Source organism: Natrix helvetica, assembly GCF_964273705.1.
Source record: "Natrix helvetica genome assembly, chromosome: 3".
In the NCBI taxonomy this organism is placed as follows: domain Eukaryota; kingdom Metazoa; phylum Chordata; class Lepidosauria; order Squamata; family Natricidae; genus Natrix; species Natrix helvetica.
In genome coordinates, this window is record NC_138549.1 from 153,863,425 (window position 1) to 154,007,603 (window position 144,179).

At 37.6% G+C, this 144,179-nt stretch overlaps 3 protein-coding genes and 1 long non-coding RNA gene across 10 annotated transcripts; all 4 read left to right on the forward strand.

The window, feature by feature from the left end:
- Window positions 1-2,036: 2,036 nt before the first annotated feature.
- Window positions 2,037-49,904, forward strand: ARFGEF2 (ARF guanine nucleotide exchange factor 2). The gene is made up of 39 exons (XM_081947017.1): window positions 2,037-2,412; window positions 11,742-11,772; window positions 14,822-14,945; window positions 15,406-15,552; window positions 17,718-17,897; window positions 18,693-18,912; window positions 20,326-20,397; window positions 20,694-20,857; window positions 22,290-22,420; window positions 23,264-23,498; window positions 23,736-23,835; window positions 24,682-24,821; window positions 25,190-25,298; window positions 25,920-26,121; window positions 26,671-26,782; window positions 27,734-27,939; window positions 28,701-28,785; window positions 28,875-29,046; window positions 30,626-30,777; window positions 31,139-31,267; window positions 31,698-31,856; window positions 32,832-32,979; window positions 33,441-33,540; window positions 34,258-34,298; window positions 34,384-34,553; window positions 35,542-35,693; window positions 35,797-35,969; window positions 37,042-37,202; window positions 37,714-37,844; window positions 37,945-38,074; window positions 39,744-39,879; window positions 41,200-41,338; window positions 41,427-41,481; window positions 41,757-41,865; window positions 42,787-42,917; window positions 43,136-43,304; window positions 43,521-43,659; window positions 44,846-44,963; window positions 45,566-49,904. The coding sequence occupies exons 1-39, from the start codon at window positions 2,274-2,276 to the stop codon at window positions 45,740-45,742; spliced, it is 5,388 nt and encodes a 1,795-aa protein (XP_081803143.1). The 5' UTR covers window positions 2,037-2,273; the 3' UTR covers window positions 45,743-49,904.
- Window positions 49,905-54,690: 4,786 nt separating this feature from the next.
- On the forward strand, window positions 54,691-87,917 carry CSE1L (chromosome segregation 1 like). 2 transcript variants are annotated; one of them, XM_081947033.1, is made up of 25 exons: window positions 54,691-54,850; window positions 62,656-62,748; window positions 63,395-63,537; window positions 64,348-64,449; window positions 70,432-70,577; window positions 70,712-70,802; window positions 71,124-71,231; window positions 72,484-72,576; window positions 72,776-72,943; window positions 73,034-73,163; window positions 74,023-74,088; window positions 74,307-74,509; window positions 75,651-75,735; window positions 76,033-76,094; window positions 76,763-76,899; window positions 77,254-77,357; window positions 77,871-77,968; window positions 80,029-80,179; window positions 80,892-81,100; window positions 81,648-81,745; window positions 81,875-81,960; window positions 82,550-82,631; window positions 84,501-84,647; window positions 85,261-85,492; window positions 87,414-87,917. In XM_081947033.1, the coding sequence occupies exons 2-25, from the start codon at window positions 62,664-62,666 to the stop codon at window positions 87,501-87,503; spliced, it is 2,916 nt and encodes a 971-aa protein (XP_081803159.1). In that variant the 5' UTR covers window positions 54,691-54,850; window positions 62,656-62,663; the 3' UTR covers window positions 87,504-87,917. The 2 variants fall into 2 exon arrangements, with proteins under 2 accessions (XP_081803159.1, XP_081803160.1); XM_081947034.1 differs by lacking the exon at window positions 54,691-54,850 and adding an exon at window positions 55,195-55,407.
- A 3,958-nt stretch (window positions 87,918-91,875) lies between these two features.
- On the forward strand, window positions 91,876-129,317 carry STAU1 (staufen double-stranded RNA binding protein 1). 6 transcript variants are annotated; one of them, XM_081946203.1, is made up of 17 exons: window positions 92,466-92,679; window positions 100,601-100,671; window positions 105,239-105,518; window positions 107,446-107,570; window positions 108,606-108,762; window positions 111,061-111,199; window positions 116,494-116,659; window positions 120,608-120,706; window positions 122,192-122,422; window positions 122,849-122,986; window positions 123,653-123,799; window positions 124,162-124,234; window positions 125,154-125,470; window positions 127,111-127,233; window positions 127,538-127,623; window positions 128,155-128,210; window positions 128,303-129,317. In XM_081946203.1, exons 3-17 carry the CDS (start codon window positions 105,314-105,316, stop codon window positions 128,308-128,310), a joined length of 2,070 nt encoding a protein of 689 aa, XP_081802329.1. In that variant the 5' UTR covers window positions 92,466-92,679; window positions 100,601-100,671; window positions 105,239-105,313; the 3' UTR covers window positions 128,311-129,317. The 6 variants fall into 6 exon arrangements, with proteins under 6 accessions (XP_081802327.1, XP_081802329.1, XP_081802326.1 ...); XM_081946201.1 differs by lacking the exons at window positions 92,466-92,679; window positions 128,155-128,210 and adding an exon at window positions 91,876-92,112; XM_081946200.1 differs by lacking the exon at window positions 128,155-128,210 and having other exon boundaries at window positions 92,469-92,679.
- A 5,279-nt stretch (window positions 129,318-134,596) lies between these two features.
- LOC309388677 lies at window positions 134,597-139,109 on the forward strand. The gene is made up of 4 exons (XR_014174827.1): window positions 134,597-135,109; window positions 137,133-137,253; window positions 138,592-138,668; window positions 139,027-139,109. It is a non-coding gene; the product is annotated as an uncharacterized lncRNA (long non-coding RNA).
- The last annotated feature ends 5,070 nt before the right edge of the window (window positions 139,110-144,179 follow it).

Genomic DNA, 144,179 nt, shown 5'->3' on the forward strand with positions numbered 1-144,179 from the left:
ACTTCTTGAAGAGTGAGAGGGCAAAAGTAAAAGTATTTTTTTAAGTAAAAAAGAAACCTATAAAAACATATTTTAACTTTAAATATTAAAATGAAACTATTTTGTACTAAAAAGGATTAAAGCACTTTTCAGGGATTAATGGCTGGAACTTAAAAAACATTAAAACACAACAGATAATAGAATATTCTGAGAAGACCACAAGATGGTGCTAGTATGTTACAAATGGGATTTCTCTGTTCCAAAGTCCCAGTAAAGAGATGGGAGACTCCCAAATATTACATCAAGATCACCAGAAGACATTAGAGTTTGGGGGGGGGGGGGGGATCATGAGTGAAATATGAATCAACACTGACATTAAAAGCCCACTTTCCGAATCTATATAGAGTTTTAAAGAATCTTAAGTTAACTATAAACACTATAAAAGCAAACCAGAATCCCAACATAAATTCCTCACCTGACTGTTATTTCTACAGAAATAAAAGACTAATCAAACAGATATTTCCTGTAGTTTTTTTTTTTTTTAACAATATACCTGGGTTTCCCCCAGATATTCTGGCTGTTTATCAGAGGCTGCTTGAAGCGATGACATATCTCACTTGTTTTCTGGCCTCTCTCCAACAGTTTCTTTTAAAAGGAACAAACCCACAATTTTTTCCTTACCTGTCTTTACAAATAAAATATCTCACTGTGTGATAAAAAGTATTTCTCCCTTATGAAGACATTGATTCTAAGAACTCTTCTCCGTTGCGGTTTAATGTACTTTCCTGCCATCCTTGACATGTAAGGAAAGTGGAAAACTCCTGCCTGCCCTGTGGTCCGTTTGCCTTGTTTATTTATTTAAAACATTTAGATAGCCAACAGTATAATGTATGCATGGTAGACGCTTAGGCAAGGCCACTCTTTCCTATGGTAACATGGAAGGTAAGAGAGTTGATGTTTTGACAGTAACCATCACAACTTTTATGGTGTGTCAACCTGGCTCTCATGTGACTTCTAACAATGAAACTCTAACTGTAGCTCTGACAATGAAGAGAATAGACCACCTGATTCTTTTCTATACAGGCATCCTATTAACTCTTGTTAACGACTGTCCCCCCCAAAAAGGAAATTGGACTTTCTTGTTTTTTCTTTAGAAAATGTTTTGCTTCTCATCTTCAGTTCTTACTGAAGTAAAAAGCACCTTTGGGACAACCATGACCCTGGATGATTGAGAATCTCCATATAGGCATTTTATTTTATTTTATTTTATTTTATTTTATTTTATTTTATTTTATTTTATTTTATTTTATTTTATTTTATTATTTATTTATTTATTTATTTATTATTTATTTATTTATTTATTTATTATTTATTTATTATTTATTTATTATTTATTTATTTATTTATTTATTTATTATTTATTTATTTATTATTTATTTTTTATTTATTTATTTATTTATTTATTTATTTATTTATTTATTTATTTATTTATTTATTTATTTATTTATTTTTATTTATTTATTTATTTATTTATTTATTTATTTATTTATTTATTATTTATTTATTTATTTATTTATTTATCACTCAGGTACAAGATAACAGGAATAAGAATAAACATGAAGAACCCAGGAAATGGGTACAAATAAATAGGGACAGTAGGACAGGGACATTAGGCACGCTGGTACAATTGCACATCTATCTGGGAATCCGAACTAGACCTCCTAAAGAAAAACATCATGATGATGATGATAATGATAATGATGATGATTGGACCTTTTAACTCAGGGGTCCCCAAACTTGGCAACTTTAAGACTTGTGGACTTCAACTCCCAGAATTCTCTAGCCAGCTGGCTGGAGAATTCTGGGAGTTGAAGTCCACAAGTCTTAAAGTTGCCAAGTTTGAAGTCCTCTGTTTTAACTCTTTCTGCACAGCACCCCCTTCCATTTCTTTTGCGCGCGTAACCAACCCGGCCAGGAGGAACACATAAACCTCACCTATCGCTCCCACCCTGTTCTCTCCCTCCTCCCACCCGCGATGCCAAGCCCCGCCTCCTGACGTCACTGACTCGACAGGCCGAGGGAGGCGTTCCACAAGGTGGCTCCCGAGGAGGGAGGTCACGTGATGGTTTCAATATGGCGCCGCCGTGTTGCTGTCTAGCCTCAACACCTCCACCTCTGAGGGAATCGCGCGTCTTCCGGCTCATGGAGTTCCTCCGCGGCCGGAACCTCTGAGCGCCGATCCCGCTCCGGTAAGGGCAGGCCGGGACGAAGCTCTTTCTAAGTGCAAGAAGGCCATGCAGTTCCCGGCCCGCGAGGAGAACACTCGCACGAAGAGTATGTTCGTCTCACGGGCCCTGGAGAAAATCCTCTCCGAGAAGGAGGTGAGGCGTCCCCCTCACGGACAGCTGAGGAGAGCCTGCCAAGTGGCACTTGGTAAGTTGAAAGAGCGTGCGGAAGGTCGGCTATTTGGACGTAGAGGCGAGGGTTGATTAATTCCGGTTTCTCCACAGCCATCCCCCGCCCGCTCGCTGCCTTCGCAGGGCTCCCCGGAGCCTGTCAGGTGTTGGAAGCGCAGCTGACGATAATTGCCGCTTCCATTCCCAGGCCTCCTCCTTCGCCCAGCGACTTTCCCCCGGAAGACAGTCGAAGGCAGCGGCCAAAGGGCGCTAGTTAAGTCTGAGGAAGCTTATCTGCATTATCAACTCCCAGGCCGTCTAAAGCCCACCTTTAAACGAGCCAGATGTAGAATAGAATAGAGCAGTGCACACCAAGACAACTAGACACAAGAACAGTTTTTTGCCCCCTAACGCCCTCACTCTGCTAAACAAATAATTCCCTCACCACTGTCAAACCTTTCACTAAGACTGCATTAGTATTCCTATTATTCTTCTCATGGGTTTCTATCACCCATCTCCTCCCACTTATGACTGCAGGACTGTAACTTTGTTGCTTGTATCCTTACGATTGATATTGATATTGATATTGATTGTTTCCTGATTGCTTATTTGTACCCTATGACAGTCATTAAGTGCTGACTCTTAATGACTCTTGATGAATGTATCTTTTTAGGTACACTGAGAGTATATGTACCAAAGCTTGGCCAATAAAGAATTCTATTTTATTCTATGAGCCAGATATGAAACTCTAAACTCTGCCTCCGGTTATAGAAAGGTGGCGCTCCCCCCTCAAGGCATCCTCATACATTTCTTGCCCTTTGGTGGAATTCCTGTCTCGGTGGGCTGTCAGGCTTCTGTAAAAGGTGCACATCTTTGGGTGTGAATTTGTAGATTTGCTTCTATGGAGTCTATAATAACTGTAAATAACCAGCTTGGGACCCTGCTCAGGGTTCTAGATCCATCATTCCTCAGGGTCAGTGAAAGGAAAAATCTAATTGAATGGGTATGTTCTTTACCCCTGTGACCCCATAGTGAGGATCTTTATATTTACAGGAACTCTCTGTCAAGTGTCTGGGGATTCATAGATAGATACCTACTTGCACAGTTTCTCTGGCTCCCTAGTTGCTGCATAATAATGTCAACAAATTAATGCAGTTGGTGGAGTCAGGACTTGTCATCAGAACCCACTCTGTAAATTAATCTGCCACGTTGGATCCTCCCTGGTTTGTAAACAGCTGACTGTATTTCAGATCTTCTGGCAGGAAGTGTAAAACTGTTCTCTGATCAGGTTAAATTTGTACAAGAAAAGATTTCTCTTTGATTCAGGAAATGAAAGCAAGGTTTGCTTTGCTTATCTTACTGTAGCATGTGGTACTGCTTGCTATGAACTTCCTGGGGCTAAGCAAAGTCCATTTTTTTCAGTTTCTGATCAACTGGATGAGCTGTGTTTTTTTTTTTGTTTTTACACTTTTTATGGCCCCAGTAATATTTTTTGGAATTCTGATTGGACAAAATCTCTTATTACAAAAATAATGAATTTACTAAAAGAATAATCCATTGGGGGCAAGGAAGGCTAAAAGAAATCCAGACTATTTAAAAAAAAATATTTCAAACAATTATTTGCAGTTATTCAATGAGACTTTTATTTAAAAAATTCACAATTAGTATGCATTATATTATTGTATGGTCACTATTTCTGGATGTTTTCAATCTAAATATAAAAGACAATCTAACAAATTTTGAATTAATTTTGAGTTAAATTTAATAAATATGTTTTAAACAAAGTAATCATTGAGATATTTTTTTCCTGAAAAATATGTCAACACTATGCTACCTTTATAAAAATTGCACAATCCTGTGGGTAATGTTCAACATAGCCTTGAGATTGATTTAAGCTGATTTTTTTTCATATTTATTTAGGAGTAAGTCCACTGAACTTGCTAATCTGTTCTCATATTGCACTCATTTTTAAACTATGAATCATATTGCTTTTCACATACTGGTAATATACTAAGCAATCAAGCAAACAAACAAACGGTAACAGTGCAGAATTTGTAAATGTGCAGGTTTAGCCATGACCCAATTGTCTGAATTCAATTTCTGCTTTCAATAAACTAATACATGAGAATGGAGCAATATATCGCTAAGAAATCTGCTTGCTTAACGAATCAATTATAATTTATTTTACACTACAATTTTATCTTTTGCTTAAAAATAAATTATGTTAAATTTATATTGTATGCTCAATTGTTTGTATGTTATTATCCTTTCAGCTATTTATTAAAAAGCTGTCGATCTGGTATTCAATTAAAACATTGGCCTGTTCATATTGCATTTATGCAGCATTTTGATTGTTATATAAATACTACGTATTATTATATGACTAAATGAGAAGGAGAGAAATCACTATCATAGAGACTGAAGATACGAATAAAATTTTGTACTAAAAATAAGTATATTAGAGTGTAGGGTACTTTGGTTGTTTCCAATAGCATACATAATATTTTTTTATCTTTTCTGCAGTTCAGAACTGGTGATTACTGATACATTTACAGGTGTAGTCACTATATATTTCAAACTGGATTCAAGGCTGTTTATGAGATAACTGAATTAATCAGTGATATGAATACTGGCAAGGGGTGATATGGCAATTCTGGAAAAAATGTGAAATTGTTAATAGAAACTGTCTAGAGTTTGGGGGGGTGTTATATCAATAGCATGTTAATGATAGCCAAATCTCTCTGCCCCCACACCCAATTTGATTTCTGAATTAATGTTTGATATTTTTTTATTTATTAAATTTATCAATTAAATTCCACCCATCTCCCTGATAATGCAACTCTACAAATTAAAAATTGAAAACTATGCAGTGGATATCAGCAATGGATTGGAGGAATATAAATTTGTAAAACTTAATTTAGTCAGACATGATCTTGATTGATATTAGATGTATCAGAAATCAGATCGAACACTAAGAATTCATTTTCTATTGAGTAAGGCTGGTTATTATTTTCTTCTGAAGATTCAAGTTTGGGCCTATTTCTACATTGACCCCTGAACTTGGATCCTCAGGTTCTGAGGTGATCTTAGATATTTACAAAACTAAGACTAGTGTACTAACAGATCTGAACCCAGAACAGTAAGGAGGTAGAAGTTAGCAATGTTAATATATGGAGATGACTTAACATGTTAAAGGACTTAAATCTTATTTTAATGAAATGAATTACTGGGCTATCCTATGAAGAGAGAATTCTTAAGCTCAAATGCTATTTTTTTGTACAGGTTATGCTAAGAATTATGTTGAACGTTCATTAATGGTATTTTACTTATTATTTGATTTGCATGTCCATCCATCTTGCCAAAGAGTTTTTATGCTGCATGTAATTTTGAAACTCAAACCATTGCTCATAGATTTCATGATAGATTAAAAAAAACCTGTAATACCTTTGTAGTACTTGTCTAATTTGAAGATTATTTGAGAGTCTTAGATATAACATTATGTTAGATCTAGGGTGTCAAACCCGCCTCATCACGTTGCCGTCACATGATGTTTAGTGACGTCTTTCCCCTTTGTGGAGCTGGGGTGGGTGTGGCCTGCACATAATGCACCTGGCCTGCGGGCCGCCAGTTTGACACCCCTGCTTTAGATAGTGAGATGGGTGGTGTATAAATTACATAAATAGTAAATGAATAAAATAAAATAACTCCTTTTAAAACAGATATATGTAAGTACAGTATTAGACGCTTTACTGTAGCAGTACCAGCAGCACTATCTTTGCAAGCTGAAAGACTACAGCTGCAATATGATTTTATTAAGCTGAAAAATATTTCTAATTGACGACAACTGTATATTATTGAAATATTCTTTGGAAGCCATTCATTCTTTAATTCAAAAAAACTTGTTTTGACTGCCAACATTGTTTTGGTATTCTGTAGCAAATAACTCTATTTGCATTCTGCCCTATTCCACTTAACTGCCTGAAGTTCAGAAAACACAATGAATAACTTCCAAAAATCTATGAAACTAGTGGAAACCATGGTAAGAATCTTACCGCAGCTGACAGCACTCAACTCAAACTGGTGGCTCCAACTGCCATCGGTCACTAAAACTGTTCTTATCTGCACTTCTGCAGATACAGGAAGAAAGGAAACATGATAGAAGATTTCTTTGAATTTTTTTTCTGGTAGCAACCACATACTGAACGTACGTGTTCCTTTTGTACTGAATACATTGTTGATCCAAAATTTACTATAAAATATCTATAGCTTTTTAATAGTGAATGTAATGTTTTTCCCAAAACGCACATCAAATTATATCCTAATATACATATTTCAGTCCGGAATTGAAACAGTCACCATGTGTTTTCAACTCCTGAACTAGTTAGGTGCACCTGAATTTTGCAACACGAGGAACATGAGGTTTTAATCTAATTTAGAAGTAATCATTTTAATATTGCCAAGTACGAGTTGTTAAAATACAGTCGTTCATTCTTTTCCCAAAGTTTATCAGCATTTAGAATTAGAAGTTGAAGGTTCTGTTCTAGCTTACAAGTGAATCTTGTTGGCTTTCTTTTCCACTCCTATGCTTCTCTACAAATTAAAATTAACTATATTATGATGTTTAAAATTGCATAATAGAAACTATGTGGAATTAATATTCATAATAGTAACTTATATTATTTATGGCTATGAAAATAGGCTTATATTCCATTACACAGCTTGTCAGAACCTTTATGAATTATCACCATGAAACTTTAGTAGTCATTATTTATGTTTTATGCATGTCATATTCTTTTGATGGACATAATTTCTGCAGCTACTCATCTATCATATGTAAGTTCGCATACCAATTTTTGTATTTGTTAAAGTGCATGTTAATCTATGATAAATTTCTTTTATTATATTAAACAGGCTTTTTGAAAACAAAGTGACTTGTGCGTTTCGACCAATCAGATCTGGGAATATTCCAACGTCCCCATTCAAAGATAGTGCATAATTTGGGAGGGGGTATCTTCCCAGACACACAGCTCCTGCCCAACGAGTAGGTGGCAGCTCTGGACAGGAAGATTTTTACCCAGCTTCACCTAATGTGCCAGTTGAGCCAGTTGCATCTGTTCTTAGAACAAGGGCCCTCAGGCAGTCATTCATGCTCTGATCACCTCACAGCTGGACTATTGCAATACATTCTACATAGGACTGCCCTTGAAGAGACGGTCCATAATGCAACAATGTAGACAAAGATGGGCATGCCTCAGTATCCTCGTGTAACACCTCTGCAACCTGTACTGGTTGCCAGTTTGCTTCTTGTGTGATTAAAGAGTGTGGTTGCCACATATAAAGCCCTACATCAGGTGTGTCAAACTCACGTCACCACTTTGTCATCATGTGATGCAACAACTTTTTTCCCGTTTGCTAAAACGGGGGTGGGGGTAGCCATTGCGTGCCGCATCAGGTCCGCAGGCCATGTGTTTGACACCCCTGCCCTACAGATGTAGAGCCTCGTTATTTGAGAGCCTGCCTGTCTCCAACAATATTTGGTCAGTTCAATCAGGCAGGATGGTACACTCCAGGTTCCATAGATAAACAGTGCCATTTGTCTGGACCCTGGAAGATGCCTTCTCTGTAACAGTCTTCTGGAATGAGGTTGCCCCTAAACCTTTGGAGAGAAGGAATGATAGTCCTTTCTTCCTTTCTGTTGCCTTCTGGGTTTGATTTCTTTGCCATCATTATTCTTTTCTCTTATGCTGTTTTTATATTTTTTACTTATTCTTTGTTTTTAAATGTTTTAAAAATTGTAAGCCACCCACAGTTGCTGGGAGTTGGGTAGCATTTATTATTTTATTAAGTTGGTCTCATAATCTGCTTTAGGCTATGTTTAGCATTTTTGTCCTATACTGAATGCTTCCCAAGGATCTAGGATAAGCAGTTGTTATTGTTTAATAATATTAAAGATATTGTTGAAGGATGTAAGCTGCTTCAAGTAAACTTCCCTTTGCAATTGACTGATGGTGATTTTGTCAGTGCTGAATGATTTGGATTGCACCCAAACCATCTATTACTAGCTTTGCTTTCTTTTGTCACCATCTATTGGCAGATCTTTATATTTTGTGATTTTTCTCCAGTTCTTTCTCTTCTGTTCTGTTGTTCCAGGTATTGCAATGTTTGCTCTCCAGGGTTTTAAAAAAATCTATCTTATTAACAATTGTTAACTTCTTGGTGTTGTGCAGCAGATGCTTGTCTGATTAAATTCTATAGTCCCAGAGCACTTTAGCTTCTTAGTTTTCCATATTGTAGGCTACATGATCAGCCAGAGGTTTAGACTGGATTTGTCATTTGTTACTATGAAAGGCATTATGTATCATTTCATTTTTAATATTATTTTTTAATAAATAAAGCAGCTTCTTTAAAAACACTGGTTCATAATAAAGCGTTATGGTTCTTAGAATCAACACAGTAATCACAACATTGTAATCACACTTGGAGGTATTTTCATTACATTGAGAAATATAGGAATGTGGAAGCAGAAAAGCGGAAAAGCTGATGGTACTGCAATCATAAAGCATATATGGTCAAAATCCTAAAATTAAACAGAAGGGAGACATACATTTAAATAACTTAGTTTCTCTTAGGTGTTCTGTAAGATTTAGGTTAGAATTTGGACTTCTGGGACAAAAAGCAAAACAAACAAACCCCACCTGATTATCTCATTTTTCAAAATACCAAATCTAGTCTAACAGAGATGAAATGTCTATGCATGTGTACAGTTTGTATGTGTGTGCGTGCATGTGCATGCCTGTGTGTAAGGAAGAATGTGATAGGTGAAGCAAGAAAAAAACCAACATTAGGTAAGAAAGTCTTGTGCAATGCCTCCTGGCGACTATGGTACAGTTTTCCCTGATCAGATTGCAATGCTGCAATCTTAATTTAAACAAATCTGTCTTGGAAAGTAGCCAGTTTAGATTTTTTTAGAACTAGACTTTCCAAGTACAGGTATCAGTGAAATGGTATGAAAGTTCAGTGCCACGTCATCATATTATAAAGTACAGTAGTATGCAGAATATATTTCTGAAAATTTTAAAATGAGTATTATAATATTAGAGCAATAGCATATTAGTTACTGGCTTCTCGAAGCATATGCCATTTAAAAGTCTAATGAAAACAGATATTTTAAAATACCATGCAGTAGTGTAGGTCAAATCTTGATATTATTTGCAGTTAAACTGCAGCAGAAGTTGGATAAGAAAAAACAGTTGGGCAAATATAATGCGTCATATTTTTTAAAATTATAAATGTACAGAAAGATATATTTACCATATAATTATACTGAGTACCAAAACATTCTTAAGTAGCTTACAAATTCAATAAGGTTGTGACTCACCTCATTTTAGAAAATAGTAAAGGACTGGTAATTGAAGGGACATTGATTTGCATTGGAAATTCAGGACATGCATACATTTAAATGTATTCTGGATGATTACATGTTGTCCTCACTGTAAAAGGTTAAGACAGATGATTTTATGTGTGACCATAAAACTGGATTAGCAGTTTCTAAATTTTGGTTTCCTATTGTTTTATCTGAAAATTTTTAGAAGTATATCATATGAGATAAGATTCTGCCTTTTGTATCAAACGATAAACCTGGAGGCTTGCAATTATGAGCAATTTTAATATTTGAGGGTGAAGGTTCGTTTTCTGAGTTTGTGGGTTGGTTTCCGAATGTTTCATTATCAGGCTAGGTAACATCTTCAGCTAAGATGTTAAACTCTCCTGAAGATGTTACCTAGCTTGGTAACGAAACGTTAGGAAACCAACCCACAAGCTTGGAGAGCAAACCTTCACCCTCATCCTACACCCGAGCTACAGATATTTGCCACTATTGCAAATTTCAATATATTCCTGTACTGCTGGCATTGTATTTGTGGATGGGACAATGCCATTTCAAAGCAGCAAAAACTGTTTGAGACACAGCAACATCTTAGTGCTTCTCTTCAAGAGGCAACCAGGGCTCCCAGTGGAGAAGATTCTTGGCTCATCCTACCTCCCTCTTCCAAGGATCCTGTGGTAGTTGCATGCTGGCATGATTAGATAATGAGTCCAAATGCAGAATTGCCAAAGCACCAGCATTTAGATTTTGGAGGACAATTGAAATCTGCCATTGTGGCAAGCTCAGAAATGTGGAAAAGTACTAAAGTTTTATTTACTTTTTTGTTAGTCAAGAGGAGAAACAGATATATGTGTTTAGGCATAGAACTATGGAAGCAGATAAGGCAGTTTCAGACGAGAAAGTGAGCTTCTTATTAATTATTTAATCTCTTGGGTGAAGAGATCCATGAACAGGATTAGCTCATAGTTCTCTGGAAATTAGTAAATGCATAAAAATACCCTTGCTCAATATCAGATACATTTTACACTAGCTTCAGAAGAACTAGAGGACAAAGAGGCTGGTAATTTAGAAGTGTCCTTATTACCGTAAGTAAATTACATGATAAACAAGGTTGATGGTGAAAGAAGGTAGCTCAGATCTTCAAATACATTTTATGGTCTGCTATATTATTATTATAATTAAATCAGCAGAGGTACTTGTGGCACTTAAAGATTACATTTATTATTTTATAAACTTCTAGGACTGCTAATCAAAGACAAACAGTAAAATCTGGGCAAGGCATATGAGGCAAGGCGTATGTATTCATTTATTAATATTAGATTTATTACTCTTAAAAATTTGAGAAGACTTTCCTGCTTTCACTGCAAAACATTAAATATAAATCCAAATGTTTTTCCACAGTTGTGATACCAAAATGTAGATTGTTTGCTTTGTTACTGTGTGTATTACTTAAATTGTTTGTTTTAAGAAATCTAGGCAACCATGCTTTTCTCAAAATCTTCAACATATAGCTAGAAACCTTACTGAAGTAACAATTAACAGTTCAGAAGCCAGTATTGACACACCCATTGTAACATTGAAGAAAGCATATAACTATGAAAATAAGTTGAAATTTTCATTCTCTGTACCATATCTTGTACACATTGAATATTATAGCCACCACCAACTCCAGTGGTCTCGGTACGCAAACATATAGGATAGATTTAATTTCTAGGTTGCCAATTAACATGTTCAAGAAAGTCTGGAAGTATGTGAAGAGTTTTAGTAGTCATACAACACCATTACAAATTTGAGGGCTACTATACTCCATAATTACTAGAAAAGTGTTATTTTAAAAACACTTGATAAAATCAGCCTACTGTTATGTAGAGAAGTTGATACCGTTGATACCATTGATACCATCTATCTTAAAAATTCAAAGTTATTTCATGATTATTTTAAACTTTCAACATATAAAACATATATTTCTTTTTTTTTCCTAGATGAAATAAAAGCAGAATTAGAAGAACAAAGGTAAGTAAATTCTCTGACAAGACAATGTGTTAAAGACTATTGACCATCTCATTTGAGGTATTTGTACCGTTTGTTAAAATTGCAAATAGATAGGCATTTGGTATACACCAAAATGTTATTTTGTTATTTTGATAAGCTACATAAAGGTAAAACTTTGATGATTCCTTCTGCTAGTGATACGTTTCGTTCTAGAGGTAGATGTTTCCCATTTGCATCAAGACAGGGAGGAGCAGGTGGACAAAAATAGTTTGGGATGCTGAAGAAACTTTCAGAGTTTCCAAAACTTATTTACAACTATTTAGAAAAGTGAAGGATTTGAGGAAGGGATACATGTTTAAGCAATTCTTGTGGCTATGCCTGGTTTACTTAAAACTGTCATTCTATTTCAGTTACTAGCAACGACTTCCACAGTTCTGAAAGATCATGCATACCACTTCCTTTCTTTTCAACTGGAATTTCTTTCCATACTTATAATTTATCTATTTTCTGCTATTCCTTTTCATCATTGTTCATATCAGCCATAATTTAGGCATGTAAATGGCAGGGACACAGCTAGATTCTGTTTATTATGTATATATTTGCCTTTCCAATAATGTTGACTTTTAACATATTCTGAATCTCAGTTTGCCTAATGATATGTTTTGCTTGTCAGTAATATAAAGCAGTGGTTTTAGAAAGAATCCTAATGATTTTTAATACTTTTACGTTTTAGTTGATGATTATTCACACTGGATTTTTGTTAGTGGTTTTTTATCATCTTAAACTACATAATCATATGAAAAAATAATATTGTAATAACATTACATAAAGTGTTATGACTTTCATGTTCTTAATTTATAATTTTGAGGTTGACAAAATTTTTACTTTATCTGCTTGAATGATGTGAGAATCAGTCCGTAAGTGATGTCTAATAGTAGTTTAAAAGACTATTTTAGTGGTAGCAGTATCTGTTTGACATTTTCTCACCCAAAAACTGATTTTGTAACTATCAGTTAAAGTACTTGAACTTCTAAGTTAAATACAACAGTGAAGAAATACTATCAATTGGTTTGCACAGCAAAAGTATACCACATTACCATAACATACCGTATTTTTCGCCCTATAAGACGCACTTTTTTACTCCAAAAAAGAGGGTAAAAATCTGAGTGCGTCTTATTAGCCGAATGTAGCCACCTGGGTCCACTGTTCCCTCTAAGGCCGTGATGGCGAACAAGCAGCACGCGGAGCCATTTCTGAGGGCACATGAGGCATTGCCCTGTCAGCTCCAGTGCGCATGCACCCGCTGGCCAGCTGATTTTTGATAGTTTTTTTTAAATCTCCGGATGATTCACTGAAGCCTCCAAAGGGCGAAAAACAGCCCAATGCAAAGAGAGCTGCCGGAATGGGGAAAGACAAGCGGCAAGGAAAGAGGCTTCTTTCACTCGTGCTGGCTGCTCTGTTCCCCCCTCCCCCCTGCTACTAAAAAGGATCCTGCCCGATCGTTTGAATCCACAGGGAAATGAGAGAGCTGCCAGCAAGGGGGGGGGGGGGAGACAAGCGGCAAGGAAAGAGGCTTCTTTCACTCGTGCTGGCTGCTCTGTTCCCCCCTCCCCCCTGCTACTAAAAAGGATCCTGCCCGATCGCCTGAATCCACAGGGAAACGAGAGAGCTGCCACCACGAGTGAAAAAAGCCTCCTTTCTTGCCGCTTGTCTTTCCCCCGTGCTGCCTGCTTTGTTCCCCCTCCCCCTGCTACTAAAAAGGCTCCTGCCCGATCGCTTGAATCCACAGCCAAATGAGGAGAGCTGCCAGCAGGGGAGAAAGACAAGCAGTAAGGAAAGAAGAAAAGAGGCTTCTTTCACTCAACGTGGCTGCTGTTGCCCTTTTCTCCATTTCAGTGCTAGGGCATCGAGGTTGCCCCACCCACCATCGCCCAGGTCCTCGCTTCTCCCAAACATTTCTTTGCCTACCTGATTTCCAGCTCCATCGCGTTTCTTGCCATCGTGTGCAGAGAAACAAAGTTTGTGGGACTAAAAAAAAACTTCAATCAATTACAACTTGGGGAGGGGGAAGATATCTCGCAAAGTTGGAATTGATTGATTGAAAGGAGTTTTTTTTAGTCCCACAAACTTTGTTTTCCTGCATGCTTCAATGCCAGAGTTCCTGACCCAACATTTTGGTTACTAAGCAGGAGCATTGTTAAGTGATACTATATAACACTTTTAATTAAGCGGGTACCTTGAATAAACATAACTTTGAGTTTCAAATAATACTGATTTTGTAGTTGTCTTAGGTGACACCTGTGAAAAAAATTCAGGTGCTGCTCAGGCATAAAAATGTGACGCTCAAATAATATACTTTTCTGCTCACCCTGAAAAAAAATTAGAGGGAACATTGCCTGGATCATCTAAAAATGGGGGACATAAAATTGTTCTTAAACTGCTGTTAACTTTATACAGTTGATATAAAATATTTTACTACAGTATTTGGTTCAGAACCTTTTTTTTCTAGATTTTCCTCCTTTAAAATTGGGTGCGTCTTATATTCCGGAGCGTCTTATAGGGCGAAAAATACGGTACTTGATAAATGAAAGCACAACATGAACTCTTGTTTGTCTTCTTGAGACAAGTGTTTACTGTCTTTCAAGAAAGACTCTGTACACAAATTTTCATCAGAGAACAACCCCAATTGTTTGTATTTGGGGTGGAGTTAAATTGTCATCTTGCAAAAGGGAACTGGTAGTGACTTGATGTTATAAGAAGACATAGGGAGTTCTCCTTGCCTTTGTGCTGAGTTTTAATAAGCATGGAAGTTGAAGATTATAGCCCTAGGCTTCAGTATTTCAGTTGCCTGCTGACAAACTTAATTCCAAGCAGGTATGAAAAAGTGTAAACTTTCTTACTCCCAAGTAAAATCAATTGGGATAAATAATAATTGATAAAAGTATTGAGCCAGTTAGATATATTTAACATATAGAGGATAGTCTGATACAGAACTGGCACTAACTCTAATGTGAAAATAATGGATCAATTTATCACATCAAAATAATTTTCTTTGAATTTTTCTAACTAGCCAAGGCAGCGAAACCATACCAAAAGCAAACTTCATTGAAGCTGATAAATATTTTCTCCCATTTGAGTTGGCCTGTCAATCAAAATCTCCACGGATTGTCAGCACCTCTTTGGATTGTTTACAGGTATTTTTTTAAATTTGATATGTTTTTGCCTTTGGGTAAATTGATTTTATTTGCTGAGTTTATGTTCTACAATTGTGCGTATATGTGTGTGAATATGTATATAATTGTGCTGTAGAAGGAATAAAAACTTAATTATGTTTTCCTTTGTGCAATGTTTTGAACATTCCTGCTTGATATCTGTTGATTTAGTTTTTAAAGTGCTTTATTTTCCCACATATCATGCTTGAAATATTCTTTTTAATGCCATTTATGTGTTATGAGGGGAAAAGTAGAAGCAGATTGATTTTTTTTCTCAAATCCCCTCTTTCCCTCTAGCAGAACTTTAATAATTGTAAAGCTCCATCCCCTTCCCTTATTTATTCATGATGATGTTCTGGTATTTTGAATACATTAAGAGATAAGGCATTGAGGGCCTGAAAACGAGCTTAATACTGTGGGTATATATCTATTTCTTGCCTAGAAACTCATTGCTTATGGACATATCACTGGCAATGCTCCAGACAGTGGAGCTCCTGGAAAGCGCCTGATTGACCGCATAGTTGAAACAGTATGCAACTGCTTTCAGGGTCCTCAGACTGATGAAGGAGTACAGTTACAAATAATAAAGGTAATGTCTTATTGTACCTTTAGAAAACTGGATATTTTGTTAGTCTCAGTTTTTCGTTATTTCAAGAAAATCCTTATATTTATTTATAGATCATTTCCTTTTTATATTCCACAACATTGATGTATCTCTTTGTATTTACGATTGTATGCCTTATTTAAGAAGTAAGTTCCTTATGGAACATAAACTATTTTTACTGCTTTCTGCCTCCTCAGTTATTTTGCTAATTGATATTGCATTCTGTGCATTCACTTTTATCTTATTCAATTTCCTGTGTTCCTCATTCGGCATCTCATTTACTGCTGCCTGTTTTTAAGTGACTTTTTAAGTTGCAGCAGCACCACCACTGTTTTAAGACTCTTTCCAAATTAAAAATTCTTGTTGTGGATGAATTTATTTGCCTTGATATTATCAGTATAATAGATGAATAGTTCTTGAAAATATTCCATATATTTCAAAATGTTTGTCAATGTTTTAAAATATGTATATATATTTTCAGCAACATTCTCTTTTAAGGACTTAAAATTGAATTTGAGTTACATATAACATTGAGCCAAATGTTATTTTTCAGTATGTAAATAGAAACAAATTGGTAATGGGAAGTATTGAAAAGGAAGGTATTTGGAATAGGGAGAAAATCTCAGACTTAAAATATAGTCCTAAATAGAGTGAGCTGAAGAGTTAAGTTCCCATTGAAATTTTTTGGTCTTGCTTTTGAACAGGCCAAAGTATATGGGTATACTATATATTATAGCCAATGTGCTAATTCATATAAACTGTAATTTACTGGCTTTATTCATCAGAATGGCAGTTCACTCAAAATGCCTCATCATAATCAAATCACACTACAGCATAAGATGATTTGAGAATACAGCCAAAGATCTGTAAGAAAGTTACATTAATTCCTGGTTAAATGGATAAGATTATAATAGTGTCATTTTAACAGCATATAAGAGTACAAGTTCCATGATACATACATGTTCCTAGATACACAGTTCTTGGACATTTCCACTAGTAATATGAAAGCAATACTATATGAGCCTCAGAAACAGAAAATGCAAGCTATAAACATGCAAGGATTGTCTTCTTTCATTTTTAAGTCCTTTAGACATAAGGTAAAAGAGCAGTATGATTTATCTGAAAAAAATCTGACATAAAATAGTTGTTACAGATAAGGTGGCATTTTCCCAAGCAAGAAATTGCTTCTGTCTTTGGGGTATACTTCCTGCCTTCTAAAAAGATGGGTTTAAGATACATATACCCTGTTTCTCCCAAAATAAGCTATAGAATGTTTTTACACTTGCGCCTAATATAAGCCCTATCCCCAAAATAAGCCCTATTTAAGAGCCTGTACAGCCGCCTGGCCGCCCATTCTTTCTGGTTATTTGTGGTGCTATGGCCATGAGGTGGAGGTTATTTGTGGTGCTGTGCCCGTGAGGTGGTGGAGCTGCCCCATGCGCCCTGCACCAGCTCACCTCAGGGCCTCTGCAGCCAGGCCATCCATGCCCTGACACCTGCCTTGTGGCGGCAGTACCGGCATCCATGTGCAGCAAGTGCCCACGTGGCCACTGACCCACTTCTTCTGCTTGTTTGCAGCCGCAATTGAGCAGGAGGCTAAGTGGTGTGTAGGTGCCGCGGCCATGAGGCGAGGCAGGTGTCGGGACGTGGATGGCCTGGCTGCAGGGGCCTTGAGGTAAACCAGTGCAAGGCAGTTCCACCCCCACCTCGTGGCTGAAGCACCTGCGCATAACTCAACCTCCTTTGTTGTGGCCATGAGCAAGCTGAAGAAGTGGGCCAGTGGCCACACAAGGTCCTGCTGGACGGGGCTGTTGCAATCACTACTGCAAGGTGAGGCACGTATCAGGGCATGGGTAGCGTGTCTGGGGGCCCTGATGTAAGCTAGTGTGGGGCATGTGGGGAAGATCCACCCCCACATCTCACAGCGGCAGCACTAGAAGCAAGCAGGTGGGCCTCCTGTACAGTGAAAAAAATAAGACACCTTCCCAAAATAAGCCCTTGTACTTAAATAACACCTGGTCTTATTTCCAGGGAAACTCGGGTATCGTCTCTTTTTTAACCTTTATTAAAGTGCCGAGTAATACATATTTTTTTCAAAAAGGTTTTGCCAATTTTCATTATTATATTGTCTATGTGCCTTTTTTCTCTAGGCTCTTCTCACTGCTGTCACATCTCCATATATAGAAATTCATGAAGGAACAATCCTTCAGACTGTTAGAACATGTTATAACATCTACCTGGCCAGTAAAAATCTCATTAATCAAACAACTGCCAAGGCTACTCTCACTCAAATGCTGAATGTCATTTTCACACGGATGGAAAACCAGGCTGTATGTAACACGTTTCTTTCTCTGTCTTATATACACATTTTTAAATATTGATATATGCTATTGGTTTTCTTTTTTTATATTCATGTTGTGCATTATTACTCAATTGAGAGAGTTTGTGGGGGGGGGGTTCATTTGCAATTTGCTTATTTTAGAACTTGCATCACAGTTGTCATCTGTTTTCCTCATAATGGTGGGATATTGTGCTATCAATAGCAATTCTAATTAGAAAGCATTCCAAGGGCGGCAAAAATGGAACTTGGCAATTAAAAGTTTTAGGATTTAGGATAAACCTTAAAACTTCTGTCTGCTATTTTCTTCCCCACTTTTTCTTTATTTGGCATATTACAAATGTGATATTATCTGAATCAGTCAAAAATCTAGTTAATAAAATTTAAAAAGATAACTTTGACTCACAATGTACATTTTAACCTGTTGTTTCCTATCCAAGTCATGGTTGATAATTACCGTATTTTTCAATACAAGAACACAAGAAAATGTATTACATATGAAATGTTATTCAAATTTAACTGCCTAATCACATAGACTTCGGGTGTTATTTTAAGCAATTAAAAACATACAACACCCAGGTAGCTTGGGCTAAATAATAATAATAATAATAAATGAAACCAAACCCCAGCCCGGAGTCTCTTGGAACATTAAACAAGGCGTTTAAATATGTGGGAAAGCAGAAATGTTTGTAACCTCTTTAGAGTATTTAGTTAACGTTTCTTTCTGTTCAATATTTTTGGTAGCATATTTTGATGTATGTTGTGGACACACTTTCATTTTTTTAAGATACAAGAGACAAGAGAACTAGAAAAAACAAATCAACAAAAACCCCAGTCTCCTATGATTCATACCATGTCAGGGTCTCCTAAATTTGGCCGACTGAGATATAGTCAACAAGAAAGCAAACCCTCAACGCCTGTGAAAGCAGACTTGACTAATGGAGAGCCTGAAAAAAAAGAAAATGGAGATGACAAACCGCAGGATGATTCCACTTCTGCAGTACTTGGTAAATAAAACTTTAGTATATGTGGCTTAAAGCTTTATGAAACTCTGGTTCAGTGCCAGAACTGCATTCCACTCACTTCCCCTATCATGTGCTAACTTCATTATAAAGACTGTGGTTTGAATTTTGCAAAGCTCTCCATTACATCTTAACAATAAAACTATGAAACTGGCTTAGTCAACAAACCACGCAAAATATCTAGTATCTGAGGATGGCCTTGAAGAGCTGCCAGGCAAGCATGGCTTGAATCCATTCCAAGAAATTAATTTGAGTAAATGACCCAGGTTGCCCCCCCCTCCAGGGAGGAGGAAACATACATTCAGATTTGCAAGATTCTGTTACTGTAGATGTTTTAATTAAACTAATTTAATTACTAATAAATTTAAATTATTAATTATTATTATTATTAATTTTAGATCTATATGGCATTGGGTTTTTTAGTTGGATGTGTCTTATAAAGCTAAGAGTGTTCAACGTTAAGTCAAAGAACCCTAACTTAGATGTAATGGCGAATTGAAGCTTAATACAAATCAGAACTGTTGCAGCAAGACAGAGCATGATTTGGGAAGGGGAGGGGGGAAGAAATGTAACGCCATGGCACTGATACAGCTGCATAAATCATAGATTTGGATAATTCTTCAAATAATCAAAGTAAAGTAAAATGATTAATCTAGAATGGCAATTTTGATTTATATCTCTTTCTTAAGAGAGTATACTTGTACATTTTGATGAATTCATTTTAACATTCCATCGGTTTTCTTCTGTTGCCCATTTTAAAAACTCCAATTCACAAAGTATTTTTTAAAAATGGCAATAGTCATATCAGTATATTAAAATAAAGTATGTAACAACTTTAGGATTTCATCATTTGTGTTCCACCATTGTTCTGTGTATAAGGTATATAAAATATAACTATGAGTATAAATTTTCAGATAGGCTCTATCTCAACACAGCTATTGATTCTCAGTGATTTTTAATATCTCAGCACTGAGCAGGATGTATCCATAAGATGCAGTTCAGGGTACCATGTATGTTACAATTATGTGACATTGTGATATTCTCAAACTATATAGCATCCGATTTGCCTTTGAAGAAAGTGTACAGGTGTCTTGATAAACATGCACATTGAGAAATCTCCAGGAAGCTTCTGATAATTGTAACCACATTCTGTGGCGAGCCTTATTTTATGAGTAGTGCAACAGCTGTCCAAGCTGGTCGTTGCATCCGTCAGAGAAGGCTAATTACCACATTGAGGAAGTTTATAAGTCTCCTGTGCAAATTGGACATGAATGGTCAGTTTTTCCTAACTAGGCTTTATGGATTTACAAAACAATACAGGGAGTATTGCTTTTTTTAAAAGGGGTTGATGAATTGCAACTTTTTTTCCAAATAACTTCTTAATATATATTTTATCAGAAGAAGAAACTGAAGGAGGCAAAGAAATTGTTAAAGAAATCTTGGAGGATGTGGTCACTTCAGCGGTTAGAGGTAAACGTTATTTGGTTAGGTCTCTGCTTTTCTTCCTGCCTTTTTAAAAAGAACATCCTCATTCTTAATTTTCTTCTTTAGGATAACGCTCTTGGTGAGAATAAGTTAAAACCAGAACTAAATGCCTTTTCACATAAAAAATTCTGTAACAGCCTCTATCAGTTCCCATATCATTAGAGGAAAACTGACTCAGTACTTCAGCAAATTTCTATTCTCTTAGTGTTTTCTATTGACTCTCTGAATTAAATTCTTTACAAAATGCTCGGTATGTAACTATGGCAAACATAATTCTTCAGCCTCTTTAGACGAAGAACTTCTGAAGCAAAGTCTGCCTGAATCAAGTAGGATTTTGTCTGAGCTGGGAACTGCAGTTCTTGCTTCTCCAGGTGGCAGTCATGAAAATCAGCAAGCAAATGGAATTTCAGATGATAGACAGTCTGTCTCCTCCACTGATAATCTGGTAGGGGTCTTCATCATATCATAATTTGAATGTAGAACTCCTAACTTTTGGCCGAAAGGGGATTGTTTGTAGATAGGAATCTGAGGCTAGAGTTGGAGAAAGCTCTAAAATATTTGAAAGGGCAAACAAGTGGTCAAAACCTATGCATTTCATTACTAATTTATCTGCTTAGGTTGGTATTTACTACTACGATAAAACAGATGCTGCCGTGTTTTGTTGAAGCATGAATTTGGAGCAGATTATAACAAAAATTAAAAGTTATTTTGAAATATTAGCCTAACAATCTGTTATGCAGTTAAATTGTACCTTATATCAAAGCTTTTAGATTTTTTAAAATTCCACCTTAATTACTTTTATAAGCAACTCAATGTGGCACATATGCCTAATATTCTTTCTGCCTCCTGTTTTTCTGCAACAATTCTGGGTTGGGCTATGACTGAGTGACTGGCTCAGTCATCCACTGGTTTTCCTGCATAAGACCGGACTAGAACTGACAGGCTTTGCCTGGTTTTGCTCCATCTAATTAGCTGTAGCTATCATTTATTAACACATCCAAAAAAATTAGCTGTACTTTGTTTTACTAAGATAGCATTGCATAAGATTTCCTATATTCTTATACTCTGATGATTTAGTTACTGTGATGATAAATATAATAAATATTGCTGTGTCATAGGTAAGCATACATGAATGTGCTGATTTTTTATAATGCATTTTTAACCCACCACAACTGGTTAGATATAATACATATTTAAATTCAAGTGCTTGGATCTTAACCTTAAAAATGTCACACTTTTAATAGAAAATTATAATATTAGAAAATCCTAACAAAACAATTAAAAATACAATTAAAATGTTCAATAAGAGTTGAAATGATATAAATATATCTACTGTAGTTGGTATTAAGAAAAGTTTTGAGAACTGACAGAAAAATTATGAACATCTTTGTTGAGCTTACACATTAATTAATTTCTTAAATGAATGAAATAAAGTAAATGAATGTTAGCTTCAACAATAGTAATATCTTTTATATCATCTTTATTTGGGATCTGACTAAAATAGATTGTAGACTCAAATGATTCACATTCAAATTTAATCAATACCTATCTACTTGAATGCTTCATTAAATTGAGCATCTGTGTTTTTACTGGTATTTTGTTGGAAAAAAATGGGAAACGGACCATTATTAAAGCTTCATGAATCTCAGATCTCTCTCTCTCTCTCTCTCTCTCTCTCTCTCTCTCTCTCTCTCTCTCTCTCACACACACACACACACACACACACACACACACAGTTACAAGTTCATTCTTGCTTAAGGTTCATTCTCAAAAAAGTTGTTCTGCCTTTTAATGTTAGAGTATAATCATCACTAAAGAGTCAAACATCTGTCAACTTTAGCCATCCTAACTAATTCTTCTGTGGCTTTGATGTTTAGGAAACTGATGTCCCTGGGCCTCAGACAGCTGCCAAGTTCTCCCATATCCTTCAGAAAGATGCCTTTCTTGTATTCCGGTCATTGTGCAAACTTTCAATGAAACCACTTGGTGATGGGCCTCCAGATCCCAAGTAAAAACTAAAATAAAATTTCTGATTTGTATTCTCTTCATATGCTAATGCGGTTATCAGAGAACAAAATTAATCACTTACAATTTGATTTTACCTATTCATAACTGCTTATGTAAAAACCCTAAAGTATTTTAATGAAAAGAAGAAACATTCTCTTAATAATTTAATTTACTTTCTGACTGAATCTGCTGTTTTCCCAATGACATGTAGTACTAAGATTGTATATACTGTATAATCAGCTACAGATATGAAACTTGTACATCTTGCTTTTCTTAAGTGATCCTGAAGGGCCAAGCCAAGACTATCCAAGTACCGAGTTTAGGTTCTTGCAAATACCAGTGGGCCAAACAGATGCTTTTGGACCTATCGACTTATATGTTTTATTCTCAAGTATCAGAAAAGGCAATAATATGTGGATTAGTTATTGAGTTATTGATATTGCTGCTAGAATAGATGTATGTATGTGCAAAGAAGAAAAGACAATACTAGAAGTAGCAGAATACATGAAAAGGCACGTAGTGAGATTATTTTTACAAAATAATTTGCTTTGTTTCTTAGTTTAGTTAAGACTAAAGTCAAAACTTGTAAGTTTTAGTGCCTTTAATAAAATAATCGTCCAATACTGCAATGCTGTTCTCAATGGCATGTCATAAAAGAAAAGTTGGATGTTATTTCTCTTGATATCTATAATGAAGTGAATTAGAATCTATCCATTTTAATTATTCACAAAAATGGGGACATGATCAAAGATTTTGAGATTTCAGAGTCTTATTTCAGAGTAACATTCCACAAGTATCTTAGCAAAGAAGATAATGCTCTTTTCTTTCTTTTTTTGTGTTTAAGATCTCACGAATTGCGCTCTAAAATAGTATCACTTCAGCTGCTGCTTTCGGTTTTGCAAAATGCTGGTCCAGTTTTCAGGACACACGAAATGTTTATAAATGCAATCAAGCAATACCTCTGCGTAGCATTGTCTAAAAATGGAGTGTCTTCTGTTCCTGATGTGTTTGAGCTCTCTCTTGCAATCTTCCTTACCCTTCTTTCAAATTTTAAGATTCACTTAAAAATGCAAATTGAGGTAAGGGTGTTTTGGGTTTTTTCTTTACATTAAGGGATTTATATTATCTTTTGGTTAACTTTGTACTAAACATCACTGGTTCTGTATATGGTTTATCTCTCAGATGGATGTAATATGTTTCAAAATGTATAATTTCAGCATTTAAAAAATACATAATTTCACCAACAATATATATGTATTTGGAATTATGCTTATACTACAAATATTTTTGCTGCTTTTTACATGTGTGTTCAACAGGTGTTTTTCAAAGAGATCTTCCTGAACATTTTAGAAACTTCTTCTAGCTCTTTTGAGCACAAGTGGATGGTTATTCAGACTCTGACTAGGATTTCTGCAGGTAATTTGCTAATGTCTTAATAAATCTTACTTTTCTTTGCTTTCCTAAAAACATATATAAAGGAAATATGCATCTAAATGTAGGCATATAGGGGAGATCCCCCCCCCCCCGAATTTCTTGTAATTATATCCTGGTGTTTGTGTCATAGGTTTTTTCCTATAAGTAGTTGCATGAAGAAAAAAATGTAGCTGATATGTGGGATTTTACTGTAATGAATATATTTGCACAATTTAATCTCCTGATAAGTATAGTAGGTTATAGATAACTATCCAGTCCAATATTTGTGGTCTCTGGAGGTTAACTCCCATTGGCAAATTTTACTAGCAAAATGAAAAAGTCAGCAGCACATTTTTTTTCTTAACACAGTTTTTTTTCTTTAAAGAAATTAAAATTTCTTCTTCTAAAGCAGGCTGAAAATTTCAGACCAACCCTCTTTGCTATGTTTCTTGCATCCTATTTTCTGAGGCATGTTTACATCTATCTTTACATCTGTTCAGGGGTTTTACTTCAGTATTGAAATCAGACTTCACGCATGGCTAAATAGCACCATATCCAAATCACCATTTAGAAGCAGTCTTACTAAAGGTGCTTTGGATATGAAGACAAACGAGAACAAAAGGGAGTATCCAGATTTGCATGAAACATTTCGTCCCTTTTGAAAACTCAGGTCCAGGACTTTTTTAAGGTTTGGAAACATTCCAGTTCTGATATCATAATTCAAACAACCCACTCTCCTTTTCTTCAATATATGTTCTTGATTGCAATGGAAAATGCCTTGTGATATTGTATTGTCTCTCTAAATCATTGCCAGTAAACTGAATTTCATAAATTATATTTCCGTTGTAGATGCCCAGTGTGTAGTGGACATATATGTTAACTATGACTGTGACTTGAATGCTGCTAATATCTTTGAACGGCTTGTAAATGATTTATCTAAAATTGCACAAGGACGTAGTGGACATGAGTTAGGCATGACACCACTGCAGGTAGGATCTTCTTGTTGTTGTTTTATTTTGAAATTATTCACCACAATCAGTAACACTACCTCCTAAATAAATATGCATAGACGTTTAATAGTAACATATGTTTGTATTTTTGCTTCTTTGCATTAGTGTATCCCTGTTATTCTATTAACTTGTGTATCATAGAGTTTAGGAGTATATTTACCTTGGACACAGATCCAGACTTGAGTAACTGATAGTGATAGAAGAGATAGTACTATAATCTATGCATTCTTAAATCATGATTGAGTTTATTTTATACAAATCCATGGTATTTTAGTGAATCTTGCTTTAAAATAAAGCTAATGACCATTTGCAATATAGTTGATTGTTCCCCACTCTTTTGCATGTAGGAACTAAGTCTAAGGAAGAAAGGTCTTGAATGTTTGGTCTCTATTTTAAAGTGCATGGTTGAATGGAGCAAGGACCTATATGTGAATCCAAATCATCAAGCCAGCCTTGGTAAGAAATCCAAAAACATACTTACATATTTTTCTTGCTTTCCACTTATTAATTAAGTCTGGTTTCTTGATCACAGAGCTTAACAAAATTAAAATTTTCTATGATAATTTTTATAGTGCTGCTTGAAGGAGGTGGAAGTAGGGTATGCCAATATTTCTCTATTTTTCTCTATTTGTGAGAAATATTGAGAAACGTTATAGGAATTGAAATTCAACATGTCTGGGGGTCAACGTTGTAGAGAAAGCTAAAATGCACTTTTATGAGATAGCAGGATTCTAGTTTCGATTAACTAGCAACTTTTTTAATTTCTCAGTTGGGAACTATAACATAGTTACACCGTGGTAAGATGGGTGGTCCATGAATTTTACAAACAAACAAATAAACATAAGATTATGTATAATGACAAACAAGTATTTTTCTCCTGGAGTTCCCACATATGAAAAACCAGTTCACCTCATCTTGATCTATTCGCTCTGTGGGCTATTGGGAAATTTGGAGATTGGGAATACTGGTAGACTTGCATCTTGATTTTTATAGTTCTGATTTAAGTATGTGCAGTAGTCTAAATACATTTCTCTCAGTTGTATGTAGATTTTGAGTATGTCTCTTTTTTATGTGCAGGCCCAGATAAACCTTCAGACCAAGAAATAGGGGAAGGAAGATGTTTGGAAACTGGAGGGCGAAGAAGCAGTGCAAGTTCTTTAGATTCAACTGTATCCTCAGGAATTGGGAGTGTTGGTATCCAGTCTGCTCTTGTTGATGATCCAGAACAATTTGAGGTCATCAAGCAACAAAAGGAGATAATTGAACATGGGATTGAACTGTAAGTTGAAATTAATGCTGGAGTAGTTTCCAATCAGTCTTTTCCTGATATATGTGGAAAAGCAAATTTCCTCTGTTTCTCTGCCACGGAGAAAACTCTGTGGATGTGTAAGTGAAGCCCCCAGTAATCGAGCTTAGTTTGACGGAGACTTTATATTCTGCAGTATTTTTAATTATACAGTGCATTCTGAAAAGGGATCAGCTGAGGACAATGATGTGGGGAAATGCTTCAATAATATTTGTGCAGTCTGTAGAACCTTTTTAGAGTTAAAGTGTCTCTCTGTGCCACTTTAGGATGGGTTGTGTAATAAACATAACTCATTTTCTAAGTTCACTCAACACATTGAGTCATAAACTCAGCTATGTTAGTATGGATTTCCATGATATGTCAACAAAGGCGCAGAAAGTAAGTTAAGTATGTTGCACATACAGTATATAACTTCCCTACTTCTGTTAAGCTTGTTTCATGAAGCCTTTCTTGCACCAAGAGTACAAGAGTCACAGTTTACACTTTTTCCTCTGCCTTCTCTGTCTTACCTCCACCAAATAGATTTAACAAGAAATCCAAGAGAGGACTACAATATTTGCAAGAACAGGGAATGCTTGGAGAAACAGCCGAAGACATAGCACAGTTTTTTCATCAGGAAGAGCGTCTGTGTTCTGTAAGGTTAAATCTTACATTAACAAAACCTTCTTCAAATCGCGCCTTACATTTTCATGTGATTCGCGCAGGTTTTTGTTTTTCATGGTGTCAGGGAATCTAAATATTAGATGCTTCCTCTTACCAGAGCCTAAGAACATTGATGTCCAGTTTGGCAACAAGGTTACCCCAACCCTCTTTGGAAGTTACTCTGGCATTCACTTACGGAGTCATTGTGAGGAATTTACTGAGCACCTGACAGATGAAATTGCTCTGATTCTCTCCACATCAGATCCTGGCCTTGATGTAGGGCTGACTCTGTTTCAGGACCTGTAGTCCCAAGGGTGGGAGGTCCCATCTCCTGGTTGTTTTCACAATAATGATACCTTCCTTGGGTCCTATGTATTTTAATTTTTGCATCTTTTCCGAGAATTAGTTTTTAATTTATTTTAAAATTGTTCATCACAGAATCACTTGCTGAAATGGGCAGGCGTACAAATTGAATAAATAACATCAAGAACACACATACCTAAGATCTCTTAAAGCTTGTTAATGAGCTATCTTGTTCTAATTTTATAGGTTCTTTTGATCAGATGCCAAGCAAGTTTGAAATGGTGTGACTGTTTACTTAGAAATAATATAATGCACATAAAAAGGAGAGGCAACATCCCATACACTGGCAGGTTCACCTAAATTCTTTTCCCATATTTTGTTTATCTGTGTTGAGTAGCAGTATAATTAATAATGCTTGGATGTGGATCTCCCCCCCCCCCCATTAAAACACATGATGATAGGCCCTTCAAATGGTGACTTCTATCGCAATAATAATCAAATATGGTACTCTTGTATTCTAATTATATGTCCTAACAGTAGGAATAAAAATAATCCACAGTAGCTAAGATTATAAAGTTTTAAAAATGAAGCATTAATAATACTCTTTCTTCCATTTTTTGTTTTTGTTTTCTCATGTTAGAGCCAAGTGGGTGAATTTCTGGGGGATAGTAACAGATTTAACAAGGAGGTGATGTATGGCTATGTAGACCTGCTTGATTTCTGTGGAAAGGACTTTGTCTCTGCTTTACGCATATTTCTGGAAGGATTTCGGTTACCTGGTGAAGCTCAGAAGATTGACAGACTAATGGAAAAGTTTGCTGCTAGATATATTGAATGCAACCAAGGGTAACTTGAACTATATGGTGTAGGCTGTGTAATACTTAAAGGGCTGAAAGAGATCAGGAAGACAAGGTGCAAGCCTACTCATGGAAGCTGATGACTTTAGACCAGTCACAAGACAGGAAATCTAATGAATAAATACATAATGTTATAATGCAAGTGACTGCATTTTTTTAAAAAAGCCTCCATTAAAGGAAAACTGAGGAGATGATTAGCTATGGCAATTGCCTTGCTACCTAGTTTCACAAAGCAGAATATGCTAATATTTCTTTTTAAAAAAAATAAGCACAAGTTATTTATCAGCTACCTCAATCTGGCATTCTCCAGATATAGTGGGAACTGATGTCCAAGCAACTTGGCTAATAAACCCACAAGACATCTGGAGGTTTCAAGTTCGAATTTGTTTTAGCTGTTTAAAATAAAATTGTGATTACATTTTTTTCAGTTAGATACATATTTTAAAAGTAGAAATGTTATTCCCCCAATGCGAGCAAAATTATAGAAAATGATTTTTTTTCTAGAGGTTTTCTGTTTATATTTTGTGGTAGTTCTTTTATATGGTGAATTACTGAGATACAGTAGACATTCACAATTATCAAGTTCCTGTTTTTCTGTGCTGAAATTGAAAGAAAACCTGGAGAAACCTCCAGTTACAGATAATGAATAAACAATTTCAACTTTTCTGTATGAGTGACGTTTTCAATAAGAATCATTTTATATATATGGAGGAGGTAAAATCCTGCTTTTTCTTCTTCTTTTCTTTCTAGCCAAACTCTCTTTGCCAGTGCCGACACTGCTTATGTTTTAGCATATTCTATTATAATGCTGACAACAGACCTGCATAGCCCTCAGGTAAACATGTAAAGAAAGATTTTGCCAGACAGGTACGGTTGAGTTTCTAGGAACTTAAAATCTTCTTTACCGACGTTTGAATTTAACAGGTAAAGAATAAGATGACAAAAGAACAATACATTAAAATGAACCGTGGGATCAATGATAGCAAAGATCTTCCAGAAGAATATCTGTCTACAATTTATGATGAAATTGAAGGAAAGAAGATTGCAATGAAAGACGCAAAAGAATATGCAATCACAACCAAATCTACTAAACCGAGTATGACTTTTTCCTCTAAAAAATACTTAGCGTTTCTTAGTATGCCATTACTGTGTGGATTAAGCAATTAAATTATTGTGAATTAGCCAAATCTTCACTTGTTACCCTGGGCCAACATAATTTGTAGCCACTGTTATCTCCTAAATCAGCGATGGCGAACCTTTTTTGGCTCACGTGCCACAAGTGGGGGGAGCGCAGGCGGGTCGTGTGCGGGCGTGCCGCACCCATAATGCAACGTGCGGAAAAAAAAAACCCATTTTTACATGTTTTTTTCACCCTCCCCAGGCTCCAGAGGCTTTATAGGAGCCTGGGAAGGGTGAAAAGATCCTCCCCCGCCCCCCCCGGAGGCCCTCCGGAGGCTTCAGGGACCGTCCGGAGGTTTCCCTGAAGCCTTCAGAACGCTTAAAACCACCCTCCGAGCAAACTGGAAGTGACCAAAACCCTCTGAGACACGATCAATATATGAAGTCACTTCCGGTTTGCTCGGAAGGTGGTTTTAAGCGTTCCGAAGGCTTCAGGGAAGCCTCCAGACGGTCCCTGAAGCCTGCGGGGGGGCGGGGGGGCTCTTTTCGCCTTCCCCAGGCTCCTATAAAGCCTCTGGAGCCTGGGGAAGGCGAAAAATAGCTTTTAAAAAGGTGAACTCAGCTGGCCAGCTGACAGGACAGCGCCTTGCATGCCCTGACAAATGGCTCCGCGTGCCACTTGTGGCACCCGTGCCATAGGTTCGCCATCACTGTCCTAAATGGTAACATAAAATATCTACTAAAACTTCTTGGAGGAAGAATGTTTACAATATTTAAAATCATTCTTTTAAAAACTTGAATCTAACGTGGTCATTGGTGTGCAAAAGTAGCCTCTTCTTTTACCTGATCCCCTGGCATTGCTTGGGAGTCAACTTGGAGACTCCCTCCCCTTCTACCTGCCACCTCTTCTAGCCTGGACAGTTGATCCTCAGGATAGGAAAGGGAACAGGCAGGGGACTAGGGATGAATTCTAGCAGATGGCTAGACCCTGGGTCTGTTTTAGGTTCCTTCCACATCACAAATCTCAGGTTATCACTTAAGAAATGTCTGGCAGTTTTGAGAATGAGATTATTCCAGTGGCGGTTGCTACTGTTACACTTCTGTTTGAAAAGGTAAGGTATCTGATAATAGAGAGTAATCATGCAGAATGAGTAACAGCAATGGAAGCCAATATAAAAGATTGTAGGAGTTTCCAGGAACACTTGGGGCCTGTTTGTAATAGAAGAATAACTTTAAACAATAAGTTAATGATTGCAACTTATCTTTAGAGTGTATTGGTGATTTTATTGCTTACAGATAATCCTTGACTTAAAGTCTGAAACGGTATAGAATCTCCTGCTTGAGCAGGAGGTTGGACTACAAGACCTCCAAGGTCCCTTCCAACTCTATTCTGATTGACATGATCAAAATTGAATCCAAAATTTCTGCTTCTAACTTGGGTTTCTTTGGGAATGTAGAAAGTATATCTTTTCTTAAGGTCTATATGCTGCCTTGTTTAGAATTGTGTGTGTGTGTGAGTGTTTAAAAACACATCTGGGTAACAAGATATTTTTCAGATGTAGCCACTGAGAAGCAGCGACGGTTGTTATACAATCTAGAAATGGAACAAATGGCAAAGACTGCTAAAGCCCTCATGGAGGCAGTAAGCCATGCAAAGGCACCCTTTACGAGTGCAACCCATCTGGATCATGTCAGACCTATGTTCAAAGTAAGTGTGCAGTTAACCTTAAAGGTATTTAATACAGTTTTCAAATATGCCAAATGTAAAACTGAAATTATATCTTCAAAGTGTCTGTTTAATAGGTGGGACATTTAGAATATGCTCTGACCCATCATGACTGTAAAAGACAGGCTGGAAATAATGGAAACAATGTATTAGATATAATGTATTAGACTTTGCTATAGGCAAAATTAAAAAAACATATTTCAAAACCTATTTCCTGGTTTAAGGTTAGAGTTAAGAGAAGCAGTCACTTTTGTCTTTATACTAGATTGTTCTTTGGTGCAAGACGCATTTACATGGTAATAAATTTAAAACTATTTCTTTTTTTCTACCCTTCCAACGTTAGCTTGTATGGACTCCATTACTTGCGGCTTATAGTGTTGGTCTTCAGAACTGTGATGACACTGAAGTGGCCTCATTATGCTTAGAAGGAATACGATGTGCTATCCGAATAGCCTGCATTTTTGGCATGCAGGTCGGTATAGTGTTGTCTTATGCACTACATACTGTATCCTATGTTAAACATTCTGAAATTACCAAAAGAATATTTCTTAGCCTTGATCTAAAGCTGTGTAAAAATCTAACAGTTAGAGGATGTGCCTGATATGCCAAACCCCAAGTTAAATCTTTGGCTTCTCAGAGGGTAGAAAAACTCCTCTGTGGAGCCTTGTAGAAAAATTACCTGACTATTACTTACTGTATCCGACTGGATACGATTTATGGCAGTTTTCTCTTTAATTCCCTTAATTCAAATACTTCTATGTTTCATATACTCCCATTCACATCTGCATATCAGGCTACCATGCTTAGCTAGCCTTATATAACTTTGTCAGCCCATATGATTTCTTTTGAGGAAAATTTTTATTACAATGGCTTATTTCAACTTTGGTTTTTTTATATTTTAGCTTGAGCGAGATGCTTATGTTCAGGCACTTGCTCGCTTTTCCTTGTTGACTGCCAGCTCCAGCATCACAGAAATGAAGCAGAAGAACATAGATACAATTAAAACACTTATTACAGTGGCACACACTGATGGCAATTATCTGGGAAATTCGTGGCATGAGGTAAATGATCACCATTTGCAACGGGTTTTTTTTTTTTTGCTGGTTTCATATATTTATGTCCGGTTCCTGGCAAAAAATTCCCAGAGGAAAATGATTTGCTTAATGACCACCACATTTGTTTAACAACAGCTGCAAAATATCAGGTCCAGTTGCATTATTGCATGATTTAATAATGGATATGCCTTATGATTGCAATTCCAAGCTCATTTATGGCCGTAAGTCAAGGATTACCTGTAAGATGCTATTTACCAACCTAGAACAGAGGAGTGGGCAGAGGAGGCATATTGTGGAATTCCAGCTGGTGGGGTACAGAAGTGCCTTCTCTGCCAGGGCTCCTGCCCTTTGAAACGTGTGGCCTCCTAAGGTGAGATTTGCTACCATCCTCCCAACTGTTTGTAAGGGCCTGAAGATCTGCTTCTGCCAGCTGGCTTGGGGTGCAATGGGGAAATATCACGTTGGAAATGGTTGATAGATCCCACCTCCCCCCCCCATAAATTCTGTGCCCTCCCTTCCCAATTTGTCAGTCATAACCTGTATTTTTATTGTGCTTAAATATATATGTATTTTTATGGTTTTATTGCTTTTAATGGTGTAAGTTGCCCACAGTCTCCTCACAGCTAGATAGCCAGCAAGCACATTTAATTAATAATAATAATAGCAACAGCACAACAACAACTACAGTCTACAGGGACTACATTTCACATGTTTTGTCATTACTGACTATAGCTAGCAATATCATTAAGTCCATAAAATAGATGGGCAAATAGATTTCTACCTATTTTTGGAGACTAGAGAAAAAGGTTTAAGAGACAAAGTGGGTGCCATAAGTTATAACACCAAAAATAGGAAAGATCAAGCCAAAATTTGAAACTATATAATACATTTAAAATAGGAATTTACCTTACATCTTGGAAATTCTTTACTTAGAAAGTTTGTTGTTATTAGATTTAATAATACTGAATTTGCTTTCATTAGATTCTAAAATGCATCAGCCAGCTGGAGTTAGCACAGCTGATAGGAACTGGAGTTAAAACACGCTACCTCTCTGGGTCTGGTCGTGAGAGGGAAGGGAGTCTCAAAGTTTTCACATCTGGAGGAGAAGATTTCATGGGACGTGGACTGGGTGAGAGTTTGACTCCCTTCTTATACCTATTGCTATACTATTTCTGTGAGATCATTTTGTCAATGCAGTAAATGCTCAGGTTTTTTTTAAATTTCTAATGGATCTAGCTATTTCAACCTAATTGCACAAATGTTTTTAATGCAATTTATGATAATAAACGTAAGAAATTGAACACACATTATAAATCATTTTCATCTTAACGTTAGTCATGTTGTCATCCTATGAACCGCTAGAACTAAAGTCCCCTTAGCAGCTGAATCACATGTAATTTTTACGTGCAATATAAAATGTAATATATTAAAATGGTCACCTCAGTCAGCCAGTTTTGTAATTTTTTCAACATTTCCTGCTATTTTTCCAAATTTTGAAAATATATTGAATCAGAGTGAAATAGCCTTATAATGGATCCTAATAGCGACTTATCTTTTATATATATAACACCTTAATTTTGGTCTTTTTAGGTAACTTTGTTGGTGGAAGTGTTGATAGAAGACAAATAGCCAGCATTCAGGAATCTGTGGGAGAAACCAGTTCTCAGAGTGTGGTGGTAGCAGTGGACAGGTATAGTATTGTTTCTGAATGAAGTATGATAAATTATTTCAGTAGGATGTAACATTGATTTTGGGATTCACATACTATTTAAATACTTTTTAAATAAATAAATAGTATCACAATTTGGTTATATTTTAGTCAAAATATGAGATTTAACATTGGAGAAAATGTTAATTGTTGTTGGGTCTTTCCACACTCCAACACAAAATGCCAAATAATACTTTAAATTTATAGTTGTCCTATAATCTGAATACAGATAGTCCTTGACTTAAAACAGTTAATTTAGTGACCATTCAAAGCTAGCAACGCCATTGAAAAAAGTGCCATTTGACCATTTTTCACACTATACGACAGTTGCAACATCCCCATAATCACATGAACAAAATTCAGATACTAAATTATATTTATAATGATTGCAGTGTCCCAGGGTCATGTGATCACCTTTTACGACTTTCTGACAAGCGAAGTCGTTTAATATGTTACTAACTTAACAACTGCAGTGCTTCACTTAACAACTGTGGCAAGAAAGGTCAAAAAATGGGGCAAAACTTACTTAATTGTGTTATTTAGCAACAGAAATTTTGGGCTCAATTGTGGTCATAGGCCGAGGATTACTTGTACTATATAGAAATTCTATTTCTTCAGTATAGTATCAAATTCAGTATTGTACCATGTATTTAATATTCTGTATATTGAAGATTAATACTGCTTCTCTGCTTTTCATAGGATATTCACTGGTTCTACTAGACTAGATGGAAATGCTATAGGTATGTTTAAAAATTTCTGATGAAATGAACAATAACTTTATCAGACCTTATCATATTTTACATGTCTTATTTCTTAATCTTTTAGTTGATTTTGTTCGATGGCTGTGTACGGTTTCCATGGATGAGTTGGCTTCCCCTCACCATCCCCGGATGTTTAGCTTACAGAAAATAGTTGAAATCTCCTATTATAACATGAATAGAATTAGACTGCAGTGGTCCAGGATATGGCATGTAATTGGAGATCACTTTAACAAGGTATGTTAAATTTTAAACACTGCAAAACTTCTTTGATACAATTTAGATATGAAAATCAATTTGTATGTACTTGTTTTAATTTAAGACTTATAAGTTTTTGTGGCAAGTTCTTGTACCTGATGGAATACTGATTTGCATTATAAAATCTTTACATGGAATCATCATAGTGTACCCTGCGCAGCTCATACATGGATCATGACAGAAAATGTCAATTTTTACAGGGACTTCGAGTCTTTCAGCCTGGAGAATTTACATTGCAGATTGGCAAAATTACACATTACTTGTATAAATACCTAATGTCTGTTGCCTGTAATTTTGTTCTAAACCTTCATGTGATTTTAAGATGGGAAGCTCAATATAATTGCATTTAAATAAAATGTAATACTGCAATAACTCCAGTAATGTAATCCATAATTTCAGATTTCATAGTGTGATGAATAATTATTATGAAGATGTTTGCCTTAGAAGTAAGGCAAGAAAGAATTTAATGTGCTAAAAGCTTTTAATTATATGTAAAATACACTTTTATAGCATGTAAAAGTATACATGGCATAAGCATGTTTCTATAATTAAAATTACTGTACTGTAATTACATTAACTGTAGTACCGTTCTGTACTACAATCTGTTTATATAATTTTTGGTTTCTTGATGGTTTTTGCCTATATTTTATATGTAGATTTATTTGTTTTTTAATTCTACGTGTAATTTGCCTTAAGATACTAATATTTTAAGATTACTTAGATTTGAGTACTTAGCTTTTATATAGTTGTATCTTGATTAGAATTATATCAACAGAATTTCCTGAAAAAATACAAGTTTAGGATTATGATGATCCTTTTTGAAGAGCTTTAAATCTGGATTTATTCTGATTATGTCTGTTGCCTAAAGTCAAAGACAGTTACAACAGATGGAAGCATTGAATTTCAGTAGTCTGATCTATCTAGGATTCTTCTTCTTTAAGGGAATTCCTATTTTTCTCATTTATAGGTTGGCTGCAATCCTAATGAAGATGTGGCAATTTTTGCAGTTGATTCTTTGAGGCAACTGTCCATGAAGTTTCTTGAAAAGGGGGAGTTAGCCAATTTTCGATTTCAGAAAGACTTTTTGAGGCCTTTTGAGCATATCATGAAGAAGAACAGGTCTGTTATGCATCTTGTAATGTAAATGTTTTCTTTTGCTTATGTAGTATGTATTAATGCTGTGCAGAAAAAGTTCTCTAATAAAGTAGTATTTTCTCTTTAGATCCCCAACTATTCGGGACATGGTAATACGCTGTATTACTCAGATGGTGAACTCTCAAGCTGCTAATATTCGCTCAGGGTGGAAAAATATGTTTGCAGTGTTTCATCAAGCAGCATCTGATCATGATGGGAATATTGTGGAGTTGGCATTCCAGACAGCAGCACATATAGTTAGTAAGTAAATGTTTTGAAAACTAATATCCTCAAATCAATAATGACCATATTTATATAGTAGAAATACCATATTTTTCTCACTGTAAGATGCACCGGACCATAAGACACACATTCGCTTTAGAGAAGGAAAACAAGAAAAAAAAATCTGCCTCTGCCTCCCAGCATCCATCTGGTATTCATCTGATTAGCGTCCCTGCAGCAAACAGACTGATCAACTTCAGCATGTTATTGCAGCCCCAACACATGGCTCGTTAGGGTTCCGTTGCACCCACTACTGGTCAACTGAGCTGAGCTGCTGCCGCTGCTGGGGAACACTGGAGTCTTCGCTGCCAAGCAGCTGATTGACGGTTGTATCGGCCTCCCGGAATACTGCCGATCACCTGTTCTAAGCGACAGGGATTGCCGCCACTGATTGCCATGCTGCCGTTGCCATTTGGTGGCGGTGAACAGTATTCCAGGAGGCTGATCCAACCACCAATCAGCTACTTGGCAGTGAAGGTTCCAGTGTTTTCTCCGGCGGTGGTGGCTATGGTGACAGGCGGCAAATGCCACTGCCACACCAATCCCCCCTCCCCTCCTCACTACAATATCCGCTCTATAAGACGCACAGACATTTCCACCCACATTTTGGGGGGAGGAAGTGTATCTTAGAGAGTGTAAAATATGGTAATGAAATTTGAAATATACTGTTTTCTTGGGTATGCTGCATATGTATTTCTCATTTCTCATGAGTATGGGCTTGGTGTCAGTTCTCTTCAGACTGCTCAGATTACTGTACAAGAAAATTCACTGACAAAAAATGATTACATTTGCATGAAACTAATTTGTTACTTGATTGCCACGTATTGATTGCTGGGCCATGTAAATATAATTGATTACAACTTGTAAGATATGCAAGCTTGATATAGCTGGTCAGTTTTCAAAACTGCGATTCTTTGATTTTTTATTATTACATCAAAGACCAAATGTTTCCTTCTAATTCATATGGTTTCCTTGAGCATCAACTACCCAAGATATCCCATAGTAATGTAATTTTTTAATGGCTTGTTTTTACTTTCATTTTCTTCTACAGCTACTATCTTTCAACAGCATTTTCCTGCAGCCATAGATTCATTCCAGGATGCTGTCAAATGTTTATCAGAGTTTGCCTGCAACGCCGCCTTTCCAGATACCAGTATGGAAGCAATTAGACTTATTCGTTACTGTGCAAAATATGTTTCTGAAAGACCACAGGTATTTCTTTAAATTTTTATTTCTCTGGATTTTTAAACTCCAAATTAATATTTCAAGAGAGCTTTTAGAAATTTTTCCATTATTTCTTTCCTTTTTAAAACTCCAGCAATTTTTAGGATCAGTGCTTACTGATTTTTCCTTTTAAAACTGAAACTTGCCATTATTGACTTTAAACTTGTTTACAGTTCTGGCTGGAGAATACCAATATCATGATTTACGAAGCTATACTTTTAGTGAATGAATAATATATTTTCAAATATAATTTAAGAAGGCTTACATCTCCTAACTAATTTCAAATATATTTATAAATAAATACATTATAAAACATGTTTCAATTTAAATTTTGTTTTACCAGGAAACGTGAATTTCTTGTAATATGTAGATTTACCTGCATTTAAAGTCTTTTAAAAACATTTTCTAATTTTGTTTACCCTTTTTATCAATTGTGCAGCAAGATCTGATTAAATGGTACTGTATTTGTACTGATTTACCAGCTCTCATCTGTTCACAGGTTTTGAGAGAATATACAAGTGATGACATGAATGTAGCAACTGGAGACAGGGTTTGGGTTAGAGGATGGTTCCCTATTTTATTCGAACTTTCTTGTATCATCAATCGGTGCAAGCTAGATGTGCGGACAAGGTAATGAAATGTTGTGATTATAATTGTTAATAAAACATATTTTCTCTTCATTCTTTTCCCAAAAAATAAATTTCTGATGGCTGTTTTTCTCACATTGTAGGGGTCTAACAGTTATGTTTGAAATCATGAAGAGCTATGGCCAAACCTTTGAACAGCACTGGTGGCAAGATCTATTTCGAATTGTATTTAGAATATTTGACAACATGAAGCTTCCAGAGCTGCAAACAGAGGTATTGAAAGCAACACTGTATTATCTAATTAGTTTAGAATGCTTTAAAAAGTTGCATAAAACAAGAATAACAGCCAAATATAATAATATGTTTCTGATGGTTTGTTTGAGAAAAGAAAGGCTTTAAAATTGAAATGTTTAATCTAGTATTTTCCCTGTATGTTAAAGTTTAATTGCCACAATCCTTAGTTACCATAGTTCTATTATTCAAAATTACAAGAGTTGGAACAAGGCAACTGGTTGGAATAAGCTAAGTTATAAGGCTTTTGTAGTGGAGAGAATAAATCTAGCAAACAAAATTAAGACTAACTCCCCCTCCCCTCTATCTTTTAGATAGGACCCTTTAACTTTTAGATAGGACCCAGGTCAAATCCAGTTCATCTCTTTGCCTAATCCCATCATACCAAAATTGAGCCTCCCTGCTCCAGACAAAGCCCCACTGCATTCCCCATTAAAGCAAAGAAGGGTCTTGCCTATTTTGCCTGATAATAGAACTGACTCCAAAGACATTTGGAGGGCTGGCCTAGCTTCCCCTCATTTCAGCCAATTGTTGTGGTCCGCTGGTGGCCTGCAGAGCTGGCAGTAGAGTCAGATAGTGAGGAGGTTGGGGAGGAACATGGGCCAGCCCTGGAATCTGGGGAAGGCTCGGACGAGGCTCTGCGTTGGAGGCAGAGAGGGGGCCAGGCCCATCTGGGAGTTATGTGCTGCTTCCGGAGCCTCCAGAATCTGACATCAGCGAGGCAGAGGAACAGGGGGAGCCTATTCCCAGTGTGCGCATGTGCAGACTTCCAGAAGGCAAGAGCAGTTAAGATAAAAGGGGCGAGTCAGGAGTAAGGCTTGAAGATGATTGGCCCTTCCCATAAGACATAAAGGAGGAGCAAAGGGACGTGAGCCTTTGCAGGAAGCAACTTTGTTCTGGTCGGTTTAAACTCTGAAGCTCTGTTTTGACTCTGTGCTTTGTTTGGCCTTGCAAAACTAATTGGCAAATAGGTATTTGGCAGCGTTTCAGGGAGATAAAGGTGGGTGCTTATCAGCCTTATCCAGAAAGACTGTGGAAGATTTCTGTCGGACTATTCACAAACTGTTTGTGACTCATTACAGGCTGTGAATGAACATAATTCACAGCTGCTGAAATAAAAAGAGGATTTTTGGGACTAAGGGTGTGATTTTTACTGTCTCAGGAAGCCTAGGTCAGAACACCAATCAAATTCCTAAGGTTTCCAACCTCTATAGAATATTTTCCTTTTCCATTTTTCAGGATCCCTCTTTCTTATAAAGGAGCCATGCCATCTAATGATAATTGTAATAAACATAGTGCTTTGTGTTGTGAGCGAATAAATCCACAACACTTAGTTTGACCTGGTATGTGAAAGGATATAGTGATGGTTTTCATTCTTTAGTTCTTGAATCTTTGTCAAGTGGAAAAGTAATATCAGGCACTCTGTTCTTCAGATAGCCCTCCAGTTATCATTTACATGGCAATATATGGTGATTCCTTAACTATTTTTTTAAAAAGAATAAATCCTTAGCATTTGTAGTATTGATACAATGATAGGTGAATTTGTAAACACAGGTAAGCTAAATATGTTTATTAAAGTGATTATTATATAATCAGAACCCTTCCCTGTTAGCAATCAGAAACATGCAACCTTTGATTCTTGTCTCCATAGAAGTCTGAATGGATGACTACTACCTGTAATCATGCACTTTATGCAATCTGTGATGTATTTACCCAGTTCTATGAAGCTCTGAATGAAATTCTTCTTGCTGACATATTTACACAGTTACACTGGTGTGTAAAACAAGGTAGCTTATTTACATATGTGTCACTTTATTCTGAATGAATATTTTGGGAGCAGCTGTGTGTGAAATTAATCTTCCTCTTTGCCCTCCATACTTCCTTGCATTTCTAAAAAAGGATGAATCTGAAAAAAACTCTTATTTTTTGAAAAAGACAAATTACAGTGAAAAAGAATAGCATAGGTTTTCTGTTTTGCTAACGTGGTATTGTATTGATAACAATATCTCTTCCTTATTGCTTCTTTAACCAATTATTTATTGCATAGCATGTTCTTTCGGTAATCTAGGAAATGGTCTTAAATGCTATGTTACTTGTTAGACATTGCATATGTTCTTTTAAATAATTTTTACAAATGTTATATAATGCCTGGGCAATCAACATTTTTTGTTTGCAATCAAGCTGCAGAAGTAAATTCTTATTTGAAAAATGAACTCACAACCACTTTATATATACTTTAAACCCATGTTTAAATAACAGGTTTTGCAGATTTTAAAAAGAACGAACCTGTTTGTTGCCATGAAAAGAGACAAAGAATGGCTTTCACAGTTCTATTACATTCCATTTTCCCCTTTAAAGAAAAATCATTGTGAGCATTTTTTTTGCCCCTTCTCATATGTGCAATATGAGACAAAGGTAGTCATAGTCTCACACCAAAAAATACTTGCAGCTTTTGGTTTAGATTTTCTATATCACAACATTGCTGGAGTGCAAATATATTTTGGTGCAAGGACCAAAAGATAATATGAAGCTATTATCAGATTTGGAATAATATACTTTTTCTTTTCTTCCTTCTGTTCCTTGAAACAGTTTATCCTCTTGCTTCTTAATATTAGCCATGGTTTTCTTCTTTTATATTTATAGTTTTGGGGTACAGGGATATGTGTGAAATAAATGTAAGCAACCAAGCATGGTTCTTATTTGGGTTCCTTAAAAAAAAATACCCAGATTTTGAAACCATTGAAATCTGCGAGTAGTTTGTTCCATTGATTTCAATGGAAAGTAAGTACAGCTTTTTGTTTTGTTTTAAAATGGACTTTGGATTATGTTTTCAGGAACTGAATGATTAGTAAATACCATAATTCTGTATTAGTATAACTATATGAAGAATGCTGGGTAATCAAATGGTTGGAAACTGTTTTGGAGGAGAAAGATAGAAGTATCTATCTCTCACTAATGTACTACCAACTTATTTTCAGTTGTGCAATAGACTTATCACATTAGGAACCATCTTATAGCACAACTAGTTGTCAACTCAAACTGTACAAGTCTCTGATGTTCTCGTGATAAATGTTCTTGCTTTCATTTGTGATTTAATTTTTCTGTAGACAATGAACAGTTGGCTCGATCAGGTACGAACTGCTTAGAAAGTCTGGTAATATTAAATGGGCAAAAATTCAGTCCTGAAGTTTGGGACCAAACCTGCAATTGTATGCTAGAGATCTTCAAAACTACCATTCCTCATGTGTGAGTGTACAATATATCTTTAATATAAATTGCGCCAGTGTTTTACATTTCAGCACTATTATCTGATTTAAGCATTTCTTTTTTTAAGTTTGCTGACATGGAGGCCAGCAGGGATGGAAGATGATTCATCTGAAAAACACCTGGTACATGCTTCAGTTTTTTACCTACTAAAGATACATGTGACAGCTTCACATTTATTGACATTTAACGTGGAAATAAAAATTACAAGACTATTCATTTTCCTGTTTCTTAGAATCTGTATTTCAAGAAATTAATCACACAAACAAAGGAAAAATAATGCCAAGGAGCAGCTATATTATACTTTTATTGTGAAATGTCTGAAAAATTTAAACTGTCTTGAAACTGAGATTTGTGACTAAGATGTAAAAGAAGTTAACACAGATATATTTTCTATTAGGAGGTAGACCTGGATCGCCAGTCTTTAAGTAGTAAAAATGCTTCAGAAAGAGGGCAGAGCCAGTTTTCAAATCCCACAGATGACAGCTGGAAAGGAGGCCCTTATTCAAGTAAGTTTGCATCTCACACATTGATGCATACATTTTTATTCCAGCCCTTTGGAAGGTAAATCTTCAGCACAAATTAAGAAGTGCAAGTACGTTTACAGCAGCAGCTACATCCAATTTTTAGTAGATGAAGATACTGTTGTTGCTTCCATAGTCTCATATTTGATTCTATAATATTACAAAGGGTCAGAGAAACAATTGTGGCAATTTACCACAAATTATTTTATTCACCATGATTCTGCCTGCCCTATAAATGCTTCGAGGAAGCACTTGCTTAAGGCCTATCAGTGCAATATGTAGGGCTTCTCCTTGGCAAACTCAAAATCTTGGAATGTGCTGTCTTGAGAAATAATTGGCTCTGAAAAGTCTCCTTTTAAAGTAAATGTTTGATCTGAGATCATGGTTGCTCATGATTTTATCCACATTGTGTTGGTTGGAGGGCTCAGAGTTTTACTTTGGATTATTTTATGTTTTAGCGTTGTCCAAAGTTATTTGATTGGTGTCGTATAAAGATAGTTTCATTCAGTAATGATATAAATAAGACTACATCACCTTGACTGAACCAATTTTTAGAACAGTTTCTCAAAATCAGATTATGCTGGTTGATTGTTTCAGCCTGGTTAATTTAATGCCTAAATTTAAAAGGCCATATAGTAATAAACAAGTTTGCTTTTTTACATGTGCATGTCATGTAATTCTGCCATGGGTTTATTTTTAACATATATTAAAGAAAAGGACATGGAAACTATTTAGAGATAATAATAAATTTTTACCAACACAGTAGTAGAAGAAACTCATGTGTGCCTTAATCCCTTAAAAACTAATGAATGGTGTGCACGTGGAAATCTTGTTAAAAGGGATTGAAACTTTGAAGTACGAAAATTATTTTTTAGAATAAAATCTAAATATGATATATTATTTCAGACCAAAAACTCTTTGCCAGCCTCCTCATAAAATGCGTGGTCCAGCTGGAATTGATTCAGACAATTGACAATATAGTATTTTACCCAGCAACAAGTAAGAAAGAAGATGCTGAACATTTGGCTGCTGCTCAGGTAAGACATCTGCTTCTTTGATTAACAGAACACTCTCGGCTCTCATTGTGTAGATGTGAGATTCAGTGATCAAAATATTAATCTATTCAAAATATTTGAATTTAGATCAAAACTAGGATCTGCTCTATTGAAACTTTTCTGGAAACTATGTAATGCTCTTTAAAGGTTAAACCCTTGTAACCTGCGTCCTTAACTAATATTTCCTATTCTATCTTTAGAGGGACACACTAGATACAGATATACATATTGACACTGAAGACCAGGGAATGTACAAATTCATGTCTTCCCAACATCTGTTCAAGTTACTGGATTGTTTGCAAGAGTCTCATTCATTTTCAAAAGCTTTCAACTCAAATTATGAACAAAGAACCGTCCTATGGAGGGCAGGTAAACATAAAATAGGGTGGAAGATTTTAGAAAATTATTGTAACAATTATACTGGTTTACATTACAATCTAAAGTGACTACTGGCATGGAATTATTAATGTATAATATTATCATATAATGTAACATACATGAGAGTAGAACTTATTTAATGTTCAGATGTACAGATTATTTCAAGTTTCAGTTTCAAAGGTGTTAACGTATGTCATTAATTTTCAGGGTTCAAGGGCAAATCAAAGCCCAACCTTTTAAAACAAGAGACCAGCAGTTTGGCTTGTTGTCTAAGAATTCTCTTCCGAATGTATGTTGATGAAAACCGCAGAGATTCCTGGGAAGCTATACAACAGAGGCTCCTGAAGTAAGCTTTGTTTCTAGATTTCAAAGTAATCCCAACACAAATTCTTAAGGATTTCAGAGGCGACATACAATTTTTCTGTTGAATCATTTTAAATGGGGGAACTTAAACAAAGCATGCAAAGGAAAACTCATTCAGATTCAATCTTTCATTAAGAGCAACTGGGAAATTTTTATGTGAAAACAATCAGGATATAGGTATCCCATGATTTTTTAAAATCATTATTGAATTATTTATTAGAGCTGCCATGAAATTTCCTAATGCTGAAAAATGCTAACCTAACAAAATACTATGACTGAATTGGAATGTTCTGAGAATGTTGTCCACTCCTTTTTATTACATATTTCCTTTTTTCTATTGACAGACGAAGTTTTGTTAAATAGGTAATCACTATCCTCAATATCTATGTATTTCTTGATAATATCTGCTTCTCACTGGTTTTCTAATAATTTATAGACAGTCCTTGACTTGCAACTGGTCACATAATGACCATTCAAAATTATGATGGGCCCAGAACAGGTGTTTTATTGCCCATAATCTTCATCATTGTAAAATATTGTGCCACACACGTGCACGCTGCAGTCATATGACCACATTTTGGTTGCTTACCAACTGGCTCACTTTTATGACTGGTTGTTGCACCCCGTATTCATGTGACTACGATTTGCTATGTTTTTGCCAATTTCGGGCAAAATTCACCCATTCCAAAGAATGGGCTGATGCTTAAACTACAGCCGTCACTTAACTACTATGAATTTACTTAATGACATAATGATTCACTTAACAGCTATTGTAAAAATTGTCATCAAACTGGGTCCAGCATATGACTGCCTCAGCTTATGACCATAACAATTATGGAAATCCGATCCCAATTGCATTCATAAGTTTCACTGCTTGCAGTGATAATAGAAATGGAAAAAAATAAATTAATTGAGGCTATTTAAATTACTTTTGAAAGAAAAGGAAATCTTATTAAATGCAAGTTTGAAAAATACTAATACCCCTGAATTTCATAATCCATATTTTTAAATATTAAATATTGATATTCTGTCACTTTCTGTTCTTCCTTCTTCACATATGCACCTGAAAACTTCTTTTGATTAGAGCAGAACTAACAGAACCTACTTCACTGAATTGCTTGCTGTTTTCTGTTCTGTGGTTCTGAATATTCACATGTTCTTTTCTCTAGTGTGTGCAGTGAAGCTTTGGCCTATTTTATCACTGTGAATTCTGAAAGCCATCGAGAGGCCTGGACCAATCTCTTGTTGCTACTTTTAACAAAAACACTAAAAGTCAGTGATGAAAAGGTAAGAGACATTTATTTCAGTTTCAGAAGAAAACATGGAACTTTTACAGGCTGCTGTAGCTCCCTTCAAGTGTAGATTGTGTGAGGAGCAAGGCATATAGGATGGGCAGGATTCAGGCCCTTACTTGATTGGGGACAATTTATGTTCACTGTTGAGCTACACTCTTTGACAGTAATGGAGTGATAAAGAAAGAATTAAGGCAAGGATGTTCTAATGCACGAGTGTCAAACTCGCTGCGTCACCTTGCCGTCACGCGATGTATTGCGACATTTTTTCCCTTTGCGGAGCTGGGGTGGGCGTGGCCTGCATGTGATGCATTTGGACCGCGGGCCGCCAGTTTGACACCCCTGTTCTAGTGGCAAGGTGAAGGTGTAATAGGAAATAGGTTGCAGTCAATAGAATTTTGAGAATTGCTGGTGAAATATTTTGGTCAAGACCAGCGGAAGATGTGGAGTAGGTTTTACAGAAGCATATTTTTTAAATGTGGATATTGCAGTGCCATTCCCTGACCATGGGAATTGTACCTTCAATTGAACCGCACTTCTTGGAGAAACAGACTTGTATAATTTCTTACTTTTTCTTTCCTCTTTCTTCCTCCCAAGTTTAAAGCACACGCGTCAACATATTACCCCTACTTATGTGAAATAATGCAGTTTGATCTGATCCCAGAACTCCGAGCTGTGCTGAGGAAGTTTTTCCTGCGCATTGGTGTAGTGTTCAGAGTCTGGATTCCTGAAGAACACTTGCGAACAACAGGGACTCAATCCCTTGCATGGTAGTTCTGTGACTGCTGTTTACCAAAGCTTGAATAATGCTCAGTTCACTGAATGAAAGCATAAACAAAGCAAAGAAAACCGATAGGTCTCCAAAGAAAAAGAAACTACAATAATCTGAACAGCAGGGTTATATTGGTCAATCTGGTATTTCTGAAGGCTCTTTCATTACTACTATAGTTCTGGCTCTCCTATAGGAATAGCTGTTCACATTTGACAACTTATTGCAGTAAATGTCAAGTCATTCTCACCATTCAGCTTGTCTGCTCAAATTGATTTTGCAGTAGTTCCCTCTTAATACCTTCCAGCTGTTTGCTCATAAGCTATTGGAAATGATGAATGAAGACCCTTTATATAAGTCTGTGATGCTAGCAAATGTATTAATAAATATTTGAGAAGATGAAAATTTATTTGAAAATTGGATGGAGCGTTTCTCCACCAAGAATGCATACAGTTGAAAATGACTTGGTGCTGTCTCTTCTTTCAATACAGATTTGAATGATTTGGTGCTGCCTATTGTGTATATCTGTAGCAAGATGGTGACTAGGCAGTAATATATGTAGTCACCCAGTTAAAATCCAAATCAGTCTTTTATCTCCATCTCCCTTTTTGCTAATTCTGCCGTACCTTGCAGAATGTAAATGGTAAATCATCTTCAGAGCAGCACTGTATCTTCTCTAGGACTGATAATTTTTCATCATATGAAAATTCCCTTGTTACTGGGTTACTATCAATAAAGCAATATGCAAAATGCATATTGCAAAATGTATTATGAAGGAAACACTCTCCCCAGAAACTGTAGGAGAAAACCAATTCACACTGCCTTTTAATTATTTTATCTCTCATGACTTGAATGTTTAAGTAGTTTGAAAGCTTTGAAAAATGCTTCTGATTCTTAATCTCTAATGATTATTAAATATAAGCAAATGACAAACTCAAATTCTTTGATTAATTTTGAAGTGCACATTGAATAAATCAAAATTTATACTCGTATTTCCCTTTTGGAGTAATGTATAGATTAACATTTGGGTAGAAACTGTCTATCTTCAATGTGTTTTCAGATATTTCTATTTTTGCTGCTGAACTGTGAGTTATGGTTGTTTTAATGGCTTGGTTAATGCTTTATTATTATAAGTTGTATAAGACAGGGGAGTCTGGTTCCTATTGGAACCACTTGATTTATTAATATAAGTGCACATGTACTTGTGAAAGAAACCTGCTTTCTGGGGCCAGTAGAAAGCAAAGTCACCGCTCTGTACTATTGGCTCTTCTGAATTTGGGTCCAAGGAGGGATTTTAGTCTTATAATTATTATAAGACTAAGTCTTACTATTCTTGGCCCAATAAAAAATAGTTTTGTAAGATATGGCAGGCAAATTCTGTATAGTTGTAATAATGTAATGGTTTCTACAAGAGGGCAGGAAGGAGGTAATTTCTGTCCAAATGTATTAAAAATGCAAAAGTATTAAATATACTTTTTCTTCTTATTGGCAAGTATGAACTGTAAGGTGTTAGTGAAGTGGGGAGCAGGGAGACATGATACGTGGGTGACTGCAGTCCTAAGGAAAAGTCCTGAAAAGGTTCGATCCAAGGTCACAAGTATGATGAAGAAAGTGAAACTTCTAGTGCTGTAAATTGAATCTGGCTACTGACACTGTTATCATGGTTACAATTAGGGAAGAGCTATGGCGGGATTTTCTTTTAAACACTAGTGCGCTATCTCAAAGAGTTTCAGTAATAAAGCGGTATAAGTTTTCCTTTTTTTTGGCACTTCGCAGACATAAAAAAATTCTGACGTTTTAATTTCTCTACCAAAGACTTTTGTACATAGCAAGTAAAAAATATTGTTTTCTGTGAAATATGTTGGAAAACATATAAACAGTTCATTAGAAAGGATTGTGATGAAACATTAGTGTACTTATTTAGTTATTTATGTTTGCAGTGAAAAGAGGGATTTCACTGTGTGCAGAAAAAAAAAGTTATTTATTTTTATATCCTGTTATTTTAATCCTTGTACTGACCAGAATTCTTCTTTAATTGGACTGCTTTTCCCCATTTCTATAATTCTGATGTCAATATGTTCTGCAAATACAGCGTGGTCTCCCCCCCCCCCTTAAATGTTTTCTCTTCAGATGTGCAGCTCTTTGACTTCACTAAAGAAGCATGGCAACACTGCAAGTAATGTTTAGAACCTGAATAAAAAGTGCAATACCCATAGGGTTTAAAATAGTTATCTTCCAAAGTTTTGCAATGTAAAGCACTGTGAAGAAGCTTCTTTTGTGTGATCTTTACTTATACACAGAATAGTCTGATCATAAAACTTAAAGCCTAGTCAGTAGTGTTGAATGATTCATTTTCTTAGGAAAGCTTTATTTGCAGCCAACAGCTACATTTTCAAATGGCTAAGACTTTAATTAAAAACATAGGTGGGAATCTAATAACCATGTAATTATCATGAAGGGTAGCACGTGAGTGTCTGTGTGCGTGTTTGTATGTGTTTGAAGATGTTCCATAATAGCCTTTCTTTGTGATATTCCTGAAGATTGTGAAGAATGGTAATAATGGTACATGTATTATTTGAATGTATTTTTATAATGACTGTGGGCATCAATACTGCTTGGTTTTGGCAACACCAACTTCCATGGACAATCCTAATAATGTTAGGAATATTCTCTAAAATTTTCTATGGTAATTGATTTGAAATCAGATCATAGAACAGGTTCTGCAGAGTAAACCAATGTTTCTTGTATCATTTCTTTAAACACTCATAAAATTTTGTTTGAGCTGGCCGCATAACAGAATTCTATATCATGAATCCAGTGCAAGATGAATTGTCTGTGTAACACACAATTCCAGTGTACAGGCAGTTGTTGATCTCTTACCAATTGTAGTAAACCTTAGACTTGCATGTCGGGCTATAGTTGCCTCTTCCCTCTTTGATATGAATCTCCCCTTCTTTTGCCAGCATTATCTTTGCTTTGATTTTATATCTTCAGTAGCAGAAATTGCGATAAACACGAAATAGATTCCTTCTGAATCAAATTTGCAGCACTGATTCTACCAGGTTTGCAACACTAATTTAAAATAATAGTTTTGATTACCATTAATTGTGGCCACAGCTAATAGCAGATAAAGTATTAATCTTCTCATTTCAGCCAAAGAACAGGAATGCAGAAATAGTAGTAAAAAAAAAGAGGTAAGAATGTAGAACCCTGCCTCACTTGGTCATTCAACACTTGGTCTTATAAGTACTCTTACATTCTGAAATAGTTCTGGTGAAGTCACGCTGCAAACATTAACTACACTGTGCAAAAAAGTGTACAGAGTTATATGTAATCTAATACCTGGAATACTTGGAGGAAATATTTTACAGTAAATGGGCTAGAAAAAAGCCCAGCATCAGCATCAAAGTGATTGCTCCCTGGGTTATCAGGTGGAGCAAAGCATAAAACATTGTTTTATGTTTCTATCACTTCAGCGTTTAGGAAGGGGTAGTATTACGTATATTCTAAAATACCAATCCCAGTACAAAATTTCCCATCCCCCTATTTTAAATTGAGAATGAGGTTGAAAACCCACTTATTTAAAATCTGCAAATTTGCACATAAGAGCCTTTTAAAAACAAACAACATTGAATAAAAAATTGCTTAAATGCTTGGGGCATTGCATTTTAAAGAATAATTCACCACTGTTATACTCCCACTGAGGTTAACATAAGCCAGTATAAATTGCCAGTGAAATTTGTCCCTATTAATAAATATGTTACAGTTCAATCAGATGGTGTGATGTGATTCTTGGCTTGAAGCAACAGAAAATTTTGATTTGTGAGAGGTGCAGTTCTTTAAATGTCTTGATATTTTTGTCCAGAATATCTCTTTGCAACTTTAAATAAAATATACTTTGTGCAAAATGTATGTTTTATCTATATAATGCTTAAAATTAGTTATAAGCTACTTTTTTTCTTAAGAGACCTTCTATTATGAAGTACATTTAATATCATTAAGTTAATGAAAAGCATTCCTTGCCCGATGGATGTATACATTTTTGAGAGAATAGCATAATTATATACTGTAATACAAAGTTATGTAAAGTTTTTATATAAAATATTATGAAGAATGTTGTATTCCATGCTTTAATCAGGTGGTAAATAAAGTTTAACATCAAACATACTTTTTTTGATCTTGTGATAAAAAACTTATTTCTACTATTTTTTGTCTCCTTGTTAGGGAATAATGGTAAAGGCTATAAAACAGAGACATAGGTTATATTTCACCCTCAGTATTCAGAACCTCCTTGGACCGGCATAGTTTCTGACCAGTCAATAAGAGGAAAAGGTCTACAACCTAAAACGTGATCTGCTTTCCACTCAATATTTCTGACTTGAAATTGTTCTGTAAGGAGAAATGGGCTAAAACTCCTCTAAACTGATGCACAAGACTGATCTAAAGTTATTGGAAAGATTTAGTTGCAGTTATAGCTAGTCCTCATTTAAAGACCACTTGATCTATTACTGTGCAAAGTTATAATAGCGCTGAATGAGAGGGACTTATGATCAGTTCTCATAGTTGCTGCTGTCATGGTGTCCCCATGGCAATTTGGGTATTTGGCAATTGGCTTACAGTTACGATGTTGTAATATCTCAGGGTCACGTGATTGCCATTTTCGATCTTCACTGATGATTTTCCACAAGCAAAGACAATGAGAAAGCTGGCCAGAAGTTGCAAATGGTGATCACATGATAGTTCAACCACCCTGGATTTGCATAATGATGGCAACTGGGATTGCTGCAACTGCCATTGTAAATTGACTTAGTCATGTCCTTTTATGACTGTATCACCTAGCAATAGTTTTTAGTCCCAATTGCTGTCAGTAAGTGTAGTGGAATCTCCACCTAGGGAGAAATATGAAGAGACTGGCTAGCTTAGAGATATTGCACAACAAAAAGTAATTGCAGACCTGACTTCCCCCAGAATCCCTGAAATCCTTAGCTGGCTGTTCCCAAGGCAATGCAATCAGTCTGGTGGGATTCCTGTAAATAAGCAAGAAACAATAAAGAAGCAAACTCTTATCAGTTCACAATGTCATTCTGGTTCCTTTGCACCCAAGGGCTACCTACATTGCTGCTGGGATGTGAGGGGCACACCAGTTACTGAAAGCAAAGGTTCACATTTGCCACACACAAATATGTAGTTTTGGATCATTTTCCTCAATAAATAAAACAAGTATATTTTTGATACATTTAAGTCTATCTAGTTTTAGGACTTGTTTGAAAAACATCACACTTTAGGTTATATTTATGCAGAATTATTGAAAATTCAAAACATTCCCCAATTTTTATGAAGCACAGTATATTAGAAGAGCACTCTTATAATCTATAGAACCCCCAGAATTGCTGATAATGCTGATAAAAACCTGCGGGTTGGAATCTACTCCTTTATCAGACCAATGAGATACACACTTGGCTTAGTACAACTCAATAGTTTGTACTATCGTAGCAATAGTGATTTTGTAATTCTTCTGTGACTGTCAGCAATTAGTTTTGAGGGACTGGAGACAGGATGCCATTTCACTTTACTAAAGCATTGCTTTATTTGATTAATTAAATAATCCAGAGTTGCCAGATTCATGGAAATATGAAAACGGAAGCACCAGCATCAAGCTCTGGATTGAAGAAGCTTGGATTACAAGTGAAACATTTTCAAAGGAAATACCAAAAAAATCCAGTTGCTCTTTGGAAAAGCACCTTTGGGACAACCATGACCTGGATGATTGAGATTCTCCATAGACAAGCACCAGCTATGTTTGATAATTTTCACCCAGCATCCAACCTTTCCTTTTTAAGGAAAGATATTGAGGAAGTGATAGGGAATCAATTACAGAGAGTCCTAGGGGAAGCATATTAATCTGGATCTTTTTCATTTGGTTAGAGTTGTAGGGCAGTGACCTCCCAAAGGAGATGGCTCATGTCTTAGAGATATCCTGCTTAAATAGCAAGTAAGTACTTAGAGCTAAGTAAGCTTCAGCTGATGACCCATTTACAATTCTAAAGCTTTTTTTTTTTACTTCAGTACGGGTGACTTGATAACCCCAAGGGGCTCCAAGGACCAGGGGTCACCAACCTTTCCGACCTCAGGAACCACTAAATTCATAATTTTAAATCCTGCGGACCACTAATATGAATTAGTGATGGGATGGGGTCCTTCAGGCACTTAACTTGGCTGCCTGTTAGCAGAGAGAAGCACCCGGGGTCAACCCTAGCTTTGCTGTCCATTGCAACTAGGAATCTCAAATACGGCCAAGAATGAATGTTTGTCTTGTAGCCAGCCCGGGCGCTAAATCGGCCTCCTGCAAACTCTATCTCTCGAGGAGCCCAGCCAAAGATTCACATGCCGCTCACTGAAATACCTGAACTTCAGGGAGGGAGGGAGGGGCTGGAACTACTAAACAGGCAGCCAAGCTAAGTGCCTGAAAGGACCCCATCCCACCAGCGAGCGGGATTAATTGCTTTGGTAGGCCATATGTAGCCCAGGTGCCGTAGTTTGAGGATTCCTGATTTAGTGCAATATAGTAGGAAGTTAAAACCCACTCCTCTCCCCTATATCCTGGGAAATATTGAAAAGGCAGAATATTATATTTCCCTGTATAAGAAATGGAGAAACATGTTTTTAGGCAGGAAACCGACTCACTCTTAATAGCCGTCACCTCTGTCAATGGGCCATTAAAAGGTCTGAGCCAGTCTATTCTACATAACAAAGATCCCCCTTCAACTCCTGGGTGATGGGATTAAGGCATGATAGTATTAGCCCTTTACTCATCTCACCACAGGGCACCTGGGAAGAAGCAACGCTCAACGAAACATGGACTCACAGCCTACAGAGTTGCCCCTGCATTGGCCCCATGGGAGTCTGACAACCAATCAGAATACAAGCTCAGGTTCAAAGCCCAGAGAGGGCATAAAATCAGGGACTGTCAACTTTCTTCACCTAACAGCTTGAAGCATGTGATCCCCTTTTCTTTTAAGGAACTCAAGCCATATGATCCTGTCCACCATTAAACCATCTTTCCAAGCAGCCTCCATGTTTCCAGTGTCTTTTTCCCCACTTGGAACTGAGGCCAGAAGGACATTTCTTCCAATAAAAAATGCAAAAATGCAGATTTTTCTGTGGACCACCAAAATATTCTCACAGACCACCAGTGGTCCATGGACCACCAGTTGGTGACTGCTGTCTTGGACTATACAGCAACATGCATTATGGGGCAGTCTTTGGAAAAGACCCAAAAGCTGCAGCCGGTACAAAATGCGGCTACCAGATTATTTTACAGTTATTTGCAGGCAATTCTGGGTTGGATGAAAGCCACCAAATCTTAATAAAACTGTTATGAATCAGTGATTCTTAGGAACTGGAAAAGCGACCAATTTTAGATGAGTATCTATTTTGAAAATGGTATAAAGTTAAATGAGCTTTCCTCGATTACACCCTTCCCTTAAGGGTCCCTTTATTAAGACACTTTGTAAGACTGGATTTTTTTTCCATTTTCCATTAACCACCCCAGTGTGAAGGAAAATAGTGTGGTAAATTCAGGTAATCCTTGTCTTACAACCACAATTGAGGCCAAAATTTATGTTGCTGAAACGTTTGTTATGAGGAACTTTACCTCATTTTACAACTTTTCTTGACACTGTTGAGTGAATTGTTGGAAGTTATCACCCAGCCCTCTCCCAGAAAAATGAAATATCCTAGGAAATATTGAAGGGGCAGAATATTATATTTTCCTGGATGTGAAAAAGGGAGAAACACATTTTAAACACAAAGTAAATTCCTGCAGCTTCCTGCCCATCCCCACTTTGTCAATGGGCCATTAAGAAGGCCAAGCTAGTCCACTTTACATAATAAAGAGTTCTCCTCTTCAGCTCCAGAGTGATGGGATTAAGGCAGGATAATATTGCCTTTTACTCAACTGACCACATGGCATCTGAGAACTCAACCAAACCTGGATTCAAAACTCAGCCTAGAGGGTTGCCCTTGCACGGGCCCATGGGAGTCTGGCAACCAATCAGAATACATTTCTTACACAGGAACAGGAAACAGATAGGTGGGGCAGAACAGATTATAAAAAGCCCTGCAAGCCCTTCTTCTCTTCTCTTCCGTTCTCTTCTTCTCCACCAACATTGAAGCATGTGATCACCTTTTCTGTTCAGGACTCAAGCCATGCGGTCCTGTCCACCATTAAAACCATCTTTCCAAGCAGCCTCCATGTCTCCAGTGTCTTTTTCCCCATTTGGAGCCGAACCCAGAAGGACATTTCTTCCAACAGAATCATTGCGGTTGTTTAGTCTGTCGGTTGTTAAGTGAATGGGGCTTGCCTATTGACTTCAGGAAGTCACAAAAGGTGATCCCATGATACTGTAATTGTTGTAAATGTGAGTCAGTCGCCAATTGTTTGACTATGGCGATGCTGCAATGTCGTGAGTGTAAAAACTGGTCATCAATCCCTTTTTTCAGGGATGTTGTAACTTTGAGCTGTCACTAGCTTAACTGTTCTAAGTCGAGGACTATATTTCTAGTGGGGCGGGTGGGGGGAACCCAAGACTTTTTACACCAGGCTGTGTTAGTGTGCACTGCTTATCCATTGTTCCCCGCGGTCTAACAAGCCGTAAGCCAGCCAACAGGGCTGAGTTCCCAAAAGTCAGGCTAAAGCGTGGTTGACAATTTAAGGACCGGCGTGTAACCCACCCCCACCCCACAACGATCACAGGATTCTGAAAACTCATCCGGCGGGGGAGGAAACGCCCGTTTCCTGTCCCTCTGGGGACCTCGAAAGATTCCCCCTCAGTTTTCGTCACCCCGCAAAGACCTTCTGGGACGTCCCTGCACTGAAGGGCTCTTGGTCATCTGAATTCAGAACTAGCCCGACCATGATTGGCTGCCGGTTTGGAAGAATCGCTTGTGGATTGGCAGCGAGGGGAGGGCGGGGGGAAAGCTGGAGCCGCCTCTTGCGTGGTGGCGTCACCACGTCGCCGCCGCCGCCGCCGCGCCGCCTCATCGAGGTTTGAATGTGAAGCTGAGCCCTAGGAGGCATTGCTGCTCGATCGCGCTGTCAGGAGACCCGTCAGGTAAGGCCAAGCCGTTAAGCGCGATCCGCCGTCCCTTGGCGTGCGGCTGGGCCTCTTGAGCTCCGGAAGGGAAAGCCGCGGAGAAGAGGGGCGACCGAGGCAAGCCTACGAGTCTGGGGAGACGGTCGCAAGTGCGGGCCCACGGCCCAGCAGAGGGCGGTGCCTCTGAACCTGCGGCGTCTCTCTTGGCCTGCCTCCTTTTGCCTGCGCGTGCCCTCGTTGGCTCCCGAGCCTCGCCCGTCGCAAAAGCAGCCTGTTGATTGGCTAGCCTCTCCTGTCACTCGCTCTGGAAACGAGATAGCGTGAAACGAGCACCTCGATCTCTGTTTGTCTTGTCTCCCTCACTCTCCATTTCTCCCTTTTGTCGCCGAGCCTTTCCCCTCGCATCAACCCGGTGGAGATGGGGCAGGACTCTCAAGGGCGGGGAGGTTCCTCGTCCCGTTAAAGGAACTGGGGGGGGGGGTTCGTTTCCTGAGGCAGCAACGTAGAAGGATGCCAGCCTTGTCCATTTTTTCCCCCTCCCAAAAAAGAAAGATGCTCTGTGGGCTCTTTCTCGGGTAAAAACAGCAAAATCCTGTTGCAGACATTGAAGAAGAAAATACCCTGCACTGGGCAGAAGCTATTTTGTTTAGTGCTAATATAGAGGATGAATGCTCCATATTCTCTTTGCAACAGCATTTATTGTATTTCCATTTGTTCCCTCAGATACCCTCAAACAGTGTTTTTGGGGTGGGGGGGAGAGAATTGTTATAGCCACTTGATAAAGGGAAGATTTAAACCAGCTGCAATTTATTCAATATGCTACTTGGAAATAAGCTTTATCTACCCTAAAGCAAAGGGGTGGGGTGGCTCAGTGGCTAGGACTCTGAGCTTAAAAGGTCGGCGGTTCGAATCTCTAGTGCCATGTAATGGAGTGAGCTCCCGTTATGTGTCCCAGCTTCTGCCAACCTCGCAGTTCGAAAGCATGTAAAAATGCAAGTAGAAAAATAAGAGCCACCTTTGGTGGGATGGTAACAGCGTTCTGTGCGCCTTCAGCGTCTAGTCATGCCAGCCACATGACCACAGAGACATCTTCAGACAGCGCTGGCTCTTTGGCTTTGAAATGGAGATGAGCACCACCCCCTAGAGTCGGGAACGACTAGCACATATGTGCGAGGGGAACTTTACCTTACCCTATAGCAACATTGCAGCTTCTTTGCAAAAAATGGTTGGGAGACTTGGTTTATTGATGTAATATTCTTTTCCCATTCTTTTGTCTCCTCCTCCCAAGCCCATTTTTCAGAGTGGGGGGGGACACAACTCCCAGCTATTCTGCATAGTATCTCTTCTGTTTTGATCCCTTCCTTCCAGTCGAAACATAGTTTACTAATTTGTAATCTCATTCATGGGTTGTGTGGTGTGTGGGCTTTTTTTTTTTTTTTTTGTGTGTGTGTGTGCTCTTCCTTCCCTAGTGTGTCTACCAAGGTTTAAATGAATTGGTCCTCTTTGGGGAAGGTTGCTGAACTATAGAGGAATTAACAATTAGCTTTAAAAAACAGTAAATAGGCCCATCACTGATAATGGGTTAAAATAGGGGGATATTTCACTCATAAGCTTAAGTTGATTTATATATTCCTCCTTTGTAAAAAGAACAAGAACTGTGTGCCTAATAATGAGAAAAGGTCTGATTAATAGTAACAGCATGACATAAAGATTGTTTTTAAAAATTAATGTTAAAATAATACATTAAAATGCAGCGATTCTGAATTGAGGTTATAAATAGCTATCAACCAAAGATTCACGGTATTGCCAAGTTATATCTAAAGGGAAGGTCATACTTTTTTTTTAAAGCTGTTCTTAAAGTTGATCATGGCCAAAACCTGTCATAAAGATTATGGAACATAATGTTAACATAGTTTCACTATGAGTCTATAAAAGTCCTGTTCCTTTAAAACAATGTAATAATTGAAGTGAACATGGATTTGTCAAGAACAAATTTTGCAAAATCTTTTTTCATGTTTTTGATTGGGCATATTTCTGAGATGATACTTTGTGGAAATTAAGATATGTCAACAGCATTTCCTAGGAATATTCCATGACAAGTTTAATTAGCAATGAGTTAAGAATAAATTGGGTGACATGACATTCAAGTAAATAGATTGCTTGAAATTAGGCCAAGAATTCTTATTAATGGTCCATGATCAGAGGTATTAAGTGGAATGCAATTCAGCAGATTCTGAAAGGTTCTGGAGAACCGGTAGCGGAAATTTTGAATAGTTCGGAGAATCGGCAAATACCACCTCTGGCTGGCCCCAGAGCAGTGCTTCTCAAATAGTGGGGCGCGCCCCCCAGGGGGGGCGTGAGGCTCCATAAATGGGGGCTCGTTTGACCTTGGCAAACACTGTCGACACGGGCCACCTCTTCCCTTCCAGCGCTGCCTCCAGCGCCGATTGGAAGTTCAGCCGCCGCGGAAGATGGAGCACTTCTTTGGCCACTGCGCTTTGGTGACGGGTGGCAAAGGTAGCGTCCCCGGGGGCCGCGCCGCTGGAGCAACCCTGGTGCTTCGGGGATGAGCCCCGCTGAATTAGTGCTAGTGCAACAATGTTGTGCTCTCCTTTGCAGGGATCGGCAGGGCTGCGGCAGTACGGCTGAGCCAAGCGGGGGCCCAGGTGGTGGCGGTGAGCCAGACCCAGACAGATCTCGATAGCCTGCAAGAAGAGGTAGAGGCAGCGTGGCTCCTGCCTGCTCAGCCTCTGTGCCCAGTTTGGCTTCTGCCTGGCCCGACCGTCGCTTTTCCTCTGGCCGAAGGCTTCTGGGAAACAGAAATACGAGGCAGCTTTTCCACTGGGGTCTCTACATATTATAGGACTAGATCGGTTCTCAAAGGTTTTAGCCTGGGGGTCTCTTTGATTTTTAAAAAGTGATTGAGGACACCAAAAAGCATTTTTTCACCAGCTGCTCTAGCCTTTAGGCTGTACTGAAAGGCAAAAGAGTAAATTAATTTCCACCCAGTTTTCTGCATTTGTCTGGCATAGAAGGGGAATAAAATGACTTGACCTAATCTGGAAATGCCTGGGTTTTATAGATTAAAATATTGTGCCTGGCTTGCTAGAGTGTCATTGAAAAGCTATCACTATCAGCTAAGCCACCTGCAATCTATGTCCCCAGAACAGCGCCAATTTAAAAATAAGCTATTTACTGCATTTCTCATCATTTTCTCACAGAATTGCGATGAATTACTTATGGATAAATGTTTATTGTATAAAATAAGAGGTGTTTAATAAGTGTTGTGCAGAGGTGTACTTATAACAATTTTATAGAAAAATGATACTATTTACAGTCGCGCGGGGGGCGCGAAATGTTTTCTTCTTCCTAGGGGGGGCATGACAGAAAATAATTGAGAAGCACTGCCCCAGAGTGAGGTGGGAATGGAGATTTTGCAGTATCCTTCCCCTGCCACGTTCCCCTGTCACGTTCCCCTGTCATGGTCAGATCACTCACTTCTCCGGCTTGACTTCCCCTGCCATGGTCCCCTGCCACGTTCCCCTGTCATGGTCAGATCACTCACTTCTCTGGCTTGACTTCCCTGGTGCTACCCCCTGCTGCGGGGAGACGGAACCGGAAGGTATTAGATGGTTCCGCCCCAAGCGCCTGATGGAACCAGATAGGTTCCAGACGGAGCTTGGGCCACCTCCTGTGGACCTGACCCGCCCCCGAGTGGAGGACCTGGTAGACGCATGGAATAGTGCGACTACCGGGGCCCTAGACCGGGTGGCGCCTTTGCGGCCTCTCCTGCAGCGACGAACCACCCTGGCCCCTTGGTTTACCGAGGAGCTAAGGGTGATGAAACGCCACAAGAGACGCCTAGAGAGTCGTTGGAGATCCTCCCGTTCCGAATTTGACCGAGCACAGGCACGAGCCTATTTGAGGACGTACCTTGTGGCATTAAGAGCGGCCAAACGTCAACATTGCGCCGCTCTTATTGCGTCCGCAGATAACCGCCCTGCCGCCCTGTTTCGGGTGACTCGCTCTCTCTTGTTTGAGAGACCGCGGGAAGCCCCTTTACAGGGCAGAGCAGAGGAGTTTGGGAAATATCTACAGGACAAAGTCGCTCAAATCCGGATGGGATGGGCCCCTTTCAGTGGTCCAGTTGAGACGCCTGAGGCGAGTCTTGAGGGACCGCTCTGGGAGGAGTTTGACTCGGTTGCCATCGAGGATTTGGACAGGTTGCGTGGACGTCTGCGACCTACCACATGTTTATTGGACCCGTGTCCCTCCTGGCTTGTACTGGCATCCTGGGAGGTTACGCGCAACTGGCTCCTGGGCCTAGTGAACGCTTCGTTGGGCGAGGGGTTTCTGCCGGCCGCCTTGAAAGAGGCGGTTGTGAGGCCCCTGCTCAAGAAGCCTTCCCTGGACCAATCGGATCTAGTCAATTATCGTCCAGTCTCCAACCTTCCTTTTTTAGCGAAGGTTATAGAGAGTGTGGTGGCACAACAGTTCCCACGTCACCTGGAGGAGAATGATTATCTAGACCCGCGCCAGTCCGGCTTCCGACCCGGGCACAGCACGGAGACGGCCTTGGTCGCGTTGGTTGATGATCTCTGGAGGGCCAGAGATAGGGGTTGTTCCTCTATCCTGGTCCTATTAGATCTCTCGGCGGCGTTCAATACCATCGACCATGGTATCCTGTTGCACCGGCTAGAGGGGCTGGGAGTCAGGGGCACCGTTTTACGGTGGTTTGGCTCCTACCTCTCTGGCCGGACGCAACGTGTGTTGGCAGGGGAGCAGAGATCGACCCGGAGCCCCCTCACATGTGGGGTGCCACAGGGGTCGGTGCTCTCGCCTCTCCTGTTCAACACATACATGAAACCGCTGGGCAAGATCATCCGTGGTTTTGGGGTGGGATATCATCTGTATGCTGATGATACTCAGCTATACATTTCCACCCCGAACCACCCCAACGAGGCCGTTGAAATGATGTCCCGGTGTTTGGAGGCTGTACGGGTCTGGATGGATGGCAACCGACTAAAACTCAAGCCTTCCAAGACGGAGTGGCTGTGGCTTCCGGCCTCCCGGTTCAACCAGTTGCTTCCATCTCTGGCCATTGGGGGCGAGCAACTGGCCCCCATGGAACGGGTGCGCAATTTGGGCGTCCTCCTGGATGCCCGGCTGTCCATGGATGACCATGTAACAGCCGTGGCAAGGGGGGCGTTCCATCAGGTTCGCCTGATGCGCCAATTGCGCCCCTTATTGGACCGGGATGCCCTACGCACAGTCACCCATGCGCTAGTGACGTCTCGCCTGGACTACTGCAATGCTCTCTACATGGGGCTTCCCCTGAGATGCACTCGGAGACTGCAGTTGGTCCAGAACGCGGCCGCGCGGGTGATTATGGGGAGGACTAGATACTCCCCTGTAACACCTCTCCTGCGCGAGCTGCACTGGCTTCCTGTAGTCTACCGAGTGCGTTTCAAGGTTTTGATTATGATCTTTAAAGCGCTTCATGGCACAGGACCTAGTTACATGCAGGATCGCATCCTGCCCCATACATCCCTACGACCAATCCGCTCACACAGAGAGGGACTTCTTCGGGTGCCGTCCGCTAAACAGTGTCGGGGGGCGACACCCAGGAGCAGAGCCTTCTCTGTGATGGGCCCAGCCCTGTGGAATGACCTCCCCCGTGATATCAGGATTATTTCCGATCTCCGCTCCTTCCGTGTACAGCTGAAGACCCACCTCTTTCAATTATCTGGCCTGGCTCAACCGTAAATTTTTTCTTATTCCTCCTGACAGTCCATTCAAATTTTTTAAATTTTTAAATTGTGTTATTACTAATGGGGTATTTTAATGGTGATTTTTAACTGTCTAAATGTGATGTAATTTGTTACCTCCTCCGTGCATGTATGTCTTTGTATATGTGTATGTTTATGTGTTTGTACATATGTTTTATGTTTTATATGTTTTATTGTACGCCGCCCCGAGTCCTGTCTGGAAAGGGAGCGGCTAATAAATTCAAATTTATTATTATTATTATTATTAAGCCACACCCACAGAACTGGGAGTAAAAAAAATTGAATTTCAATACTGGTAAAATAGCACAAGAATCTGTCCTGGACCCTCTAATCTTCTGACCATTTTAATGAGTTAAATGCAGAGATGGAAGAAATATTTAACAAATTTGCAGATGCACAAATTTGTGTAGTTAAAAGAAACAAAAATGCAAAATAATATTAATAGGTTGGAGAAATAGCTTAATGTTACAATAAATATAACAGGTACAATAATAGCTGGTTGCAAATTAAATATGAGCCAGTAGAGTAAAAACTGCAAAGAAAGGCAAGGATAATTTTACACTGCATCAACGTATTTTTTTAAATTATGAGAAGTAACTACTTTATTCTTCCTGCATCCTCAGATCTCACTTAGAGGCCTATAAACAGTTCTGTCAACAAAGAAATTGAAAACAGGTTACGAGAAGATCAACATATATTATTAGAGGATTAAAAATGTTCAGAAGGAGCTAAGTATCTTTAGCTTTGAAAAAAGACACCTGTAAAGATGAGATAGCGCTCTTCAAATAAGTGAAAATATGCCATATTAAAGGTCAAGTCTTGTTTTGTATCATTGCAGATCTAAATAATAGATCTCAATTACAAAAAGCAAATTCCAGCTTCTTCACAGCGCAATTAAGTGGAAAGATGTTAGATTTTTCTTCCGTGTTTAAGCAGATTCTAGAGAGACATTCATCTTAGTCTTTAGCTTTACTTTCCAGGCTGAAGGTCTGGGAAGGATAACCGAAATACTTCCTTCAAACCTTTAGTTCTAGCCAGAAATAGATAATCTAGTATAATAAAGAATAAATAGATAGGGACTGGAACTTGGTTTTAAAATACAACTTCAGTGTGATTCAATATAGTTTTCCATACCATGAAAAACTTGGAAAAATTGAAAAAGCTTGAACTGAAAACACAACCAATGTGTGTGTTTAAAATGAAACAATTTCAATAAGGTCATGATGAATCTCAGTCCTTCAGGATAAGTAGGGGCAGGAAATAGGAACAGCAGGGATTTCAGGGATTACACCTTGATTGTAGGGTATAATAGAATTTGAAAGCCTTTTAGAGCTTTCAAAATAAAGAGGATCATCATCTAGACTTATTAAATTGTGTTATTCTTAGAAGAAACATTGACTAGGATGTAGGAAGAATGCAGAATTTATTCTATCTGGTACTATTTTGAGGTCATACTTTCCAACCCAATATAGGCAAGATTGAATTAGATTAAGCAAGTTTTTTGCTTATGCATTTTTAATTTCACCACAATTATGCACTTTTCATATTTCTTCTAGAGAATTGGGGCATTTTCCAAGCAGATATGAGGCACAATTAATAGGATAATGAGAGCATCAGGAACCTGAAGTATGGCCTATAATTAATATTGGTTATTACTGAAACCTTAGTCCACATGATATCAGATCATGAAAATTATAATTTACATGTCAAGAAATCTATTATACTATTTTTGTGTATGTTTTTATTCACAATTATAGGTTGCATTTACTATTGGCTAGGAGACCATATAATGAATTGTGTGTATAAGAGTGTTTTTACTGACAGGACATTTGTCAGTTTAACAATGGGATTATCCTAATTGAGAGCAAAAAGAAGACTGGTTTAAATTTCCAATAGTGTGCGCTCTGTTGCCAAAATGATATTTTTAAAATAATACATATTGTAGTGTTTGTTTTGTTGAGAATAAGGTTGGTCCTTATTTTTCCTTAATGTACATCATTAACAGTTACTGAACACTATTTTGTTAACTTTTAGGTTTGGTTATGGAGCTGAGTGATGCCAATTTGCAGACTTTAACAGAATACTTAAAGAAGACGCTAGATCCTGATCCTGCCATAAGGCGTCCTGGTAAACCATTTAAAAATTAAGAATGTGAATAAAAAACTTGAGACTACATTAAGTGGCAGCCTGTGATAGTTTAGAGCACAATATTAGCTGAGTAGTTGAATTCTCACTTTACTTCTTGAAAAATTGAGTTCATTGAGTTCAGAAAGGTGCTGTCCTCTGCTTCAGTACATCCCCTATAATAAACTCTCACAATCTATATCACTTTTATTTCTTACTCATTTTATTCAGATGTTTTAAATTATTATATGGATATAATTTCTTCAAAGGCATATAACTTCTTTACATATAAAGACACTTCACTGTACTTCTGTATACTGTTAAAAAATGCTGGTACAGTGATGGAAGTGGGTGTATTTTATTTCTATTCAGTGATTCCGAGCACTGTAAGAAAGTAGTACATAAGAGATGTCTTTTCAAAATATAACATTTGGAGTATAAAATCTAAGAATACCATCCTCATCTGTGCTTAGCAGCTACTGTACATTTGGAAACATTTAATACTAGCAGGATGACAATTGTACAGTCAATATAAAAATATTGATTTCAATTTATTATCCTTACCCAGTCTTTTTATTTCTTTTTGATGTTAAATAATAGGAGTTCAACAGAAATAAAACTATAAATTACATTTATATTTTTCTTACAGCGGAAAAATTCCTTGAATCTGTTGAAGGAAGTCAGAATTATCCACTGCTGCTCTTAACATTATTGGAAAAATCACAAGATAATGTCATAAAAGTTTGTGCTTCTGTCACATTCAAGAATTATATTAAAAGAAACTGGAGAATTGTACGTATTTTAACTAATAAATTTTATTTTTTTATTATATGTTAAATATTAATATGTTAAACATATATATTGGTTGTTAGGATTCTGTAAAAGGACTTGTAGGAAATCCAGTAAGTTTTGTGCTGCATACTGTTGAAAATAGAATCAGTTTAACTATCAATAACTACATAAATATCTCCCTTATGCATAAATGTATATGCACATTCAAATTGATGATATGATCATGCATTCAAAATTTGCTTGAGTTCCCAGGTCCTATGGCTAATGCAGAAGTCTTCGCTTAGTTGGTAGCACAAGCATAAGTGGCAAAAATAAATTGTCTAGCCTAGGTCTGTCACACCCGTCACATGCTGGGCACGTCCACACCCATTTTAGCAAAGGGAGAAAAAGTTCTGATACGTCATATGACATTGCCATGACAACGTAAGTTTGACACCACTGGTCTAGCCATTTTCCTCCTTTAGAAAGGTGAAAACTAACTAGAGAGAAATTATTAGAAAGGACTAATAGTTTCACTCTTACAATTTTAAGTTTTCAAGAAAATAGAGAAACCGCCAGTAGGAATGTGGACCAGAGATTTGCAACTTTGATTTGAAGGGTATTATATAATTAGGATTGATTTAATTTTATAACTGTTTCAGATTTTGTAGCAATTGATGTTAATTCAAAATTATATCTATCCTGACATGATGATTAATTAATTAATTAGAGGTATCGGCATAGTATTTCTTTCCTACTCTTTATGAAGCAAACAACTTAGCAGTGTCTAGAAAAGGCATGGCCTTAAATTAATTAATACTTTGTTTGTAGATTGAAGATGAACCAGACAAAATATGTGAAACTGACCGGATAGCTATTAAAGCCAACATCGTACACCTGATGCTTAGCAGCCCAGAACAAATTCAGAAACAGGTAAGGCAACTAAAAGTGGAATTCTGTCTGTTGTTTTGCAGGGAGATTGATTGTTACATAAGGATTTTAAGGAATACTAGCGGTATCAAAGGACATTTAGTTCAAGTGTGTAAAGAACAGTGTTTAAGAGCTGTCATATATGTATTAAATATATCTAAGACAAATGTAAAAATTGGCAGTGTTTCTCTTGTGTTTAAAAATTGTGATAACGAGGGGGAGGAGCCGAAATCTCAACGAGATGACGTGCAATCTCAATGCTCTGAGATCGCAGTTGATACTTTTGCCACTGAGTGTTCCAACCGGACCTTAAACCGTCCTGCAGAGACGGTGAACAGGAAGAATACGTTTTGCTGATCTCAGGGACATCGCAAAGTCCCTAATTTATCCAAGAGAAGTTCTTCAAGCCAGTGACAAAAAATCCAGCCATTTGGCTGATGAAGTCAGGGCGGCTCCAAAATGGAAGGATATGGAAAGTGTTTCCAGCTGGTGAGGAATTTTTACTGTTTTAAAAGTGACTGCCTATAAAAAACTTAAAATTAATTTAAATTGGAGAACAGAAGAAATAAGCTGCGGAATTAAATTTGGAATGGTTTTGGACAGTGGGTTATCTTACTTTTTAAACGCTATCTTCATGGATGGAATTTATGCAAGCCTTTTAAAACGAATGGATTAAATTTCCTTCTTCTATGTTTTTTCTTTTACTACTCTGTAATCTATGGACTAAAATTCTCCTCTTTCATTATTGTGGGTATTTTTCTAACTCATTTAAGAATCAGACTTTTTTAAACTTGAAATACAAAAAAGATGCAAAAAGAAACAAAGAAATTGTAACATTGCAACACTGCTACTCGGAGGCTGGAGGTTTGTGTATTGGAAACGAAACACTTTTATTTTTTTTCACTGATTATCCTGGCTTGGCACTTCAAGGTCTCACACCTTGTTTATAGAGAGTGATAAGAAGAAAAGCACACAGATGTTCCTTTGAAGTATATTTTTAACCAGAGAAAGGTGAAATGTTATTGTGAATCTATGCTTAATCCTGTTAAAATCTTCTAAACTAGAGCAGCAGTGTTTGTTAGCTGGAGATAATGGCACAATTTTAACAGCAGAAAGAAGTTTTAAGTCTGCAAAAGATATTCTCAGAAATACAGAAATTATCAGATACATGTGAGAGGATAGAGAAGAAGTTGGAAGACTTAGTGCACCTAACAGCAAAATATGATGAAGAAGTTGAAGATGCTAATCAAATGGAAAAAGTGGTGGTTAAAATCCTAAAAATTGAAGAGGAAAATGAATATAAAGAAATTAAAATTGCTGATATTTATGGTGATTGGTTTGTCTCTGAAAAGGAGTGGAATACTGAAAGAGGAATTAAATGGAGGGGAAATCTACCCCAGATGGCAAGACACAGAAGAAGAAAAAACAAAAGAATTTATGGATTTAAAGAGAGAAATTTTATTAGCAATATCACTGATAACACTACCGACAATCAAAGATAAGCTGATTAAGGAAACAGAAGAAGGGCATTGAAATTACACGAGAGATTTTATAAGCAAAGAGTTGCTAAGAGGAGTCCATATAAAGTTGATTAAGGAGATGATTAGAGGACTGACACCACAAATGGCAGAAGATATGAGATGTTTTGCTATTGGAAAGATATAGGTTGATAGATGGAAGAATGTAATTTAAAACTAGCTAAACTTAGTGAAATTTAGTGACAATAGATATAGTTAAATAAATAATTGATAATAATGTATACAATGTGTAGTGTTATGATAAGTAATAACTGGATATGAATATTGAATGGCACCCATGAAAGAAAGATTAGAAACCCTTTTGGATTATATAAAGGTTAATAAAAAAGAATTAAGTTATATGCAGTTAAGTCTTGATTATTAGGGTGGGGAAATGATATGATGCAGGATATAGTCAAATAAAGGAGAGATAATGATTATGTATGTATGTATGTATGTATGTATGTATGTATGTATGTGTACAACATAAGGAAATGGGATGTAAATTGTAAATAGTGATTTGGAAAGAAGGATTAGAAAACTTCGTTATTAAATATTATGGATGTTTAGCTAGAATAGGACATAAGGATTTAGTACCATTGGAGGATTTTAGAAATAGTAAATGAAATGCCAGTATGTGCTTATGTATTAAATCTTGGTATATTTTATGATGAAGGACGTTTAAACAATTATAGTCAAACGAAAATGGAGGTATGGTGATGGTAACATATAAATATCTGAGTTAAAATACTTGAGTTAATATGAATTATGTTTGTTGACTGTGGAAGAGATGCACGTAAGCCTTTTTGTAACCAGTGATGCACTTTCTACAGTATGTAAAGAAGGATGTGTTGTGTTTGTTTTGAAAATAAAAAATAAAGAAAACTTTTATAAAAAAATGTGACAACTTTGGCTCATCTAACCTGTTTGAAGCATGCTATGAATAGTTGATAATGAATAATTTAATAATTAATAATAATAATTTTTAATTTATTAGCCGCTCCCTCTCCAAAAAGGACTCGGGGCGGCGTACAATAAAACATATAAAACATAAAAACATATGTGCAAACACATAAACAGCAAATCCACACATATACAAAGACATACATGCACGGAGGAGGTAACAATTACATCACATTAAGAATGTTAAAAAATCAGCCATTAAAATACCCCTTAATAATAACACAATTTAAAATTTAAAAGGACTGTCAGGAGGAATAAGAAAAAACTACGGTTGAGCCAGGCTAGGTAATTGAAAAAGGTGGGTCTTAAGCTGTACACAGAAGGAGCGGAGATCGGAAGTAATCCTGATGTCACGGGGGAGGTCATTCCACAGGGCTGGGCCCATCACAGAGAAGGCTCTGCTCCTGGGTGTCGCCCCCCGACACTGTTTAGTGGACGGCACCCGGAGAAGTCCCTCTCTGTGTGAGCGGATTGGTCGTAGGGATGTATGGGGCAGGATGCGATCCCGCATGTAACTAGGTCCTGTGCCATGAAGCGCTTTAAAGATCGTAATCAAAACCTTGAAACGCACTCGATAGACTACAGGAAGCCAGTGCAGCTCGCGCAGGAGAGGTGTTACAGGGGAGTATCTAGTCCTCCCCATAATCACCCGCGCGGCCGCATTCTGGACCAACTGCAGTCTCCGAGTGCATCTCAAGGGAAGCCCCATGTAGAGAGCATTGCAGTAGTCCAGGCGAGACGTCACCAGCGCATGGGTGACTGTGCGTAGGGCATCCCGGTCCAATAAGGGGCGCAATTGGCGCATCAGGCGAACCTGATGGAACGCCCCCCTTGCCACGGCTGTTACATGGTCATCCATGGACAGCCGGGCATCCAGGAGGACGCCCAAATTGCGCACCCGTTCCACGGGGGCCAGTTGCTCGCCCCCGATGGCCAGAGATGGAAGCAACTGGTTGAACCGGGGGGCCGGAAGCCACAGCCACTCCGTCTTGGAGGGGTTGAGTTTTAGTCGGTTGCCATCCATCCAGACCCGTACGGCCTCCAAACACCGGGACATCATTTCGACGACCTCGTTGGGGTGGTTCGGGGTGGAAATGTACAGCTGAGTATCATCAGCATACAGATGATATCCCACCCCAAAGCCACGGATGATCTCGCCCAGCGGTTTCATGTATGTGTTGAACAGGAGAGGCGAGAGCACCGACCCCTGTGGCACCCCACATGTGAGGGGGCTCAGGGTCGATCTCTGCTCCCCTGCCAACACACGTTGCGTTCGGCCAGAGAGGTAGGAGCCAAACCACCGTATAACGGTGCCCCTGACTCCCAACCCCTCTAGCCGGTGCAACAGGATACCATGGTCGATGGTATCGAACGCCGCCGAGAGATCTAATAGGACCAGGATAGAGGAACAACCCCTATCTCTGGCCCTCCAGAGATCATCAACCAACGCGACCAAGGCCGTCTCCGTGCTGTGCCCGGGTCGGAAGCCGGACTGGCGCGGGTCTAGATAATCATTCTCCTCCAGGTGACGTGGGAACTGTTGTGCCACCACACTCTCTACAACCTTCGCTAAAAAAGGAAGGTTGGAGACTGGACGATAATTGACTAGATCCGATGGGTCCAGGGAAGGCTTCTTGAGCAGGGGCCTCACAACCGCCTCTTTCAAGGCGGCCGGCAGAGACCCCTCGCCCAACGAAGCATTCACTAGGCCCAGGAGCCAGTCGCGTGTAACCTCCCAGGATGCCAGTACAAGCCAGGAGGGACACGGGTCCAATAAACATGTGGTAGGTCGCAGGCGTCCACGCAGCCTGTCCAAATCCTCGATGGCAACCGAGTCAAACTCCTCCCAGAATGGTCCCTCAAGACTCGCCTCGGGCGCCTCCACTGGACCACTGAAAGGGGCCCATCCCATCCGGATTTGAGCGACTTTGTCCTGTAGATATTTCCCAAACTCCTCTGCTCTGCCCTGTAAAGGGGCTTCCCGCGGCCTCTCAAACAAGAGGGAGCGTGTCACCCGAAACAGGGCAGCAGGGCGGTTATCTGCGGACGCAATAAGAGCGGCACAATGTTGACGTTTGGCCGCTCTTAATGCCACAAGGTACGTCCTCAAATAGGCTCGTGCCTGTGCTCGGTCAAATTCGGAACGGGAGGATCTCCAACAACTCTCTAGGCGTCTCTTGTGACTAATCGAGGAGTATAATGACTAATACTCCAAAGCTTAAATCATATTCTATGACTTAGGCCTGGAAAGCCATTGAAAAAAAGATGATTATTATATTAGAATGACAGTTTGAAAGTACATTTATTTCTATTCAGTGCATGATTATTAGAGGAGCATGCACATTCACAAAATAAAATTGAAATAAGGCAAGATTACGCAGTGGCTCTTTCTTGAGAATAACAACTTCCTCATCAAATATTTCTAATTGGAGATGAAATAGAATCTGCATTGTCATTCCACATTTGTTGTGTTTTTCTCCACTCAGTATTGACAAATTAATGGCCTCGGTGTTAAAGATGTCATGTAATACTAAAGATGCATGTCACTGCAGAATAAAGACATTGTATGAAAATTCCACCATTTTTTAATCCAATGACATTTTTGTTTTTAATTTCCATATGTAGTATCTTTCCCTAGTGGTATTGTTTTACTTAAAATAATAAATATGTGCACAGTTGAAAAGAGAAACTTGCATATGTAATTATTTGTCCATAATATTTATTAGAACTTATAGCATGATATAGTCTGCCGCCCATTTCCATTTGCTGGATGCAGCCATTTATATGGGATGGCAGACGTATGTGTGTGTGTACATATACATACATACACACACACGCACGCACACACACATATTCATTCCTTTTTTAATGACCCCATAATCCCTTGCAGAGTGGAATCTTGAATGGAGCTTAGTATTTACTGGCTGGATGCCCTTCCTGTCGCCAATGTGGAATTTTTTGCAGTGTGAAAAAAGAGGGAAATATCTGCCTCTACCTAGGCTCCAAGCTTCCTGATTGTGAGGCGAGAACTCCACCTCTAGGCCAACACACACACACATACACAGACATCTACTTGATGTATTAATCAATGTGTCATAACACTTTTAAAAGATATAAGTATAGCAATGAAATATAATACAATATAAGGAGACATTTTGTGCCAGAGGCAGTTGAAATAATCAATAATCAATCAATTTGGAGCCTATCAAGATAGGCTCCAAAAACCCCTGATCCGATATCCAGGAGAAGAATCAAGCTGTTTCAACAGCTTTTTGAAAGGAGACAGATGAGCTCCTCATCTTCCTCCAGCAGTGTGTGCTGGGTGTCTCTTCTGCAGTCTGATGTCATGACCAAGATCTGAAGAAAAAAAGGGGTAGACACATGCTTAAATGTTTTCAGCTACAGTGTGTAATTGGGTTCTTTATTCTTAACAAGATTCTGTATTCCATTTAATTAAAGTAGCGTTATCCCTTTTCAGATATCTTTATTTATTCTCTTTTTGTAGTTAAGTGATGCTATTAGCATAATCGGTAGAGAAGACTTTCCTCAGAAATGGCCTGACCTGCTAACAGAAATGGTAAATCGCTTTCAGAGTGGTGACTTCCATGTTATTAACGGAGTTCTTCGTACCGCACACTCTCTATTCAAAAGGTATGGGGCAGGGCTCTAACTCTCTTATTCTTGTTTGCAAGTAAAATTGCTCTGTTGTGCAGTAGTTGGGTTTTGATTGAGTGTAGTTTACCAACTTCTTTTGAAAATTACTTAAATTTCTCTTTCTTTGTTAGGTACCGTCATGAGTTTAAATCAAACGAACTGTGGACAGAGATCAAACTTGTCCTTGATGCATTTGCACTACCATTGACCAATCTCTTTAAGGTACAGTTTTGTTTTGACATTTGAATCCCCACAAAAACACTTTCATCTTCAGAGCACACTTTAAACATATGCTGTATACCGTGAGGTTGTGATTTCCGCATTACTATTTTGAAGGTTAACTTCCTAGGAAAATAAGATAAGAAAAACTACTAATATTGAAATCATTACTTTTTTTTAAAGTAGCACTGTTAATATTCAGACTTTTGATGACAGTGCCTGTGATTGCTTTGCTTATTTTTTAAATGTCCTACTTTTGCATTTTAATAGAAAGGAAACAAAAATATTGTTATTTAAAGTTATTATTTTTCTTTTCTTTTCTAGGCCACTATTGAACTTTGCAGTACTCACGCAAATGATGCCAGTGCTTTGAAAGTTCTGTTCTCCTCTCTGATTCTTATTGCTAAGTTATTCTACAGTTTAAATTTTCAAGTAAGCCACCTTTATATTTTCTAGTTAATAATACTGATCCATCCATATTGGCATAGAATTCAAGCATCTTCATTGGTTTTTGAGATAGTGAAATGTTTTAAAACAATCTGAATAAACGTGAATGCTGGCTGTATTAATTACATGGACAAAGTCTTTCTTATTTAGATGAAAAATAGTGTGTATATCACCTTTTAATATAATAAGATTGGTTTTTTTACATTTTGTTTCTGCTCCATTTTATTTCAGTAAGAACAAGCCTGATCAAAATTTGTGTCACAAGAGCAAAGAGAAGAATTATAATGGATGTTAACAGTCAGGGTATCTAATTTAGAAATAGTAGCTGGATTATTCCTATATTCATGTATAATGAAGTCAAGACAAAGGCCACTTTTTTCTGAGTGTGCATAATTTCATGCTCGCTGCCCTTAACTGAGGGGATGTTTTTTGAATAAAAAGTATTTGTTAAAATTCTTTCTGATTCATTCTGTACTGGAACTGATAATCATGAAAGAAACTATTCCAGTTGCATTTCTGAGAAACCTTGAATTTCACCAAAAATGTCTTATCATATTAAAAAAGATAACATGGCATACAAAAATAACAATAGCCTAGTGCTGTACAATTATACCTCAGTACTCAACTGCTTTAAATCCTGTCAAATTGTATGCAAAACTGCACATTTTGACACAATTTTTTGTCCCAGTGCTTGTTTGTTACTCGATGCACAAGCTAGAACTTACCATCATCAGCTGCCCCATGACTTCCAATCCTTTCCAACTGAAACAAGGTCACGTGTTAAGTCACATGGTTTGTTTGGTACTCGTCATTTTTAGTGCTCTTCGCATTTGCCTCCCGGAACTATTAACAATGAATACTGAGGTACCACTGTATTTGTATGGGTTAACCTTTACTGAGTGAAGCTGCTGGAAATTAATAAGTGTCCTGAATGATTAAATAGGATACCAGAATGCAGCTCCTTGGTTTCACTTTCTGGTACATCACTTTTTCTACAGTGCTTTTCTTAAACTTCTAATAATATGTTTTCATATATTCATTGATTCAAAAAAGTTGGATCAGTTATACTAATCAAGAAATGAAAAGATTAGAATACTAAGTATAAAAAATATAATTCGGATTTCATAAATTCCCTTTTTATAACTGTGTTTTGAAAGCTTTTCTTTGAGCAGGTGCTACCATAAATTATTTAACATAAAAATGATTAAAAATAAAAACTTGTATCTGAACTCTGTAGGATCTTCCTGAATTTTTTGAAGATAACATGGAAACTTGGATGATGAACTTCCATAATCTTTTAACATTGGATAATAAACTCTTACAAACAGATGTAAGTAATATGATAAACATTTTATTAAGTTTCTATGAAATGATATTCATACTCAGCAGTAAAAATAGTATTATGACTATATGTTAATTGGTAGCAAAATTTATGTGGATTTTTTAGGTGGTAAGGCACATTGAAATGTGAATAAAATAAGTTAAGGAGAGATGTGATTGATGATTATTTTTGTTGGTGGTGATGCTAGGATGAAGAGGAAGCTGGACTCCTAGAACTTTTGAAATCCCAAATTTGTGATAATGCTGCTCTGTATGCACAAAAATATGATGAAGAATTTCAGCCTTACTTGCCCCGTTTTGTTACTGCAATTTGGAATTTATTGGTCACAACTGGTCAAGAAGTTAAGTATGATCTGGTAAGCATAAGTTCCTGGCTTTCTTTCACCATGCTTGAAATAAATATTGTGCTTTTTCAAATAATTTTTGTTCATGTCTTTTTCTTGTAGCTGGTGAGTAATGCAATCCAGTTCCTGGCTTCCGTTTGTGAGAGACCCCATTACAAGCACCTGTTTGAAGATCAGAATACACTGACAAGTATTTGTGAAAAAGTTATTGTTCCCAATATGGAATTTAGAGGTACATTATTTATTATGTTTCTGTACAACCAAATTAAATATCTGTACAATCAAATGACTTCCAGCACTTTACCTCAAAAAAGATAATGCATTATTAGACAAATTGTGGGGTCCTTGGTGCTTCCTGAGTTTGGTTGTTTGTTCATTGCCCAACTAGATAGCATCATCAGTGGAAGTGAGTTTAGATTTTGCTTCCTGTTTATATACATTAGCTTGTCCTCCCAGTAGTGATGTAGGTGTGGTTTTCTCCTTAATAGTTCTGTGATTGATTACAGTATTGTCTTCTGCTTGATTTTTTGTCATTGTTAATCCCTGCTTATCTAACTGGATTGCTGGAAAGGATTTGTTCTGCACTTTTTGTTTTCTTATTAGCTTTTTCATAGTTTCATTTGAATGGTGTGTAAGGTTGACTTATTTCTATATCTAGTGATTATACAAAATTATTTCACAAATCATGCATGCGGTTGATTGAACAAATTATTATCAGGAATATGTACTACCGTGTTTCCCCGAAAATACAACCTGTCCCAAAGCCTTGCCACATTTTTCGCGTGGGCAAAAATATAAGCCCACCCCCGAAAATAAACCCCCTGGACAACCCCCCCCCCCCTCCGGCATGGTTACCTCATGGCTGCTTCGCCCCTGAGGCTGTGCCTGGCTCTTCGGGAGCCAGTTCACAAGGGAGCAGCCGCCTGGCAGCCCCAAAACAATAAGCCCTCCCTGATAATAAGCCCAAGGCCATATTTCGTGGGGCAAAAGAAAATAAGCCCCTGTCGTTTTTTGGGGGGAACGCGGTATTAAAAACAAATTAGTTTTAACCAAGTGTTTAATCTTTACAATGTTATATCACTATCACCTAGCTGCTGATGAAGAAGCTTTTGAAGATAATTCAGAAGAATATATTAGAAGAGATTTGGAAGGATCAGGTAATTGTTTTGATAGTGGATAAACAGTAGTAATGGATGATATACAGTGTGTGTATATGTTCTCTTTTTTGTTGTTGTCAGCCTATCCTTACTTGCTTAATCTACCATAGTGTTGTAAATCTTATTCAGTAATATTAAAAGCATGTACCCAATTCAAACAGTTATGCTGTTTAAGTATAACCTGCCATGCATTTGATTTTTAACTTTTTCTGGTATAGATATTGACACCAGACGCAGAGCGGCCTGTGATCTAGTAAGAGGATTATGCAAGTTTTTTGAAGGACCTGTAACGGGGATCTTTTCCGGTTATGTTAATTCTATGCTACAAGAATATGCAAAAAATCCATCTATCAATTGGAAGCATAAGGATGCTGCTATTTACCTTGTAACATCTTTGGCATCAAAAGCTCAGACACAAAAGGTACTTGGTTTTGATTAAAAATTAAAGGATATAATAATATTTGGATCCTTATGGGAAAGACGTAATAATATCAGTTGAAACTTTTGATTTACGTCATGTTGCCCTATTTTAATCTTTAGCACGCTTCTTAAAAGATGTTAGCCCCCTGGTATATGCTAATTGCAATCTTTTAAGTTTAAAGGCAGACATGGAATACTTACCCTTAGAGATTGCCTATATGGACATTGCTCAGATTACCTTCTGTTAGTGGTGGGTTCTTACCAGTTTGGACCGGTTCGGCCAAACCGGTAGTGGTTTGGTGACCTGGGTCGCTGGAACCGGCAACGACCCAGGCTGCCACGCTACTGAACTGGTTCTTAGGGCGGCAGCAGCACCATCTGGTTTTTTGCTTCTGCGCATGCACAGACTAATTTTTATTGCATGGCATGCGGCCACGAGCAAACCAGCAGTAGTGACTGCCAGAACCCACCTCTGCCTTCCAACCATGTCTGAGGTACCTATTCCCCAGTGCTCAGCAAAGAAGAAACTTGTTAACCAGTGTTGGGACCTGAATAACAGTGTTTTGGGTTCAGCAAAATGAGCTGTGCTAGAAATGTGTAAGGTGAAACATATAGTAATTATAGGTCCTGGTAATACAAGCATTGTCTTTTAGAGCTGGAGTGAATAAGACTTTGGTGAAATGGAGTCAGATAGATTCCTAGTTTTCAGTTGATTTTATTTCTTTTCAGCAGTAGAGTCAGATTGATCACTTCATTCATTGGAGAGATACAGAAGATGTCTAAAATAAAATTTGTCATGGTCATGCAGATCTTTCAAAATCTCAGTGTTCATTCACTCTTGTGAATAAATTGGATTAAGTTGGCTTACTATTTGCAGGGTTGCTTCTGAAATCCAGGATATATTGCTAAAGTACCATGCTTAATGTACTTCATGCTGGCATAAGTATAATAATAATATTTTGTTTAGACTAGAGGATTGTTTCTGTTTTACAGTTTAAACTTTAAATCAGAAAAATTCGACAGATAATTTACAGAAACTACGAGTAACCATTCACAGCATATTTCAGCAATTCATATTTAAATTAAATTATAAATCAATTAATACAGCCTTTTAAAAAGTGATTTCCTGCTTCCCTCTATAGCATGGAATAACCCAAGCCAATGAACTAGTGAATTTGACAGAATTTTTTATGAATCATATTCTACCAGATTTAAAGTCTCCTAATGGTAAGTTTAACATTTTATACAAAGTATCTTCAATATCTATTAACTATGAACTAACCTGGATATAATGTTGGAGCTGTGTTTGTATTGCATTGCATTGATTTTTGTACCCACCCATCTCAACAAGTGATTGAAGAGTACATCATAAAATTATTTGCTTAATTTACCAAATAATTGTTGTTATTAATATTACTGAAAATCTTGCTTCTTCTGTAAGTTGGGAAGTATGCTGAAAAACAAGATTCATACATATATGTATATATATATTTATTTATTTATAGAAACTATTTAATTTTACAGTAAATGAATTTCCAGTGCTTAAAGCTGATGGCATCAAATACATCATGATTTTCAGAAACCAAGTAAGTTTTTAAAAAGTATTTATTAGCTTTATATGCTGCCACCTCCCAGTGATTCTATTGCTTTGTCAGTCTTAAAATCCATCATTCTTGTGATATAATTTGAGAACTCATGGAAGCCAATATGCAGGAAGTGTTTGCTCTTCATTTAAATAGGAGGATATTCCCTTAATTCTTAAAGATCCTTATCTTCAGTATAGTAGGTCTCAAGACACCTTGTTTTCTTGTGTATTATAAAGGCTAAACCTAGGAAGATGAAAACAGTAGTCAAAACAAAAAGGAACCAATGTGTAAACGTGAGACATGGGGTATTTAAGTCTTGCAAATATTTGACATTTCTAATCCTACTTCTGAATGTTGAGTTTAACTTTAGAAAAACATATAGAATCTGAAATGCAGAATGTCTTAAGAATCTTGCCGATTGTATTTTTTTCATATGGTTTTTTTTAATAGGTAGACCATCTAAATATACTTTTACTTGATTCATGACTAATTCTTTATATAAATTTAAAAAGCTTCATATAGTTGCGACTAAAACTTGAGTACCTTGTGCACATTTTTAAAATAAGAGAAATTTTAGTGGCGAACAGTGAAATGTTTCACCTGTACTTCTATCAGATGAGTTGGTATTGTTTCTAAAATATTTTATTTGTATGTATTTTATTTTGTAGGTACCTAAAGAACAGCTCTTGGTGTCTATTCCTCTCCTAATCAATTACCTTCAAGCAGAAAGTATTGTAGTTCATACATACGCAGCCCATGCTCTTGAAAGATTATTTACAATGAAAGGCGTTAACAATACCACATTGTAAGTTTTAGATTGGTTATAAATGTACTATATAAAGGATGTATTTCTTGCTTTCTTATTGCTCAAGTTGGAAAAAAACTTGATTTTTATTTTTGGCCTTTGGAATCCTATTTTCTAAAATTATCCATATTTATATGTAATGCTAATTTTTACATTTCTTAAACTAAAACTTGACAACTTCAGTTTTAAAGGAATATAAACATAGCATGATTTTCTGTTTCTTGCATTTTTGTTCATTCTCTAGTGCTTCCTGCTTTCTCTCTTTAAGAGAAAGTCAGAGTGTTTGTCTCCTCAAGGTATTGATAAGTAATCAAAAGACTACTGGGGATATTAAAATATTATCATCTTCTACAGAATTTCAGCTTCAGAGATGGTTCCATGTGTTGAAATGCTGCTAACAAACCTTTTCAAAGCTCTGACACTTCCAGGGTCATCTGAAAATGAGTATATTATGAAAGGTAGGAGTCTATAAGAAATGGGTAGAATAAGTGTAAAATTCAAAAATTTACAAATATACTGCTGAGTCAGACCAAGGCCCATTTTGGTCTAGATTTTTGTTTCATTCGATAATGAATAGTGCTCAGATATTTGCAAGCAGGAGATGGAAAAATAGCCCTCTCCTTTTGTTGTTTTCCTACTGTTGATATTTGGAGACATGCTGCCCACAACTAGAAATAATCATCCCTCCAAGTTGTTGTTCTCCAAGTGAATATCTTGATAACATAGGAATGTCATGTTTATCATTTCCTCAGAGCAGAAACGAGTGCAACTTCCAGGCTAAATATTTTTTCTTAGCTTAAAAACCTCTGAAACTTAAATTATATGCTTATTTGAAACTTATCAAACATGATGTTCAGTTTATGTTGATGCAGTTGGCATGATGTAGCATTTTTATGCAGTTTATAAAATTAGGTTACAAAAAATTGCACTTATTTCTGCCTTCATTTTAATATAAATTTCTGAATTTTCAGCTATCATGCGGAGTTTTTCTCTTCTTCAGGAAGCCATAATTCCATATATCCCTTCACTAATCAATCAACTTACGGAGAAATTGCTTGCTGTTAGTAAGGTAAGGAAGAAATGTATTTCTACTTGTACCACCTGTTGCTTTTTCTCTTTTATCAAAATGATTAGATGAATTGCCACACATTTTCATACCCCTTATGACTAGTTAAGGTAACAGCTACATTTTAGATTGGCTTTCTATAGAAAGCAGGAAAATATTTAGATTTGCTAGACTCTGAAAATCTGCTAAAATAATATAAGTATTTAGGATTGCTATAGTATAGGCCCGTGAAAGTGAACCTATGAACTACATGCCACAGATGGCATGGGAGCCCTCTGTGCAGCACACAAGCTGTTGGCCAGCTCAGTTCCACCGTACATGTGTGTGTGCCTCCTGGCACCAACTGATTTTCAAGTCTCTGCTGTGCATACAGGAGACATGCTTGCAGGGGGGGGGCATTGCGCATGCATGAGTGGTTGGAGTGTGTGCGCCCCCCCCACCCTGTTTTTTATCTCAGGAGGCTTCAGGGAGGCCTGCTAGGCCTAAAACAGACCACGGGAGGGGGGTGTATGCATAGGGGTGGGATGCATGTGTGGGGTGCGGGGGAGTGCGTGATTTCGGCATGTGAGGAGAAAAAGGTTAACCATCACTGGTATAGGCTAATAGGCTATATTGCATGTGGCCCAGATGATGGATGCCAAAGTAGCAAAACAGGGAGGAGAAACACAATGAAATTTTGAAACAATATGGGGGGATTCCCCCCCAATAGAGACAGTATAATAATAAAAAGAAAGGTGTATTCTCCTATATTAGATCTGTAATATTTCTTAATGTTATGGAACTTTTAATATATACAATTGTTCTAATTTATCTTAGGCTAACATTAAGTGAATTTCATGTTCTAACAATTGCTCCCTTAAAAATGTACAGCTCTTAGCAAAAAAAAAAAAGGTTTGCTCAGGTGTAGGAAGCCTTTAGTTAAATACCATCGCTTAAAAAGCGTTATTTGATCCAAAATAATGAGCATTTGACAGATTTGTAACAGTTTCAGTTCTTGTGCTGCGAAAGAGAGTAGCTGTGAAAATAGAAATTTTGTGCACCCAACTTTTCTGTTTTATAAATGGGCAAAGAAATTTCTAGAAAAGTTAGGGAGGAGAACTGTTGTTCAAAAGATAAAACATTTTTTTAAAAATCCTACTGGATGAGTATACCTGCTTATTTTGAACTTGGGTGTACTACGAAACTTTATCTCACAAGTGAAGAAGAATATACACGTCCCAGGATAATTTTGCAGGATCCAATCTGGGTCAGTCACCGGGACCAGAGGTTTCCTTTTCCGTTCTTTCAGACTCATGCTAGGGAGGGAGGGAGTTCACAGAGGAGAACTTCTCTTCACACAGAGACTTCCCTGAGAATGAGCTCCAGCGCAAGTGTGAAAGCTCAGAAGATAAAACCTCTGGTCCCAGTGACTGACCCGGAATAGATCCTGCAAGCTTTGTCTCATTTTATTTCAGTTCCAAGTAAAAGTTTTAAAATGTATTTATATTACAGAAATTTATTTTTGTTAAATATAATCAATAGAAATGGCCAAAAATGGTTGCTTCTATAACTCTTTACTCCATATGATTTTCTGAAAGAATAAATGTTAACAATTGTAGGGCGTAGAAGATTTTATAAGAGGGGTGAACCGGGCCCTGCAAGCACTGGGCTGGTGTGTATGTGTGCATAGCTCAACTTGCGTAAATTGAGATGTGCACATATGTGCATGCACGCCTGGCTGCCACTCATGCAAATCGAACTGCACATGCACGTTGCCCGCCACTCACTGGATCCGGTTCCAAATAGGCCATGGCCTGGGGTTAGAGGCCCCTAATATAAAATATCTCAGTAATCGAAGACCATATTGATCCTTTTCTCTGATGAATCATGGGAATTCTAGTCAGATGCGAACTAAATATTGCCACCTGAAGTTATTAATATATTTATAATGGGGTAGATCAGTGGTAATTGTTACAATTTGTGTAAAATTCTCGTAGTCTGTGTAGTCATGATGACATACATAGCAGTGGACGTTTTCCCATTTTTATTTTATGTATTTTGTTCTGTTCATATCTTGGTTTCAGAATCCAAGCAAGCCTCACTTTAACCATTATATGTTTGAATCAATTTGCTTGTCGATACGGATAACTTGCAGAGCAAACCCTGCAGCTGTTGGAAGCTTTGAAGATGCTCTGTTTATGGTATTCACTGAGATTCTACAGAATGATGTGCAAGGTATAAATAAGTTGTTAATGAACCAATGGATTGCTCATTTTAAATGATTTATTTTTAATCTATCTATATCCAGACCTTTTTGTCTTTATATTGTTTGCAAGAGTTGAACAAAACATAGCTGTATTTACTATGATTTATAGCCCATCTTTTATTCAAGTTTGGTATGTATTTCAGCTCAGGGATGTACTATGGGTGTTCAGAGTCACATGTGAGTCTTGTGGAATGTGTCAGAGCTTTGTAGAAAGGAAATGGCATTTTCTTAAGTCCAGTCTTCTTTATTCATAAATGGATTTCCTCTCCATAGCTATTCCCTCCCTCTGTAATATATCATAAAGTCTTTTTAAAATTCATCTTAATTGGATATCAGCAACAACAGATGATCGATCATTGGACTAGTGATCTGAGAAAGCATAAATGTTGTGCCCATGATATGACCTGGGCTAGTCAGCCTCTAATCTTATCGATGCTGTTAAACACCTAAATCCCATATCATAAACCATATTGGCTCAAGCTGTTGGGACTTGAAATTTGCTAGCATCATGACATCCATAGAAGATAAATTGGATGGACCTACAGTGTCTGTGTACACAGCAGCTTCTTAGAATGCTACAGGAATTTTGTAGCATGATATTACTTTATGGCATTACTGTGTATGTGAATATAATCTCCCAATCACTAGTCCAGGCTATTAACTATTTTCTCCTTTTATCAGAATTCATTCCATACGTATTTCAAGTGATGTCTCTATTGCTGGAGATGCATAAAAATGATATCCCATCATCCTATATGGCCTTATTTCCACATCTGCTTCAGCCGGTCTTGTGGGAAAGGTCAGGAAACATCCCTCCTCTGGTGAGACTTCTTCAGGCCTATTTGGAGAGAGGAGCCAATACAATAGCAAGTGCTGCAGCTGACAAAATTGTGCGTATAAACTCAAATGAGAATGACATCTTTAGATTTGTATGTATTTGGGGGCAGGGGGAAGAGTTACAGCACATTCATTACAACTGTAATTGAGCCTGGAATAGTGGTTGTAAGTCCTGCCTGTCTTTAGGCTAAAGACAGATCTTTTCTGGAGGGGTTTGAGATCTGATGCCATGTATTGTGTTTTGGTCAAAACTATTTTTCATTTTATATTTTTTATATTATAAGCCATCATGAATGTTGTCATCATTGTACAAAGTTGGTTAAATAAATGCTGTTGTACTCAAGGACAAAAAGGTTAGCCATCACTGCATTAGGGAGTGCCATCTAATACTCCAATTTTTATATAGCTGAGCATACTCCAATTTTTAGCTTTATCATGCCAGAGTTAAGGAAATAGACTTTAGGATTCTTTGATTATTGTACTTGAGCAACCTCTGTTGCAAAATTTGAATTAGATACAATTTTGTAGTTAAGTGGTTCCTTCATTGTGCTTTCAATTGCCAGTAACCAAGATCGTTTTGCTTTCTATTTTAATTTATAGCCTGGACTACTAGGAGTATTCCAGAAACTTATTGCTTCTAAACTTAATGACCATCAGGGATTCTACCTTCTGAATAGCATTATAGAACATATGCCCCCGTGAGTATGGACTCCACATCCCGATTTTTGTAATGGGTGTGAATGATTATTTTGGCATTATTGAAACAATGTCTACAACGATGCGTGAGGTGGAATAATCAGATTGCTGTGTTATTTTTTATTTTTTAGTGAATCCATTGATCAGTACAGGAAGCAGATTTACATTCTGCTTTTCCAAAGACTTCAAAATTCCAAAACAACAAAATTTATCAAAAGTAAGTTCTATATAAATGGCCTTTATGGTTTGGGAAATCATCTTGAGGATGGCTTGATAACAATTAACATGTTTTTTTTTACCTTCATTTTCAGTTTGATTTTTGAGATGACAGAATAACAGAGTTGGAAGGGACCTTGGATGTCTTCTAGTCCAACCCCCTGCTCAGGCAGGAAAGCCCTATACTACTTCAGACAAAATGATGAAAGTAGCATGGGCTGTAGTACTTTTTTGGGATTTCAGAGTAGCATATTATTCCATATAAAGCTTAAAAATTGTGGCAAGTAAAAAAGGGTTGGGAGAATTGTGGTGGAGCCGGTCGTTTTTAAGGAGAATCCTAAAAGCCAGGAACAATGGGAGCGAAATGATGAAATACACACCATGACATAGAATCTGTGACTTATATACTTGCATCAAATGTTGGGATATAATTATATAAAACCAGAATTTTCTCCCTTATCCTCATGAAAACACTTTGTCATAATCTTAATTTGTCCAAGATAACTCTGCTTATAAAAGAGATTGTACCAAATGTCATATTGTTAGTCCTATCTTTTACAACTTTTAATTATTTTCTTTTTTTAATATAGGTTTCTTAGTCTTTATCAACTTGTACTGCATAAAATATGGAGCAATAGCGCTTCAAGAAATATTTGACAGCATACAACCAAAGTTAGTATGTTTTTAAAAATACAGTTTATTTTATACTGAGGATTTCTAACTGTTGTATTCTTAGTGCTAAATATAAGTGTTAATGCCAGTAATTTCATAATATAATTTCACAGAAAATGCGCCCAGATTGCCTATCCCTGTTTGTTATTACGGTCAGATATTTATTCCTTAATAAGTAAATATGTGTGGAAGATTTATATTATTTATTTATTTACTTTATTGCTTTTTAATTAATAACAAAAAGTGAGCAAAGAAAAGATAAGAGTAATGAAATCACATTGTCAAACAGAAGAAAAGAGAAGAAATATTTATGAAGATTTGTATTTCAAGTGAATTGTGGGGATGAAATGGTGCTACTTTGTGAACACTTCTCAAAAATGTTTACATTAAAACATACTGTATTTTTCGGAGTATAAGACGCACCGGTGTATGACGCACTAAAGTTTTGAAGAGGCACTTTTTTAAAAAAAGTTGGTAAGTAGATAGAGGGATAGAGAGGGAGAGAAAGAGAGAGAAATACAGTAGGTAGGTGGGGGGGGAGAGAAAGTAGGTAGGTGGGTAGATAAAGAGAGAGAGAGAGAGAAAAAAAAGAGAGAGAGAGAAATAGAGTAGGGAGGGAGGGAGAGAGAGTGTGTAGGTAGGTAGGTAGAGGGATAGAGAGAGAGAAATAGAAAGAGATAGAGATATACAGTAGATAGGGTGAGAGAGAGAGCAGGTAGGTTGGTAGGTAGAAGGATTGGGAGAGAAATAGAGAGAGGGAGAGAAATACAGTAGATAGGTAACGAGAGAGAGAGTAGGTAGGTACGTAGGTAGATAGAGGGGGGAGAGAGAAATACAGTAAATAGGGAGAGAGAGAGAGTGTAGGTAGGTAGGTAGATAGAGGGATAGAGAGAGAGAGAGAGAGAGAAATGCAGTAGGTAGGTGGGGGGAGAGAGAGAGTAGGTAGGTAGGTAGGTAGATGTTTCCAGGTGTATTTATCCAGGAAAAGGAAATTGCTGAAAATCTGCAGCACCTAAGACTTTGTTTCTGCTGGCACAGCACTTGATCAATGTAATTCTCATCAATCAGTTAAAGAGCTTTCCAAAGCCGGGGGGGGGGGGGATTTTTGCACTCTGCAAACCTCCCAAAAATGTCCCCCCCCCCAAAAAAAGGCATGAATAACCTTGAGGGGGCTTGCAGAGTGCTCCTGGGGGGGACACAAAAATGAGCAAAAAATGGCCTGTTTTTTATGAAAACGGGCCCGTTTTTTGTCAAACAAATTGCATGTGTAGCCTTATGGAAGCTTATAGAGTGCTGCTGGGGCTGGGGGGCAAAAGACGGCCCAATTTTTGCTCATATCTGCACGGCCATTTTGGTGAAGGGGGCGAGGCTTCGGGAGGCAAAAAATGCTATATTCGATATATAAGACACATCCAATTTTTCAGTGTCTTATACTCTGAAAAATACGGTACATCTATAATGGAGCTGAAGGCCAAAATTTTTCTTTGCAGGATCACTATTCCTGTGTGCAGGTTTTTCTTTTTTCGCACATAAGAATGAAGTAATAAAATGTAAAATATATACATCTGGCTATATTACTGGAATAAGGGTTAAACTTGATCCCTAATTTGGTTTTGTAGCAAAGAAGCAAAAGATAAAAAATCTGTTCTATGAATTCAGATAATTGAAGATTTTGGGAGACCTACTTATTGTAAAGAAATGATAAGCCCTTTTAAAATTCTGTGGGAAGTTACATATTTCACTTATTGAAGAATTAATGAAATAGGTTGACAGCTGATGAATTTGTTTAAATTATAATACAATTGAGTTTTGATTTACTCTAGGTACTTACTAAAATAGAAATGCATTTATTTCTTTTGCACTTAATAGGATGTTTGGAATGGTTTTGGAAAAAATCATAATACCAGAAGTACAGAAAGTATCTGGGCAAGTAGAAAAGAAAATCTGCGCCGTTGGCATCACAAAACTACTCACAGAATGTCCTCCAATGATGGACACAGAGTACACAAAGTTGTGGTAGGTACAGTGACCAGCTTGATAATTAAGCTTGGTCATTAACTCTGCAAGCAAAAATAATACTGTGTTTAATTTAGAAACTATTGCTAAAGTGGCAAGGATTATACAGCTATTATGTTTCCTGCATGGCAACATCACTAACTATAGTTCCCAAATCCTTTAAACCTCACCAAATCAAAAATCCCATTAGTTATCTGAAAGAGACTCAACTGTATGACAAGAAGAGGGACTTTTCCAGGCAGCATCCAAGAATCAGACATAATTGAATGGAAGAAAAAAAATGAATTTATATATTAATGAAATTTAAAAAGAGACTTGAGTTACATGAATAAATTTGAGATAGATAGATAGATAGATGATAGATAGATAGATAGATAGATAGATGATAGATAGAAAAGTAAATAGATAGATAGATGTGTATGTGCGTATAAAAAAAAGTTAGAAAAATTATTTGAGCATCCTTAGAAATATAGGCTGTTAGGTAAAGTTTTTAAAGATACTTTTCTAAAATTTTAACTGTCATAGTTGTATCATTGTTAATCCCTTCTCTAGCTATGATAAATGAATCTCTTCTAACAAGCAATTTGATGAAAGGCATCTTCTGGTTTTTCAGGACACCTCTCCTTCAGGCCCTTATTGGCCTTTTTGAATTGCCTGAAGATGACACCCTTCCTGATGAGGAACACTTCATTGATATAGAAGATACTCCAGGATACCAGACTGCATTTTCTCAGCTTGCCTTTGCTGGGAAAAAGGAGCATGATCCAGTTGGCCAAATTGTGAATAACCCCAAAATCCATCTTGCACAGTCTCTTCATAAATTATCTACTGCACGTCCAGGCAGAGTAAGTTACTTTAATGTGGGAATATGTATAGAGCTCATGGAGTGGTTGTTGATGGAGGACTATCTGTATTTTATATTGTCTAATCTCTCCTGAAAATGCTGAGGCCAAAATTATAAAATTGTTCCTCACTTTACATGCTTTTGTGAGTGCCATCCTGACTTAATTTCCTCAGAATTTGCAAAACTGTTAAAACCTAGGATGCCATTGTGTTGCAAGGCTAATTTCCTTAATATAGCTTCATTTTCACATCCAGTTCTGAAACATCTGACAGTTTCCAACTCCAATTAGAAGTTGGAAGACTTCTAAATAGCTACATCACATAAGCCTATATATAGAGAGTGTGTGTGTGTGTGTGTGTGTGTGTGCGTGTACACAGAGGAGTTACTAAAGAGGACAAGCAAAATAACATGGTGACTTGACTTCTCTTGAAGCACGATGTCATGTTGCAAAGCAATTTTGAATGGATGCTCATTGAAGTACAGCATCCATATGAACAGCCTTCCTATAAATATTTTTTTTTATTACACTTACATGCTGCCCATCTTGCTGGAGGCAACTCTATAGGAAATACAACTCTTTGATATAATAACTTGAGGCAATGTGGAAGACCAGGATATTTCGAGGAGTTTAGTGACATATTTTGATTTCTTTATATTTAGAAAAGCTCTCAGGTTACGACTACAATCGAGCCCAACATTTCTGTTGCTAAGTGAGACATTTGTTAAGTGATTTTTGCCCCATTTTACGACCTTTCTTGCCACAGTTGTCAAATGAAACACTGCAGTTGTTAAGTTAGTGATATGGTTATTGAATTTGGCTAACCCCTTAATTTATTTGTCAGAAGGTCTCAAAAAGTGATCACATGACCACTATCACCCCAACACTGCAACCTTCATAAATATGAGTGAGTTACCAAGTGTCCAGATTATGATCACAACTACAGGGATGCTGCAGTGGTCATAAATGTGAAAAATAGCAATAGCACCTAAACTTACATACCGCTTCACAGTGCTTTACAGCCCTCTCTAAGAGGTTTTACAGAGTCAGCATATTGTCCTCAACAATGTGGGTCCTCAATTTTACCCACCTCAGAAGGATGGAAGGCTGAGTCAACTTTGAACCTAGTGAGATTTGAACTGCCAAATTGTAGGTAGCCAGCAATCAGGAGAAGTAGCCTGCAGTACTGCATTCCAACCACTGCATCACCTCAGCTCTTAAAAATGAAGTCACTTTTTCAGTGTAACTTCAAACAGTTACTAAACAAACTGCTGCAAGTCAAGGACTAGCTATATAAAAGTTTAGAGCTCATCTCCAATTAACCTGCTTGTTTTTCAGTCTTGCTAAAAACAATAGGAAATGGTGAAGGGGGGCGGGGAGAATCTTTACAGAGCTGCAAAGCTTTTAACATTTTTGACGGTCTCAGACTTTCAGTTCCCATACCAAAGTCATATATCTCTTGGTCATGGTGCTAGGTTGTAATAACATGCTAGGCCTTTAAGCTGGGAACCTCTGTGCAGAACATAGCATTGGGTACTGTATTTCTGCTATCATTATTGCAGCTTGTAAAATGATTGAGATATCATCTAGGTTGGTATATATTCTTGTTAGACTGTACTTTCAAATCTGCTTGAGTTATTAATACATAAATATATAATATATAAATATTGAAATCTCTTTAGTCACTGGTGTGCTTATTGAATCTGGAACCAAAAGAATGAATTGCCTGGACAACTTCTTATTGCCCTGACACTTGGCAAAAAATAACTGGAATATATAGTATGACCATACAATTCACAGGGTAGAGACAAATTGATGACAAATAGATTGATGGAACCTAGGATGCTTAGTTGGAATAATAGATTTTTGTTTTAAACTTGTAATTTAAATGCATTTTAAATATATATTGCTTATGTCTTTTAAGGTTCCGTCAATGCTAAGTACCAGCCTGAACACTGAAGCTTTGCAGTTTCTTCAAGGATATTTACAAGCTGCAAGTGTAACATTGCTCTGACATTTTTAATCTGAGTGGCAGAATTTCAGAGTTACATCAAAGAGCACTGATATTGACTGTCTTCTAAACAAAGCTCGGACAAAATGAAACGAGTTGCTATTTCAGAAATACATCACAGAATTATTGCTTGATGCAGAAGCTGAATGATACTTTGTTCATGTGTTCATAAGAAGGAAGTGATTTTCCTTTTTCCCTGTTTGTTTTCAAAGGGAATAGTGTTAGAAGTTTATAATTTGGGATTGATTGCAATTTCACATGTGCTGTGATTGGATAACATTTTAAAATATACAGAATACTGGCTGCACACTCACGTTGTCACATATTCTTTTTTCCAGTTTATTGTCATTTGTATTTCTTTTGTGTCTTCTAAAATTTATCTAATCTGTGAATAAATAAGTTCTTGTTTAAAAAGTATTTGTCTAGTAGTATATGTATAACTCAGTACCATGCCATAACCACACTTCAACTTGCTTTACCTAATGCTGTTCATAATGGAAGTTAAAGGTTTTTGAAGCGCTCTTTCAAAGAATTCTACCTGTCTTTATTACGGAAGACAGTAGTTTAATACTATACCTTTGAAGAATGTATTGCTGTAAAGTATCATTGAAAATAATTGCTTTGTATTATTTGCTATGCAGATGTTTCCCACTAAGTAACTTTACAGGTACTCCTTAATTATGATCATAATTGGGGCCAGAACTTCTGTTACTAAGCAATGTGGTTATAAAGTGAGTCATGCTGATTTTATTATCCTTTTGCCATGTTCATTAAGTGAATCATGTGATTGTTAAGCAAATCTGGCTTCTGACTTTGCTTATCAGGCTTGGGAAAATTGTAAATGGTAATCACATGACACAGGAATGCTGTAACTGTCATAATTATATGCCTGTTGCCAAGCAACCAAATTTTGATATCACTTTTTTCAGTGTCTTCATAACTTCAAACGGTTGTTAAATGAATGGCTCTATGTTGAGGAATACCTGTAGCTTAGTTTTTTTTCAACTTAAATGTTTGAATGCTAAATCTCAGTTTAGGATGTATAAGTACCTTTGGAAGAACAGTTATCTTTCTAATTATGCCTAGATGTCTGCAAAGCTAATGTAAATAAGGTTTGGGATGAGAATGCATTTAAAAATGGTTGGAATTTGATGTATTAAGAAATGCTTTAAAATTTATGCTACAGAAAGATTGCCTATTTCTTGTGCCGCATATATAGTGAAAACTAAAATGCATGTTCCTACCTGAGTGTAAAATGTACTAGGAGTCTTGTTTGGGTTTTAGAGTTGTATGCAGCTTTAGACCTTAATATGAAATGCAATTTATAAACCAGATGCTAGATCAGTGAAAAAGATAGGATAATGTTGATCTGTTCCTATCATAAAGCAGATTAAGTCAAGCATACAATTATCAAAGCATCTTAGGACAGGTTATTTTATTTAAATCAGAGGTCCCCAACCCCCTTGTAGCCCAGTATTGGACAGCGCAAGCTCCAGGTGAGTGTGTGCACATGCGCAGCTCCACTTGCATGTGTGCATGCACCTGCCATTTGCACAGAACCATCTCCTCACCATCACCACCCGGCTACCGGTCTGCCAAGCCGGAAAGGTTGGGGCAGCTTCAATGTAGCTTTGTCAGCTGTTTTTCCCAATGTCCAGTTATGACAGTTAAGAGTAATGATAGCCATCTGAAGCAAACTGAGATACTATAATGGTTAAGGTGTTGACCTAGTTCTCCTCCCACTTTAAGCATGAAAAATCGGCTGGGTGATTTTGGACCAGTCACTCTCACCCCCGTTTAATTCACAGGATTATTGTAGGGGAAATAGGAGGAAATACAGGTAGTTCCTAAACAAATACCATTGAACTCAGAATTTTGATTGTACGTTGTCGTGGTTGTAAGTTGAGTCATGAACTCAAGTAGATTCCATTACTGTTATTAATGGCCATATGATTGTAGGTTTGAATCCAACTTATCCAATGAGCTATTTTGTTGGAAGATAGCAAAAAATAATAATAATAGCAAAATGCAAGCCCATGATGGTGGGATGCTGTAACCAGTCATAAATGTGAGCTGGTTGCCAAGTGTCCAAATTGTGACATGTGACTGCGCTTTTGACTACAGCATTTTTGTAAATGGCAATGTTACAGGAGATTTATCCTTTATTTTGCAGCATAGCCCTTGATACCCACCAGATTGTCAGGCCTGTCTTTCACAGATTTAATTTTTCAAGAAGGGAAATAGATAATGCTGCAAAATAAGGCATAAACTCCCTCTAGAATCATCTTTATTTACTGTTTTCCCTCAGACTCTGAGGAATTCTTAGAAAACAAAATGGTGTGTAAATGGAATTTGATATTTGAATGATGAGCCTAATGTTTTATTCTAGCACAAATGAAAATCTTGAGGCCTGAAGGTAATAAGAATTATTGTTTTGTGCCATCCAGAGTCACCTCAGGTGAGATTGGCAGCTGTATAAATTTGATTTATAAATAAATAAATACTGTTTATACATTAATATAGCTATGATTTAGTTGCTTTGGCTTTATAAGATGTGTGAACCTCAGCCAAATTGACATCACAATGAAACATCTTAACAATGCCTGAATTAGTAATTAGGAAAATTGTACCTCCCCCTTTCTCTAAATTTCCAACCAAAGTTGCAGAATGGTCATTTTAAAGCACCAGAAGCAATCTCCCTAAGTTGGCATTTATGTGCTAAATCTAAATTAAATCTTTTGTAAAATATTCCCAAACAACAAATGTATATCTAACAGGAGCCCTTTTCAATTTGGTTGAAGCTTGAGAGTCCTTCCTTGAAAAAAACACGATTTGGCTAATTAAAAAACCAAAACCAAAAGGTAAGCTCCTTTCTTCACAATTCTTTCCTGCCAAATTCAAGGAGGCAACGGGAAGGCGTCCCCTTTTACTTTGACATTTGATAATAACGGGGGTTAAGTCAACACAGATCTCATGACTGTCTAAACTCTAAAAGGAAATCTGGAATCACAGCCAAATTTCCACTGTGAGCAAAAGTGATTATTTCTGGAAGAAGAGCAGCGTTTTAGAAACGCGCTTCGCCAGGCGGCCCGCAAGAAGCGCAGCGGCTTGGTTTGAATCCACACCTGAAATGAACAAATTGGGCCTGAGAGTTTTTGCTGCAGTCTCTACCGCTGAAGACATGGGCTGCTTTGCGCTATTAACTTGCAGCGCTGTCCCTTTGCCACATAAACACTTTACGATAGTCTGCTGCCGTCGATCCACTTTCGTTAGAGCAGCAGGCTTGAATCAACAGCTTTTGAATGCTTGGGGAAACTACAAGACCCAGAATCCACTAGGGCTACCCAAGGATAGAAGTACCTTGCTCCTTCCCCTCCCTAACAAATCTTCCTCATGCTTATAAAGCAGAGGTCTTCAAACTTGGCAACTTTAAGACTTGAGGACTTTAAGTCTTTAAGTCTTAAAGTTGCCAAGTTTGAGAACCCGTTATAAAGATTCTATTTATTTTCAGGGAACAATAAAAAGGTTTTTTTTTAAAAAAAAACCTTTTTAAACTGAGCCAGGTCTAATTAAGAAAAAAAGGTGGAAAGTATTAGGAGGGCGTCTCTAATTCACCTGAAAGAATATTTTTTTTAAATATAAAGTTTTTTTGTTGTTCTCTATATACAATTATAAGTATACATTCACATAGTTATTCTTTTTTTTTACATTCATGGTTCTTATACATCTGTCATTCCATTTATAGAATTATAATATTCCATTTGGGTTGCTTTGTTTACCATCCCTCGCCTGTTTTGACACCGCCTTCTTCTCCCTTTCTTTTCTCCCTCCCTCCCTTCTCCGAGTGAAGTGATTCTTGATCTCGCTTCTTCCGTTGTTCCGCTCCGAAGGGGGAAAAGAAAAAGCGGTGTGCAACCCTCTGTATGGATTATTAGAAGAATGAAAGCCCAAATTCTAGAGCTGGATAACAAATCCAAGTTGAAGTGGAACTTTGGCTCCAAAGGGCTTGATGGGCACGCCGCTTAGCAACAACACGGAGGAGTTCGCCGCTGCCTTCATCCAGAAAAACTTTTTAAAAAAATTTTCAGTCCAAATATTACCCTGGGATTTCTTGGTTGTCTCCTATCCGAACATCTATTATTAGATGCGACCCTTCTTCGCCTCTCCAGATCAAGCTGAGCCTGAAAAACAATCGAATCCGACGCAAAGTTGCCTGTCTCCTGGTTTTTTTTAGTACTTTTTAAAATTGCAGACAAAGTGGAAAACTGCATCCTCTTCTGTTTTATTATGGTTGGTCAGAATACATAATGCCATGTATTATATTATTTAACTTCAGATCTTAGCTTTATTTTCCCAGGGCACCAAAAAACCTGTTAAAAATGTAGAGCAAGTGGATCTCTTTGTATTTAAAAGGAACTACCGCACACCCACACACACCGATATTGTTTAGATTTAGCAAACCGGGATTATGTCAGATCCAGGTTCGGCAAATGGCAGCCTTCCCGAACCACACCAAAATTTCCTTCTTCCAGCCCAGTGCGACTCCCACCAAGAATCTTCTTCCGCCCGGCGTTACAGGACCTGCAGGCAGCCACGCCCTCCGCCGGCGAAGGTAAGGAAGCAATGCACGCTGGGAAATGTAGGGCTTTAGGAAGCACGTGGCAGAAGATGTGTACAGGGCAAGATGAAAGAGAGAGATCGCTCTCGAGGGAATGGAGCATGCTGGGAAGTATAGTTTTTTTTTTTAATTCCGAGGAAGGAAGCGAAAGCCGTGAGACACTGACAGAAGGGCAACGTGTTCTTCGTAGCTACCCTGGAGCATGCTGGGTGTGGTAGTCATCTGTGCGACAATGCAAAACTCTTGAGAAGCCGGCCGCTAACTGGAACCGCGGCATGCGTGGTGCTAGGCGGCGCTATAAATAGCTGCCAAGGCCACGACTCCACCTCTTTCTCCCTCTCTCTCTCCCTCCCCGTGTGCTGCCGTCACTTCCTTCCCGGCCGGAGCTGGCCCCGCTCATTCTCTTTAGTGTTTGCCCTGTGTCTGCTGCCGCTGCGACTTGCTCGCTTCCCTCCCCTTCCCCGGACCCCCCTTTCCTGGGAGCTACCAATGGACTGAGCCGCCCGATAGCCCGCCGTCAACACGAGCCGGCCCGGGAGCCGCAGCCCAGACCAACATCAGGTGAAGGGGGGGGGCAAAAAAGAAGAAGAGAGGGGAGGGAAAGGAGGGGGCGCGCGACTGGGGGATGTGGGAGGGAGAGGCCTCGGCCGGGCCTGCGCCCAGGTTGGGGCCTAGCGGGACGGCCAGCCTCGGGCCACCGGCGAGGGGTGGGAGAAGCTCGGGCTTCTCGAGGGGGCGGCTGTGGCAGCGGCAGCGGCTCTCCACGGCTACCGGCAGGTGGAAGGCGCGAGGTTGACTGACAGGCGCTCCTTTTCCTCCCCTGGCTGGAGGGGAGCTGAAAGGGAGAATCCGCGGGAGATGCCTTCGGGGATAGCGGCTCGTAGCTTCTCTCTCCGGGCTCCTTCCCTGCCTTTCCTCTTCCTCGTGGTTCCCCCGCCACCCCCGAGGTGGGAAAACCCAGCGCGTCGGGTTGGCCGCTGTGGAAAAAGAGACCGTGGTGGACCGCGGGAGGGTCTGAGGTAGCGCAGCTCTTCTCCTCGGCATCCTGGTGGATCGGTTTGGGTTAGGTGGGCTCAGTGGCTGAGACGCTGAGCTTGTCGATCAATAAAGGTAGGCAGTTCGGCGGTTCGAATCCCCTAGTACCAGGTCTCCTGCGTGAGCAAGAGGGTTGGACTAGATGACCTCCAAGGTCCCTTCCAATTCTGTTACTGTTTAAAAAAAAATTAAAATCCCATCCTGGGAGAAGTAAAAACGAGGCCTTGTTGTAACTTTAAATGTTTGTGTGAAGGGAGAAGTGCGTCTCTCTGGTACTCTGTATGCAACGGTGCCCGGTGTGTAGGTTTCTTTTCCTTAGAGCCGTGCAGCGTTTTTATCTTCGCGTGTAGCGGCAGTGTGTGTGGGCTGTTTTTGGCGATTACCAGATTTCTTGACCTTTTCATATTCGACGCAGGGTAGGGAGCCTTTCTCTGCAGAATAGCTGCTCTAATGTCTTTCTTCGCTTGGGATTGCAGCAATTGCAAAGTAGAAACTATTACTTATCTTAAACAAATGGAAAGGGGTTCCAGCAGAGAGTTGAATGTAGATTCTGTTTACTCTGTTTTCCTTGGGTTCAGATCCTGGGCTATATCCGGCAGCATAGCATCTGAAAGCTGGCAGTGTTTTATTCTTTTTTTTAAAGGCTTTGTGTGCTTTCATTTGACATGCTGTAAGGTGTCCTACCTGTCAAAGGTAATGTGTCCTATCTGTCAATGACTACTTCAGCTTCAACTACAACAATACACGGGCACACAATAGATACAAACTTAAGGTAAACTGCTCCAAACTCCATTGCAGAAAATACAACTTCAGCAACAGAGTGGTCAACGCCTGGAATGCTCTACCTGACACTGTGGTTTCATCCCCAAACCTCCATAACTTTAACCTTAGGCTGTCTACTGTTCCCCTCACCCCATTCCTAAGAGGTCTGCAAGGGGCGTGTATAAGCGCACCAACGTGCTTACCGTCCCTGTCCTACTGCCCCCTATTTATTCGTATCCATTTCCTGTATTCATAATCATGTTTATAGTTATATCTGTTACCTTATACATGATTGACAAATAAATAAAAAATAAAATAAAAAGGTATTCAGCTCCTAATGGAAATAAACGGCTTAAGGGTTTTAGATGCTGAAGTTTTCCCTCACAAAAACTCTTGTGTTGTTTCACTTTTAGGAGAACTAAGCATTTGCTAAATCCAGAACCATTTTTAAAAATTAAGTGAACTTTTGTAAGTGTCATCTCTTGCTTTGGTTTTGACAGGGTGGGTTGAGTTTTGGCCACAGTTGGAGAAGAATAACAAACCGGCAAGCCTTCGTTAGTTAGTTTCCATTCATTGATTTCTGTAGGCTTAGTAAGCATTCCAAAGGGTAACTTTGCAACAGGGTACAGTAAAGTCTTCCAATAGTAAAAATTCCATTGCAACTTGAAGGTAGAATCTGGAAATGCTTTATTTGTTCTAGGGAAATAATCTATTCAACTAACATTTGAATAATTTGAAGTTTGGTAGGTTTGGGGAATTAGAAAAACATCTTCAAAACAGCAGAGGCAAACTTTTTCCACATCACATCAAGAAAACTACATGTGTCTTTGTAAGTCAGGCCCAGTTCAAAGTATGATTTTTTTCTCAGTACTATTTTTACCTTTTTGCATTGTCCTGACATGACAAACTCTTCTAGTAAAGTGTATAACTAAGACAGCACAAATTTGACCAAATCTTGTATAGACTACTTTGTAGTCAAGATACCATAGTCCAAGTGTCTTGAATGGCATTGCCTTTTGAAAAACTGTTCAGATTTTGAACATCATTAACAATATTACAATCTTTTGCTGGCCTTCCAGATTCCACTTTTTTGTGACTGGTAGTTAAATAAAGCAATACTTTGTCTTTTGCTCCAGATACTTAATAATTACAATAATTTATGGGTCTGCCTGCAGTTTTGTTATTGTAAGCTGTCCAGATTCTTTGGTTTGGGGTAGCATGTAAATAGAAATATTTCAATTTTGAATAGGTTTGAACTATATTGGACCTCATTACATCAAATTAAGCTATTAATTTAGTCTGGGAAAATATGATATCTTAGGCACTTTATAGGGAATAAGTTCTATTGAACTTCATATTTGTACAGTTGGGTTGTGAAAATTAACATTAATGAACTTCCCTAAGTAAATATATGTACAATATTTTGGAATTAAGGCACATTGTTTAGATCTAGCAAAAGCTGATTAGAAGTAGTTTGTATATCACTTGATTAAACCAGATGAATAATTGCTTATTGTTTGAACTGTCTCTGTTGAAGAATGCTGTAATTGATGACAAAAACTTACCTTAATGCATCCATTATGTTGTAGGCAGCCACTTCTAAAGCTCTTAGATTTTTTAAGTTTTCACAAGCCCTAATTGTAAACTACTTTTAGTTCTTGATTTAGGATTTTTACATTTTGGAGTAGCAGTTTTGGATGTCATGAAAAATAATCTATTATTTGTTTGGCTTATTAGAACAGAGCAAAGCAGGACTAAACAGGTTTGATGCATTAGCACATAACTTGATAATATGCCAGTTGAAACAAAAAAAAAACCACGAACTTACAAAACATGAGAATGATAGTTTTCGGGAAAGATTTTATAAATTAAAGTCAGTGTGTGAATAATAGTCATTCTTAGTAATTTAACTATTATTCTGTTACTTGAGAAAACTAAGTAGATTATGTACTAACTAAACTCATAGGGAACAAAGTAAAATAGTACTAAGTCTGCTAGATAGTCCTATTTCTAATAAGGAAATAGTATGAGACACATGCACATTTCCTTATCATGAGTTAATGTATATGTAATATGCTATACTTTGTCTTGTTCTCTTATTGTAGTCCTTCTTGGAGTGTCACATTCCATCAATTTTTCTGCTTCAAATCTCTTACTTTAAATTTATGCTTAATATATTTGCCAAATGTATGCCATGCATGCAAATTCATTGGAAGAAATCGGTAATGCTAGGGATCGTTAATGGAACAAGAAGGGGGAAGCAAAGAAACCATTGGCTTGATAATATCAAAACTGATGCAAAGATCAACATCAAGCAATTGAAAGAAGCAGTTTAGCAAGGAGAGCATTTGCCTATAAAGTTGCCAGGAGTCAGACAAATCTGAATGGTTGAAACAACCACAAAACCTGAGCTATATTGATTTCCCTAGTTGCAAGAGCATTGTTCTTTGCTCTACTTTGGCCCTTGAAGTAACCATAAATGTTTTCCATGTATGCAAATGTTAGTATTAAATAATGCAGCTCAGCAAAAACATTACTAAAAATGCTAACACACACTCTGATATAAGTGATGGAATTGGCAATGCCATGAACTAGACTTCCTTTACTGCTTTTGTATTGGCCAGTCAAATTGCTTTGATTTCTAACTATGTATGTGTACTTTCTGTCTAGGCTAGAGAGGATAAAATAAGACAACTTAAGTCACTTATTACAACCATAGGCTGTCATTCATCAACAAATATTTGGCCACACACACCTGCTGAAATAAATGGGAATAGACCAAGAATATGTTTTCATTCATTTAACTTCTTTAAAATGCACCATATTCATTTATGTGGTGCCAACAAAAATGACTCCCGTAGTATCTGAAAGTATGCTCTTACTTGCAACAAAAACTTGGCAAAACCACATGTAATGAAATGGCTGTAGCTCCTGTCTGCAGAGGGGAAAGGACCACAGGATCAATTAAAAATAATAGTTGCCTAGGAGGGAATAGCTAGTGCACCAATCAGGTGTTTGGTTGAGCTATGATGACAGTGTTGGTGTAGCCAGGAGATGTTCAGCAGCATGCCTTTTGGTGCAGTGGCAGATCTTTTCTAAGGGTAATGCTATTTTGTGGTGGTGAACTTGAGTTTTTAAAAACACCAATGGGCTATGTGTTGTTCAGGCCTATCTAGTCATTGTTTAAAGAGTTATTAAATATTGCACAAGTTCCTTATAGTTTGTTTTTATGAAGAAAGTATAGGTTGGGTTCAGAGGTCTTCCTAAGAAATAGGGTAGGTGGAAGCTAATCTTCCTACATTTCTTTTCTCTGCTATTCCCCCAATGCTTGAATCATCAGGGAACATTTATGGCATTGGGGAAAGGAGAGTAAAGAAAAGAGAAGAAAGCATTGATGATAGGATGGAATCATTTTATGAACAGACAGGAATTGATTGAAGAAGATAAAATTGTTCTTTTTGTCAAATGATGTATCTGTAAATTGCAACTTGATGTGTTCATCAAATCACTTTTTAATGGAGTTGCTAATTAATTCTTTGGGCTATTTTCTAATTATATTTCAATGCCTCCTCCTCAAGTTACTCTGTTTAATTACTCTGTCACTGTCATTATGTATTTATACTTTACTTTATTGTGACTTGTTGCTGCCACTTCATAAAACTTTTATCAATCTCAGTCTGTCGTACTATAATTTATTAAAGGCTTAAGTTTTCTAATATCTATAGTACTGCATAATCAAGGTGTTTACATTTGGTTTTGTTTACTTCCCATACTGTTTAGAATGGTTAGTAGCTAAAAAAATTTATTTTAGTCAGTGGATATCTGAATCCACTTATTCCATCTTACAGAACAATAAACATATCACAATGAAAGAGTAGTTGTTTGATGTGAGGATCTACATACACTATATTGCCAAAAGTATTCGCTCACCTGCCTTCACTCTTATATGAACGTACTGTAAGTGACATCCCATTCCTAATCCATAGGGTTCAATATGACGTCGGTCCGCCCTTTGCAGCTATAATAGCTTCAACTCTTCTGGGAAGGCTGTCCACAAGGTTTAGGAGTGTGTTTATGGGGATTTTTGACCATTCTTCCAGAAGCGCATTTGTGAGGTCACCCACTGATGTTGGATGAGAAGGCCTGGCTCTCAGTCTCCGCTCTAATTCATCCCAAAGGTGTTCTATCGGGTTGAGGTCAGGACTCTGTGCAGGCCAGTCAAGTTCATCAACACCAGACTCTGTCATCCATGTCTTTATGGACCTTGCTTTGTGCACTGGTGCACAGTCATGTTGGAAGAGGAAGGGGCCAGCTCCAAACTATTCCCACAAAGTTGGGAGCATGGAATTGTCCAAAATGTCTTGGTATGCTGAAGCATTCAGAGTTCCTTTCACTGGAACTAAGGGGCCAAGCCCAGCTCCTGAAAAACAACCCCACACCATAATCCCCCCTCCACCAAACTACACTTGGCACAAGGCAGTCAGACAACTACTATTCTCCTGGCAATCGCCAAACCCAGACTCGTCCATCAGATTGCCAGATGGAGAAGCGTGATTCGTCACTCCAGAGTCCAGTGGCAGCGTGCTTTACACCACTGCATCCGACGCTTTGCATTGCACTTGGTGATGTATGCAGCTGCTCGGCCATGGAAACCCATTCCATGAAGCTCTCTGCGCACTGTTCTTGACATAATCTGAAGGCCACATGACATTTGGAGGTCTGTACTGATTGACTCTGCAGAAAGTTGGTGACCTCTTCGCACTATGTGCCTCAGCATCCGCTGACCCCGCTCTGTCAGTTTATGTGGCCTACCACTTCGTGGCTGCGTTGCTGTCATTCCCAAACACTTCCAAGTTCTTATAATACAGCTGACAGTTGACTGTGGAATATTTAGGAGCGAGGAATGTCATGACTGGATTTGTTGCACAGGTGGCATCCTATCACAGTTCCACGCTGGAGTTCACTGAGCTCCTGAGAGCGACCCATTCTTTCACAAATGTTTGTAAAAACAGTCTGCATGCCTAGGTACTTGATTTTATACACCTGTGGCCATGGAAGTGATTGGAACACCTGATTCTGATTATTTGGATGGGTGAGCAAATACTTTTGGCGATATAGTGTATTTCCTTCTGTGATTATTAATCTGTTCATGAGCTATGTAATGAATATTATATATTATATATTAAATGTAACTGATTATTAGTTTAGAAAAGTAAAGGCAGTTTACTAAGTAAGACAAATGTGAAATTTGTGTTGAGAAATTAGCAACATTTGAGCACATACACAGTCACTAGATAAAATAATTTAACCTATGCATAATTAAATATTACAAGAACAGTTTTATTGTGTATGAACTATTAATATATGCCAGCGATGGCGAACCTTTTTTGGCTTGCGTGCCATAAGTGGGGGGAGCGCAGGGGGGGTTTGTGCGGGCATGCCGCACCCATAATGCAATATGCTCCCCCAGTGCGCACTACAGGCGCGCACTACAGGCGCTCCCCCGCCATTTTTACATGCTTTTTTCGCCCTCCCCAGGCTCCAGAGGCTTTATAGGAGCCTGGGGAAGGCAAAAACAGCCTCCCCGCCCCCCGGACGCCCTCCGGAGGCTTCAGGGACTGTCAGGAGGCTTCCCTGACGCCTTCGGAGCGCTCAAAACAATCCTCCGAGCAAACTGGAAGTCACTAAGCGTTCCAAAGGCTTCACGGAAGCTCATGAAGTCTCAGGAGGGCCTTGGGGGGGCAGGGTGGGGGAGGCTCTTTTCAGCGTCTCGTGTGCCCTGACAAATGGCTCCGCCACAGGTTCGCCATCACTGATATATACACTATTAATGTGTTAATGTGTTAAAAAAGCAGGGATCTTTATAGCAATTGTATAGAACCATTGTAAAATACATTGTTTTCCTTTAAGTGCCTATAAAATGCAAGATTGTTCATAGTTATAAATGTACATGTAACTCATGTTATAAGTTATGGTATATATCAATTTTCACACAAGGAATCCACACCAGAGATGCATTGGCTAGTATACTAGTGCACATTTAAATCATATGCCCATTCCTACTCATGTTGCTGATTACTTACCCTTCCAACATATTTTAACCAGCTTTAGTTAAATAAAAATTGAAACATAAGAAATCAGAACACATTTTTTACAAGAGTAGATAGGAACCTGTGGAACTCAGAATAAAGCTTTCTATCCTAATTTCAGAAGAAATAAAATCTCTGGGTGTTAAAGAATAATATGAACTTTAGAGATCATTGTGTGTCTAAATGCTGATTTATGCAGGGTTAAAATAAATTTTATAGTTAATACTAAGAAGATACAATTGATAAGGCAAAGCTGCCAAAAGCAAAAGCAAATCAAATATATTTGCATGGGATATTTTTGCAGTATAAAAACAAAATACTATGTTCTCTTTTTAAAAAAAATAGCTTCCTAATCCTAAAGAACAGTCAGATATTGTTAAATAACTACCTCAAAAATATGGTATAATGGAAGATGCCTTTGGAAGTATAATGACTTATTTCAGATAATATCCTGAAAGAAATTAATATTTTATTGTACATTTTTTCATTGTTCCAGGCAATGTTGATGACTAAGGAAATGTAAATACTGTACAAAGTAAAATAGTATGAAAATCATATAGAACATATTTGTAACTGTCCTTTTCCTTTTGATATAGGCAATTTCCATCATCAAAATACTTTCCTTGGAACTAACATCAAAAATAAACTGTCCCAGGAACACCAAAAGGTATGGAAAATTTGTATTTAGTGTATAATCTACTAATTCTGCATATTAAATGCTTGCCAGTTCTAATAATTAAATACTGGTCAAAAGATAGTGTCACAATTTGGTTTGCTTGCTCAGTTACGAAACTGATTCCCTGTCTGCATAGCCTCCAGTGACACATGATTCCTTATTTATCACTCTACCCTTTTTTTGAAACACCAGGCATATCTTGTTCCTAGATTTCTTTACAAGCTGCTCTACTTTGTATATTTACAGTGGTGCTTAAAAGTTTGTGAACTATTTTGCATATTCAACGTTTCTGTATAAATATGACATATACTGTAATCTGTTATCTACATACTGCAAGTCCTAAATATAGATACAGGTAGTCCTTGAATTATGTCCACAGTTGAGCCTTGAATTTTGGTCATAAGTCGTTATGCTTGTGGACTTAATTTTTATGACCATTTTTATGGTGATTATTAACTGAGTACCATGTTTGTGAAGCAAATCACATGGTGGCTAAGTGAATCATGTGGTTCTTCAGCAAATCACATAGTCATAAGTTTGAATCCAGTTTAATGGGGTATTTTTGCTGGAAAGCAGCAAAAATGTCACAAAACACGGCATTGCAGCAGTCATAATTTCAGTATTGGGTTGTAAGTAACTTTTTTTTAGTCCATTGTAAGTTTGGAAGGTTGTTAAGTGGCCAGTTGTAAATCGACGACTGTCTGTAAGGAGAGCTTAGTTAAACAATAAGACAAAAACATACAGTACTTGCTTGTTGTGTGCTTTCGCCTTCCAATTCTCTTTGAGTTGCTTTGTTGATGACATGGGCAGTAAATAAATACTGCCATGTATATCATTGTCATTCAGTGTGTTCTTGATGGTGCTGTCATGATCACTTGACATTCACAGATACAAGAGTTTAATTCTTTACATGAGACCTCCTGGAGTATTACATGCCTTGCACTTGATGTGATCATGGTTGGTTGGTTTTACTCTCCTAAGGAGAGTAAAATGCCATTAAATTGCCTTCATTTGTACACGATCTGCTTGACCTTTGCTTGATTTGAACTGAAGGAGCCCAAATTCTTGGAAATAGTTTTGTAATACTTTCCAGCTTGGTGAGCGTCTTTTTTTTTTCTTCAGAAACCTCCTTTGTTCAAGCCATACATATCTGAGTGGTGAAAAATAAACTGATAGTGAATTCCAGAATACTGTTCTCTAAATAAGATGGAAACTACCACCATCACCCCCCCCCCACACACACACACATATCTGATTGTCATCCCATTGATTTATTGAAACAACTGGCACTAATTTCCAAATGAACTGGTAATCCTAGAGGTTCACATTCATCTGCTTTTTAAAATATGTAGCTTTGGATCATTTTCCTCAATAAATCAATGAACAAGTATAACATTTTATTTAACTGATTTCTCTTTATCTAGTTTTAGTACTTGTATAGAGAGTAGATCATGTTTTAAGTAACATTTATGCAGATAAATTGACAATTCAAAATTATTCACAAATTTCTAAGCACCACTGTATTTATGTACTCATCTCTTATCTCAGTTTTTTTTCTTTTCACATTCTTGACAGCTTAGTTGCATTTTGAATCTTGGACTTTCTGCTTTTTATGGAAGTACTGCTTGGGAATAGCTATGGCGAGGCAAGAACACAATTCTATTTTCTTTTTGAAATCTAAGCATTAGTTTTGCTTGCCAGTCGCAGTACTTTCATTTAGGAGTTCCATAACTCTCATTCATAGACGATTGAAATGTATATGAAAAGGGACATGGTGGCTCAGTGGCTAAGACGCTGAGCTTGTCAATCAGAAAGGTTGGCAGTTCGAATCCTTAGTGCCACGTAACAGAGTGAGCTCCCGTTAGTTGTCCCAGGTTCTGCTAACCTAGCAGTTTGAAAGCATGTAAAAATGCAGGTAGAAAAATAGGAACCACCTTTGGTGGGAAGGTAACAGCGTTCCGTGTGCCTTCGGCATTTAGTCATGCTGGCCACATGACCACGGAGACGTCTTCAGACAGCGCTCGCTCTTCAACTTTGAAACGGAGATGAGCACCACCCCCTAGAGTCGGGAACGACTAGCACATATATGACCTATAAGACGTTTACCTTTTACCTTATATGGGAAGGCCAAATATAGAGGCAAAAATAAACATACATTTTAAGAATATATTGTTGATAGTGATCTTGGAATAGTGAAATTGATGTGAGCCTTCAGCAGATAATCTGTTTTTATCTTTTGGTATATCCAGGTGACTCAGTGCTTCTAATGTGCCAGTGAGTCATTCTAAACAGATTGTTTAATAGAAAACATCGAATGTGCGTCAAGATAATGGAATGCATATACATTTTCTGAAAAGGACATTATAGAGTATTGCACTTCCATACTCATTATAGAAGATTCAATTAGTGTAATTATTTCAGTTTTAAAAAAAGCAGCTATAGATTTTGGTGGGAGTTCATGACAATTTTGGTCTCTCTTATGCAAGAACACTTACTATTTGTAGATTTATTTCAATTCAAATGGAAAATACAATGTCTCTGCTTTCATGGTTTCTGGAGATAACTTCAAGCAATGGTGCTGTATCCTTGCTACAAAAAATATATGAATGAAATACTACTTGGTCATTTCTTTCTGTGAGTCAGAAATTGGCTTTTTCAGCTCTGTCATAGCTTTGAACAATCACTAAAAAGAAGTCGTTAAGCAAGGATGCCTATATTTTTGAAGGAAGATTTTAAACCATTACATATAGCAACTCATTCTCCTGTTTGCAACAAAGCAGACAATCATTCCCATAATTTGCTCTATTATTATATTTTTGCAGTATCACACCCCCACCCCCATCTTCTACTCTCTCTCTCTCTCTTGTATAGAAAAAAATTACCTAGTCCAATCATTCCAAAATAATTTTCCTGTTGTGGTTGTCCAAAGAAAAAAAGTGTAAACATTTTAACTAATTATTTTATTATTATTATTATTATTATTATTATTATTATTATTATTATTATTATTATTATTATTATTATTATTATTATTATATTAGCGCTTATAGACCGCCCCCTCTCCCAAAAGGGACTCGGGGCGGTGTACAGTCCATATCAAAGTACAACAAATTAAAACATAATAAATAGATACATAAATACGTATATGAGAGGAGGATAAAAAATATGCCAAACTGTACAGCTAAATAAATAAATCAGAATATACAAAATTTAAAATCCCAATATCATATAAGATTAAATTTAAAAGAGACAATCCCTCTAAAAACCAGTAAAAAATGTGTATGCCAGGAGGTAGACGTTATAAATTATGCCAGACCAGCCAGTCGGAACAGGTGTGTCTTCAGTTTCTGTCGGAAGGAGCGGAGGCCAGTAGTGGTTCTAATGTCGGGGGGGAGGTCATTCCAGAGGGTTGGGCCCATCACAGAGAAGGCCCTACTCCTCGGTGTCGCCCGTTGGCATTGCCTAGTGGACGGCACCAGGAGAAGCCCCTCCCTGTGAGAGCGAATTGGCCGCAGGGATGTGTGTGGGAGGATGCGATCCCGCAGGTAGCTAGGCCCTATGCCATGGAGCGCTTTAAAGATGGTAATCAGAACCTTGAAACGCACCCGAAAGACTACAGGCAGCCAGTGCAGCTCGCGCAGGAGAGGTGTTACGTGGGAGTACCTAGTACTCCCCATGACTACCCGCGCGGCTGTGTTCTGGACTAGCTGCAGTCTTCGGGCCTGGTTTGCAGCCAAATGTCAAGAAAAATGTGTCTATCCTACTTGTATCTAGGACTGTAAGAAAATACATGCTGTGCTTGTCATTATAATTTTCTTTAACTTGGCATACTTGCTGTTATTTATCTTATATTTGCTACTGTATAACTTTAATTTGTTACAGCATAAAACAAGAAAATGAAATGGAAATAGAGATAGCTTGCAAATTACTTTGTGTTTGACACATCCATTCTAAATTTGGCATCAGTTGTGAAAGCCTGCAGAGTACTTGAAAATAAATAAATGCTATTAGCACTCAACGTTTGAGCAGCATTTATATTTCCTAAAGCTGAAAATAGGTCAGATTTATAGTTTTGAAGAAATATAGAATCTTTTCTACTAAATTTTTTAAAGTAAATAAACCCAACTATAATAGACATTAGAAATGTTTAATTGTGACACTGGAAAAGGGAATTGTTTATCAAATACCATTATACATTTCATATTCTAATATGTTAAACCTGACTCACTTGAAGAGAGCAGTATCCAGTGTTTTTAGAATAAACTTCATTGGCTATAAAGATTGCCTGCTGAAAAATTTTAACTATTTCTTTCAAGAAATCATTAATATATATTTTATGACTCTTGTTTTATGTGTTTTTGATCCATAGATGTAAATGGATTTAATGATTTATCCAGTAAGAATGGTTAGCTAAAAACTATAGATTTGCTGTTCCTTGCAACCAAAACATGTTAATTCTTGCATTGTGTTGCCACCCTTCTCAACTTATTTTCTTAATAAGAAAATAAGAAAAAGCATCTGACATAAAATTTTCTTTTTTTTTCTTTATTCTTTAAAGGTACAAATTCAAGCACTTATACAGAAAAGAAACCCTGCATTCAAGGCCAAGTTTACCTGCACTGATTTGGTTTGAATGGAAATAAACATGTCTCAAATTCAAATTCAAAATCCAACTGCTACTCTTTCTAGCAGCCAAATACTAAGCAAGAACCAATCTCTCGCACAGCCTTTGAGTATTCCTTCTCCCACTAGTTCTTTGCCCTCTGAAAATGCGGGTAGACCTATTCAAAATTCCGCTTTACCCTCTGCATCTGTTACATCTACTAGTGTTGCTGCAGGTAAGCTTTATAATATCTTTGATATATTTCGATAATTTTTGCTATTAATCTTTAGTTTAAAATAGGGGTCCCCAACCCTCAGCCCATGGACTGGCAACAGTCCGCCGGATGCCAGCGGTCCACACAAATAAGCAAAGCCCCATCTTCAGGATGCAGGCAGCATGCAAAACCACGTCCCCTCCGTTCAGCAGAAAAACTTCTCTCCAAGGTTGGGGGTTGGGGGTCATTGGTTTAAAACATTGGCTTTAAATTATGTTTTTAATGGAATATTTTTAAATAAATGAAATTTATAAAAGAAGTATTGCATATGGTTGAAATGGGTGAAAGCAACAAGTGTTTGCAAAAGAAATGTAGTTAAACATTTTTGTAATTTCACTTTATAAATGTTTTCTATCTTTCACCATTTATCAGTAAGTCTGGGGTTTGTTTTGGTGGAGTGTTTTCTGCTCCAGTATATAAAATATGCAAGAATATTTGTTTAATGACACTTTTTAGGGAATTTTGAGTTTTGATCCACATTTTGGTTCTATTAATAACTGACAAATTATGTGTCTTATTCTTTAAATAGTTTTTAATGTTTTCTTTTCTGTAATGTTTTTTTAAGTATTAAACCTGAGCAAAGCTTCTAATGACAGATTATTATCTAGAAGTCTGAATAATTTCCTTCTGCTCCAACCTGTTGTACTGCTCAGACTTCAACTACTTGATTTAAGAGAAACGACCAGAAGTATTACTTATTTATTCCTGCAGCTCTCTCTAATCACTGTCACAATAAAGGCTGTATCTTCTAAATCACAATTTAGACTGAAATATTAAGATCTGTATTTGTGCTTTATTAATTATTAATTATTTATTAATTATTATTTTAAATTTTTAATCAAAAGTTTAGCTACACTAAGCAGGAATGTAATTGTTTTAATTTTAGCTTGATACAGTGTGTAAACCTGGTCAACGTGGTTTGTAAAACAGCCAATTGTGTTTAATAAACAAAAGTTTATGATTTAGGCAGATGTATATGATTATTTATCACTATGAAGAATCCATCCAAATTAAGGTTGAAAGTCATGCTTAGGAAGAGCTGAATGCATCCATTATGTGCTAGTTTTTGAATTTGATAAAATTTAATACAATTAAAAAACCCGAGTATTGTTTCCAACTCTGGTAAAATCAGGAAGCTTGTAAGATGTTTTCTGTTATATGATTCTGATCTCAGAATACTGTAGACTGGAGGATAAAAACATCATGCGTTTGTGACTTGGATCACCTTGTTATCTGAAATTTATGCTTTGGCTTAAATCCTAATTGGGATGAATTTAGGTGACATAATAGTAATGCTCTACCTAGCGTGAGGCACTAAAAAAAGTTCTCTTTTTAAAGGAAGTATTGGGATAGACTGAAAGGTGAGAACTGAAATTTTGCAATTTTTTTAAAAAAAACTATTAAAAAATAATGCAGATAACAGTAAAGACAAGTGAATTCTTGGGGTAAGAACAGCTCCAAGGGCAGGTTTTACTATTATGAATATGCCATTGTAATAATGTTTCAATCCAATATACACCGCACAGCCTTTAATCATCAAAGCAAGCCCGGGGATGCATAGCTTATTTTCTTGCCGAATTAATTGTTATTTCTATTGCCAGAATTTGTAATAGCAATACTCATTGAGCTTAAATATTGCTTTCAAGCTTTAATTCTATTTTGACAGCTAATTTGGCTAGAGTGAATCTATTAACTTTTCAGTAGTTAAGGAAATCAAATGCAATTGGCATGTTGTATAAAAATATGTTTTAATAATTGAAGGCTCGTGCAATATATGACACATTTCATTTTCTTAAATTTACATAATATCACTAAAGGGCCAGGCAGTTTTTTAGTTTTATTGGAGGGATTATTATGAACTGTAGTAACACTTTATCTTACCTTTCAGTTTCTTCTAACATGGCAAACCCCAAAGAGAAAACACCCATGTGTCTTGTGAATGAGTTAGCCCGTTTCAACAAGATTCAGCCTGAATATAAGCTTTTGAGTGAGCAGGGTCCAGCTCACTCGAAGGTAAAATTGTTTGTATGATGGTCATGTATTTAGCAAAAGGAGATCTCTTAGACAAAGAGGCTTTATGTGTGTATGTGAAAGATACATACAGAAAGTTTACATATAATCTGTGGTATAGCTATATTAGTTTGAGATCCTAGGGCTGTGATGGCGAGCCTATGGCATACGGAGCCCTCTCTATGGCCACGTGAGCCGTCGCCCAGCGCAGCTCCACTGCGCATGCGTGCGCACCTCCTACTTTATTTTGTGCTTTTCTTTTGAGTCAGTTTTTAATTCCTAGTAACTGTTTGGATGTCCCTGCAGTTTTCTTGGAAAAAATTTTTGGAAGTAGTTTGCCTGTTTTCTAGAATGATGAAAAGTGACAGGCCTAAGGTCTCCACGTTTTTAGCCTGATGCCTTAACCGCTATGCCAAACTAGCTTTAATGTTCCTTGTGTAGTTACTGATTTATAGTGTTTTACATTTTCACTGTAACTTTATACAGCTTATCAACAAAAAAACATTTATAGTACAATTAACTATAAATTTGTTACATGTTTCAGCCGATCTTTATGTTGTTTTCCACGGGTTTCTTTTATTTTGGTTATACACAGTAGTAGGAAATTATATAATCAAAATATCTACTGAATTATTGTAGCAAAGCACATGACGTTAAAGCTCTAACCCTAACATACTTTGAGATGTTAGTTACAAAATAGGTCCCAGATTATGCATGTATTTAATATTTTTTTTACCTTTTTTACCTTTCAAAAATTCTTGGAAAGATATATATCAAGACAGTTGGGGAAATGAAACCCATAGAAAAAAATAAGGCCTTAATTTATTAAAAAGTAGATGGAATTTGAAGCAGTTCAGTTTTGCTAAGTAACTTATACATATTCTATACAGCAATCCTAAGCTTTAGAGTTACATCATCACTGTGTTATAATAATGATATATGGATTTTACAACTTTTAGCCTTTATGTTTGAACACCATATACATATTGTGTATACATGATCAGGCAGAGAAAGTTAAAGCTTACTTTTCATTGCTAGGTGTTTACAGTGCAGCTGACTCTTGGGGACCAGCATTGGGAAGCTGAAGGAACTAGTATTAAGAAAGCTCAACATGCAGCTGCTGCCAAAGCTTTGGAAGGGACAAGATTTCCTAAACCTACAGCTCGCCCATCTCGCAATGAAGGAAAGAATCCAGGTACAGTATGAGCTGCTGTCATAAGAAAGGTAGACATTTCAGTGACATATAGAACTTGAGAATTTTTCCCTTTTGTTTTTAAAGTATAATCTTGTGCTATACTACCATGTTTTAAGAAAATAGACAGTATTCTGACCAATGTTTTTTTTTTCTTTTTTTCTTGGCATTTTAGTGTGACTTGGCTTAAAAGAAGTAAGAGAAGTAAATGTATATGATAAATTAAAGTGTGGTAACTGCTAGGTAGAACTGAACAAATATGTGAAAATGAATTGCTCATTTGACAGATGTAAATACTCAACTTTGAAATGATCACATTGATTTTTCATTTACAAATGTGAAATTTGGTTAACAAGAATTCCTCTATCCATTGATTTATTTAGCATTTCACTCCAGATCACATATATATTACCCAATATACCATGATGTGTTCTTTTACTAACTCAAAAATTACATCATTTATAGTGTGCTTTGCCTGTTGTTGTTGTAATGCCAAGTTTAGAAGATGGCTGCAGAATTCGTTTTTCATACATTGTCTTTGCGTTCCTTGAAATCACAAAGCAGTGTTTAAGAATATGAAGTAGCTGATCTTGAAAACTTAGGCTAAGAAACAAAGAGCTCTTTTTGGACTGTTGTGGGCTTTTCGGTTTCATGTTAAAGGAATTAAATTGTTGTTATTTTATCCTGCCTTTTTTTGTAAGTCAAACATATATAATGTCCTTGTCTTCTATTTTTCCCACAACAACATATACAAATAGATTTCACTAAACTACGGCACTGTTTAGCAACAGTTCAGTTACAGCAGCACTGAAAAAGCAACTTTATGAACACTTCTCACATTTATGGCTGTCGCAACATCTGTATGATCACGTGATTGACATTTAGCTGCTTTGCAATCAGCAAACATTTGCAACCAATGCAGCATCCCATGGTCCCATGATTATCGTCTGTGCACTCCACAGCTGGTTTTCCAACAAGCAGAGTTAATGTGACATGTGATGTAAACCCATTGTGTCAAGTGATGTTTTGTTTAACAAGTGTGTTACTTAACAACAGAGATGCTGTCTCAACTGTGGTCATTAAGCGAGGACCATCTTTATATTATATTAGGGCTGATTGTACAATTTTGGGATTGTGACCTTAGGATAAAATCGTTTTTTCCCCTCTGTTGTCCCTGCAGTGCAATTACATGTCCATTAAGGCCAATCTCTATCTTCAACTAACTCTGCCGTTGTCCGCTTCCATATCTGGCTCTTTTTCTCTTTTCCTGTTTTGCTTTAAACAGTTTTGGGGCTATAAAATAAGAACAATTATTGTTTGAAGTACCCAGGAGAATGTATTCTGGGTGCACTGAAAGTTTTGTGTGTAAGCCTACCTCCTGTTCATCCTTACTCTTAATTTTTTATCCTAAAATATTTCATATTGCTTGGTAACTATTGTTAATGTTTTGCTGTAGAGCTGCTGAATAGATGGGCTTTTTAATGATCTATTGGTAAAATGAGAACTTCAGCCTTGAACTCTTGCTTTTTTTGGTAATTCTATAATTCTTTCACAATAAAACATTGATATTTAGTCAGGGCAAAATAATCCAGTGAGCCTCTCAATGTGGGTTTTGAGATCTTAGTTGGCAACCAGAGAACTTCATTTATATGCTCTGTTCTTGCTGTCTCATTTATTCCCAGGTATCACTTTGAGATTTCAGAGATATGTACTAGATTGCAGCAAAAGTACATGCCTTAGAAAACACTAGTGTTCTTGGAAGAAACCTACTTATTACTCTTTAAGTTTATGTGGAATTCTGATTTGCAAACATTGTCATATTATGCATACAAGAAATGGTTGGCTATTATGCCAAAGCTGAGTGCGAGCTAAAGGGGCCTTGTGTTTATACTCAGTGAAGTGAAAAAAAAGCATTTGTGTTTAATCAAGCATAAATAATGCAAACCTTCTTAGTAGTGTATAACTTTCAATATCTGCTGTACTTTTTTCTCCTGCCCATGCAGTTCAAGACTTTCTATTTACATGCTTGTATTTGAATACTGTTTGCAAATATCAGGCAGCCTATGTGTTATATAGGAAGAATGTCTTCAGATAACATTTCCATTAACTCTTTTTAATTAAAACAAGTACCTTCCCTTAGCAAATTTACATTAAAACTTGCAATATAGTTACTATTCATCATTTTACATAGAAGTCTTGTTCTTCTCCCCCTACCCCAAAAGCCCGCTTAGGTTAAGTGTTCCCAGCATTGCATGAAACTAAAGAGCTTCACTTTTAACACTTGCTCTGTCTTTGTTTTAGATAGTGTAACCCCCACAGTGGAGCTGAATGCGCTTTGTATGAAACTGGGAAAGAAACCTATGTACAAGCCTATAGATGCTTACACAGAGATGAGGTCAACCTACAACTACAATATGAGAGGTGGTGCTTATCCCCCACGGTAGGTCATACCTCAGCACTTTTATATAATGAAATCCTGTGTTAGTCAAAACAGTTTTGCTTCTGAACAATTATATATATATAATTTGCCATCCATCTCATTTCAAAGTGACTACTGGTATGTTCCAATGGTCTCCACAGAAACAGCAAGTTTTATGCATGAATTAACTATATTCATACAAGGAAGTCACTGCTAGAGCATTGTAATTTACCTTCACAAATTAATGGTGCAATCTTTCCAAGCATAAATATAATAATAGGTGGATGATTCAGCTGACATAGATTTTTCCCCTCCTCTTTGAATAGGAAATGCAAAGAAGTAGTAGTAGCAGTAGTAGTAGTAGTAGTAGTAGTAATAATAATAATAATAATAATAATAATAATAATAATAACAACAACAACAATAATAATAACAACAACAACAACAACATCTTGCCAGTAGAGCAAAAAGGCAACAAAAGAAGGAGTAGGGGCACAAAAGATCAGCTCCTAATTGATAAAATGATATTAGAAAATTGTAAGAAAAGAAAAACGAACTTGAATATGGTCTGGATCGATTATAAAAAAGCATTTGACTCATTGCCACATAGTTGGATCATAAAATGCTTAGAAACAACTGGCATTAGTAAAAATATTACATCCTTCACTGAAAAAGCGATGAAACAATGGAGAACTGAGTTGGCAGTAGGGAATGAAAACTACGGAATGGTCAATATCAAGCGAGGAATTTTCCAGGGTGATTCACTTTCACCTCTTCTCTTCATCATCGCGATGATCCCACTATCAGTAATCTTAAAAAAAATGAAATTAGGCTACCAAACAGCCAAAGAAGCTGAAAAAATTTCACATTTATTATATATGGATGATTTGAAACTCTATGGAAAGTCAGAAATAGAAATCCAATCATTGACAAACACAGTCCGAGTATTCAGCACCGATATTTCAATGCAGTTTGGCATGGAAAAATGCGCCACTGTATCCATAAAAAGGGGCAAATTCACTACATGTGAGGGAATTGAAATGCCCAATGGCCAACTAATTAAATGCAACGAAAATGAAGCCTACAAATACTTAGGCATTTTGCAGTTGGATAACATCAAACATGGAGAAGTAAAAACTATTGTCAGGAGAGTACACCAACAGAGTTAGGAAAATTTTGAAATCTAAATTAAATGGTGGAAATACAATCAAGGCCATAAATACTTGGGCAATACCAGTTATAAGATACACAGCTGGTATAGTTAACTGGACACAAGCTGATTTGGACATTTTGGACCGAAAAACCAGGAAACTAATGACAATGCACTACAGTTTACATCCACGCGGTGACACTGATAGACTATACCTGCCCCGAAAATCAGGTGGCAGAGGATTATTACAAGTGAAGCAAATAGTTGAAGAAGAAAAAGATGCACTGGCTGATTATTTAAAAGAAAGTCAAGAACATCTATTAATCGAAGTAAAGAACAAAAATCTACTGAAGGCCCAACAGACGAAACAAGAATACAGAAAAGATGTGATAAAATCAAGAATGGAGAGTTGGCAGAACAAAGCATTACATGGTCAATTTCTGGAAAAAATAAAAGATAAAGTGGACAGTGAAAAAACTTGGTTATGGTTAACAACAGGTACATTAAAGAAAGAAACAGAATCACTAATCCTGGCTGCGCAAGAACAAGCTATCCGAACAAATGCCATTAAGGCCAAAATCGAAAAATCCTTTGATGATGCCAAATGCAGACTCTGCAAAGAAGTTGATGAAACTGTTGACCAGATACTCAGCTGCTGTAAAAAAATCGCGCAGACTGATTATAAATTGCGGCACAATTCAGTAGCACAAATGATCCACTGGAATTTGTGCAAAAATTATAATATTAAAACAACAACAAACTGGTGGGAACATAAGCCTGAAAAAGTTACCGAAAATCAGATGGTCAAGATCCTGTGGGATTTTCGTATACAAACAGACAAAATACTAGCGCATAACACACCAGACATCACACTGATTGAGAAAAGTAAGGTTACAATCATAGACATCGCAATACCAGGTGATAGCAGGGTCGAGGAGAAGGAACATGAAAAAGTCGCGAAATACCAGGACTTAAAAATTGAAATTCAACGATTATGGCACAAACCAGCAGCGGTAATTCCAGTGGTAATCGGCACACTGGGTGCTATTCCAAAAGCACTGGAATTACATTTAAAACAGTTAAAACTTGACAAAATCACCATCAGTCAAATGCAAAAAGCTGCACTGCTTGGATCTGCACGTATATTACGAAAATATGTTACAACGTCCTAGGCCCCTGGGTGGGGCCCGACTAGTAATCAATGCCAAATCTGGCGAAACAACTGGCCGCTGTGATACAATCGAATAATAATAATAATAATACTTGAAAGCACAAAAGAATTTAGCCAAGACATTGGTATGCAGTTTGGAATGGACAAATGTGCAACAATGGCAACCAAGGCAGGCAAGGTCCTAGAAGATGATGGAATACAACTTAAGACTGAAGAAATGATAAAGGAGGTAAAACCAGAAGAAGGCTACAAGTACTTGGGGATTTTAGAGGCCTCTGACTTAATGCATAATAAAGTCAAGTAATTAACCTCAGCCAAGTACATTCGACGAATTCGCAAGATATTAAAGTCCAAACTGAGTGGAGGAAACATCATAAAAGCCATAAATACCTGGGCTATACCTGTAATTCGATACTCTGCAGGAATAATTGACTGGACCCAGATGGAGTTGGACAATTTGGACAGAAAAACAAGGAAGCTTATGACAATGAATCATGCTTTGCACCCTAAAAGTGATGTTGACCGATTGTATTTACGAAGAGCAGAGGGTGGTCGAGGACTCCTACAAGTAAAGCAGACTGTGGAAGAAGAAAGACACAGCTTGAATGATTACATCCAGAAAAGTGAAGAACCAATGATTAAGGAAGCAAAATTTCACAAACTGACTACCTACAACGCCATGACCGCGTTGCTAAGATTATTCACTGGAAATTGTGCCAAAAGTTTGGATTTGAGTACAGCAAAAACCACTGGGATCATCAGGTTGAGAAGGTTTTAGAGAATGAGAAAGTCAAGATCTTGTGGGATTTCAGAATTCGGACTGACAGGCACTTGGCCTACAACAGACCTGACATAACAATAATTGAAAAGAAAAAAGTATGGTTCATTGACATTGCAATACCTGGTGATGCACGAATTGAAAATAAACAGCAAGAAAAAAATCACAAAATACCGGGACTTGCAAATTGAGGTTGAGAGACTGTGGAAAAAGAAATCATGTGTTGTACCAATTGTAATTGGAGCCCTTGGAGCAATACCTAAAGGGCTACCTCGCTATTTGAAAATTCTAAATTTACCTGACTTTAACATTCTGACTCTACAAAAAACCACCCTACTTGGAACAACTTATATCCTCCGACGTTACCTTAACAGTACCTAGGTGCTTGGTTAGGACTCAAGCTATTGAGCTACCAACCAGCCCCAAAGGCTGTGAATCTTACCAAAGATTAACCACATAATTAATAATAATAATAATAATAATAATAATAATAATAATAATAATAATAATAATAATAATAATAATAATAATAATAATAATAATAATAATAATAATAATAATAATGTCAGAGCCAAACTATATTAAGTTAACAGAATATAGGTGGAAAAATCTCCACTCTTTGTTATTTGTGAACAGTACTTAGTGGGCAAATCATGTGTTATATTGTTGAAAAGAGCCTCCTGCTTTGCAGTGTCCCTCTTTCCCCAGCATTGAAACCTGTCTCCTGTTGCCTGGGCCAATAGACTTGGTCTCTCAGTGAGAACTGCTTAACACACTTAAAATCCTAAGCGTTTTAAAAATCACCTGTCCATCTGTTTACCAATTCAGAATATTGTCTCTTGTCCCTGTTTATTCAGAGAAACTGTTTGGTATTTTCCACCGTGTACCAGAATAAATGCTCCAGCAAAATGCTAGGATTAAAAATGAATATTAAATAATTCAAATTAACAAGAGGGTGCTCGGCATTTATTAATAAGTTTAATGTTAGTAAGTTTACTTTAGTAAGTTTGATGTTTATAAAGCTATCCAGAGTTGCCTTGAAGCAAGATGGGCGGCAAACAAACAAATAAACAAGTAAACAAAGAAAGTGGATGCCCAGGCACTTTAACAGAATCATGTCTTCAATGCCTTTCAGAAGGCCAGCAGGGTTGAAGGCACTCTAACCTCTGGTGGGGATGATGTTCCAAAGAGTGGTTGTTGTGGTAGAAAAAGATCTCCTCCTGGGTCCTATCAGATGGCACTCTATGATAGATGGGACCTGTAACTGGGGAAAGGTGATCCCTCAGATGACCCACCCCCATTCCAAGCTTTATATGTTATTATAAGAAGCAAGTTGTCAACCAGTGAATTGAACCCAGAAGCAATCTGGCAACTAATGCAGTTTACAGAGCATGTTACCCTAAATTCAACTGAGTCATGGGCAAGCCATTAGTTGCCCACTTTTGTGGATGAAACAGGTTTTGTGCAAATGAATTCACACATGTCTTACTGCTAGATTGGCCTTTCTCTAGCGTTGTTAGCTACATTACAGTCATGAATATTAGGTGGGATGGTCTTAGTATGATTACTACCCATAGGTTTTATAAGTGCTTCTTTTTTATCATAATATGAGCTCTGGAGCCAGGCAGTACAGGTTTTTTCAGATTATAATTTCAGAAGTAGATTTTTCCTTCATTGTGAGGATGGCTTGAAGGAGAATGTGGGGACAACAGATCTTTTCAACACATCCTCTCTTTACTATAGAAAACAAACATACAACCTAAATTCAATATTGCATGCAAGTTTTGAAAAAAGAATTATATGGATGTCACCCATGTTTTTGGGAAATCAGATGGGGAATGTATTAAAGTCATGAAGAAAATGTTTGGGCTGGGTTCATGATGTTTTTGTTTGTGTTACTGGATTTATATAGAGACAATTCTGTAATTATACAGTGTTGAACTAAAAATCTTCCAAAGGGTCAACTCTTAAGAGTTCCCTTGTCCAAATTGGCTGGGAATTCTATGAGCTGCCATTCTTTTATGTTTCTGAAGTGAACCAGTTTGGCTAATCTGAAAAACAGTGTGTGCTGTAGTCTGTCATTCAAACATGGAAGGGCCAACCATGGTGTATTTGGTTCAGTATTGGCTTTTATTGTCAGCTCTTAAACTTTGCTTCCTGGCAGAGTAACTTCATGTGGACTGGAAATCTGAAATGTAAAATCTTTCTGTTTTTAGGTACTTCTATCCATTTCCTGTAGCACCATGGCTGTATCAAGTAGAGCTTTCTATAGGGGGACAGCAGTTTCATGGGAAAGGTAGAACACGACAGGCTGCTAAGCATGATGCAGCTGCTAAAGCACTGAAAATCCTGCAAAACGAGCCCCTGCCTGAGAAACCAGAGGTAGTATGTCTGGAGCATTATCCAAGTCCATTCAAAGCTTTTGATTATGCTTTGAAGTTCATTGAAAATAACAGTGTTGTTCTGTTTAAATTTGTGCAATCGCTGTGGCATTGATATTTGAAGACTTATATGCACTTTATTTTGGGGACATTTATCCTGTTCCTGTGGTGGCTTTCCCAGTTGAGTTATTGTGAATCCATCATGTACTTCTAGCTAATCAAAAATAAATGCTGTTGCAGCATCTGAGAGATATGTAAGCTGATTTCAGGATAATCAACATGTTAACAAGTAGAAATTGTTTTATTATAGGCACAATAAACAAAACTGTAATTTTGTTTGCTTAAAATATCTTTAGGCTGTATGTTAGGGCTCGGTGGTCTTCCAAGGCAGCTTAAAAGATAACAGTAGTACATTCAGTATGGATGTGTAATCCATTCTAGTATGTGGCTAGTCAAGGAGAGTAATCTTGAGAATTGATTATAAATTGGCAGGATAGGAAACACTGCTGGCTTAGCATGAATCTGTTTTTCAGTATTCATAGGCTTTTCCATTGCCCAGTGTTGAAACATTTTCTCTCTGTTTCTTGTAGCTTAGGCCTGAATTTACATACTGTGTTAAGTTACATTTGTTAATTGTTTATTCAAAAAAATTGCAGTTTGATGAGTTCACTCAATAAAATCATGTTTTGTCTATGAACTGCTGTGGCTAGCATGTAATGCACTTTACCAAAACTGAACAACATTGAAGCCAGTACCTTACCAATTATCCTAATCAGTCGGTAACTAAATTACATTGATGGCAAAAAAAAGGTGAATTCTGTAATTCTATTTCATGCAATGCTGGTCAAAAGTTATTAATAAGGTTGCCTCTTTTTTAATTGTCTGATATGAATCCTTCTGTAATTATCAACACTTAAGCTGCACCACAAAATTCCATTATTTACTTGAGTTCTATATTTTAGTTTACAGGGGGAAAATGTAATCTGTTTGCAGCAGAACTGAATTATTGGTACTATCCACATGCATTTGTGAAAGGCGATTGATGTATAATTGTTTAATTTGGTGTACTTTTAGAAGCTGCCTGTTTAGCCTAGTACTAGTGTTTAGAGAGACATTAGTCTTTTTGCAGCATATTAAAACATATTGTGGCACCTTGAAGTTTAACAACGTTATTACATTAGTTTTGTGTATAACAGTACACTTCATCAGATGCATGAGTGCCTTTCCTATATGAAAAGTATTGTGCACTTCATGGCCTGCGATCTCTAGAAACTTGCTTTTGTTAAGCTAAGGTACCACAGGACTTCTTACTTTAGTTAGTAATGTGCTAGTTAATAGCAGTTCTACAGGTTCTTTGGTAGGGTGCTTGTCTAACATTGCTATCAAACTCCTCTAAACTCAAAGATCAAAATCTGCGAACTTGTCACTTCTGTATTCAAAGCATCCTCTGTATGAAAAGCTATGCGTATAAAGACACTTTCTAAATAGCATCAATCCTACTTGTTTCTTCTTTGTCTACCCACTTCATTATTGCCTTGTAGCAGTATAATTCTAAAGAATTGCTGTTTTCTTCGGCTTTCTTGATGATCCCCTTCATCCTGTATGAGGCTATTTTGCATGAAACTAATTTGAAAGAGAGGAGGTTGTGCTTGTGATGTGTACCATTGCATGGCATAGCAATATTGTTTTGCTGCTGTAAGTGAAAGAGCATGTGTAACATATAGCTGCTTGCTATGAGTTACCTGAACAATGTGTTCAGGCTTCTGTGTTTGTATGATTTAAATTAGGCTTAAAGTCCTTTTATGTATGAGCAGAAGCTTGCTTGATTTGATTTTAAGTGGACACCATAAAAATAGCTGATATAAATACAACTATTACCTTTGTCTGATAACCTGACTTTATCTCATGATCTCCTTTATTAAGAATTGCTTGAACAAATAATTATTGTCCCAAGCATCTTATTTGCCAGTATTATTGAAATATATACAAATATGCATGGATTTGCTTAAATGCCAAGTGATTAACTTGCAGTGGAAAATTTGTTCAGGAATTGAGAATAAGGAGAGTTCTGTCAAAGAAAATTCCTAGTTTTTAAAATGAAATATAGGAGGCTTTATCTTTCTTGCCTATTTCTAATGCTTTCAGAGGGCAAAATCATTCTAACATAAAAACTAGAACAAGGAGGAAAGCACATTTCCATCAAAACTGACACAGCAAGTTTCTATATATAAACAAAGTCCCACACTCATGTACCCTAGTTGGGTAATGAAACATCTGCAAACATCTGAGCTCAGAGAGCACCAAGAATTCCACAGTTCAACTGTAAGGTAGTCAACCGCATGGGAAAATTAGGTATTGATTTGAACTACCCATTTTTTAGAATTACTTTTGTGATTATATTTTCAAATATGATGTCACTCATTGGACTATATTAATGAGATTTATTGTTGCTGGCTTGGACATTTAAAGCTTGCACATTTAAAGTTAGGATGACATACAGTAAGTTTTTTACTTGCTTTAAAAAATCTTTTAAATCTCTCTGAAACTTGGAAAAGGAGTAAAAAAAATGGAAGCCATGTCCTAAATAAGCTAGTTTAGCCCCATGCTGATGAAAGAAATCTGTTAAGCTACTAATAAAGGAAAGTCTTGTAAATTAATTTGTTCACTGCTTGTACTATTTGAAAAAGTCTTCCTGAAGTTTACCAAACATTCCCTTGTTGAATTTTAAACCTCTTGGTCCAAGTCCTTTCCTCTGCTGGAAAAACATAAATTAGTTCCATTTTGTGTAATTGAAGATTGAAGATGGTTATCAGTTCAAATTCTTGAGATGTATGCAGAATTATTATCTGCCTTTAATTCTGCCAGATTTTCAACATGTTTAATTGTAAACTTGTTGCCAAGTATGAAAACTTGAAAACTACATTGGGCTCAAATTTCAGCATTCTAGGAACCTGTTTTCCCCCCCTTATATTTTTAAAATAAGAGTGCATGTTGGGTATCATCCTTCTAATGTGGGTGAAATGAGGACCCAGATTGTTGGGGAAAATAGGCTGACCTTGTGAACTGCTCAGAGAGAGTTGCAAAGCACTATAAAGTCTATATAAGTCTAAATGCTATTGCTATAGCATGGATAGTAATTCCAAAAATGAAGTATACCCTAAATAGGATATGCGGAGTAATTGAATCTTTTGCATAATTTTTTTCCTTAATATACAATCAGCTAAAATTAAAAAAATACTTGGCATTTTTCCAGGTTTCAGAAATTGCATTGATTTTGCCCCAAATAGGATTAGTTTTAATATTTTAAGTATAGAATAAACAGTTGGAAAAGTTTCTCAATTGCAGTAAAGGAAAGGAGTTTATGCCTTGCCTATTATAATAATGTGTTCCTTTCTACATGCTTTAAATGCCCATACTGCTGTTAGTTTATAATATAATAGTAGGTTAAAGGCAAAGGACTAATGTTAGAACAATCCAGCTTCAGAGCTCCCCTTGGGCACACAGCAATAATTGTATGGCTCCTCAGAAAGTAGCTGAGAAAGGGTAAAATGTTTAGAAAAAAATCTTATTGGTCTTTGTTTACATAATACATGCTGAATTGTATTGTGCAACAATACAAATACAAGCAATACCTGCTGAAACTCTAAAGTTTCTTGCTATTTTTTTTACATGCTTAGCGCAAACTGTTGCATGTATACATCAAATATCCTTTCCTTGTATGTATTCCTGCATCTTTCAGAATATTCACAGATTTTTCAGACAATAACTTTTGGGCACTTCACTTGCATGTTAGGTAGTCATAGTGAGACATCCCTGAGCCTTCAATTTAATTTGCCTTTAAAGACATGCTTAACATTCCTATACTAACCCTCTACTGTGTGTAGTAGTCTTGTTGTTAGTGAGCTAGTATGACAGCTGTGCCTCTTCAATGTAATTGTTCTTCTCTTAGATAAATGGGAGAGAACCAGATGATGAAAATCTCAATAAATCTGAAATAAGCCAAGTGTTTGAGATTGCACTTAAAAGGAACTTGCCTGTGAATTTTGAGGTAGGTTTAGTTAATTGCTCTAAAAGCGGTTTTATTTTAGCATATTGAAGGCAGTAAAACATTTGACAGGGATAACACATTTGGGTCAGATCTGACTGACCTTTAAAACTGTATTAGCGTATGTTTCTTTCCTGGGTCCAATAGTTAAATTGTTTTCCCTCTTAATAGATTACAAGTATGAAAATTAAAAGAAATAACATGCTGGCAGCAGCTAAATTATTTCATAAAGAACAGAATAGAATGAAAGATGCCACAAGTATCCTGTTCTAATACTTCACTGATAAAGTTCATTAAATTATAGAATATACAAATATATTAGCTCGAATTTAAAATTTAAAGATGAGCGGAGGATAATTTTCACTTGCATGTGGAATTCCTGATTTTTGCTGCAATCCCTAAACCAGGTGTGTCAAACTCACGTCACGGCGGTGTGACATGACGTATGGGACTTTTTCCCCCTTCGCTAAAGTGGGCGTGGCCAACGCGTGACGCATCCTGCCCGTAGGCCGGGAGTTTGACAGCCCTGCCTTAGAGTGTATCCCATGTTATTCCAGAAGGGTCTCCAACTTCTTAGGAATAGCTGAGGAGGGACTGCAGTGTGAATGGGAGGGAGTGTCAAAGTGTGAAAAGGGAAAGTCAGAAATTCTTTCGGCAAAGGGATGTCTATGAATGATTGCTGAATCTATTGGCTGTGTTGACACATATTGCCCAAAAGCAGTTCACTGTACTGTGGATCAACCACAACAGGCATTAAAGAAACCACAATTTGAATTTCTATTTCTGGCAGTGGAGATAGTAGAGAAAAAAAGATGGGAGGCTTTGACTCATTTTGATTTCAGGCACATCAGTAAACTATGCTTTAGTGTGATGTCCAAATGCTGCCATTGGGTTCGATACTTCTTGAACATTAGAATTTAAAGATCACAACTGTTGGATGATATTGACATGACAGTTTCTAAAAGGTCACATATATTCACGTTTAAGAATGCACAGTACTATATTTCTGATATTGTTTGCATGAAATATAAAAGTATAAAAGAGTATTCAAATGTACCTCTTAGCAATAGCATATGATTCTTCATTGTGAATTAATATAAGGATATTGGTTTAATGCTAGTATGAATGCATGCCCAAGTGTAGTTTTATTTTATTTTTTAAAAAAACCAAAACCTTAAAATTTTGTGCTGGTCAAAATATTTACATCATAAGCAACTAAATTTATTACAATGACAATAAGATAGCAAAAACCATGCAGTTAAATATGTAGATATGCATCTGTGTTTAGGCTTTCAATCTGGAGGGATGCTATAATAAACAGGGACGTTTTGAAAATACAATTATGTCTTAGTCCTGTTTATCAAGAATGCTGATTGATTGCCCCTTAATACTTCCCCCACAAATTTCAGTTTAGCTCATGTGAATAAAATTTGTTACAACCGTTGTACTTTACCATTTTTAATAAGTGTTTATCACGCTTTCACTCAGTTTTTACCTCTGAAACAGGTGACCCGGGAGAGCGGTCCCCCACATATGAAGAGCTTTGTAACAAAGGTATCTGTGGGCGAGTTCATGGGTGAAGGTGAAGGAAAGAGCAAGAAGATTTCAAAAAAGAATGCAGCTATTGCAGTCCTAGAGGAGTTGAAAAAGCTGCCTCCCCTTCCTACAGTTGAGAAAATGAAGCCACGAATCAAAAAGAAAACAAAAACAATAGTCAAGGTAAGAGAAAACTACAACTACCCAAGGACATTTCAGAGGTGAAGCAAAGGAATCTTGGCTTACATTATTGAATGTTGTGACTCTCAGTTCCTGTTGTCATTGTATGACTCCTATAACATTTGTATTGCTATATGTGCTTGCTGCCCTCTGTAAGCCAAATTTTCTAACTCTGTTTCAATGAAGACTTGCTAAGTAGGCATTTCTTGTCTTTGTTTGGCCTGTATGTTTAGCTTTACGCAGAAGTCAGTCAATAACGTGAAGTGCTAAGTATACTTGCTTGGCGCTTTCACATTATCCAGCTGTCTATAAAATAAAAAAATAAAAAGTGCACTCCTGATCCTTAAGAGTGTGTAATGTGATTGCACTGTGTTACAATTTTTCTTGACAGCTGTTAGCTGATGTCAGCTTTTTCTGTCCAAATTGCAGACGAGTCCTGAATACGGCCAAGGTATGAATCCTATTAGCCGACTGGCTCAAATACAACAAGCAAAGAAAGAGAAAGAGCCAGAGTATATGCTCATCACAGAGCGTGGCTTGCCAAGGCGTCGGGAGTTCGTTATGCAGGTTTGAACAGTTTGGCACTTTTTTTGTGTGTGTGTGCATAAATTAATTCTAACAAATTCATTTACTGAATTCATAAATGCTGTTGAATATTAATATTTAGTTCACTTTTCTGTGTTAATATCCAGCTGACCAGGTCTGGGCTCAGAATTAGGGAAAGTCAAGTCTGGTTAATATTCCAGTAGAGAATACTTAATTAACTTACCTACTTGGTATCTGTACTTATAGGAATAGTATAGAACAGTATAGAGATTTTAAGAATCTAGACTTACTTGTAGCATTGCAAGAAATTTCTAAGGGAGATCATGACATGGATTTGTCTGTGTTATTTGTCCTGCGGCAAGTATAATAAATGAGATGAAGGCAGTGAGTGGACTAATTTATCTTTCCATTTGACATGGCTCTTCCGTCAGATTATATTTACATGAATATGTTGCTAATGATCATCTATGCTTCTGTTTTTTATAAAAAGATACAAGAGCCGGTTGGCATGTGGTTAAGAAGCTGAAGTAACTTGAGGTCTAGTTCTGCCTTAAGCCAATTGAGGAACTTTGGGCCATTCTCTTTCAGACCTAGAAAGAAACTTCTTCTGTGCCAAGACTAATTCAAAAGTGCAAAACCAAAACAAAATGGAAAAAAAAAACCCTTTGTTTTTTTCTGTAATTCTAGGTGAAAGTTGGCATGCACACAGCTGAAGGAATGGGAACGAATAAGAAAGTAGCCAAACGCAATGCAGCTGAAAACATGCTGGAGCTCTTAGGATTTAAAGTCCCCCAACCACAGCCCCCCAAACCAGCCCTAAAGACAGAAGAAAAGGTAAGACAAGATAGATTGATATTGCTATTTATGAAGTAATACCTATATTTAATGAACACTCAACTCCAGTTAACTATAGGTGCTTTCCCCCCCAAAAAAATCAGACCAATACGAAAGAAAGAATAAATGTCTCTTTGTTTGTCTGTCAATCTATCTATCTATCTTGAAACAATGTTTTTGCAGAAGAAGATTGAAATTACAGCTTTCATAGGTATTCACAATAGAGGGAAAGCAAATGCAAAATGACCAGGCTGAGTTGTAAAGGCATATTAAAATAAGACAGGAAATTTGTTATTATGACTTAGTCTCATCTTTTGCATTCAGGTTAATATAATAATAAATCTGAATATATTTTCTATTAGACGCCAGTAAAAAAGCCAGGTGATGGAAGAAAAGTAACTTTTTTTGAACCTGGGTGTGAAGAAACATCTAGTAGTAAGTGACTTTAATTTTGCTTTACTTCTATAATAATTATATTAAGTGGATTAACTTAAATGATTAAAATCAAGAAATAGACTTATAGTAAATTGTTCATATAAAACAGTTTAAAGAAAAATATAAATACATTATATAAATGCTATAAATTTGAGAACATGAACCTAAGAGGATAGATATAAATTTTATTGTTTTGAAAAAGAAGATAAGTACATAGGTTATTAAGTAGATGCTTATGATTGGATGAAGATACATTAGAATTACTTGTATGTGTTTGTATATAGTTTGTCATACTATTTGCTCTGCAACAATTAATAAAAAGATAATTTCAAATATAAGCAGGTGACTGGCAGCAGTGGAAGATAAATGTTCTCAATGACATAAATGCAGAGATCAGATGGTTAAGTAGGTATTAATCAGAAACAGACAGTCTCTCAAACAAATATTTTTGATGGTTTTCCAGTGAATGATTCAGTCTCAAACTACAATGCATATGCACAAGCTATAAAATTAGTCCCTCCCCCCCAAGTGGGTCATAGAGCATGATACATTACATTCAGGTTCATTTTAAATCGGGTTGTTTTTTTGAAGAATATACTGAATTAATAGGGAATACATCATAAATTTAAAAATTAAATTCTGTCCATTCTGATTAAAAAATGAAGAATTGACAGACCACTTGCATTGTATGCTGAAAATGCATTTTCCTTAATTTTGTAAGCTTCTTCTAGTCTTTTGAGAAGACCAGCATTGAAAATCATTCAAAATGATATTAGCCCTGAACTATTCACTCTTGTTTTGAGAAAAATGGATTTGATTTGCAACATCTTTTTAGACTTTATATTCAATGATTTGCCAATTTGCAGGTAAGCAAATTTGCCTTTTAAATCTCCACTCTTGTATTCTGTTTCTTTATTAGGTAATAAAGAGGATGAGTTTAGGATGCCTTATCTCAGCCATCAGCAGCTTCCTGCTGGCATTCTTCCCATGGTCCCTGAAGTTGCACAGGCTGTAGGAGTCAATCAAGGACATCACACCAAAGAGTTCAGTAGAGCAGCCCCCAATCCTGCCAAGGCTACAGTGACAGCCATGATTGCAAGAGAGTTGTTATATGGTGGCACTTCTCCTACTGCTGAAACCATTATTAAAAACAGTTCCTTGGGCCATGTTCCCCATGGGCCTCTCACGAGACCCTCTGAACAATTGGATTACCTTTCTGGTGTTCAGGGAATCCAGGTAAACTAAAAGTGGATTATTTCAATGCGTCTCATGTAGGGTTGGGCTTGGTAGTTGAACAACTCACTCTGCAACAAACTGTTTTGGAAGAGGGTTTAGGTCAGCCTCTCTTTGTGAAAGTTTTTCTGCGTAATCTCGGCCTACAGCATAGATGACTGTGGGGGCTATTCCTGTGCTACTTTACCTTATTATGTTTTATTTTCCTAACTTTCTTCTATCTCTTAGCTACTCATTTTTCAGCATTGCAGTTGATGAGCCTCCATCCGTATTCGGATTATTGTAGCAAGTTCTTTCATAAAACTTTTCCAAGGACACTTGTTAGTTGAGAGATTCTTGATTTTTTTCTATTTACCGTATTTTTCGGAGTATAAGATGCACCTCCCCCCCCCCTTTGGCCTCTGCCTCCCAGCAATTTACCTCCCTGCAGCAAATGGGGAAAATGGTGCTTGCGGAAGCAATAGGCACTTAAACTGTAACTTGCTGTTTACTCCACGAGGCTAATTGCTGGGAGGCAGAAGCAGATTTTTTTTCTTGTGCTAATCAGGCTGTTTGCAGTTTGCTGCAAGAAGGTAAGTCAATAACTATAAATGCCTATAGAATGTTCAAATTATTAGACTTGTTTTTTAAAGACTGCTTTATAATTGTTCTAGACAGCTTAACAAAATGAAGAAGCTTTTTAAAATAAATGCTTGATCTGAAGATACCCAGTGGTATTTTATCTTCTTTTAAATAGCAGAGAATAACTATACTTCCAGAAAGCACATCAATTTTAACAGCATCTGTACAAGTATAATCTGAAATGTAACACTACAAACAGTATATATTGTCTGTACTTTTTGCTTTTAGTTGGAAGGCAAATTGCTGAGAGGCAGAAACAGATTTTTTTCCCCCTTGTTTTCCTCCCTAAAAGCTAGGTGCACCTTATACTTCGGAGCGTCTTATACTCCGAAAAATACGGTATAGCTTGAATTAGTTTGACTTCTGTCTATTTACCCAATCAGCTCTTGCTAATCTTGAGACCATTGCAGGGAAAGGTTTCACTCTTAGGGTGCTCCTAATGTGGTACAAACTTTTAGTAGAAAGATAGATTGTAAAACTCACATTTTTACCCACTTCATAACAGCCTGTGGATTGGGTCCTTATTAACATCACTACCAGTTATTTGAGATTCTTAGCTGTAAGAGGGGCTGGCAGTCAAGCACCATGGGTGCTATAAAACTCATACAATTTCCATATTGTCCTATTGAGGTTTAAAAAATTTTAAATGCATTTTTACATGGACCAAACCTGTTGAGGTAGCTCAATTTTGACTGGGCTTTTTGCATGAGAAGTCACCAATTTTTAAAATTGTGTGCAGTGCTTCTTGTTTCTATGAGTACTGATTATTTAGCTATCATAACACATGTCTCCTCCTGCAATGTCTTACTAGTTATTAATTAAACATCTCCCCTCCCACTTTTTTGCACTGTATTTGGATATGAGTTTTTGTTTAAAAGAAAACCCTGCAGTTATTTTTCAGTACGACAGGACTTAAAAATGCCTGAATTTCTTGAATTTCTACTGGTTAAAGTGTTGGGACACTCATCACAGAAAAAAAGATTAGGGACACAATTGAAAATAATCATTTTTTCCTTTGTAAGGTGGAGTACAAAGATTTCCCCAAAAACAACAAGAATGAATTTGTATCTCTTATAAATTGTTCCTCTCAGCCACCACTGATCAGCCATGGAATTGGAAAAGATGTTGAATCTTGCCATGATATGGTAAGGGTACCTCCCTTTTTCACATTTTGATAGAAAAGAACAGTTGACACCTACATTTATTTATCCTGCAGAGAAATGTTAGTATTGGACAGTTTAAACTAGAATATATTTGTCCACCAGAATGTACTTTCCTAACTTTCAGTGGGAAAACTGAAGGATGTGCTAATTCTGTATCACCAGAGCAACTATTTTTATTTGCATTCCCAGCAAATCCAGTGTCATTGTCTAAAAAATTCTAATCAAATATGGTAATAGTTGCTCTTCTTATACAACTAATTTTAATGGCCCACTTTCCCTATTCCAGGCTGCATTAAACATCTTAAAGTTGCTGTCTGAGTTGGACCAACAAAGTACAGAGATGCCAAGAACAGGAAATGGACCAATGTCTGTGTGAGTGAAAATATTTCCCATAACCCTGCAAAATCTGGGCTGCTGATTTTTATTTACTATTTTGCAAAAGTTTTATATAAATATTTGCCTTAGTGTATTTATGTGAAAAGTCACAAATGATGGTGGTTGGATATGGGGAATGTGTATCTGTTTAACGTTATAGTTTTAATATAGTTTGATATGTTTTAACTTTGATTGGAAGCTGCCCTGAGTTAGTTGGAAGATGGGCCGGCTATTTAAATATTTTAAATAAATAAATCTATGTCCCAAATTGTACATCAGCATTGTTTATTTATTTAAGCAATTGACATGGCTACCCATCTCATTGAACACAGCATACAAGCCACCAGTGAAAACAGTGTCACTGCTGTGATCATCTTACTTTGGATTACAGCAAAATATTCTGCCATTCATTTTTCTCTGAAGGTTTTGCTCACGTCATTTAGCTACCCCTTTTGGATGAAGTAAATTATATTGCTTCATTGGAGTAGGTTTTGCTTATCGGATGTTACTTAATTGTATTGTTGGCAGTGCACTTAAAGCAAATGGACAAACCCATAGCAGTAATTTGCTGTCTGAGAGAAAAGGTGGGTCTTATCATGAACTTTTGAAGAACTGAATCTTCCATCATTCAAAACATGGCTCTCTTCTAAAAAAAGGTTTTTTTTTTCCTCTCCAGATGCGTGAAGCAAGAAATGGAAAGTGACCCTCTCCTCAAACCGGCTAGCTCAAACACTTTGGGACAAACACTGGACACCACTGCCTAAACAGGCTTGACTGGACCCAAACCTGAAAGCACCAGAGAAAATCAAATGCTTCCTAATAATGTAACCTAACTGTTTTAGAGCTCTACAGTTGTTACAACCCACTGTAGTGTCTAAATCATAACCGTTGCTTTTCAAACAGTGATAAAATTTTTAGTTTCATTGCATTGTTTTGAATGACACTATAAATTTTTCATTTAAAAGTTTCTTAATTGTACCTAGTACTATAGCACAGTTTAGAAACTTGATTGTCTGACACACTTATCTATGAACTAACTTGGGAAGATCATATCCATGTATGTGTTAAATTTTTTTTTTAATGAAATTGTAAAAAAATGTTCACTGGAAAAGGTGTGCCTACCATTTGATTATCAAAAAGTCAGTAAGGTGAACCTCGCCCTAAAACTCAAGACAGTTGAAGAAATAATTATACATTTTAGAATTTTAAACTTTATTTGATCACTTTGATTTCTAGAATATTTTTGATGGGTAGGGAATAGGGAGGGAAACCTGAATGCAACAGAAGCTTCAATGGTCGCTAATCTTTGTTTTTTAAAAAAATGTGTGTGTGTGTCTATATATAAAGGCACACCAACTCAGTACAGTACAGGATATGATCTCAATGTAGTGCATATAAAGCTGCAGATTGATTTTCCTGAGTGCTTTATACTGTTTAATTACATCTCCATGTAGGGCTGAAAAAAATTACCTATGTTTATATATAAACTGTGTTGCTTTTGATGTTGTGTTTATTGCCCACAGCAATGTGGGCAATAAAGTTTTTGCATATGGTCCAGGTAAAGCACGATAGCATTGCAAGTTAAGTACTGCTTCAGTTCATTGTTTACGCTGGAATTTTTTCTCCCCATGGAATGTAAGTAAAACGTAGTGTTTGTCCAATAAATGGTAAATACTAAAAAAGAGGAGAAATTGTTTTTTATTTAACATCGATTTTTGTAGAACTTTCTTTTTTAACTGCAGCAGGTTTTGAATGATGTAATATAATGAGTGAAAATTTAAGACTAATACATTCATAACTGGTTGTGAAGTAATTAAACAATTTACTCAAAATTATATATATCTTTGTAAATGCTCAGCATGGCTTATACACACACACACTACACACATACTTTCATAAAAATAAATTCTAACTCTTAAAGAGGTAAACAGCAATCTCCTTCTAAAATATGAGCCGAGTGGAAACCCAGAGATTGTTGCTTCCTTGGGGTCATCTTAGGCTAGGGGTACACAACTTTGGGGATGGGCAAGAAGCAGTATGCCAAACAGTGGCTAAAGCCAGGACAAAAACTAAGTTACATGTTTTGTTAAAATTAAATATAATTAATAAGGTGACTTCATTCTGCCCACTGAAACTGGAATTGTGCAATATTCCCTGAAGAAAACAACAACCCTTTAGGCCTTTATCTAGACAAGTCCTTCCTGTTCAGACCACTTGCCCCTTCCAAATGAAGTCCCTTGTCTTCAATCAAATTTTAGGTTAAAATTTTGCAACAACTGGCCTAGCTGGAAACTGACTAACTGCAATAACCATGTAATCTGTTGCACCTAAATAGAGTTACAGTAAAGTAAGAGAAGCCCTACCATAAACCATACTAACAACAGCACATTCCCCTTGGAGTATTAAATAGTTCATATAGAGATCAGTGGGAGCAATCCAAATTAAGTACGATAAGTTGGTGTATCCTTGTTCAGTGCCATCCTTTTATTCACAGAGATAGTTGAAAGACTAGATACCACATTCGCAATTACTTTGCTTTTCTCAAACCCTTTCCAAGCAAAATGGATGCAATGGTTGAATGAGGTTAGGGGTTCCCAACCAGGGGGTGTGAAAACTTGGGTTTAGATGTTTCAAAATTATAGTATGCATACATGATTTTATGTATATAATTATTTACTTTTGTAAGGGGTGCAAGAATATATCAGAAGCATTGTAGGGTTAGAGAAAAGGTTGGGAACCCCTGAATTAGGTTTAAAAATAGTTTCTATCCTTGGGCTGTCAGACTCTTAAACGCAACCACAATCACTCCACGCACACATGGAAACGTATGACTAGTCTTTTTTTATTTTTTATTTTTCCTAATTACTTGCATAGGGATTATTCTTTATACTATTTATGTTATTTGTATTTTTTGTCATGGATTGCACCAGTGATTTCGTTGTATACATGATGTACAATGACAATAAAGGCTATACTATAATTAGGTGATCTGAATCCATGCTAAGACTTCCAGTTTTCCTTCCTTCCTTCCCATCCATAGTTGTCCATGTTCCAAACATCTATTCACAAAAATAATCCTGTGAAAAGAATGGGCTGATAAAGGCTCAAAAGTCATCCAGTACCTCCATTCATGAGGGAAGACTTGAATTTGGGTCTCCTTTTAGTGTCTCAGTTTATCCACTACTACGCTGGATATTGGATTAATGCTTTGGTTCTTTGCTACAGATGAGATCTTCAGCTGCACTTCCATGTAGTTAAGTAAAATACACTGTAATCCAACATGTCTGGAAGATGCCCCTATTGCAGGGGTGTTAAACTGGCGGCCCGCAGGCCAGATGCATCACACACAGGCCACACCCACCCCAACTCTGAAGGAAAAAAAAGTGAAACGTCATAGCAGCAACGTGATGTGTTGAATTTGACACCCATGCCCTATTGGGAGGACGGTACAGTGGGACCTCGGGTCCTGAACGGCTCAGACGCTGAACGATTCGGGTGCCAATTGAAAAATCTGCTAAATGCTTCACTCACATCATAAACACATCCTCAGGTGCAGAATAAATACAGCCGAGGTGATTTTCCCTGCTGCAGCCATTTCCCCTTCCACACCATTTTTTGTGTGTGCACTCATGCACAGTTTGTCTTTGCTTCTGGTCACGACAAAATCAGGTGCCAATCAAAGTCCTGGAACAGATTATGGTCGGCACCCGAGGTCCCACTGTACAATCTATGTTAGTTGGGATCTCAGAACATGAAAAGGTAGAGTTATTACCTGTTTCCATAACCATTCTGCATTTAATAAAGACATAATATGAGAGTCCCAGCATCAGTGATTCTTCTGGCTTTCAGTTCATGGGTTAAGGGCTTCATGAAATTCAATCACAGATTTGCTAGCACAATAACCCTAAGGCACAGAGAGCCATGTTTTGATTGTTAAACACCTTCTCATACAATTCCTTGCAGGATCTTCTGAGCAAAGATCTGTTGCTTAAGGTGGACTAGAACCTGGGTCTCCCATCCTGGTCCAATACTTTAACCCAGTATTTCTCAAATCTCAGTAACTTTAACATGTACAAACTCCAATTCCCATAATTCCCCAGCCAACAACAGAATTCAGAAACATGCTGCCTTAATCATTCATTTCGAAGCATGCTGCTTCCTACCCTGTTCCTTTGAGTGCTTCCCATTTAACTTTTTCTGGGAACTTAAGGAAGTGCCCATTTTCATTACCTTTCTTAAAATGTAGAACAGACTAGAGAACTTCACACAGCAGTGTTTGGGTTTTTAAAAAAGAAAAATGCTTACACATTAAAGGTAAAGGTTCCCCTCACACAGTTGTTCCCGACTCTAGGGGGCAGTGCTCATCTGTTTCAATGCCGAAGAGCCAGAACTGTACGAAGCGCTGTGGTCATGTGGCCAGTATGACTAAATGCCGAAGGCGCACGGAATGCTGTTACTTTCCCATCAAAGGTGGTTCCTATTTTTCTACTTGCATTTTTACGCATCTTATCCACTGAGCCACCACGTCCCTTACGTATTATGGCAACGTTTCGGCGAGGTCCCACTCGCTATCTTCAGGCTGGTGTTTTCGGCTTCATGCCTGTGCGAGTAAAGCGTGGTTGGAGCTGCCGTCTCTATAAATCTTGGTGGGGGTATGTGGAGTGCTGGCTTTGTTGCTGTAAGTGGGTTGATTGGCTGTGTAGTTGCATCCTGATTGATAGATTGAGTTGATGTTTGTAGATTGGTCGGCTGTTTCATATCATCCTGTGTGTCTGAGGTGCTGGCTCTGTGTCCGTTGTTCTTTTGTGTTGTAACGACCTGGGTGGTGGGTGGGGCTCGTTTGTTGACTAGGGCTGGTTTCCAGATGTCTGGTAGGCAGGAGGTATCGTCACATTTATTCATGTTGTGGAGGTGTTTTTTTATTTCGACAATTCACTATGGAAATAGAAGCAAACAACCAACTTCCCTCTCTGGATGTTCTACTCTACAAAAAACCCAATGGTTCCCTAGGACACACCATCTACCGGAAAAAAACACACACCAACTGCTACTTAAATGCACAATCCCATCACCACCCTGCACAGATCAACTCTGTAGCCAAGACCCTCATCTCCAGAACCAAACGCCTAGCCGACAAAGACCACCTGAAAACTGAATTACACACTCTCACAAAAGTGACTCCAACGGATTCCAAAGAAAAACAATTACCAACCTAATCCAAAAGGAGATACCCCCCAAGAACCGAGACACAGAACAGGCAATGGCATCGCGCTCCTCCCTTACATCAAAAGCACCACGGATAAAATCAGCAAAATTCTTCACAAGCACAATATCAAGACAGCCTTCAGCACTGACCAAAAAATAGCCAACATCTTAAGAAACCCCAAAGACAGATCCAGCTAGAAAACCAAGGGGGTCTACGAAATACCATGCAAAATCTGCCCTGCCACATACATTGGACAAACTAATAGGAGAATTCATGCACGCATCGCAGAACGCAAGAACGCAGTCAGAAAAAAAGAAAAAACTTCCTCCCTTTTCTAGCACCTTAAAGCAACAGGACATGAAATTGATTTTGAAGTAACCAAATTAATCTCCAAAACTGAACACTTCAACAAGAGAATAATTATGGAAGCCATAGAAATAGAAAAACACCCCACAACATGAATAAATGTGACGATACCTCCTGCCTACCAGACATCTGGAAACCAGCCCTAGTCAACAAACGAGTCCCACCCACCATCCAGGTCGTTACAACACAAAAAAAAAACAACGAACACACAGCCAGCACCTCAGCATGATACAAAACAGCCGACCAATCTACAAACATCATCTACCAATCAGGATGCAACTACACAGCCAATCAACCCACTTACAGACAAAGCAAGCTCTCCACACACCCCCACCAAGATTTATAGAGATACGGCAGCTCCGACCATACTTTACTCGCACAAGCACGAAGCCAATAACACCAGCCTGAAGATGGCGAGTGGGACCTCGCCGAAACGTTGCAAAGACAATCTCAATCTTACACGGGAAAAGACCCAAATACAACAAGACCAGCATACCTACACCAGGGAAAATCTACGAATATGTATGTATGTATATATGTTGTATATGATGTATATATGTATGTATATATATTTGTGTGTGTGTATATAGACACACACACATACACACACATATATATACATACACACACATATACACATTATCTATATGTAATATATTAATATATTATAATAGTATTATTGTAAGTATTATAAAATTTTACTTTTTTATAAATACTTTGGTATGCAGTAGCAGGATTGTGATTGCTCTGACAAGTAAACAAGATTTACACTGGTCTCACAGCGCATTAAACTTATTGCCCTGTGCAAAAACAATAGGATAACCCTCCCAATAAAGGATACGGTAACCCATAAAGTCTGTGTTCCTCACTAAAGGTATGTTTATATTGAACTTCGATAAATATTCTTGAATAAGCGAACGCGATTGAGCTTTCTACTCGTTTTATGCAGAACAAATCCTCACGTATTTGCCCCGTTTTATCTAAAGGTGTTTGCGCGTTTGCCTTCGGAATAAAGGATAATCGCCCGTTGCCATTCTAACGATTCCCACCAGTGCATGATTAAACCGCGTAGTATTGCGTAACTTCAGCGCCTACAAACCAAAGTGGCAAAGCTAAAGCGCTGCTCTAAAATGTAAATCCTCAAGTGTGATTTGTCCCCGCCCACACCACCACCTGCCAGCTACCTCTCAAAGAAAAGAGCAGAAGTATCAACATACAGCAGGGGCTTTGAAAAACCACATTTCCCAAAATGCCTTGGACAGACATGCGCACCAAACTGCTCTAGCGTATATATAAGGACGCGACGCAGACGCACGCGTTCTTTTGGGAGTCTTCCTCAAAGGTAAGGAGACGGGTTACTTGTGGACGATGGAAACTGGGCAATCCACCGCCATCTGCCACGTTCTTCGTTGTTCGCGGGAATTTTCGCTTGTCTCGCCGATTTGGCATCTCTCCTTTTCTTTTTTTTCTCCCTAAATTTTCCCGGCTTGCTTTCCTTTAAGATGATGCAGAATGTATTTAGGAGTCTTCCCCCTAGCTCCTTCTTTCACGGCACTCTTCTTCCCAGGATGCGATCTTAAGCGCTTGAAGGTTCAATTTGGTGCTCATGATGACTTAAGACTTTTTTCCCCATCAGAGCGGAAGTGTTGAATTTTGCTGTTAGCCAGAATTTGTCTGATTGCACCAATTGTACCGTGAGGGGAGTAAGAAGGGGGCTGGCTGGGAATGACAACACTTTGCTTTTGTTAGGATGTGGAATAATATTTTTCTATCTTGGGATCTTTTTGTGTTTCAGGCAAGAGAAGAATTCAATGGAAGAATGTATGGCGGAAGCTCTTGCAAAACTCTCCAAGTTGAAAGCTGTGCAGTCACCTGAAGTTGTGTGGCGTACATTTGTTTGAAAGTTAAAATGTGAGTTTCTGGTGCCTATTATTTTTAATTGGGTGAAGAAACATGTTACCACCTTATAACTGAAGGTTGAATGATCCGCATAGGAGTTCTTAGCTCCCAGCCACTGCCTGTACTAGTCCCTGCAGTTCTGTTGGTAAAGCTGTCTGAGGGATTTTGGGGAATTGAAGTCCACGCATCTTAGACGTTTCCAAGATTGTGAAACACTGATGTGAAGGAGTGGCTTTAAATGTTCATTCAGTGGGTGGATGGCACGGAGGCCTGCTCTGCCAAGCTTATAGGTATGCTTTTAAGCAGCACCACAAAGCAAAGATTGTATACATTTTCTATTGACGCAGAAAGCTGTCCCTGCTTTTATTATCTCCTTTTGTAAATCCCGATGTTAACCAATTAAAGTTGGATTACGTTGCATGTTCGTTAAAAGCTTATTCTTGTAAGCAGTTTTTCAAAAGTACTTTATAACATTTGTTAATTTTTACATTTTGGGTTGCGGAAATTTCTAAGGAATTCTTTTCAAAAGCTGTCTGGAAAATACAATGCATTGGTGGATAACCATTTTAATTAAAAAATTTAAGCTATCTGTAAATTGTTCCTCGCCTGTCATTTTTTTAGACTAGAATGAGCTGGAAGGGGACCTTGGAGGTCTTCTAGTCCACCCCCCCTGCTCAAGCAGGAGAACCTATATCAGCGATGGCGAACCTTTTTTGGCTCGCATGCCACAAGTGGGGGGAGCGCAAGGGGGTCGTGTGCGGGCGTGCCGCACCCATAATGCAATGTGCGACACCCCCCCACCCCATTTTTACATGCTTTTTTCGCCCTCCCCAGGGTCCAGAGGCTTTATAGGAGCCTGGGGAGGGCGAAAAGAGCCTCCCCCGCCTTCCCTGACGCCTTCGGAGCGCTTAAAACGACCCTCCGAGCAAACCGGAAGTCACTTCCGTTTTGTGACTTCCGGTTTGCTCGGAGGGTCGTTTTAAGCGCTCCGAAGGCGTCAGGGAAGCCTCCGGACGGTCCCTGAAGCCTCCGGGGGGGGGGGCGGAGGAGGCTCTTTTCGCCCTCCCCAGGCTCCTATAAAGCCTCTGGACCCTGGGGAGGGCGAAAAATGGCTTTTAAAAAGGTGAACTCAGCTGGCCAGCGCATGCATGCGTGCTGGCCAGCTGACAGGGCAGCGCCTCGCGTGCCCTGACAAATGGTTCCACGTGCCACTTGTGGCACGCATGCCATAGGTTTGCCATCCCGGACCTATATCATTTCAAATAAGTGACTAGACTCTTTGAAACATCCAATGATGGTGTGCCCATGATTTCTGAAGGCAAGCTATTCCACTGGTTAATGGTCCTTACCGTTAGGAATTTTCTCCTTAATTCCAGGTAATAATAATAATAATAATAATAATAATAATAATAATAATAATAATAATAATAATATTTAATGCTTCTAGACCGCCCCCTCTCCCGCAAGGGACTCGGGGCGGTGTACAGTTCATACAAAATATAACAGGATACAATAAAATTAAATTAAATATGTACAGTTGACAATTGACATGGAGGAGGTTAAAATGTAGTTAAAAGAACTGTACAAAGCAGATATAAAATAAATTCAAACCCCTAAAAACAAATACAGTAAATTAAAAAGCCCCTAAAATAACCAGATATAATACACTTGCCAGGAGGGACAGTTGAATTATGCCAGGTTGCTTCTCTAATTAGTTTTCAACCATTGTTTCTTGTCCTGCCCCCTGGTGCTTTGGTGAATAATTTCTTTGTGAAGTCTAGATTAGCAAATAGGGGGGAAACTTTGAAATGAGGAAATTACAGTTATGGTCACAAATACCCTGGGAATTCTCCCTTCTCTAATGTACCTTTAGAGCTGATGTGTATGATGACTAAAGCTTTTTTCCCCATCAGATCGATACTGTTGATCTTACTGTATTAGCCAGTCTTTGTCTGATACATCAGCTGGGGTTCCTGCTTATTCTCCAGACAGACCAGCCTATAATGTAACTGATGGGTCTTCTGTGTCATTTTAGGATTCCAATGAATCAATGAAGAAATAGCAGAATTCTTGCACCAGATCGATGAAAAAGAGGAGTCATGTACATCTAAGACAAATTGAGCTGGTTGTTCCAAGCACATCCAGTAAATGTAGAGGTAAAAATGTTTTTATGTTAAGTTATTACATTTACTTATTAAAAGTAATCTCAGTATCCTGTTCCCTAAATAGAACATTTAGAAAGACTCTGAAATGTTTTATTTCTCTCCTGGGCAATGCTGTTCTGACCGGTGGTTTTCAAGACAATTTAGTTCTAGAACAACTTTCAAACCAGAATGGTTGTGTTGAGCTGGTCCTAGAGGAAATAGCATTTTGGAGTTCTTTGGAATCAAATGCTTTGCATCTCCCTATATAATGACTTCATTGGAGACTGTGCCAAAGAATATCCTGGAGCAAATTCTGCCTCTCCCAAGACCTCACGGGAGTACGCAACTTTACAGATAAAGACTGTAAAATGAAGAAGTAGCAGTATATGAATTGTCTGGTCAACCTTGTTTTAATGATTTTGGGAAGGCTACATGACTTTTTTGCAGTTAAAGAATGGGAGGTATTAAAAGCCTCAAACTGAAGTCAAATTCTTAAAAACACTCAAATGGATCAATGCCCTTTGAGAAAATGTGGGTGGAAAGAACTTGGAAATTCTAGTTGAGATTGATGAAATCTGTTCATGAAGCTGGCTCAGGTGCATACATTGGTTGCAAATTGACTGAAAAGGCAGTTCCTAGGAAATTATTATTTCTTTAGTTCTCTCTGCTGAGAACTGTGTCAGTGAATGGAGAAGGATACAAGCCATAGTTTTGGTTGTGGCTTGTTTGAACTGCCCATGGTTTTGGCAATATCATGTATTCCAGATGCTTGGGCTTTTACTCATTAACTCCAGTCAGTATGGGCAGTATTTGGGAAATTTTCCACTCCTGATTTAAGCTGCTTAGAATTTGTGTAACCTTGCATCTGGTAGAGGAACCATTGGGCAGTCTTGAAAATAAAGTTTTCATTTACTCATAAGAAAAAGAGCAAGAATGAGCCTGGGGCTCATATTGTGCTAAACTTGGTGCAGTGTAGCATGTAAATTATCCTCAATTATAAAATGAATTGTGCTACTTTGACTAAGAGCTTGACTCCACTGCCAGATTTGTATAGTTTTTACTGCCACAGAACTTAGTCAGACTGTAATTGAAAGAATCAAAAGATAATAGCTATTCTGTGCGATTGTCTCCTATCAAGCGTGCTTGAAAGTCTTTACTCTTAAGGGACTGCAAAGCATGTTGCTCAGTGGTACATGATGACTATATCTTTTTTCCCCATCATATCGATGATGCTGATCAAGCATGTGTTCTAGCCAAATAGCCTGATTCCACTGATGTCTAAGTCTTAATGTTGCACTTTTTATATGTAAAGCGAGAAGCAAATCTTAATTCATGTGTCTTATTTTTCAGGCGAGCAGCGGTTGGCCTGAAGCACTGGTGGTGAAAGAAGCTGCATCACGTTTTTCTGGAATTGCTGGTCCAGAAAGGTTTGTTTTACTTAGCATACAAATGTGTGCATTCATACTTTTATAGAATTACGTTGGAACAATATATATTATATCTTCAAAGTATGTATGTATGATGGGCTGCCATATCTCATTTGATACAAATAATGGTGCTTTTTTTCTTACTGGTCCATAATAAATCAACTAGCGCTGCACATAACCTAGGTTGACATATTTTGCTAAACCATCTTGTACTATCCTTTGTTTATCTTGATCTGTGAATAAACCAGTAGAACAAGCCATGCATATGGGAACTGACTTAAGTTGTTGGTGGAAAGTGTTTGTATTCATTTCTGCTACCTTAAACTCATTCTGAACATTTTTCCCTTTTTTTTAACAGATTCTCGACTGACATGTGATGTTAACAAGAGCTGTTGATTGGAAATTAATTTGATGCTCAATAAATACATCATTTGCACTATAGCAACATTAAACTGTTAAGTCTTCAATGGAGAACAAACTCAAAAGTGTTTCTTTTTCAGCTGAGGAAGGCTCTTGATTCATACTGGCCCCATATGAGCAAGGGCTGAGGTTGTTTGTTGGGATAGTTAACAAAGGGTGTATCTTGGTAGGACAGTTTGTACTGTAGTATGCCTATGGTAGGACATCAAGTAGCCGAACTGTGGAACAATTGAGTAAAAGTAGGTTGATATTGGGGTGACTCAGTGGCTAAGACGCTGAGCTTGTCAATCAGAAAGTTCGGTGGTTTGACTCACTAGCACCGTGTAATGGAGTGAGCTCCTGTTACTTGTCCCAACTTCTGCCAACCTGGCAGAAGTTCGAAAACATGTAAAAATGCAAGTAGAAAAATAGGGACCACCTTTGGTGGCAAGGTAACAGCGTTCAATGCACATTTGGCATTTAGTCATGCCGGCAACATGACCACAGAGACTTCGGACAACGCTGGCTCTTCGGCTTTGAAACATGAGCACCGAACGACTGAGAGGAACCTTTACCTTTAGGTTGATATTTAAGCTATAGTCCCACATTTCTTAAATTTGTTAGATTATCTTTTTCATTTCTCAAGACACCATACATAGTGCTTTCTCACATTTTACCCCACGGTGCACTTTTGCTGAGAGTAGATGTCGTAACCAGCCCTCCGGGTATGAGGATGATTGGAGCTTAATTGCCATTTACGTTCACAAAGAAGCTGACAAAATAAGATCTGGTATGTTTTTACATATTTGCAGCTAATGCAATCAGTGGATAATAGCAGCTCTGAACCTCTTGGGTATCGGGCTGGTTCTGTGGAGAGTTTTTTCCACAGACTGGAGGAGACATAGTTCCATGTGCTGTCTGCATCCTGCGGATGGGGCTTCACTTGTTTGTGTGCCCTGGTGTTTGTCCATGGACTGGGTGTTGGGGACTCCTGGATTACAAGATGAGCCAGGCATTGTATTGAGTGTTAAATGCATTCTTAGTGTGGTAGCTTTAGTGAATGCAGTTAAATACATGCTTAGCAAAGCAGCAAACTTTCTACAATTCTAAAACAGCTGTATAATGATGGTTAACAGTATTATTAGCTTTCCCTTTATACAGTTTAAATTTTATACCCTGCCTTTTGATGGGAAGATTGCCCTCGCACATATGTGCTAGTCATAGGGGGCAGTGCTCATCTCCGTTTCAAAGCTGAAGAGCCAGCGCTGTGGTCATGTGGCCGGCATGACTAAACGCCAAAGTCGCACGGAACGCTGTTACCTTCCCACCAAAGGTGGTTCCTATTTTTTCTACTTGCATTTTTACATGTTTCGAACTGCTAGGTTGTCAAGCTAGGACAAGTAACACAGCTCACTCCATTATGCAGCGCTAGGGATTCGAACTGCCGACCTTTCTGATCGACAAGGTCAGCTTCTTAGCCACTGTGTCTCCTTGGGGAGGACTTAAAAGTGGTTTAATAATTTTGTACAGTATACAAAAACCTACTGTGTAACAACACAATTTTTAATTTTCAATTACTACAGAGACATCAATTTTTTGGTCTTCCTAGGATACAGGTCATAAATACCCAGTTGTCTTCTGTCTCTTGGCTATTGGCTCCCTTATGCTTTGCAAATCCAGGGATCCTTTTCAAAAGAAAATACTGTTACCATTTCTGGTGGGTTTTTATTTCTTCAAGCGGGCTTTCTGGAGTTCAGAAGAATTAGACTTCTGGCCCAGAAAATTTCTTTTACTGCACATTTCCATCCCACTTCATATACCTTTGGAAAAGTTTTGATACCAGGTTAGACAGCTGAAGTGCTTCCTTCTCTGTCTGATGCTGATGTTCACAGTTAACTTTATTGCTTTCAAAATTATCATCTTTCTTATAAGTAGGTGTTATTTAAATGTATTCTAGAAAATTTAGCTCTCCATAAGATTTCACCCCTCCTCTTAAGATAGGTCAAGATTAATTTGACATCTACATAAGTGGTTAAAGCTCACCTAAGATTATACTTCTCAGCAATTTTTAAAATGTGTATACTTCCAGGTCTCAGAATTCCAGCACACTGGCTGGGATTTGAAGTTAAAAAAGTCATTTTTCCTTAGAAAAGGCAGGATTTAGAGATAATTTATGACTTTGAAAATACCTGAAAATTTTTTGAGCCTGCCTTTCGCCAAATTTGCTTAATTACTGTGTGATTCACATAACAGCCATGGCAACAACAAAAAAGTAAAATTGGGTGTGACTCACTGCCTTGCTTAGCAACAGAAATTCTTGACTACCTATAAACGCACCTCTACTCTTACGTGTGTACTTGGGGCATGTGATGTTGCTGTTTGTTTAGATGTGGGTACAAAGTAAATGATTCATGCATGCAGTTACTTTGCAGGGAACATTTTTAAACAACTACATTCACCAGGATCTATTTAAATAGATTTAGTTACATAAGTATGTACCTCAGACAAAGTTCAGTGGAGTTGCTTTTCTGTGGCTTCAGCTTAAAAAAAAACTGAATTCAAAAGCAGATTTGCATCTTCGCTTGATACTGCTCCAATGTCAAATATGCAATTAAGACAAATCTCAAAGACTAACCCTGGTTTTTAGATTTTTGTTTTGGCTTTGCATTTTGTGTTAAGACTTCAGAGGGTGCTGTTTGCCCACTTTTTGCTCAGATGCAAAGAGTATTTACATCAAACACAGTTCACTATTTCACATGCATTTTGCTTTTCATTTGAACGGGAGACATAATTGGTTTATCAATAACATTTTTATCTTTTTACTTTCTATTAATGGGAAGGGACACCCATTTACTGCAAGTCCTTTAAATTGCAGAGTGAAAGCTATTTTAGGTTCCAATGGATAATTCAAAGCTATTCCATCTCTGGAAAATTTTTCTTTACACAATCAGTGAACAGCATTCTTAAGGAAGAGCAAAGCCACTGACAAACTTGACTTGCAGTGACATGATGCAGGTGTTTTATGTGTTGTGACATTTTTGACAAGAATGGTGGAGTCTGGATCTGTAAATTGTCCCTTTTTCCAAAATATGCCTGGTTTAGAAAGCCACCAAAAATGCTGTTTTTTGCTGGTTTTCTCTATTGACATCCACATGAACACATGGGTTCACTTAATGACCACAGCATTCAGTAAATGACATGATGATATAGGAAACTTGGGCTGAGATAGTGGCAATCTTTGAACCCACCAAACATCTATCCAACTTCAGGAATAACTCTTCCCATTATAGTATAATTTTGTTTTCCTTGGGTCTCCTCATCATCTCTCCAAAGTCCACTTTTATGCTTTTAATGCCTTTTAGGTGGAAAATGGAATTAGAAAAGTCATGAGAACACACATGAAAGTTCTGCCGGCACAGGGATTCTGGGAGTTGAAGTCCACAAATCATTAGTGGGCTTAGTTCCCCATTTCTATTCTAGGGAGTCAGGTCATTTAGCAAATTGTAGCCTCCTCCCTCATTCCATAGTAATTTTTATGTCATCTTATAAATTGTTATTACTGAAATCTAAAGTGAACAGATTTCCCCTGGGTGAATTTCTTTGCTATGCTCACCATAGTTAAAATAACTAAGCCATTCAAATTTCTTGGCAGTAGAACATTTATAAAGAGCTAAATAAAGGGTGGGGGGGGGGGGTAGGATTTCTGAGTATGTGACAAAAAGCACATTTCTCAAGTGTTTTTAATTGTGCGAGATTTCCTGCATTTGTTAGCATTTTTTAAAATGTCCTGCCCATTTCCGTTCTTGTTGCTATTTTTCTGAACCTCTCCTTAGTGCACCTTTCCTACAAAGGGTGGTGGTGATCAAATTAAATAAGTTTGCTAAAGTTGTATAGTATCATTAATTTATATGCACACAAAGATACACGCACACAGGTCTGTGTATATATATGTATATGTAATCACCTTTGAAGTCAATATTGATCGCTGGTGACTTCCTGGATAACTCCCTGCAGTTTTCTTAGCAAGATTTCCGGAGAGGTTTTCCCTTGCCTCCTTCCTATGGCTGAGAGAAAGTGACTGGCCCAAGGTCATCCAGCTGGCTTTTGCTTCAGGTGGAATTGGAATTCCTGATTTCGTACCTGATCCCTTAACAACAATATCAAACAATTTCTCCATCATCATCTTGTTAGTTGTGAAGTCGTATCTAACCCATTGCAACCCCATGGACAATGTTCCTTCAGGCCTTCCTGTCCTCTACCATGCCCTGGAGCCCATTTAAGTTCACGCCGATGGCTTTGGTGACTCCATCCAGCCACCTCATTCTCTGTCGTTCCCTTCTTTTGCCCTCAATCTTTCCCAGCATTAGGCTCTTCTCCAGAAAGTCCTTCCTTCTCATTAGGTGGCCAAAGTATTAGAGTTTCATCTTCAGGATCAGCCTTCTAAAGAGCAGTTAGGGTTGATCTCCACTAGGACTAACCTGTTTGATCGCCTTCCAATCCAAGGGACTCGCAGGAGTCTTCTCCAGCACCATAGTTCAAAGGCCTCAATTCTTTGGCGCTCAGCCCCTTATGGTCCAACTTTCACAGCCATACATTGCAACTGGGAAAACCATAGCCCATAGTTCTCTCCATAATCTCTCCATAGTTGCCCTATATTACATTGTGTTATTTTCCTGATCATCATAAGGCAGAGGAGGTGACCTGGACTCTGGAGCACCATGTTTTTAAGGGGCTATACAGAATTTGCTGCAGTCTACATAGTCAGATAACTTGATATAATCAATAAAACAGAGAGATGCATTTTTGAAACCTTGCTATTTCCATTATTCTTTGAGTTACGTGATTCTGGATGGTTCTGCTTCTGAATCTGGCTGATCTAAAATTTCTAATAATCTTTTGTTACCAATGGTTGCTGATGAGGAATGCTGAGTATTATCATTCAACAACAATAGCAAGTTAAAAATTACAGTTTATCGGTATTTTCGAAATCTCAAGGGCATCTATTTTATTCTGCATTCTCAAGTCTTAGTGCACCTTCATTTTTAATGGCTATTTTCTATCCAGAAAACATGCATAGTATAAAAAAGTAAGAATGTGAATACAATTTCTACC

Bases quoted from the DNA above. Each gene is read 5' to 3' on its own strand.
- CSE1L (XM_081947033.1), top strand. From the start codon at position 62,664: ATGGAGCTGAGTGATGCCAATTTGCAGACTTTAACAGAATACTTAAAG. The intron at 72,944-73,033 runs GTAAGCATAAGT...TTTTTCTTGTAG, and splicing joins AAGAAGTTAAGTATGATCTG to CTGGTGAGTAATGCAATCCA. The intron at 80,180-80,891 runs GTATAAATAAGT...TCCTTTTATCAG, and splicing joins TCTACAGAATGATGTGCAAG to AATTCATTCCATACGTATTT.
- STAU1 (XM_081946201.1), top strand. From the start codon at position 105,314: ATGGAAATAAACATGTCTCAAATTCAAATTCAAAATCCAACTGCTACT. The intron at 124,235-125,153 runs GTAAGTGACTTT...TTTCTTTATTAG, and splicing joins GTGTGAAGAAACATCTAGTA to GTAATAAAGAGGATGAGTTT. The intron at 127,624-128,302 runs GTGAGTGAAAAT...TTTCCTCTCCAG, and splicing joins GGAAATGGACCAATGTCTGT to ATGCGTGAAGCAAGAAATGG.
- ARFGEF2 (XM_081947017.1), top strand. From the start codon at position 2,274: ATGCAGTTCCCGGCCCGCGAGGAGAACACTCGCACGAAGAGTATGTTC. The intron at 31,857-32,831 runs GTAAATGATCAC...TGCTTTCATTAG, and splicing joins TGGGAAATTCGTGGCATGAG to ATTCTAAAATGCATCAGCCA. The intron at 44,964-45,565 runs GTAAGAGACATT...CTTCCTCCCAAG, and splicing joins TAAAAGTCAGTGATGAAAAG to TTTAAAGCACACGCGTCAAC.